Consider the following 140,866-nt stretch of genomic DNA (forward strand, 5'->3'; position numbering starts at 1 on the left):
AAGGCACTCTTCTTTATTCCTTCCTAGCGAATCTATTTCTTGTAAGTTTTTCTCAGGATATTGATTGCTGGTAATTTAATGTGTCTCAACTGTGAAAAGCTGTTATGACAGTTTCACACACTATTGCAGTTTTTTATTTCCCCATTCACAGACAAAAATGGAAGATTTTCCTCTCTGGAAACTGTAATATGTAATTCAGCTTGTATCACCCCTGTCAGTAGCCAGATATAACTTCCAGCAATTAGACCATTATTTTAAAATAGCCCAGTCTGTAATTATTTGACCTGCTCTTTGTTACTCTTCTATAAAACAATTAGGCCAATTAAATGAATCTTTAGGTAGCAGAGACAAAATTCTGCAAATGACGCTATTAACTAATTCGAATTCTGCACATAAAATTAAGCCTGTGCTTAGGTAGGAAGTGGAGGGATCCTTAGCAGCTCTGCCCGTCATGTCACAGGATTGCTTCCATAGCTAAGGTCTGTATGTAACATGCATAGAAATAACGTGTGGCCCTATTTCCTACCCTTCTGCTCACCCTTGGTGCTGGTCCTTGTCAACATTCACTTTGCTAAGGAAAGCAAAACTATGCAACCTCTTTCTGCTTGCTGCTGCTTTTCTGTTCTGGGCTGAGCTCATCCTGATGAGCAAGGTGTTCTTTCAGGCAAGGTCCTCACACTGCTGTTGAGAGATGAAGACCACTATAGGTCCATGGGCAATACCTACTGCTTCTCCTTGGCTCCCACTGTAAAATAACAGCCTTATTCTGCTGCCAGACATTGTGACTCAAGAAGCAGAAATACTTGATGTGGAGATTAAAACTTAAGTGCTCTAATTAGAGGATGGGAAGGAAGTTATAGAAGGAAAATAAAATCTTATTTGTATTTGATTTGCCTTGAAAAGTCTGTACTGCATTACATATGCTGTTGAAATAACGTTTTGAAGGTTAAAGCCAAGTACACCTGACTTCAGAAATGTCACGTGTCACCCATGCCACCTTTGCTCAGGGCTGGTGAAAGGAACTTTCCCACACGTTGGGATTTTTATCAGTGGCTTCCCCAGCCTGTCTCCCAGAGAGTCTCTGCTTTCCGTTCTCACCAGCATTAACTTGTCCCTCTTGGTGTTTGGCCGGCAGTGGCTCAAGGCTTTGTCTGTGTCAGTGCTTGACTGTTCTCCTGGTTTGAATGAGAGAAACAAATTAAGCAATGAAAATTACAGAGTAAGTGAAATGTAAAGTTTCCAAACCATTTGTTGCTCTGGTTTATTAATAGCAAAAATAACTAGTCTTCTCGGTAGATGAGGGGAACTGAATACAGTGATGTTACCGTAGGTAGTTACGATCTGTCTTCAAAAGGTTTATGTGAGGCCTGTTGCAGATGCTATTTCAGTCCATGAGATTTTCCTTGTTGCATTTTGTGAGTAGACTAGCACTGCTTTCCTTCAGCTGGCTTTTGGCTCAAATACTATAGGGAAAAGTGAAAGATTAGGATGTGCCACCCAAAGCAAAGTGTGATTTATTCTCTAGTTAGTTGGTATTGATATGAAATTATGAAGTCCATTGTTAGTGAAAGCCAAAACCTGGCATGGTTTTAGTCCAGATAAATTCAAAAATATGGTTCCACAGAAATACAACAAAGCGCTGCAGTGATAGTTATAGACATCCAGAATAAAGGAGAATTTATGGGTGTGGGGCTTCTTTCCATGGCAAACAGGGACAGTTTGAAAGAGAGAGGAGTAGAGAAGACCTTAAAAAAATAAAGAAATGATCCCACATTCCATATGCAGAGAAAACAATTTCCATGCCTCTTATCAAAAAATGTGTTAAATCAGCTAACATTGATATAACTTCAAGCAATTAGGAGCACGCTAATAATGATATGAGTCTTCAGCTGTAAATAATTACACTGCCTCAAGGCTATGCTTTAATTCTTGCCTTGCTGTATCTATAAACAATAATCAAACTGCAAAGCAAGTTGTGTTGTTTTTGTTCACAATTTGTGAAATGATTTCTGTACCCTACAGTGATGCTGATGGCTATTTTGACCTTCAGGAACTCCGGCCTGTGAGGCTAAGAGCTAATGTGTACTTCCATCGATCTGAGTTGCAGGCACACAGCAGGTTACTGTGCCTGTTCTTCACAAGTACAAAAGCTGCTATCGTCAATCAGTGTGTGTTGTGAAAAGGGGGCTTGCTGCTGAGACTCAATAAATAGGGACATTAGGAGGAAATGTTATAATTGCTGCTACCCACATCTTGTTAATGAGTAATGTACAGTTAGACTCCATGCAATTGCAGCTAAACTGTTTATACAATTTATTCTTATGTTGCAACTAACATTTAACATAATGAAGTATCATAATTGCAGCCATTAAAGTCAAGATTAAGATTTGTTTAATTAGAATTAAGAAAATGTAGAATAGACTTTGAAAATGTAGGGTTTGCTGGGTAGAATCTGCAGCATGTAGGGAAATTCAGAGAATGGGTATTAAAGAGCTTTGTTTGTAGAAAAACTGTGTTGATGAGGCATGATTCCTCTGTTGCTTACCCCTGCTTTTGGAACAGTTCTGTTGCAAAACAAACAGTGCACTGAAGCAGGTATAAAAATGAAAGTACATTCTGGACTCTAGTTCCAACTGTTTTTTTAAATCTTCTGATCGAATGTAAAATGATATTTACTTAGAAGGCAATGTGTATGATTGGCTTCCTACTTCACTGTTAAATCACACCATCTAAATGCAGAACCTCTATTTACTCCCTGATGCAAATGTGAAATAAGTTTGCCATTAATGGGGAATTAGGAAGAGAATGGCACCTTAGATATGTTACAGAATTGTGTATATGTAGTATTTTAGGAATAAAGTAAGAAACTTTACTTAGCTGTCTTAAAGCACTCTCCAAATACATGGCCAAATTCAGGCAATCACTAGTATTTGGGGGGAAAATATGTGGAAAATTGAGACTAGACCTCTGAAGTAGAAAGCATGCAAGATATTTGTGTAAAATTACAAGCAGCTTTTTGGAAGTGTAACAACATACAGAGACAGCAGAAATATCATAAGGCTTATAAATAGAATAAAACCCCATGTCAGACTTCTGATGGAGCAGAGCAGACGATACACTGAAAATGTCGGGTTGTTTTTGACACAGCTCGATTACCTGGGAAAGGTAGTTGGGTGGGATGTCTCTCTCTCAGAGCTGGTATGTCCATAGGAAATGGCACCATCACCATCAACAGCCCCACCCCTGGTTAGAGGAAAGTGTTTTCTCATATAGCGATGCAAAAAATGCTATGGTTATGGTTTTGGTTTGGCTAAGAAATAAATGTCAATAATAGATCCTGTGTTTTGAGAAAAGCTAAGCATTTAAAAAACTTATTGGAAAAAAAAAATTGTTTTTTATTCACATTGTGAATATTATTTTTTCCTCTACCATTTTAGAGTGGAGGGGCCTGAATGTCCAACCAAATTTGGCATGGGCTGGTTAATGTTTTTATTTCGGGTGCTGTGAATTTTCTTGTGAATAGAATTTTGTACACATCATAATTGGCCAAGATATAATGACTGGGAATAATGTAGCTTTTCATTCTTTTCATTGGTTCTAGAAGCCCTTAAGAAAATATACCTTTCTGTTACTTTCAGGATGAATTTTCAACTTACTGAGTAAATGTATTATGGTAAAGATTTTGATAATGGCATATTAAGGAACTCATTGGTCATAAATGCTGTAGTCAAACACGGGATAATATATGCAGGGAATAATTACAGATGACAAACAGAAACAAAGGCCAATTAGGACAATTACTGCTGTAGTGTCGTATCAAATTAAATTTTTATCATTCTTGCTTTCTCTGGAACAAATAACATAAACCTGTTGGTCAATATTTTGAAAAAATGAACTGAACAGCTGTGAATACTTGTATGACGCTGAAGGTTACTGACAAAGTCAGTGCTGGTTATCTAAGATTTAGAAGTCCATTGATTCCCTTTAGAAGGATGTCTATAAATATGGAATAAAATTGGCATTGATTTCATTTTGGGGTGAAGTAATCCACATACTTTAAGAGCTATATTCCAGTGTATCTGATTATTTTGCAAGACATAGCGAGCTGTGCATTTATTCTGTGTGCATTCTTAGCTTTCTTTCAATATATATATGAAATAGAAAACCTGTGATTGCGTTTTAAGGCTGCTTTTCTAAAGTAAGTTGAAAAAACACTAGCCAAAACACAGTAATCTTGTTCTCATGTACAATGCATGTACAGGTAACACGACTTGCTGCTGGAAGGATTTGTTTTTGAAAGCTAAGGACCATTTATATTTCCTTTGCCTGAATTTTTGGAGACAGACCAAAATGCCTCCATGGTTCGTTACACACCATTTCCACCTTGCAATTTATTTCTGATTACCTTTCCTATCTGGAAGACCTGATTCTGAACTGACTTTGTAAACAACCCACCCTCTCTCCACTGTGTGTTAGTTAGCCTAACCTCACCTTTCTAACCCAAAATCTAATTAATGTATTTCGGGGAGCTTTTGGCCCATGGTACCAGATGCACTGCCCTTTCTTAACCTTCTTACAGTTGTCATATAAATAGCCAGTAGGAAGGCTAAAGCTTAAGGTTACCTGGAAGGGGACTGGGCAGTGCTGTATGAGTTTTTAAATGAGACCTTGATAATCAGAGACGGCATATGACTAATCCAGAGAAAAATGCCTTTTCCAAGTGCCTGTAAGCACAGTCCTGAGAATGCTGTGCCAGACCCACCTGGAAAGCTATGAAGACCAGTAAGATGCATTATTATGAGGGGCTTCTCATCAGTGCCATAGGTCCTTGCAATAGCATGGGATTTTCTAAGGCAGGTTATGTTGGTGGTTGTAGGCAAGGACAAAAAACACCCCACCAGCTATCGTCAAATGGACCTGTGGGAATTTCTTACCTGACTCTAAACTCGGTGATCAGGTTAGTCTTGTGTGAGCAGGACATGCCAGGCAGTCATCCTGGAGTATTTCATTGCACTAGGAGCACCAGTCCGCCTTGTCCCCAGCTGTGAAATATTTTTTTCTTCTTTCCTGGAAATCAAGCTAGGTATGAGAGAGAGTAGGGGGAATAAAAACTGTCTTTGCCCTCTTAATTGCATCTGACAACCAATAGCTTTACTCCAGAGTGCTCCAGATTCCTTATTAAAAAAAAAAAAAAAAAAAGTTGTGGATCTTAATGCAGGTATTGTATAGGTGAAGTAGACACTTTAAATGATATCTTTGATAAATCAAAATGCATTTGACATCCAGGTTTCTGCCCTTCAGAGAAGACCCTTGCCTGGTTAGAGCAAATTTGTCGTATTTTATTTAGCAGAGGACTTACCAGAATTTATTTGACTACTTAGTCACAGTGGATGTGTTTTTGTGACATAAAAAAAATGAAAATAATAAGCCTGATGCAAATTGTATATCCATTAAAGCTATTGTGCCCGAGTAGGTAGCACAAAGGGTTTCCAGCCGGGTGCCACCCCACTGAGCTGTGTTGTTGAAGTTCCCTTTGTCCCTGGCGCCTGGGATGCTGGTGTCCTCAGCTGACTCCAGCTGAAATGGGCAAAACAGCTCTGTGCCCTCAGCCAGAAACAGATGCTCAAAAATGAGCTAACTCGCCCTGCACCCTCCTCAGCCAGACCTCTGTGAGCACCCTATGAAATTAGGGCGTGTGACCCTGTCACACCCTAGGAAATTATTCTTGTCTTTTATATCTCATTAAAAAGGCAGTTTTCCTTTTGCTAAACTTGGCCAGCTGGTAAGAGAAAATAATAACAAAAAAATATTTGTCTGTTTGCAGCAGGAGGGGAAAACCAAACCCTATTATAGTAGGTCTCTTTACCCAGGAGTCCAATGATAATGACTACAGAGAAGCAATTTTAGTACTTCCCAATGATTACAGGTTTATAGTTCCATAATTATTTAATGCTCATTAGACATATCTAAGTATCCTTCTTCTGATGCAAGATCTCTTGCTAAGCTAATTTGGAGTGACTCCCTGCCAAATCAATATCAATCTTCTGGGAAATATTATTAAATATTTGTTTGATACCTATTTACAAGTAGGAAAATAATTTTGCTGCCAAGGGATTGTAAATGTGTGAAAAGACCCTCTGACAGCTTACTTCACTCACTGTCTACAAGCCAGCGTCTGCATGCCAAAGTTGGAAGACTAAGATGAAGAACATAATTAAGGAAACATATGAAGGCTAGTGCAGGGTTTGAGATTAATTAGCTGCGCGTCAATAATCTCATCAATATCCGATTAACAAATGACACATTGCCCAATGAAACATATTGATTCATTCACACTCCACACTGTTAATAAATTGAAGCTGCTTTGCTAAATGAGAAAGCTGACAAAATAATAGCTTCCTAATACTTCTCCAGTATTGTGATAAAAAACATAAAATTAGCCCAAAGTATACTTAATTTAGCAGCACTGTCGCTATACTTATGAAGCTTGTTAGCGCAATGGTGTGGAAGATATTTTTTAATAGAATAATTGTTAGAATGGATACATTAATACAGGGATGCATACAAAATTAGAAATGGAAATGTTATCTGTTTTTTTGGAATGGGTTCTTAGATGAATGCTTTCTTGCACAAGTGATGTGAACCTTTTGTGTAATACTGGGACTGGAGTTTTACTGTGCATTTTTGTTAAATATGATAAAATATTAGTGTCTAAGACAAGTGTCTAAGTGTGTAAAATACAAATTTTGTTTGTAAGTGGTAATTTTTCCAGTAATTTAAAGAGTGGTATCCCTATTTTGCTTTGTCAGGACCAGATTAAAAATTTATTATTTTGATGAAGAAGATTCAGAATAGTTGTCGAAGTAATTAGATCTTGGAAGTAAAGGAGTCCTGCTTTTCCTCCTCTACTTTGGTACACCTTGTCTGCTCCTATGAAAGCAGTTCTTCATAAAAACATGAAAAAGGTCTGTAGACAAAATGACATGCTTGTCTTATTAAACTCTTAAAATTATTCAAAATTATAGAAAACTATAGTAATGTAAACCACTGATCATGTGGTTTTGCTATGTGAATAAAACTACCTCAAGAGGGTCAATGGCATCCTGGGGTGTATTAGAAGGGGGATGGTTAGTAGATCGAGAGAGGCTCTCCTTCCTCTCTACTCTGCCCTGGTGAGACCGCATCTGGAATATTGTGTCCAGTTCTGGGCCCCTCAGTTCAAGAAGGACAGGGAACTGCTGGAGAGAGTCCAGCACAGGGCAACAAAGATGACGAAGGGAGTGGAGCACCTCCCTTATGAGGAAAGACTGAGGGAGCTGGGTCTCTTTAGTTTGGAGGAGACTGAGGGGTGACCTTATTAATGTTTACAAATATACAAAGGGTGAGTATCACGAGGATGGAGCCAGGCTCTTCTCGGTGACAAACAATGGTAGGACAAGGGGTAATGGATTTAAGCTGGAACAGAAGAGGTTCCACTTAAACTTGAGAATAAACTTCTTCTCAGTGAGGGTAACAGAGCACTGGAACAGGCTGCCCAGGGAGGTTGTGGAGTCTCCTTCTCTGGAGACATTCAAAACCCACTTGGACACGTTCCTGTGTAGCCTCATCTAGGTGTTCTTGCTCCGGCAGGGGGATTGGACTAGATGATCTTTCGAGGTCCCTTCCAATCCCTAGCATCCTACGATTCTATGATTTTTTTGTTATGGTGTTTGAAAGAAAACCATAATGGGGCTCCTGCAGTAGCAGATTGTCCTGGCCATATTAATACTTAGGAAAGTGTTTCTTGGAGGCACAGGGGAGCCACTACAGCAGTTGGGATCTGGCTGTTTTGCAAAAGAATGGGAAAAAGCTCTTCTTTTGTGGGTTTTATGGAAGAGGATGCACTTGCCTGTGAGCTGCCATTTAGCTCTCCGGTATGAGCAGTGGTCTGAGTTTTTTTGGATGATGGGTGTGTGGTGGTGGTGTGTGCCAGGTGACCTTCTTCCAACCCCCTCATTCCTCAGTGACCGCATCTCTTGCTCCTTTTGGTGTGAACTTGCATTGCTACAACAAAACAGCCGTGTTCTAGACAGCTCTAGTTGCTCTGCTGTTTGCAGGATCCCACTGGCACTCCTTGCTGTCATCCACCAAGCCTCATGGGGCTGTGACAATCTATGATGACCTGGTGGGTCCCTGTCGCTGCTGGCAGTGGTGGGTGGCAGGTGTGAGGGCTGCTTAAGCAGCCCATGGGGAACCCACGGTGCCCAAGGGCAGTGAGATGAAGGGTGGCAGCTGGGCTGGCTCTCTGCCCACCCGCTCTGCTCCTGCAGTGAGTGAAGCTTGTCAGGGAGTGTCTGCTGTGACCTCAGCCTGCTGGCGTAGACCCTGGTCCCTGTGGGAGTGGGATGTGGGGTCAAACTAGGAAAAGGGTGCCTGGTACTGAATTGCTACCTGTGTCTGGTGGCAGAGCTGTGGTATGTGCAGACTGCCCATAGGTCTGAGGCTGGGCACCAACACCAGGATGTTTCTGTTGTTAAGGGTGGAGTTTAGTGAGTGGCTTAAAAATGTGCATCTGAACATGTACTGAGGAAGCACTTTGGACAGTAGTAAAGGTATCTGGAAGTTCTGAGGACAGGCTCAGGGAGCTGGGGTTGTTCAGACTGGAGAAGGCTCTGGGGATACTTTATAGTGGTATTTCAATACTTGAACCTGCAAGAAAGATGGGGGCAGACTTTTTAGCAGAGCCTGTTGCAGCAGGACAAGAGGTAATGGTTTTAAACTAAAGGAAGGGAGATTCAGGCTAGACATGAGGAAGAAATGTTTTACAATGAGGCCCAGGTTGCCCAGAGAGGTGGTAGGTGCCCCCCCATCCCTGGAAACATTCAAGGCCAGGCTGGATGTGGCTCTGAGCAACCTGATCTAATTGAAGATGTCCCTGCTCATTGCAGGGGGGTTGGACTAGATGACCTTTGAAGGTTCCTTGCAACCCAAACTATTCTGGGATTCAGATGATTTTGATTTGCCTACATATATGCACACGTACACATATGTATACAAAACAAACATATATACAGAAAATGTTGTTTCAGACTTACCAGGAGAAAAGCAGTCATTCGGAAGTTATCTGGGCTGTGCTCTAGGAAATTTGGAGGGTTTGAAATCTGGAGGCCAAAGCATTTGTTTTATTTTTAATAACTACAGTGCTCTTGTAAAGCTTTTATGAGACATTGTTATGCATTCAGAAAACCTTAACTTTTAGAACTCACAAAAAAAATAAAATTGACTGTGACTAGGAATTAGTGACCAAAAAGGCTCTTTTAAGTAATTAAGCTCCTTGCCCTGTTGAAGATTGTTCCCCTACAGAGTCAAGTAGTATTTCCAACAAAATTTTAAATGAAACAGCTAACGTTTGGTCCATGTGTAGTTGGCTCTTAACTAACTGTCATTAACTTTTTAGGGCTCCATGATATGCTGAATAACTCGGAACAACTAATGGTTTTATTACTAATCTTAATATTTAGAGATCCCTGTGGAGTCATGTATGGTTCTTAATGAAACCATTATTTACAGGATTAAAATCTCTTGGCAAATTCCTTTTTGACTGCACCAAGATTAACACACAATTGCAACCCAATTTGGGATGAAAAAGGGCTCTCTGTGAGGTGTAACACTTAACTCTGGTTTCTTTAAATGGATTAACTCTAAAATGTCAATAATCAAAAATGCATTTTACCAACTCCTGCCCTAGGTCAATTTAGAATAGCCTGCTACTGCAAACTAAAACATTGTCTTAGGGCCTGTCTTTATAATAACTAATTATATGAATACAGACTTACTTGGATTATCCTGCCAAAACAGGGATGTTGAATTCTGCAGTTTTATAACAGTAAAATATAGTTCCTGTCATTAAGGATGTTCTTGTAACAAATCTTGTAGAAGTGTTAGATTATACTACCAGGAGCACTAAGGGCATCATCTGAAATGCATATATGAATAGATGTTTACTTACAAGAAAAAACAAATGTTTTTTTTATTGAGTCTCTGACTGTGTTTACAGCCTGTGGCACAGTCACTGGGTAAGAATTTCATTTGGTGCAAAGTCAGTTTCAAACGAGGAGTTTTTTGACATCAGTTAGTATAATATTAGCTAAACATGCATCATATTTCTTATGTACCCACTGTTTTAAAACAACCCCAAAATACACTACTTCCACAGACATCCTTAATTTTCTGAGGTACTTATGAACTAAAAAGCAGTGATCTGAGGTTTTTCTTGACACCTTCATGCTGAAGGAGCATTTGGAGAGCTCTCTGTTGTGTAACTCATTGTCATGTGATGCATGAATGTACAGTGACTACCTATCCTACCTCACTTGGGAGATACCAGTGGAGACCATCTGCAGCTTCCATTGAAGTAAATTAAAGCTTCAGGTGCTCCTGCTGTCTCATGATATGGATGCTTTGCATGCTTAGACTAAATACAAATCACAGTAACATTTCTCTCCATCAGGTAGATGAGCAGTAACCAGGAAGAGTGACTTGTCTAAGGGGCACACGTCCACCAGATATCATGAAAGGATTCCAGAGCAGTTCAGTCAATGGCATGGTTCCTCACAATAGCAGCAATATTTCAAAAGCTGTTAACTAGGGCAAGGATGCACGTCTGCCTCCAGGGAATGATCTTCAGAAACCAGCAGGAAAAAAACCTAATTGGAAGTGTCAAAAAAGAAGAAAAAAAAAATATCCGTTGCTATTAGATGTACAGAATGTTAAGACCTAAAGAAAAACTAAGCAAAGCTTGTCAACTTTAGTTAGTGACTGGAGCTCTCCATCATTTACCTGGCAGTCTCTCAGTGGAGCTTGTCTTTTTAAAAAAATGGGGAACTTGCGAGTGTTTTCTTGTGCAGTTCCTCATTCCTTTTCTTACCTGTTCTAGTTACGGTGTTTTTGAATGGCTTTATAGTCTTTCTCCAAACTTAGGCATGTTTCTAGAAATCCTCTTAATTTTCCTGATTTAGGTAGCCAGTTTGGAGGAGTGTGCTCTCTCCTCTTTAATCTAGAATTGTTTGGACAATACAGCTCCTCCTATTTATTCCATCTTTAAAAAGTCCTGAAGTCTGAGGTGAACATTCAGGAAGATCAAAGTGGCCCCACGCTCAGAACTTCTCATTTCTTTTTCATGCAAAAGTTCTAAGAGTGACTGACATCTCCAAAATATTTCCTTGCTCAATATTTCCCTTCCCTATCTTAGGGACTCCTGGAGCAACCAGTGGTATCTGTGGCTTTGCTGGGCTTCTCTTCCAGGAAGGATTCTGGCTGTTTTTAAGCCCATGTAAACTTGTATAATCCCCAACATCTTGTGACAGAGAGTAATTAACTGTGCAATGTGCAGGAAGTACTCATCTTTATTTCAAACCTACTGCCTGTTAATTTCAGTGGATGACCAGTAGTTCCTGCATTAGATGGAACAGTGACCAACTCTGTTTTCTGCATGCCACTCGCTGTTTTATAGATCTCTGTTACATACCACTCAGATTTGTTTTGCAGTCAAAGAATTCACGACTATTTAATTACTTCTTAGACAGAAACCGTTCAATACCTTTGATCTTCTTTCTTGCCTTCTTACCTACCTTTTCTAGTTTTGTTGTATCTGGGTCTGTACTCAGGTTTGCTCTTTTAGCCATACATGAAAGGTTGATTTGACATTGCAGAACAAGACCGGCTAATGTCTCTGTAGTCATTGGCAGTAGGTTGTTAAACTGCTTAATCACAACCTCTGCTATACAGTCCATGGCACAGTGACTCAGCTATGCTGTGTCCAGCCTGGTTTTGTAATTCACCTAGACAGAGTACTTTGTGTTTCTGCTACAGTTGTAACTTTGTTTCCTATAATTTTAAATTTTCAATTTTCACCAAGATCTGTTGGTTCTGTTTGAGGTCAGATGGCCTTGGTGAATTCTGTTTTATTCTTTGAAGATTTAGCTTATTAGTTCAGACCAAAAATTTGAGAGTGATAATTTGATTAAAAAAAAATAAATTCCAAAACTGCTATTCTTTTTGGAAAAAAAAGCAAACAACTTCTCTAAAAGTGAGTTAATGTATTTTTTTTTTTTTTTTTCTGTAAAGGGAAAGCAAAAGCTCTGAAGTTGCTCTGAGATGAAAAATCAAGCAGCTTCACAAAAAAATTTAGAGACACTACCTCAGCAGTTGAAAGTATATGACTGCATTCTTTTTCTACCTCTTGTTTGAAAACAGAGGACTTGAAGCTTGAAGAGGACTTAGAGCTGATACGTGGTAATTGATGGGCTCAGTGTCCTGTGGTGATGTGTCCAGGCCCTTTGCTCCATGTGGAGGTGGGCAGAGGGACCTCACTGAGTTCTGCATGAGACATCAGGGTGCTGGACTCATGACACTCCTACTTCTTCCTTCTGAATGACACTTCTAGGCATTTCCAGAATTCTAGGCACAGACAACTCTCTGATTCCTTATTGTTAACTTCTGTAGCTTTAGCTACACTGTCTGCATGGGCAAAGGCTACCTTTGGGTCTTGAAATCCCAGCTTTTAGGCTTCATGCTAGAGTCTCAGCAATCCCAGCTGTACAGAGATCATCCTCACATCGTCTGCATGTAGTCTTAAACACCTGCTAGCTCTCAAGTCAACAAGAAGGAAAATAATCCTTTGTATACTACATCCCGACATGAATGGTTGGTAGAAAGAAGATGTGTTAACATGCTCTTTCCATACAGATTTCAAAGTGTTCTTGAGGGTCAGTTCTTCATTATAGCTTCACATCCTCTTCTGCTGTAAGACCAAGTGTGGAATACCCTTTGCCTTCCATCAGGGAGTAGCATGAAGGTGGTGGTGTGTTGCATGAGGCTGAAGGTTGTGGAAGAAAGACTGAATGTGATGTGACAGTACCAGCGAATCCTGTGCCTCACTTAGTGCAGGATTCCCTCGCTTTTTATTTTTTTGGCAGAAAGAGAACAGGCTGAAGTCATGTGGGCTACCTCTCCACAGTGTGAGAAGTGAATGATGTTAACAGCCATTGTTTTGTTCAATGATGCTGGGCAGTGAGACATGGGGATGGAAGAGCTAGTTCTACGTATAGAGTTCTATGAACCTGCACCAAAGCGTTTTTGCTCAGCCTCAGGTTTTGTGCTTGTCCCTGTTCCCCATCTCTAACACAGGGAGCTTCCCTCCCCTTTTCTTCCTTCATTCTAGTTAGAAATATTTTGAGCAATGTATCTCTCTTCCAGAGTATTGTGCACAAAAGTTCCTGGCATAGGTGCTAACACAAATAGCATCTCTGGAGAGGCTTGTTAGGCACATACACAGTGACACTTGAGTGGAACCTGGGGGTGAGCAGCAGAATTTTTGGGTTTCCTTCATGTAAACTCTGACTTTTGTACCATATAGCCTTTCATTGGTGGGTGGTAACTTGCTGAAATGGCAATTCTTAGAATTAGACACTCAAAACAAAAGACTCATTTTTAAATAACTGAATCCAGCAATCACAAAGAATGTGGCTTTTGAAAAATTGTCTTGTTTCCTTGAATCACATTTTCCTGCTAGTCCTCATCTCTTTATTGATGACAGATAGAAAAGGCTGTTGCTTGTGTTAGTTGTAAACTTCCCTTTGTCATAGCCCTTTCCACCATCTGTCATTGCATAACTGTATGTTCCCAGGTTTGTAGCTCTAATGTGTTTTTCGCTGTTTTGTGTACAGTACGTTACAAGTTATAAAAGCTTGAGTAAATAATTCATGTAAAAACCTTTGTAAATATTGTCAAACTGCGGAATAAATGATTTACTAAGAGGTCTCTTGGCTCAGCCTAGCAGCTTTATTACTGTAACTTGTTTTGTAAACAACCTCCTCCCTCCACCCTGTATTTTTTCCATCAAGTGTCTTTGTGTAAATTCTATTGCTAAGCACTACTTAGATGCATTTCAATCACCATAAATAATGCAATATCAGCACTTTAACCACCTGGAGACTCCATTCAAAAGTCAACCAAAGGTGTAGTTTGTGCAAGACCCTTAAGGGAACATATTTTTAATGTGTGTAGAACAGTGTACTTCCCACTGCTTTCATCGCTGATTGTGTTTGCTGGAGATGGCTCCCTCTCAGCTGGAAGGTGGTTTTCTCGTAGAACCCAGGTTTGCACACAGCTGGTGCCTGTGCTTCTTTCCACATCCTGTTGACGGTTCTACAAATGTGGGGATAGATCAGGACCAAGGGTTATGAAAGGTGGTCCTGAACAACATTTGATTTTTCTTCTAGCTTTTTAATAAAGTGTTGTCTGAGTGGTCAGAGGAAAAGTAATCAGAAACATTTGTGTAAATGAATAATATGACTTTGCTTCAATGTATTAATGAGCCCCTTGTAAACCTTCTGGAAACACAGCTGAAAATGAAATGTTTCTTCAATAACGTTAGTGGAATGGGAAAATGTGTTACATCTGAGTCCTTGTGGGCAGGCATAATTGTCTGGCTACATGTGCTTGTTCTGAGTTAGCTCTGTGAAACACAGGGACACTTGGCAGGTATCAAACTATTCATGAACAACTACAGTGACCATGACACTAGAAGCTGTGGACCATCCATGCTGTCATATTGGTTATAATTTGGTTTTCAAGCTGGCTTCTAGATAGAGTGAGCAAACCTATTTTCCAGGCATTGCTGGAGACAGTCCTTCAAAGTGGACCTGTGTTGTTGCATGTATGATGAACACAGGCTGTCTTGGGTGTCCTGGCTCTGCAGACTCAAACCAAGGACAGCATGGCTGTTGGCTGGGATAGGCACAGCCAACTTATCTTCTGCTCAAGGGTGACATGATTGTTCTGTCCATATAGATGAAGCAGTAGTTACTGGATAAGGTTTGCAAGTGTGAGGAAGGAGAGCAGCTGAAAGGTGTGGGAACAGTTCTAGTGATCCCAGGAACTGGTTGTTTCTCTAGGGAAGCAGAGAAAACAGATTATGATGGCCTGTTTGTAGAGCTGCTACCTTTGGTATGCCAACTCATCTCCTTGCCACTCACCTCACCTCTCTTGGCTCTTAAGCTCCACAGAAATGAACTGTTCACTAAAAAGCCCCATGCTCAGAGAGCTCCTGTTTATCTCTATCGACCAGTTTTCTGTGCAGTAGGTATAACCAATCCAGCATAAATGAACATAATTTTTTCAAACATGTGACCTCAAGAGCAGATGTCTCAGACACTCGTCTTATGGAAATGCTATTTGCAGACTTGACTGCTTTGAGTGACTTTGTGCCAGGCTGGTCTGAGCAGCTTTGGAAGGGCATTTGCAAAGATTTCTGACTCTCTGGGAATGGGGAAAATAATTCATTACCTTCCTAATGTTATGTCTGATATCAAAGCTATTCAGATCTTAAGATAGGAGTTGGCCATCTTTTGGTGACTCATCTGGGTTCAAGTTTTAAGGAGTAGAGCCATCTATGGCTTAAGAGCTAAAAGCAGACTTCAAGAAATAAACCTCTTAGAAAACTTTGTGATGAGTTTTGGGCATTTTTGTATGTCTGATGTCATGAGGAAACAACTTCCTCCTTCTGGCTTTTTAACCCTTCTATGAAGAGGACAGTAGCATCCCAGCAGCGCACGTAACTGAGTGCGTGAGAAAGAAGCAGCTGATAATGGCAGCATTAAACCATGTAGAGTTGGTGAAAGAAGAAATAATGGTGTGCCCTCTACGAGTTATTACTGGTAGTTTCCATAAAAGTTAAGCAAATGAAGTCTGAGACTCAATTAAACCACATCTTTTCTTTCTTCTTGTGTGCCCAGGACAATACATTGTTTGCTATGAATAGACCACCCGAGGGCTGGTCATGTGTTTTGGTAGAAATCATAGTTTTGTCAAACAAAGCAAAAGACACAATTATGGTCTTTTTATATTAAAAAACCTATTTTAATTATTATTGTGCGTTTCCAATTAGAAATGTGTTAAACAGTCGCCATTAGAAGTTTAAAAGCATGAAAACAGCAAAATGTCAGAGAATTTGTTCAGTAAAGAACTCATTCTGATTTAGCTCAGTATCAGCAGAGCAATTATTTTTTTGAAAGATGAGTAGGGTGTGAGGGAGGTTGGTTTCTTTTTTTTTTTTTTTTTTTTTTAATTTTATCCCTACATGAGAAAATCCTAAAAGTCACAATCTTTGTCACAACAGTTATGGCCACAGAATAAAAAGAGTAACTTTTGAAGCTGTAGTTAGTTGTAGTACAAAATATGTGGTGCATAGGCATGTCCATTACTGGTGTTATGAGATGTATGTTCCTTAGTTGTATGAGGTCTAGCTCGCATAGTGCTAAATTCCTGTGAAATATAATAGATGGAGAGAAAATAAGAAGGCAGTATATGTTGTTCTTATGGTGTTGATGGGATTCTGTACAGTGAGGGGAAATTAAAAAGAAGTCTATTTGAAAGATCACTGTGTAGCTTCAATAAGCATAGATACAAGACCCCTTAAAATTTCCTTTTCTCTTTATGGTGTGCATGCAGAGGTATCACTTGTTTTCAGATCCAAAATGATTGTAACCAAAGGTTTTGTCCTGGATGCTCTGAAGAAAACTGTTTATATTTCATGTTAGTAACTTTAAAGGCTGGTCATCTTCTGATGGTTCTTCTGTTAAACTCATATAAACTACAGGTTAAACTTTGGAGACTGATCTCTTCTCCACAGTGCTCTGTGATACTTTGACCTTTGGAGTAACCCACTATGTGAAGTTACTCTGTGTGTTGTCACCTCGATGCTGCCTCAGCCTGTGGTCACTATTGCTGTTAGATACCTGTGAAACCTGAAGGAGAAGGAATGTTTTAAATTATTCCTTCATTTCCTGGATGTTCCTGATGCTCCATGGCTGCTGGGATTGCCAACATCACCTGTGTTGGCCTGCTTTTCCATGTTACAATACTGGGGCTGGCTATTGGTCCCTGATGAAAAGGGACTTGCAGGCATGTGTGCAACTCTGACATCAGGACATACGACCTTTCTTAGTCTGGTGACCTCGGCATCCTATGGTTTGACTGAGATGCTTTTTTGTATCTCTTTGCCTTGAAATAGGAATTGATTCTGTATGAACTAAGAGAGACAGCTCTGAGCTTCTGTTGAGGTTGTTTAAGGGCAAATCTATTGGCTTCTGCTGTGAACGTATAACTGGTGTTCCTGTGAGGAAGAAAACATGGAGAAAACTCCCTCACTTTGGATGAAGAGGTGATCTCTCTGCTTAACAACTATGCAGACTGAGGCATTACATTGTTTAGGTGCAATCCTCACTTCTTGGGCATGATATATATGACTATGTCCTGTACTACTATATCCTTTTGGACTTCCTTTTGTTTCCTCCCAAACTGCTTTTTTTTAACTGTATATATTATTGTAGCATCTAAAGCCTTAGACATTCCCTAATCCCAAGCATTTACAGTCTGACTGTTAGAAAGGAGGTGATACGTCAACAAGGATCAAAAAATTGGGAAAAAAGTTTCCAAGCAGTAGGTATGGCACATCAGTAACCTGGTCTGTGACTAGATTTTTAACATGCATTACAGCAATGCAAGCTTTAGCAAAATGCTATTGTTATTATGTCTTTTCTGTATTGTGCTTAAGGTCTGCTGAACTATTAAAATCTTGATCTTTAAAATGATGGGAGATATATATATATTTTTTTTTATTTTTTTTATTTTTTTGCCAACTATTGAAAAAGGACTTGAAGGACTTGGAAAAGTGGAGAAATACTGGGCTAATTTGTGTCTTTACCTAATTTTCCAAATATTTATCTGAATCAAATAGGACCCTTAATTGTGAGTGAACGTCTTTATCAGAGAGGAATTGTGAGACGATTGCAGCAGTGTATAACACACCAGTAAATCCTCCAGGCAAGACCTGCTGCCACAAACTCCACTGGAATTTCATCTCCTCCCCTGCAGCAGGGAGCAAGGTTTCAGTGACACAGAGCTGTGTCAGACACCTTCAGCTGCAAATTTACAAAAATTCAGTGAAATGTGTAGACAATCTAGAGCGTCCACAGGATGTGCAGTACCAGCAGGTGCTGGCAGTGCACTGTAGCAGAAATCAAAGCTGTTTCCCCTGGCACATCTTACCACCATTTGGGAACACAGATGAAAAGCACTAGTGGGGACTGACCATCCTTCCCTGTGCCTGTAAGCTTCTACAAGACCACACATTACAATGGAGGTCATTTCAGCATTATGTCACAGCTAGTTATGTACGTTGTATAGATACCTGGGTATATACCTTGTAAAATATAATCAGAACTGTATATAATAGCTGGCATTTTGTAACCCCAGTGACTCACTGTGTCTTTCCTAAGGAGAGGAAGTCACTGGAGACACCTCCCATGGCTGCCTGAAAGGCACACCTTTTCAGGTCCCACCTGCTGCTCCTCACTTAGCACTCGATAAAAATATCCCCTCTTGCTCCTCTCTTCACTAACCAGGAGCCAAGAAACATCCTTCTGTCACTGCTGGTTCTATGTGAATGGACATCGCAGGAGGTTTTCGTCATGCTTCTTATCAGCTGCTTCTACTTCATGACGCAAATATCTTCTCACTGTCAAACCCTCTGGGAGAAATTATCCATAATTAGTTAATTCCTTGTAGGTTATCCAGATACACTCTTTGATAGCAGTGCTATCACATTTATTTTGCAAGTAACAGTAGCTACTATTGGAGAGAAAAATAAACAGGCCTTTAGACCCCATGTTTAGATCTGGTGTCTGCCTCTTTTAGGCATGGGATGGTGGTTTAACACTGTTTTCTTTACTGGGTTGTTCTGGAGGAGAGAATCATGTCCCACAGAGGAGCTGGAGACGGAGAGGTTTCTAGTGCTGACGAATTCACTCTGCCACCTGATGCGTGTGCCAGCAGCCATGTCATCGGGGGAATCTGGACGTCACTGTCACCATAGAGACAGCAACGAGGATTTGGTTTCAAAAGGTGAAGAGAAGCTAGGAATAAGGAAGGTAAGGCTGGGTCTGTCTCTCAACTCTCATGAAGGATTTAAAAATTAAAATATTTTAAAAATATTTGAAAGGATACCACAGTAGAGGGATGCTCTACTGTGTATTTATAGGCATGTGTAGATATGTACATGTAAATATGCCTACATATGTGCATATTTACATGAACTGTTTTGAATAGCTTGGATGCAAAACAACCCCAATGGATATTTTTAAAAAACTTCCTAGCATTCTGCTTGTGCTCCTCCAACTAGTTAGGTGGCATAAAACAAGACTTAAGTTCTGCTTAAGTTTTATTTTAAGAAGTCATCAAATATTCACTGCCTTAAGATTTTATCAGTTTTGCACAGAAGCTAAGTTAGTTGTGATGTGTAAGTAAATTAAAGTAGTTCACATCTCTCCCTTTTTATGGTCTTCTGCTGTGCTTTAGCAATGATACGGATGTAAAGCAATGGCGAGTGTTGACAGGCAAGATAGGGATCAGCCATGAGTCATTGTTTAACCACACAAGACTTTTAAAATCTGGGTTTATACTGGTCGAGAAATAATCTCTCTCTGCCCACTCTTATATGAGCAGATAAAACCACTCCTCCTGATGGCTTACCCCATTTCTTGCAGATATAACCTCAGTGATGCACAGACTTGTTTAAAACTTCAGTTTGTGCATTTATAATCCCCTACAAGATGGATGTTTCTTGTACCTTTAAAACACAGGATAACTTCATGGGTATGGCTTTGAGGAGAGGAAGTGATAGCAAGGAAGAGTCCATCCAGCAAGGCAACCCATGAGCTGTTAATGAGTAACTCCACGTAAGAATTATTGGAGAAAGGGTGGTAGAAGGCTTATAGGGACTCATAAAAGACCTTGTCTGCAATGCCATGCAGCACCAGAGAGGATGGAACTCGATGCATGTTTTTGATCTTGGGCCAGGGATGCTCAGCAGAGCCCTTTAGCTCCTCTTGTTTCTGCCCAGCCTGCCACAGATCCAGTAGGGAGTAGCCAGAACACACAGCAGGTTTGTTTTTCTGTGTGTGTGTTTTTTTTTTGTTTTGGTTTGGTTTGGTTTGGTTTGGGTTTTTTTTGCCCTTTTTTTTTTTTTTCTTTTTTTTTTTTTTTTAACCACAACACACTTCTTGCCTTGACAGCTGGAGGAAGTCTGGCATGGGAGCCAAATCTATTGGCTTTGTCTCAGCTCTGGGGTATCTTTCCTGTTTTGGGAATTCCCCACTGGGGGAGGTACCACTGCTGTTTGGAGCAAAACTCAGACCTCAGCCCCTGGGGCTGTCCACTCTAGGAGGGCATTTTGGCAAGGATAAGTGTTTTTTGCGATTTCTAGGTCTCCTTGACTTTATAAATAACTAAGTGACAAGTAACATTTTGGTATTTACCCTATGGCTGATTCTTCTGCGGGGATGTTTGCATGTGTGCGTAATACCATTCATATTTATTATTCCTACTGCTGTCGTCACTGACACGTTTTCTGCAAACACAGAACAAAAGGCAGATCCCTTTGCGGTAAGCTGATGGTCCAGCTGCTGTGTAAAGACACCAGAGGACACAGAAAATGCCTGGGGGGCACAAGGAAACCCTGAGATAACATTGCTTGGGCTGCTATTGTCAGATGTCTACAGACCATGATAATAAGTGTATGCTTGATGCTAATAAAATAGGCAACCAGGGTATAAGTGAAGAAACAAATTCTCTATATACATGCAGCTGGGGTTTGCATTTTTGGGGTACCATTGTTTGGGCATGTAACTAGCTGGCTGAGTTCTGTAACAAACTGCTTTTTTAGCTGATTTTATCTAATGAATGCTGCAGGATCTTGTCTACCCAGATTTTAGTCATTCACCTTGACTTCTGTTTCAGGAACCTCCTGACCAAATTGTTCTTTGGTATCGATATGAAAATCTGTGCTGGTGAACTTTCAGGTTTGACTCACATTCTGGGATCAGCCCATGTCTGAATTATGCACACACTCTTCATTAATCACTTCATCATGCTTTTTAGGGAGAATAGAAACTGTGATTACATTGGATTCAGAGTTCATCCAGTTCAGTTCCCTGTCTCCTGTGGTGGTGGTCTCCAGCTGTTTCAGAGAAAAGAAAAAGAAATCCTGCATTAGGCAGGAAGGAGATAATCTGTCATTTTTGTCTAAGTTCCAACAGAAACTTTGTTTCTGTATTTCTTTAATAATTTTAAACAATATTTTAATAAATTTAACACATGAAAACACTTGTAGTCATGCAATTATCCTGTCCTTTTTGGAATCATGTTAAATTGTTTGTTTTCACGACATCCTTGGACAAATATTTTTCAATTTTACCTTCTCACTGAAAGTACTTCTTGTTAACTTCTGACTTGTTCCCCTCCACTTTGTTGAATGCCATCTACCTCTTGAAGTACAAGACAAGCAAACACAGATTTTATTGATACGTAGCTCTTGATTATCCAGTATTTTGAACTCTTGCTTGGTGTTTTCTTCAGCAGTAAAATAGTTCTCTGAGAACTTGATTACCGATTGAGATTATTTTAAGGTCAGATGTCAAGAGAGGACTTGGATACTAATGTTATCTGGGGGATCTTACCTGAAAGATTTTACTGATGCAGAAGCCACTTCTGAGGGATGGCAGGAGCAGGAGGAGTGGACAAAGGTGTGTTTGTCATCCAGCCTAGAGTCCTGCTCTTGGCATGTTCAGTTGATCCTCAACTAGAGGGACTCCTTAGCCACTGGTCTGGTTGTTCAACTCCTATAACCCACTCTTGCCACAGAATGTACATGCTTTATTTGCTGGAGGGAGGATGGGGAAACAACACATCCTAACAAATGCCACCTTTTTCTCCCCTGTTGTTTATTAGCGGTGTGGGTAATATAATTCCTCTGCTACATGTAATTCCTCTCCTACAATGCTTCACACTTGACTGCCTGTGTGAAGTGGACAAGATCTGCATCTGGAAATCATGCAGTAATATTTTTCCTTCCTCACTGCAGCAGGGATATATTTGTACCAGGTTTATGCCATAGTCTACCAGATGGTACGAGAAGTGAAGCAACTTCGGCTGTCTTCCTTATAGTGTTATTCTGTGATAAGGTCACTTCTTCGTAAGGTTTCCTGAGGGTTTATTTGGCTCAGGCTGTTAAGATTTGCCACAGTTGAGTTTTTGTTTTGAGGATAAGGGAGCACCTGTCAGAAATCATGCCATTGTGTTTGTTGCTGTGTAGATAACTTACCAAATTGTTTTTAAAAGATACACAGAAGACAATGTGAAACTGATACTGGGCATGATTTCAGAATACAGAGCTGTTTACTCACCTTAAGCATCTTCAGTGATCGTTGTGATCATTGCCCAAAGTTTGATACCACTTTCTACACATTTCTATACATTAGGTTAGATGCTTGGGTGTTTCCAATTGCTTCTGAGTTCACCCTTTCAAGTGACCCTTAAGATACTTTAAAAGCTTGTTTATTTTTACCTACATTCATTCTATAAGAGGATGAACGAGACAAAATAACTGTTCTGAGTGCTTAGTGTTGTTGTGAGGGTATTCAATCCCTTTATGCATGAAGCAGCGGACTTTGGGGAGGGCTTCTGAGTGTGTGGAAACCACGCTGTGCTATTTGACCTTTCTCTTCGATCAGGCCCCAGTCAGTGAGGGTAAATTTGCAGGCAATCCAGCTAGGATTTTTCCATGTCATAAAGGGAATGATGAGGAACTCTTAAGTTCTGAACATATGACTCAGTGCTGCTGGTGCTGAGTTAGACCTATCACTGTACCCATTGCAGAGGCACGCAGTCCACACCCCATTTCATCCTCTGCCCACACACAAATGTGTCATGCATCTGTGCATGACTGAAGTGCTCATATCAGACACATTTACCTGCCAAAATTGTGGGAGCTGTCCTAAAAGGTTTCCAACTTTTCAAATATTTCTCTCCTCTCTGATCACTCCTTCCCCTCTTTTAGATCTGTGATATCTTCTAGGGGCAGTCTGCCTGTGCATGTAGGTCTGTATTGAAGATATGTATTTGCAGAGACATTTTTGAGTCAGGACAGTCTAAGGAAAACTAGTGGGAGGGTCCCACTGAGCTAAAACAATGTGTGAAATGGAAATGGATCACCTTGCTTATTTTGGATAAAAATATTCTCTTAATGCCAAGTATTCCATTCAAAGGCTAGCTTGGATTAGTGGAATTGATAAAAGTGTATGCTCTTTATTTCCATGAATAGCAGATGATTAAAATGGGGTTGTGTCTGGCATGCCATCCATATGCTAGTAATGCTAGAATCAGTTTAATTCTTTGAAATTTAATGCTATGAAATTCATTCACCTTTACCACACTATGTAAAAGAGGCTGTGAATTCATTCGACTACAAGGAAAAAGTGACTTCCCAATCTAAAGGTGTGTGAACACATCTATCTTCTGCTTTTATTTTAAACTTTCAGGTGTATTAGAGATGTAGCCTTCCAGGGCCTTGGTCAGGACTTTAGTGTGTGCGTGTGCATATCTCTGAGATTAGGAACCCTAAGCAAGGTTCTCTGTGGTTTCTTAGGTAAGGCCTCGAGTCATGTTTTGGAGCAAAGGAGCTCTGAAGTTTCCTTAGGTAAAGTATAAGGTGGAAGCTAAGGCACAGTTCAGGAGAAGGTGGTTTCTAAGACACTCTCACCAGAAAGGAAAGAGGAAACATGATGTCCTGGATGGGAAGAGTTGCTTTAAGTGTTGCTGACAGACCAATTATTTCTTCATGCTAAACAGCCTGAAGTTGGAGGAAAGAGAGATTTTTCATGTGAAGAAATGAAGTTGGGGAAAGAAGGGAATACAAACAGAGGGAAAATCAGTTTTTTTATCCTCCTTTCCCCCTCAGAGAACTGGGGGATTAATGTCTTTTGAGAAAGGAATACATGGATTCATGGTAGAAGACCACGTTTTAGAACAGCTACCATGAAATTTCTCTTGGTTCACTTTCATTTGACTGCCAGTCCAAAGAGTTCCCAATGTGAACTGAAACCAGAATACTTCAGAGTCCTACTTCTCAACCAAGTCATGGCTGAGTCACATCCTGCCTTACCTGACACTGCACAAATGATCCAGAGAAAATAGCGTGATGTGACTCCTCTATGGTAATTTAAATGAGAAGGATGGTTGCTGGCATGCATTTCTCAACATGTGGTACAGCAAAAGCTGTTGCAGAACAAAGGAAGCACAGACCTTAATCTGGGATAATGATGGACAAGAGGTGGCAGGAGTAGCTGAGAAGATTTGAGTCTTGTAACTTGTGACAATTTTTACTGGAAAGCCAGGGGCACAAGTTTGACTAGTTCCTAAATGAGTCTGAATTCTTTGGCTAGTATTTAAGATGCAACTTACAGTATTAATGGCAGCAATGCAAAGGAAAAGAGGAAGATCTTGATCAGTCATTTTTACTTTGGTTTTATTTAACTTTTATATATAAAAACATTTAAATATAACCGTGTAAGCACACGTCACATCATGTTGTTAGTGTCTGAGTTATTAAGATACTGTTACATGGGAATGGGAACAAGTGGGAGTGAAGCATTTGATTCCACAACTTTTGCAAATGGAGGTTTAGCTCAGTATGCTGTGCAGTGTTGGCTGATGGGTTCAAACCTGGGGCTATCACTGCCAGCAGCCCCTGATGTTTGGGGTTTGAAGTACACACTCCTCTGGGTAACAACTGCTGGGAGAAACTGCATTTAAAAAAAAGTCAAAAGGTTTCCCCCACAAATCCGAGACTTATCCTCTGTGGGTATAGGATGATACAGGTCTACTAAAAAGCGTGGGTAACAGCTTATGGAAGCTGAAAACCTGGCACAAAATCCCTGTTAATATCCACTGGTTTTATTCCTAGCACCTACAACTGCTTCATCAGTAAGGTAAATTTGCTACTAACACAAAGCCTTGCCTGACTGGGTTTCATGCAGCCTCCTGCTTCCATATCCATGATCATGGTAACCTGTTTCACACCCGATTTCTCAATTTCCTCTGCTGCCCCTTTCAAGTATTCGTGTGCTATATAAAGCAGCTGCTAGTGTTTAGTAACTTACTGCACCTGTAGTGCCGTTGGTTTAGGACACTGAAGTAGAATTTCCTCGCTTGGGAATGTTGAGATACAAACTGTGCCCCTGGGCTGAGTGCTGGAAAGTATGCAGTATATTCAGTAGCACCATTTGCAGATGGTGTGAAGGATGCTGCTCTCAAGGCATCTTGTCAGCGTCAAAGCTCAACATTCATGGTCCAAGCTGAAGTAAATTCTTTGACACCCTGATATGAAACCAGTCTGTTCCTGTTGTCTGTCTGCCAAAGGAAGCTGTTTCTTAGTTGATGAATATGGTATGAAGTGTAAAATTCACATTGAGACTCAGGCAGTTGTCCTGCATGTTTTCAGGAGAAGGGGGATTGTGTGTTCCTGGTCAGCTTGCACCCAGATGTCAGCATAGAGGTTGAGATTTCCTTTTGAAGAATACCATACAGGCTCACTTTTAATTGAAACTGGAACAAAGATTGCATCTTGCTGAAACTCTTTAGGTTATACTTCTCACCCTAAATTTAATTTCCAAAAAAGCCTTCTCCCCCCCAGCACAGGAAACCCATAACTCTAGTAGCTGTGATGATACAGCGATAGCTGTGCATGGGACAGCTCAGCTCCTTTGTCAGGCCAACTGCTGGGGCAGAGTGCTGCATCCTTCCCAGCACTGTCAAAGCTGTTTCTCCCTCAGGGAACGGCTTTGGTGCAAGGATGCTTTCCCCCTGGCTATTCCAAAATCCAATCCCCGATTCAGGCCGGGCAGATTTGAAGGGTTTGAAACAGATCCCCTGATCTGGCCAGCTTGACCCCGACTTTCCCAACCTGTACGCCCATGCCATCCACCAGTCTTCACAGTTTAGCTTGCAGACTTGTCCAAGATTACACAATAAATCTGAGGCAAAGCCAATAACTGAATCTAAGTTTTTTGGGTGCAAGCAGAATATCTTGTTCCTGAAATCTACCTCCATAAGGCAATTTTTCTCCTTGGGGGCAGGTTAGTGAGGGGAGAGGAGGAAAAAAGAAAAGTTAGTGCTTGTAATATGCTGAATATCTATATATGCTTCATAGTGGGACACGTGGTGTAGTGAATTTGGATTCGCCTTTTTGTTAAGGTGAACCCTTATTTGAATTCAATATCAAAGACTACGAAGTGGTTACTAACTCTCAAAAGAGGAAAAAAACAACTCTTAAAAAATATCATGCCTATTGTTCTTGCAGATGGGATGATCAAGAGGACTCTTGGATCTGTCCTGTTGTTTTTCTGTTATTGTAAATGGCTGATGGTAAAAAGGAGTCAATACAGTGAAGTGTCATTGTTAGCATCATAAACCCACCATCTTAAAGACTTGGCACACCTTCCTTCCATCCAAAAGTATGGACTTCAAAATCTTTAGCTTAATACAAAGATAGGTCTGGTTTATTGACATTGAACGACATATTTAGGGCAGGAATAAAGTGCTAGGAAATTTATAGCGTGGTACTGAAGGCCAGAACTCATATGATATTTATCGCTATCTTGAATACATTGGCATGATTTAGTACAAAGGAAACATCCTCTAAAATTAAAGGCCAACTTTATAATGCCCAATCTTTCTTCTTATTCACATCAGCTTAACATCCAAAAATCTGTTCTTCTGATGCAAGTGAGTGACTGAAGGAACTGCGTATGACTAGGCAGATAGAGGACAGGCTCAATGTTAGTTTCAGCCCACAGTCCTGCAGTCATGCCATTGCAGAGAATCTTTGAGATATCATGGAGTCCTGCTGGATTTTGCTTGAGGAGTGGCTCTCCCACACAGAGCTCTCTGTGGTATAAACCCCTGTGATGGGTCGTGTTTTGTTTTGCCTTCTTTGGTCTTAATTAACTAAAAAGTCTAACAGCTAGTTGTAAGAAAATATGTGAAAGGTTGTTCAGTCATTCAACAGATGAAGATGTTCCCTAATCCAGCTCTTCAGTGCTCTGGAAGCATCTCCAAAACCTATAGAAAGACAGGGTTTGACATTCTTAATTGCCCGATGATAGGATGAGGGGCAATGGCCACAGACTGAAGCATAGGTGGTTCCATCTGAATATGAGGAAAAAAAGAACACTGGAACAGGCTGCCCAGATTGTTGTGGAGTCTCCTTCTTTGGAGATATTCAAAACCCGTTTGGATGCATTCCTGTGCGATCTGCTCTGGGTGAACCTGCTCTAGCAGGTGAGTTACACTAGGTGATCTCCAGAGGTCCTTTCCAATCTTAACCATTTTGTGATTCTGTAATTCAGATATTAAAAAACAGGCCAACTCCCCTGCCAAAACTGAAAAAAATATTAGAATGAGCTCCTTAATTCCTTAATTTTGTATTTGGGGGGAGGAAGGAAGGAAGGAAGGGAGGATGAAGGATCAGAAAAAATGAAGTGCAATTGTGTCTTCTTAGTTCTGCAGAAATTGTCACACATTCTCTTACTACAAATGTTCTCAGTTGTGTGTGGGTTTATAGGTTAGTCTACTGTACTCAATGAAGTAATTCATGCAAACATGGAGAAGTGTGCACACAAGTGTTTTTCAAGATTGAGACCTATAAATTACAGACTTCCTTTTCAGCTATTCTCTTGCAGTTGTTACGTAATGTTTTTCAATTTTAATAGTCATGCAAACCAAATCCTAAATAGGCAATCAACATCTAGACTGCGGTATTTTAAATTAGTAAATGACATGCTTTGTGGAGTTGCTCTTCAAATCCTTTTTATGCAGTAGGGAAAAATGTAGTATTAAAAGCTATTTTTAGGTTGAGCTATGGGTGTGACCCAAACTAACAAAAACCAAGAAAGCCGAGACTCACTTATGCTTCAATAAAGCAAGTGATCCTGGGCAAGCAGTTTCTTCTGGCTCAACTTACCTACTTCTCAAGTGAAACTGGCTCGTTTGAGAGAGGCTAGCAAAATGCCAGTATGCCATTAAAACCTCAAAAGACTTCACCCATCTGTAAGCCTTTTGCTTACCCTTTGCACAAAGGCAAATTTCCTGCCTTTTTATTTCCAGACTGCACCAATCCAAAACTGGCTGTGGGGCAGGAAGTGGTATTCAAGTGGGAGTAGACAGGTGAGAAGACATGCTATGTGCAGGAATCCTCTCTGGAGACAGTCTGGCTGGGCTGCTGGGCAGGATAGTGTGTCTCTTCTCAGGTTCTCTATCTTCAGGTTATTGCTGCATGCTACCTTAGTGAAGTGTGGTGTGTGTGTGTGGTGGTTTTTTTTTGTTTATTCTTGTTTGTTTGTCTGTTTGTTTTGCTTTGTTTTGTTTTGTGTGTTTGTTTGTTTTTTAATTGGCAATACTTCTTGCAACAGGGAACTGTTAGTATACCCTGTTCTAGCTCTCATGTCATCAATCAGTGCAGTTCTCAGCTTTGTTCTGGTGGTGGAGAAACTTAAACATTTTCAGATCCTTGGTTCACAGGACTAATGAACTCTAATGTCATTAAGAGGTCTACTTTCAGGACATGTTTTCTCTAATGAGAAGGTTTGCATAAGGATCTTCTTTTTCCTTACTGGAGTTTCTTGTGCCCTGGTTGTGGTAGCACAGCCGTGTGTAGGACCAGTGAAGTGGCTCAAGGTAAATAATAAAGGAATGTGGTAATTTTAACCTGGTTTAGTTCTGCAGTATTATCAGCTCAATGAGACTGCAGTGAGCTGCAGCCTGGTATCAGGAACGAATGGCTGGAGTGAGGAAAGAAGCAGAGAGCAGAAACATAAGCTACTTTGTCATGAAGAATAAAACACTGTGGAATTGCTGCTGACTTTTCCATTTGATCAGATGATACGAGGATGTCTCATTTTCGCAGCTACTCCATTGGTGAGAAACCAGCTTCGGGCCTACTAGACATGCCGTTTGCCCCAAAATGAAGTAATTCAGCTGAAGTAATGTTTGGCTGTTCTTTGCCTCCTCAAGGACTCAAGATGGCTGTTTTTTATGTGTAATAAATGAAACATTGCTAGCATTTATTTCAAAGAACGGTTTGGTTCAAGAATTCAAATCACCAAGTCAGAATCCTGATTACTGATCTTCAGGCTGGAGGAGAGAAACTTCCTACCTAGGCGTGCTGGCCAAGGATACCCAGTTTAAAACACTACAGGCACAATTTTCCTGCTATCATCATCTGAAGACTAATGGAAATCACTACAGACTGCAGGTTGTGTGTGTCTGGGTTTTATCAGCTAAATGGATCTTAAAAATGAAGCTGCAAGCTCAGTTTGTTTATTGGTCAAAATAGGTCTTTACACAATACCATTTCTAATAAGTAATGTGCAAACAGCACTGTTAAGTCCCTGTCTATTTTGTGTCACTTCCTCAGAGGTATCATTACCTCAGTTTCCCTTCATCTGTGCTCAGTGATTATGGCTTGTTAACAAGTACCTGACAGAGGAATTCACTCACTGGGTTGAATATATTGATATATATGTGTAGTCAATGTCAGTTGGCATACAGAACAACATAAGGAGGAGTAATGTGAATGTATAAACAAATAGCCTGTGTTGTTTCATGTTGATACGTATGTGACACTAATCCAGAAACTCATGCCAGAGGCAAATGAAATACATTTTGAATCACTGGAGGTATTCCTTCTGGGATTGTTCATATGGTTTGATTTCTGTCTCTTTGACGGAAAGAAAACTCTACTGATCTATTTGCAACAGTATTGTTATCTGAAGTGGTATGTACGTAAAAAGTGTTACTTTTACAAGATTCATTTTCTTGTATTTTGCAATGTATCTTAGCTCATATTCTGGCTTCAGTCAGAAGATGCAGATAAAAAAACCCTTTAACGTTGCATTGTTATGCATATATTTGAAATTTTAATCTGTAATTCATTAATAGCATACCTGACTTTTCTAGCACAGATCACATGTGTTACTTGCAGTGAAACTTTCCTGGAAAAAGATGCTCCCATAAGAATAGGATAATTGTCTAAACTTCAGACCGTATAAAAGTAATTTCTGATTTTTTGCCTTTTCTTTGTAGTAGTAGTGGAAACCAGAGAATCACTAGCAGAAGTTTATGAAGAAGTGCTAAAATCTGTGGCTAATACAGACACCCACAAAATTAACTACTTAATCCTTGAAAATAAACTAAGGAGGAGACCCTGACAGACTTTTTGAAGAATCTGGAACTGTCGTCACTAAAATTTTGCACGGTCAAAATATATTTTATTTGCTAAGATTTTTACTGATAGTATTTTCTACTGGTCTAGATATTTATTTACCTTTGCATGTGGTGTCCCCTTAGATTTTAGAGTATTGTTTGGTTTAGTTATTCTCTCTTAAAAAAAAAAAAAAAAATATATATATATATGTATTTTTAGGATTTTTAGGATTTCATGTACAACTCAGTACTTTTAATTGACATTCTGTAATTTGGTGGCCATGTTATTTAAGAATTATAACTTGCAAAAGCTTTTTGTAATGCAAATATATATATATATATATATATTTATTTTTTTTCCCTTCCCTGGATAAGGGCTGGAATGTGGATGGGAAGGGATATGTAAGTACAGAGTCAGTGCTGAGGTTCCTGGTACTATGAAGTTGCATTCAGAGGGGTCAGCAGAAATCCACCATGACTGGTGGAGTCATGGAGGTAATGCAGGGTATTATTGTACCTGTTTTATGAGTGGAAAACTGGAGGAAAAAGAGATCTGCTCTTGACTGTGACCATCGGGAACATGATTTTCTTACTGTGCTCAGTCGCCTAATCCTGCTGCCTGCTACCATCTTGATCTGAGCTGTTCCTGAGCCTTGTGGTGGGCAGCCATGCCAAAGAAAACCTGACAAGAAAACTAGGGGCTTGTCATCCCATTCTGAAAAGCCTGTTGCCCAGGATGGGGCTGGCTTTGCTCTTCCCCAGTACTGACTGTCAGGTGACAACCACAAAAATTCCAGCCATCTCAAATATGAGCCCTGGGATTTCATTAGATGATCATCCATACGTCAGGCTTTGAAGCAGCATGTTTGTGTATGGTGCTTTCCATTTGGTGGGAAATGGAAATTTGGAATGGTGGCATAGAAACTAAAATTTGGTGTTTGTCACTTGCCCAGGAATTGCTGGCATGATGTAGTGTACTGGTTTTGGCAGAGACAGAGTTAAATTTCTTCACAGTAGCTTGTCTGGGGATATGTTTTGGATTTTGACAGAAGTGTTGATGACACAGGGCTGTTCCAGCTATTGCTAAGCTGTGCTTGCACAGCATCTAGGCCTTTTCTGTTTGTCACACCGCCTTGCCAGTGAGGAGGCTGGGGGTGCACCGGGACCTGGGAGGAGACACAGCCAGCACAGTTGACCCCAGCTGACCGAAGATGTATCCCACATCATCTGATGTCATGCTCAATAATAAAACAGGAGGTGTGGGGCATGTGTGAAGGTTGGCCAGGGCTGCTGTGGTGTGGGGACTTACTGGGCATCAGTTGGTGGTGAGCAATTGTTTACTTTTGTGTTAGTTCTTGTGTTATTTTTTCTGTTGTTCTTTTTTCCTCCTTAAAAACAAACAAAAAACCCCAACAACCAACCAACCAACCAACAACAACAAAAACCCCTGTCTTTATCTCAACCCGTGAGTGTTTTTGCACTTTTACCCACCTGATTCTCTTCTTCATTCCACTGAGTGGGGAGGTGAGCAAGCAGCTGAGTGATGCTTAGCTGCCTACTGAGGTTTATCAATACAAAAATCATTTATCTATCTACTTTTTCAAGCATGTAGGTAAAGGCTAGGAACATTACAACATATCAAGGAAAGTAATTGAAAGTGAGCTTAATTTTAAATGTCTTAATGATCTTTATAAAAGCATATTTGCAGTAAACTTCTTTTTAAATTTAAAAAAAAAAGAGAGCGAAAGAAGGAATTTGAGATTACTTTGAAGCACCTGCTCCCAAAATTTGTGATTAAAGAAGCATAAGCACACCACTTGTGGCTTCAAAGGTCAGTCCTGCTGAATTTAAGTGACTGATGGATTCTCTTCACCAGAGGTGCAATTTTCCCCTGAAGAAATACTTCTTAAAGACCAATGCTTGCTAGCTGGTATTTATGAGAGAGTCCAATGGGAATTACAAGTAGGTTGTTAGGGTTGTCATTTACTCAGTGTTTTCTGCTGATATTGTAGCACAGAGATCCCACAGCTCTTCTTCCTAGCATGTGATAAATTGTGTACCAGGTGAAGGTGAGAAAGGAGTGAGGGCAGCCACCGTGATGACAAACTGTTGCTTTGCTGTTCCTGCTTTGAACCTGCTATTTCTCTGCCAGCCATCACCAACGCCTTAGCTGTGCCCAGCATTGCTCTCCTTGGGCTGTGATAACATGCCCGTGCATTCAGGAGAGCTTTAAGGAGATGCTGCGTGCATGGCTACAAACAGCACAGTTTTTCCTTCTGTGTGCTGGCATGGCAAGAACAGCACATTTTATGGCTACATTTGGAAGACCCTCACATAGAGGGTCTTCATGCAACTGGAGTGATTTCCAGTAGCTGATATAACATGTGGTATCAACTAGTGTGAGAAAGAGGTACCTCAGCCTGCTCCAGTGGGAGGGTTTGTTTTTCTTTTTTGATCTCTTCCAGGAGAGAACAGGGGCACATCAATACAGTTGTGGTGCTGTAAGAGTAATTTTTTTTTGCATCTCTCTCTATTTAATTTCTTCATCTTTGTCTTAAAAAGAGATTGTTTTTGTTATAGAAAGAAGTTACCGAGTTATGTTGCAAAATTGATGTAGCTTCCTTAGTTATTCCTCTTATGGAAAAAATAGCACAATTGGGGGAAAAAAAAACAACAAAAAAGTGGAAGTATCCAGTTTAAGAACTTCTAAGTGGTTGTTCTATTTGTCATTTTACTACAAATGTACTTAAAAATAACTGAAGTCCACCAGTAAACCATAAAAAACATTATGTCAACTGGGTATAAAATAAAATATCTGATGGGATTTGAATATTTTTTGTTGCTTTTTTGATTGATGGAAAAATCATGTACTTTCCTTTTGCTGTGCTTTCAGGACTGCAAGCCAGTTTAATGCTAATGATTCAGCAGTTATCCAGCTAAAGAAAAGAGACTGGTAAGATTAAGTAAGGCCATAGTCAACACTAGTTAATACAGCACTGAAAGTGTTGCCTGATTAGTATTAAAAAGAAAAAAATGAAAAGTAATATCTAGCACCTTCATTTAAAAAAAACAACAAAGTTGTTCCACACCCTAACAAACAATAACAGGCTACCCAGAAAGGTTGTGGAGTCTTCCTGTTCTGGAGATATTCAAGACCCACCTGGACACATTCCTGTGTGATCTGCTCTGGGGAACCTGCTTTAGCAGGTGGGTTGGACTAGATGATCTCCAGAGATCCCTTTCAACCCCAGTCATTCTGTGGTTCTGTGAAAATTCCCCATCAAACACAAATAAAGGGAAGTTCCTGAACTCTAAGAAAATCACTGTTAAGGCACTAATGTTATCAATGTCTCCTCTGAACTCATAGTTTATATATCTTTGCCTTTGCATTCCTAATTTGGTCTATCACATTCTTTAAGATGAGACTGCAAGTCTTCCCACTGATGTTTGGATTCCTGGGACTACTGTGGATTTGAAAGTCCTTGTTGCTTCTCATCAATGAGCAGATGTTGACCATGGAGCGAAATGTTGAGTTTACATCTTAGTCAGTTCTGTCTGCTGGCAGCTTCTTGTGATTCTATCTTGAAAAGGTGGGGAGTCATTTCAAGCTTTTATTCTCTTTGGTTCTTTCAGGTTCTTGGTTTATGTTGCTCCTGTTTGAGCCATAACAAGGAATGTGCAATGCCATTGGACTTAAAACTAGTTACCTGCTGCATTCAGTGGACATGCAGTCAGATTAGAACAGCAGCTGGAAAAGTGATGCAAGTACTTCCTTGGCCTGGAAACCCATCCTGGATTTTGGAAGTGGGACTCTGGTGTTGTTTTCTGAGACATAATGATGACTTAGATACACGACCTTAGCCTACCTGTATGGTCTCAGTGGAGCTTTATTTTCAATGTCGCAGAGCACTACAGAGGAAACAATTTTTAGCATGGTTTCTGCAACAGCAGTGGGCTATGGCACAGGGGCTGTTTGGGCAGGGTTGGCCACAGGAAGAGCAGGAGTTGCTGGAATCACAGCCCCTGGCATTGCTGCAGTGGCCTTGACACCTCAAGGAGGGCATAGAAATCGAGGGGCTATGGCAAAGGTCAGCAGACTCTCAGCATCAGCAAAGCCTGGGCAAAAGCTCAGCCTTTCATTCATTACTGAGCAATCAAAGTGACAATGCAGCCTTTTTCTGCAGAGAATTTCTGGCTCCGTCCACTGTCCATTGTAGTGATTTCAATTAAATGTAAGTGTGTACTTAGAATTAAGCACTTCTTTGCCTGCTGCCCTCAGGAGAGAGGATTTCCTCAACTGAGACCAAACATGTACTTTGTACAGGGCATCTCCTGACCCAGAAGGTCAGTTAAAGCTTCTGAGAGACTCTGAAGGGATATTTTTAATTGTTCGAAGTCTTGTTTTGTTTTCAGGTTCCGAAAAATGTGTGTTTATATAAATGAATAAGGGAAAAACTGGCAAAGGAAGAGGCTTGCTATTCATTGCAGTTCACGTCCTGCAACTGCAGAGTTAGTTTGAGTTTTGCCACTGATTTCAGTGAGCAGAGGGGCAACCTGTCTAGCCTTTTTGAATTAATAAATTTTTTTCTCACAGAGAAAAAAGTTGCTGGTATAAAATTGAGGCATTTTTTGCTGATGTGATATATACCGTGCAAAATTATTGTATGTTTGCTTAATGGTTATAACCTTAGAGTAGAGAATACTTTTCATTCTTCTAATGGAAATCCCAGCACAGGGAGCGAGGCACAAATGGGTGTCACCTGAATGCTTGACCACAGGAGCACTGCTGAGCCCGGCAGCTTCAGTATTGTAATCTTCAGGTTCAGGATATTCCCCAGCAAACTCTGTTATTTTAGTAGTTTTTCTACCTGTGGTAGAAATTATCTACTTCTGGACTACTTCCACTCAAAGCTACATCTTTGGTGTTACTCCATTTGAACTTAAACTATGTTTTTCTTGTTTTTTGGTGTTTTGTTTGTTTGTTTGTTTATTCAATGTGATCTGACACAAAGTTGTTTTCAAAAAGATGAAGTGAAGGACCAGCCCTATATTCTCCCTTTACTCTTTGGCAAGGCAGGATCTGCAGCAGAAAAAGACCCCACATCCTGGCAGATTTCTAGGCTGGTGCTCTGTAAGTCTGTGTGTTAAACCTAATGATATTAATGACTGCGTACAGACTGAAAATTCAGATGTGCTCTCTCTCCTTTGTTGCAGGAGGAAGTGTTTTCTGCTGCAGGCCTGAGAAAGGGCAGGGTGGCATGGAGAAAGAGGTAAGTGAAGAAAAACCACACTCTAAAACAGAAAAATTAAAGGGACTGTTCCTAGCGTTGCTATTTCATAATATTATTTGTAGTGTGATGGGAGGGGAGTTAGCAGACGTGTAGGCTCCTTTATACCATTGACAAGTCAAGGGGATGATTAACGAGAGTAGCAGACAATGTAATGGTAAGAGAAGGCCCACAGAAGTTAAACAAAAGTGCCTTCAGAATTTAGAGAATTCCCATGATCCATAGTTGGACCTCATTGTGCTTGTCTACTGTTTCTATTTTTGATTAGATTTATAAACACAGCACCACATATTTTCATGTGGCTCATAGCCCCAGGGCAGAGAGAGATTGACTGCGCTGAAACTGTGAGGCTTGTGAATTTCGGGCAAGGGATGGAGTGAAATAAGTAGTGTAATTGTTTTTGTGGAGTGACCGTGGGACCTTCTCTGTTCTGAATTACACATGGTTCAACCCTTTGACCTAACCAACCTCGGCAATGCCTGGTAGATCTCCTAAAGCTGTGCTGAAAGGTCCTATCAGTGACATGTTGGAACATTATCTGCCATGTGAGATGTGTGCCAACAACCATATTAAACTACATTAATTACTAGTGAGGCCATGTTTGTGACAATCTCAACTTCATTTAACCCACCATCATGTTAGTTATTGTTTAAACAGGAAGTACAAATGGGGACAATTTATGAAATCAAAATGCAGCACCAATGTTTTCTTTAATAAATTGTATGTTTTCCTTTGTTTTATTTCCCTTCCACTTTTTTCCCCAGAACTTTTGTTCTTGTCATCAGCTCTGTAGACTGAGGTTTTTGAAGTCTTTTCTGTCTTAAGAGTAAGCAAGAAAGTCTACTTCTTGGTACCTACACTAATATGCTGGTGAAACTGTTTTTACTTTTGATGCAATCGTAAATGATACATAGGTTGACTGAAAGTGCCATGCTTGTTTTCTAGCAAGAAAGAACCATGCTAAGGTAGTTTATGTAAGGCTGAAAGATCACAAGTGGGTTATTTGCTTGAGGTACACCTTCACTGCTTTCCACTCCAGCTAGCGTGTCTCTGCATGGCAACGCTCGCACACCTCTGGATCAGGGATGAAGCATGCATTTCTTTTTAATTCTCATAAGCCAGACTCTGTAGGTAGCAAAGCTTACCATGGGACCTTAAAAGGCAGACCAGTATGTAGAAATTCAGAAGGATTCTTTGCACATGGTCATTTTCTGAAACAATTCTGACTTTTATAGGGGAAGAGGCAAAAGCTCTGCTGCGTGGGCAGTGTACAGGTTCAATCGTGCCTAGCTGTGCCCAGTATTATATTAGACCAGACACATGGGGTTATAACTTCCACCTACACACTGAGCTGCTCTTTTCTGTCAAGGCTTTTCCTTTAGTCTCATTCTCTAGGTAGAACAGGCTTAAATGAAGTGCGTATTTATTTATTTATTAATTGCTGCAGAGTCAGCTAAAAAATATGTTTGACCCTACTAAGTGTCATTCTCATTAGCAATGAAGAGTTTGCTCTCTGCAAAATCTAGCATGGAGTGCTTAAAGCAGACAGGTGCAAATTACAAGCTATTTCTCTTTGGCTGCTATCCCTTAAATAGACAAAGTAATAGGCTAGGAGAAGTGAAAAGGTTCCAGCTGCATACAGGAAAGCTTTAACAGGGACTTAGCAGCTGGTTGCAAGAATTAAAGGCTGTAAATACCAACTAATGCACTTCTCTGTGTGTGTTCACAGAGGAATACGTCTTTAGTAAGGCTCCCTTTTTATGCGAGAGGATTCTTCTTTGAAAACTGTGCTCTGCTTTATGTTGAAAGGCTAATGTTCTTGCTGAAGTGAATGAGAACAGAAGCCAACATACCTGTTCCTGTTTACCATCATTACACTCCTTAGAGCAATTCAGGCACTATTAGGTTCTTGGAGCCCTACCAGAGTAACAATATTTCCAGCTACTTCTCTTTTGGCTGTATTCAAACAAGGTCCTAAAGGAGAAAAAAACAAAAAACAACAAAAAAACACCCCCCCCCCCCCAAAAAAAAAAAAGGCAAAAGCAACCCACAAACCAACAACAACAACCAAAAAAACCAACAACACAACCAACCCACAAACAAAACCATGGATGAATCTGCTGAGCTAGTTTGCTGATGTTAGAAACAGTTGTTCATATTAGGAACACCTAATTTAATTTCATGAAAGAGACATAACATGCCAGTACGTGTATGAATCTAAGGTACGCATTTCCTAAAAGGAACTAAAACTCTGTCATTCCAAAGTTGCTCTTCTTTTTGACTTCCAGCTTGCATGGGGACTGCTGTCTGGAAGCAGTAACTTTAACTTTAACTCTAAGGCTGCTGATGAGGTCTGTCTGTGTGATCTTCGTAAGCAGATAAGGGTAGGGAGACAGCTCAGAGCAGAGCTTGTTTACAGCAGGACAGAAGAAAACAGCTAGACATAAATGAGGGCTGACGGTTTCATGAAGCACAATTGGTTGATCACAGATTCAATATGACTGCCCTGAACTGAGCGATGATCCGTACAGTATGCAAAATTCACTTTCTTGCTGGTCTGTGCCCACCAGCCTTCCAGCAGCTTTCCCAGAGCCCCTCAGCCACGGCTTTGAGTGGAACCAGAGCTGAACGCAGCATTGTTGTACCCAATTCCTTTTGACAACAATCACATTCTTTTAAAAACTTCATAGGTTTTAGTTGTCACTGGTTATAAATGAGGGTTTTTTCCCTCGCTGTTGCTGCTGCTGCTGCTGCTGTTGTGGTGCTCGCTGCTCTCCTGCAGACCCGAGGACGGCGGGTTCTGATGCTCCTGGTTTTCCTTTGTTTCAATTGGTATCGAAGAGCAGGCGGTGGGTGCGTTTTAATGACGATGGCATGCAAAAAGCATTTAAAGGTTTAGGTCACTTTTTGAGTGACATGGTGATTAGGCTGTTCTGTGCTCAGACACTTGTAACTCCACTTGTTTTTGCTGTAATGCAGCACACTAAAGGTAAAAAGGCATTTTTTAAAAAAACAAAGTTAAAAGTCAAGACTTTGTTTTTCATCAGCTGTGGTGGAGCTTTGAAATAGGATAAATTGCTATCAGCAGCAGCATCACCCTTTAAACTTTGCAAGCAAAGGACATCCCCCTTCTCTGTTCTGATTGTGGTTAGACAGGTCTGATGTGTATTTTTATGGATGCAAGCCGGATTGCCTCCACTGCAGGTGTAAACTAGCACAGTCTTTGTATCACTTGAAGCTCTGGCCTCAAGCCGTGTAACTTCGCTTTTTTGTAGGAATGTTTTTTTTGTGTTTATTTTTGGATAGTGTTCTACAATTAGAATGGTGGCTTTCTGTACAAATGTGCATTCGTCTAGGTATGTTCACACAACTGGACTTTGCCTGAAAATACGGCAAGTGGTCACTGAAAGAGTTTTATTTAATTTGCTATTGGAAACCTAAGTTTTGCAGATACATGTGAAGTGATTAAAGAACAATTGCTTTAGACATAAAATTGCATAAATCTATACATTAACTAGTAGTGACTAATGATAAAAATGAATATAAAATGCCACTGGATAATTTCCTGCCTAATTTCTGATGAGAAGGCAAAGTATCAGAAGGGTAAGAGTGCTGGGGAGGAAAACCTAAAACGACGAGTTGGGGGGCAAGAGTGTAATTTACACTACTTAAAAGTGCTCATGTGTAAAAGACAGAAGGATGAGGAAATTGGCTGGAGATAGGTATGAAAGGAAAATATCTTCTAGTTTCCTCTGAAGCACAAAGTGACAAGAACATGTGTTGATTACACAAAGGCAACCACCAAAATAGTCTGTTATTCAGTTATGTTGAGCAGTGATCCTGGCGGAATTCCTCTCTGCTGTTGAAAATCAGGTGTTGCTTTCATTCTAAAAATATGAAATAATGAAAACACCTTTTAAAAACTTGATCACATTAAGGAAAAAGGCCATAATTTGTTTTGAAGTTCTTTGTAGGTGTCACAAGCCTGTTACATCAACTACTTAAAAATACTAATTTGCATTTGAGTGAAAAGCCAAAGAATGCAGTCTATTGTGTCTCTGAAAAAAAACCCTGCAAAATTTGCTGCTAACTACACTGAATGCTTATAAAAATCCTGCCCAACAACCCCAGTGAAAAAGAAAAACAATAAACAAAAAAATGGAACACAAAAAACCCCAAACAAACAAAACCAGGACAAACCCCAACAGAAACATTTTAGAAAAAAACAAATAAACAAACAAACAAAACCAACCAATCAACCAAAAAAATTAAACCCCCAAACACAAAGAAAACAAGCCAAAACACACACAGAACCCCACTCCAAAACATCATGACCCACTGTGTACCATTGTTAGATATGGAGGAGGAGGAATGCTTTTTTTTTTCTTCTTGCGTTTTACAGATTGCAACAACTGAAGAGTTGACTATGACCAATGTAGCCTGCAATTGGATTTGCTACGAAAATCCAACATGCAGAAGGAATACATAGAATGTAATGAGAATCATCTTAATTCCATCAAAGTTGCAGACGTATGCTGATTTACAGCAGTTCAAAACTTGTCCCAGAATTTTTGTCTAGTTGTTGTTTTCTTTAGCTGTTAACAAAAAGTTTAAGGTTTTGTGTGGTGAATAGATGCAGCATAATAAGTATAGTTATCACACGGCAGTGTTAAAAATGCTGCTAGAATCTTGAAAACAGACTCAAAATTTTATGGTATGCAGGAATGCAGCAATGCTTTAATATTGTAAAAGAGATACAATTCTGAAGGCACTAACAGAGCAAATATACATTTTTGAAAGATTTTTCAGATGTGAAAAAATCAAAAGCAGTAGGGTGAATTTTTGAACCTCTTGAACTCCTGTCAAAATTATCATTAACTTCAGTTGTGCTGCATCTGGCTTGTAGGAATTGTTTCTGTGATAGTATTTATTTACTGTAGCTCTCAGAACGTGTCTGGTCATTTGTCTTTTAGTAGGGTAATAGTGTTAATTTAGAAGAAGTCTTCGAAAAGAACATATATGCATGTGTGCATATATATGTCTATCTATGAGGATATTAATACCTATATTAATCTGTCAGCAGCATGGTTCAGTTATTTTTGACGGATTCATTGATTGTGTCTGCTGAAAGCACTGTTTCTTTTTACTGGAAATTGACACCCACAATCAAATGGGAAAGATGGATGCTGTAAAAATTGCAATATTTCAATTATTTTTGTAATTAATCCTTTTGTATCGATAGTTTCCAGGAGCTATGTTGCCAGGAGTGGTCTTTGTCACTGGACAATTAAGCAGCTGGCTTGAAAAACAACAGTGCTGTTTTCAGAAACTGCAATGTGATGTTTGAAAATAAATGTGTCTGAACTGTTTTCTTACTTTGGTTTTGGCTTTGGTTAATACTCCCGGATGTGCTTTGTTTTAGTTAATCTTTGGGTGTTACTATCTGTTCTAAGGGTCTGTAGCCACACACTAACCCGCATCTGACTCTCTTGCTAGTGCTGCTCAAGGTAGTATACAATGCACTTGGTTTAGCACTTGGGCCTTCCTTATTGTAGTAACTTGACCATATATTTTTTTGTGCCTTTCTTCCCGATGGGAATTAACATGGAACTTGTCCGAGATTAGGTCCTCCAAGATGTCCTGCCCTTTGTTTTCACTGTAACCGTTGTTGGCAACTCTCTGATTTTAAATGAACTTCTCGTTGCTGTAACGAGTCCTGCTTCCCCTCTCCCCTGGTCTGTGATCTCTCTTTTGTGACGTCTACTTGTAAATTGTTTTGGGGTTATTTTTATTTTATTGCCTTGTACAAAGGGTAGAGCTCATTCATTTTTAGCTACTCTGTGATGAACGAATACACTGGTATTGTAAGTGTACCTAGAAAATAAGAGAGTGGGGGATGTCAGGAAAGTCTGCCTATAAATATGCTGCATAACCAAACTTTTCTAAATGAAGTGCTGCATTTCTGCAAGTGGAATAAAACAGTTGCTGCTGAATGCATGCTGTAAAGACAAGTCTTATAATGATCTTCATTTGTTGAGGTTTCTTTGCATTAATTAAAACTGGGAAAAAAACAAAGTATTTTAATGTGACCTTCATTTGGCATTTGTTTTAACTTTTCTTTTCCTATTTTATTTAATTCTTCCACTTCTGTTGTTCAATTAGTGTTTGACCCCTTTAGCAGAGATGTAAATTAAATGACATTTCAATGCCATCCCATATTTAAAATACTGTGTTAGTTGTGGATCATAAAGGATGATCTTCGTTCTTTAGCTAATTTATTCATTTAACAATTTCCCTCCAGAAGTTCCAGCAGAAGGCTCTGAAGCAAACTAAGCAGAAGAAATCCAAGTCGGCTGAATTTCTGATGGGTGAGCCTTGCTTGATGAGTTATTGCTCATAATTTGTGTAAGGATTAATTAACTAATTACAGACAAATGGCTGTGGGCGAAATTTTGCTCTTGCTTGTCAGGGTGCAATTTGTAATTATTTTAATCATTTATTCTTTTTTTTTTTTTTTTTTTTTTTAGAGTTAATTTTAACCTAATTCTGTTTTGGCGACATTTGAGGACGATACACTTGAGTCTTTCAGCAAAGGAATTACTAGAAGGAATTTTCTGCTTGTCATTGAAATACACTTTGCTATAATGTGCTCTTATGACCTTCTTGTTTTCTATAGTAAAAGAAGAGAGAGCAGCAACAGAAGGCATTGAAAATCCAGCTTTTAACATCAGCAGCACAGATCTTTCAGCATATCAGCCTTCAGAAGAGGAAGTTATTAGACATGACAAGCCAGATAGCACCCTTGCAGCTCACCAACAAAAACTCAGGCTGCAAGCCCATGCTGAACCAAGAGGTGAGACATCAAACCAGATTAGCCTCAAACGCAGTGACAGCGGTTGCATTCTCCATCCAACCTGCGTGTTCCAGGGCCTGCGCCAGGCGTTCCCATCCTGACGTGTCCAAACAGGCGCCCCTGCAAATACTGGATGGGAAACCCAAAATACTGCTGAAAACATCAGCTCCCTAAATATTAAGAGGCTTGGGCTCTGTCTCCATGCTCCAGTGACTCCCTGTGATGGGGGGCATGGGGATCAGGCTCTCGTGGCAGTGATTCCCCATAATTTCTGTCAGGTTTGGTTTCAGAGGCACCGCAGCCGGTCCAAGCTCACAGATGCTGCTCGCTTGCTGGCTGTTGAACATGGAGGAGTGTTAAACAGCTTACAGATTTGGTGACTGTTTGTTGTCCTTAGGTCTCCCGTATGCCCTCAGTCAATCACTATCTTGCCTCTTCTTTGTCTTTCATTATTTTTTTTCAGCCACTGTTGCTCAGATGCTTGGAGCAGAGAGGCCAGTTTGTTCGACTTGTCTAGGGGAGCGATTCTGGCTTTTAAGCTCAGCTTTGATGCAGCACTCGAAAGAGTCACTGCCTCAGGAAGCAGTCTTTTTATTATTTAGGTTTATTCAAACAAACTATAAGGATCTTCACTGATGTCAGTTTTTGTTTTGCAGAGTGTTGATATCTTTTAACCTGTTATTTAATGATTCCATTTTGAATTATTATTACTGCTGATTGTTGTGCTGAATGGTTATTTTTACTTAGTAATCCAGTGAGGAAGAAGGTGAGGAAAACAATTTAAAGGCCTCTTATGAGCTAAATGAGGAAAATTTTGGGCCAAGACTTAACATAAAAGCAAAAATGCCTGAAATCAGACTCAAAATCTTCCCTAAATACCCATTAAAAAAATTTACCTTATTGGACTGTGTGGTCTCATTTAACTTCAAGTGGACTATGCATCCATGAAAATGCAAATATACGTTCAAGGCCTGTGACCTACCAAGGTACCAAATGACTGGTATGGATATGAAAAGTCCTGATTACTCAGCATTTCTCATTAAACTCACAAACAGCGATGCTGCTCGCTGAGTACCCTTGCATGCCAGCCCGGGTATTTAAATCAGTGAGTGCAGGCTGGTGGGCAGAACTTCAGACTTTTGCTTTTGAAATGCTGGACCTTGTTGTGTTAAGATTCTATCCCTGCAGGACTGGAGAACCCATGGCTCCTAATGGCCTCTTGCAAAATTAGGTTTGGCCTTCCATTTAGCCTTCATATGACTCTGTGCAGTGCTGCATGGAGCAGGAATTCTTCGTCTTTCCTTTGCAGCCTGTCAGAACAGTGATTAAGCAGACAAAGGGATTGATTGTTTTTTAATGAAATAGTCTATCTGGCAAAAAATGAAGTTGGGCTCGCTGGAGACTATCCATGCTTTCAGTCGTCTCTTCAGAAATTCATGAATAGTTCCCTCAAGAAAACAACACATTTTTTTTAAAGCCTGAAATGTGTTTTTAAACATTTTGATTTTTCATCCTAAGTAGCATTTTGTTCAAAAAAAAACCCTAACTGAATATAATCTTTGTGAAAGGAATAGAAATTGTTATATTTTGCCTGGAATGCAATGACTTGATACACTGGTAAGTGTTTCTGTAATGGGAGAGGAAAGCTTGTTGAGAATTGGAAAATTTTGCTTCCCAACACTCTGTTTCCCCCCTCGACCTTCTGTTCATCCAGTTAACCAAAAAAATCAGTTATTCTTGTCCTCTGCCTCTTATTCATGCAGCTATTAAAAAAAACAAAACGTAATTCATTCATATCATCATAAAAAAGTCTAGATTGGAAGAGACCTCTAGACATCATCTGGTCCAACCTTGTGTTAAATTAGTCTAACTTATGTCAGGACTTCTTTGGCAGTCATAGGGGCTAGTTCAAATTTATCAAGGGCTGCTAATAAAGCAACAGCTTCAAGTCTGTCCTGAAACCTGTGAAAAAATTGAAATAAACCTTCTAGCAACTCATGAACTCATTTTCCTCATTCCCAAGTGTAACAATACTTCATTAAAGATAGAATGGAACAAAAGCTAACTACACAGGTAAAAGCAGTGTCACATGAAGGTATCAATACATAAGTAGTCGTATTTCACAGTTCTCAGTGAAGACTAGGTCTACAGGTGGCTTACTCCTTCATGGGGCAATCTCGTGATTTAGGACCACCAGAGCCCAAGGGATTGGTTCTTCAAGCCTTGCTTTGCTTTGCTCCACTTCATGTTCATAGCTACTTCGCATAGCTGCTGTCACCTCAGCTTGTAGCAAAAAACACACATGGTGTTGAAAACAACAGCTGTCCCCTAGTAAAGGGGAAACTCTTCCACAGCTGGTTCTCCTGCCCCTCAGCTCTCAGGAGTCCCTATGCAGTTCACAAGAGAGCTTTTAACATGGAAGGTTTTTTTGTTTGTTTGTTGTTTTACACTGGAAGCTATTTCTCTAGGAGGGGGTGCCTACACATGCCAACATGACTCATCAACCCAAACTTTGCTATGCCAGGAAAATGACAGTCCTTTTGCCACTCCATGCCAAGCTTTCTTAAGGGAAATGCCTGCCAAGAACAACAGCACAGCCCTGGTAAAATAAACATACTTTAGGTCCCTCCAGATGCTAATAAAACACTCTTCCGTTTGGGGTTTTATCCCCTGTGCAACCACTGGGTGCTCTTCCAGCTCTCAGACACCTAGGCTTAGGTTCAGTTATCATACTTACTGGTATTTGTCAATTGTAATGCTTGTTCTTAAACTGTACAATTTAAAAGCAGTTATAACCTTAAGCAAAATTATTTAATCACAGCATTTAGCAAATTACAGGTTGAAAATGCTATATAAACCTCAGGCTTGATTTTCAAGCTACACACTTGAAGGCAGGGCATGGAGATGACATTGCCTGTCCATTATCTTTTCACCCATCACCTGTGTCTTTATATGGTAGCAAATAATAGCTGCAGGAGTTGCTATCACTTCCTCCATCTTGCAACAGTGTCGCAGCCTGTCCTTCTGTCAGCAATTCCTGGAGGGAAGTGTCCTCTAGTAAAACCTCCAACTACTTTTGAGATGCCTTCTCACACACCTTCATGATAAGGATATCAGGAAGGGAGTGTGAACACTCAGCTGCATGTTCAAAACAGCCTTAAAACCTGTTCCTGGAATTTAGCTATGTCTGCACGGGAGGCTGCTCTGTAGAACACACATCACTTGGAGGCTAAATAGCCAGTGCAGAGGTTCATGATATTGCAACTTGTCTGCATCTGCCCCCAAACAGCTTAATTCACAGGTATGTTTACACTATATTGACTTTTCTGTTTCCTCAAATAACAGAATGTCTTCTGGAAAGGAGATTTTGTGAACTGATTATTGTTTTCAAGAAACTGATTAAATCTTTCCAGTATATTTTTAAGAGGCTTTTCCACTTTTCAAACCACATTGGTGGAAACTATTCTTGTGACTCAAAGCACAAGGCTTCGGCGTGCTTCGCTTGTGTGGACACTGAGGCAGAGCATGAGGCTTCATCTGCAGTCACCCTGAAGGCTTGTGATGGAAATAAAAATAAAACCTCTGGTTCCTAGTCTAATGCTCTGTTTCTTAAGCTATTCGGTGTCTTACACTGTTGTATTTCCCATGATGAACAAAATTCCAAATTTTGTTGTCATCATCAGTAGACCGCTGTCCAGGAATAGGCCGTTGAGTAACTCTTTCTGCTGTATGCTTTCTATCATTGCTCTTATATGGTGAAGACTTGGTACTGCTTTTATATATTTTAGAGACCCAGGCGAACTGGTTGACTATTTACTCAGATTGATCTCCTGATTTTTTTAGCCAGCTAATTGGTGGCTGTGTCTTGTGCCCTATTTTATCTTCTGATTCTATGCTGACTCTGCTGATTGCTCCTATCACATTCATTTCTTTCACATACTGCTTGTGAAATTAAGGTCATCTAGCAGTGGCCTTGTCTTTGCCAAACTGCAATTTATTTGTTTCTGAACGTACTTGGAGTTTCCTCTAGACTAAGTTTGACCAACTTTTTTGCCTTTCTTCCCTAAGCAAATATTGAATTTGCCAGGAATTTTTATGTTGGCCACCCCTATGAGAGGTCTAATAGACAAATTTCCCTAGGAAATATACTTGGGGTTAGATCACCCAAACCCAGAGTGACAGGAACCTGTGTCTACTAGTTTCTCAATTGTCAACTACCTGATCTCAAGGTGAGCCAATATTGGCTTTTCTCTTTTTTTTTTTTTTTTTTTTTTTTTTGAGTTTAAACCCCAAGCACTTTTTAAAGTGTCCTAATGTTCCAGCTGACTTTCTAAATTCTCTGCCCAGCAAAGGGCTTCCAGCATTTGTTCTGACAAATTAGGCTGTAATCTTTCTGGGATGCCGACCATGTGTGCAAGCTGCAGAATCCAGGCAAGGGGCTTTTTGAGCATCCTTCCACTACGTGGTCTGCAGTGCACCTGGCAGTTGCATAAACACCTTCAGAGACTGTGATGCTCTATGGCTCTTGCATGGAAGATGAAAGGCTAATTGTGTTCTCCTGTATCTTGCACACTTGTACAAAGGTTAGAGGCAGTCTGACCCTAAATGTTGATGCTCCAAGTTACAATTGTCTCCAGATAACAAGATGTGTTCATTTCCACCCCACCACTCTGCCCCCCATCATCACCAATACACAAATATTTTTTTCAAAACTAGATTATCTCCTAAAATCAAAAACTCTAGCTAATTCTACCATTTTATCTGCAACAGGCACTGTTAGCATCTCCTATCATGCTCCAATGCATTTGCCCACAGAAATTAACAACATTTGAGGGGGTAGAAGAAAAAAAGAAAAAGGAGGGAAAGAAAGCTCTTTTAATTGAAGACTAGGAACTATTCTTCTAATTAGTCCAGGTACAATGTGGCATTAAAGTGGCTGTACTGCTTTTGGGAGCAAATTAGCATCTCTGTGTGGTGCTCTGAGGTACCACCTCCTAGCTGCAGAGCTAGGTTAGATGTATCTGACACAGGGCTATATGCATCCTATGGGGAAAATCCCCTTATAAAATAGAGCAGTTCTGCTTCTCATCAACAGCCAATGTAGAGAGGAGACTTTGCTTAAGGAATGGTTACTGCCAAAGGTGGTTCAACTGCAACAGGGCAATACAAGCACTTTCTTGCTTAAGCATGTAACTGTGTGAGTACCTTGACCTGGGAATATACAGGCAAAAATAGGGCTTTGTGAAGGATCTGTGTGGTATATCAACTTGCTGAGAAAAATATCAGCAAGTGCAGTCTGTTTACAGAGACCTGGAGGCTGAAGCCTTTTGAACAGGGTCTAATTTCATTCTAAAGAGTTGCCAAGTACCCTCTGGAGAGACAGTGAACACAGGGGAAAAGCAGGCATCTGTTGGAAACTCACGTTTGTGCTGCACATGAAGGAAATGGGAGCTTGCAACACTGGCTACTTCTGTTGGACAGAATTTTTTGGATAAAGAATGGGACCAGAAATATGAATCAAAACTGTACTCTTGTTTTCTTAAACAATGGCAAAGTTTATATCTAATAATTCAAGTTCTGCATATGTGGTTCTGTACTTTCTGATTCCAACAGGGACTTGAAATGGAAATGCCAAACCCAGTATGCACGGCATGGTGTATCACCATGTATGCATAGGAATAAAAAGGGTTGTCATTGGAAGTAATTTTGCGTTGAATTACACAATGTGTAATCCAATTGAAATCAGCAGAACGGCACAAGGTGTAATGTAGTGTGCAAAACGTGATCCATTGCATGCAATTTCAAGAACAGGAATACTGTACAACTCATCTAAGTAATGTGCTAAAATTGAATTTCTGAAAGGTAAGAGAAGAAGAATTGTGAAGAATGGATGCATTTTATAATTGGGAAATACTCTTTCAGGAGGTGACAGAAAATGTATTTTTAAGGCTAAATGATTACACTTGGAAATTGTTTGCTTCATAATAGTGCTGTTGGACCCTTGAAATTCAGCAAGTTCTCTCATTGGAATAGTGTGGCACCAGCTGAACCTACCAGCCTGAGAGTTCTTGGTAACCATTTTCCGCATTGACCTGTATTACATTATCTAATAATGTTCCTAAATGAACTCTGTCATCATCAGTAAATCTTTTCCTCATGCCTTTGACCAACAGCATTTCCCCAGGAAAGGCAGCAGGTCTTGCACTGGTGTCCCTTGGTGCAGTGCTCTCTGTTGCCTGCAAGGAAAAAACCAAGACAAAACAAACAACAGAAACCCAACAGTTCCCACGCTGTACCTTTGCTCAAACAGCAGGAAATGTGATAAGTCTTCCAGGAGTGGAGTGTGGGGGAAAAAAGTAGGTGCTGTGAGTGTGGTACATCATTGTTTGAGCGTTGGGGAAGGCACAGCATGGTCTGTACTAGTCAGGCTCATGAATGGCCCCTCTGCCACTGTCCTGTCAAAGCTGACAAGCAAGTTTATTCAAGGCTTGCAATATAAACATAATACGCAGTTATGTGGTTTACTCATTACCTGCGGTCTCTGCTGAGGATAAGGAAAAAGACATCTGATAGCTTTAAAACTTTTTAAAAATTCAGAAGTCACCTGGTGATGGTAGCATTTAACAAGCTATGTTTTCAAGATATCTACTGTCCAGTTGCTCGCTTAATGCTCTTCAGTTCTAGGATGTCATTAACACATAATTTTTTATTGAATTCTGACTAGTACTCATGAAAATTTGAAGCTCTATGTAAGACACTCTAGGTCCTCATATATTTGGTGATATTCTGGAATAGCTTCATGTTCAGAAGGAATCTTATTTTAGATCTACATCTAAAATAATATTGGTAATATTTATCTATGCTTATACTATAGATGATGGCATTAGATGTAAATCTGAAATAGTAATAATATGTCTTAAGGCATTCAGCTTCTGTACATAACTAGATCAACCTATACAAATTTAATTAAAGGTATTTGTAATGGCCATGAGCTGAGTTAAAGGTAACAGTTATGGTTCAGTAAAGACTATTAAAAATCTAAACTAAAAGTATAACTCATAATAAATTCCTGTTTTTTTCTTGCCAAAATGAAATCACAGAATTAACATTGTTTTGTGGATTATATATCAATTCACTGTGTTCTTCAAAACTGACATTTTATTTTTAACATCTTCCTAACTTTTAAATGTGAGTAAATCTAGCAATACAAAATTTTGGAATAAAAACTCAAAATGTTCTCGTGATATTTTTAAACTTTCCTAAGTTATTTTCCAGTTTTAAATAATTGTTTAAATCAACTAAGAATGTATAAATTCACTGGAAATCCAGTCAGTTTTTTACTCTCCAGAAACTCTCACTGTTTATGCAGTTTTTGTTGCTGATTTTTATTTTTCTTCGCTTCCACAGTTTGTGAGTATTGGATTTTTTTTTTCTTTTTTTTTTTTTTTTTTTTTTTTTTTTAAGGGGACAGGCTTCTTTCTCCTCTCTTATGCTTTAGTAGTTTTTACTTATTTTTTTATAACTCCAGAGACATTTTTCCAAAGTGCCGATTAGAAGCAAAAGCCTGTTATCTACAAAGAAGCAACTTGCAGATAACAAGCTTTGTCAATGTAAGTACTGAATCATACAAACAGGTGAGCAGAAGTGCTAGTCACAAGACCCACTATGTATTGAGGAAGGGTGAATAAATGAAGCAGAGGGAAATGCAGGAGTAATGCAGGAGTTTGAACTCTTCTCTCCCCTTCCTCCTGATGCCAAGACTTAGTTCTTGCTGGCCAAGTTGAGGTGAGAGCAGATTCAGGTCCGAACCCAAGATGTTGCTTTGACTCCTGCGGTTGCTTATTCTTCTCATAAAGAACCAAGGAAATATGCTAGCACAGAACTTTACATTTTGACTGCCCAAAGGGCCATATTTGCAAAGTAAAATGAGGAGTATCTCTAGGGAAATAAGTTCAAATCTGTTGAATGGAGACAGTGAGTATGTACTGTGATGTTTATTAACAGGAGTTGCTGCTGAAACCAGTGCTTTAAGACAGTGGTGTGGAAAGAAGGACTACATTGTTTTTTTTTCACTATTTTTCAGAAGTTCTTTGGGTCAAGATGTTGTCTCAGACTGGAATTTCATCTTTCCAATATTCCTCTGTCTTATTCTAATACAAAAAGCTTTTATGAGTTGCCTTAATAATGCCCAGTAACGTTCTACCAAGTCGTTGGTAGAGACGTGTTGACCACACTGCTGCCTGAAAAGGACAAATTTTCTCTGCATTCTGTCTTGTAATGAAAGCCGGTTCATGCCAAAATTTTTGCTTCTATCCCTGAGATTCACCACTATTCTGAAAACAAGCAACAGTAAATGCTTATTCAAGCTTTTAGTAATCAGTAACCTGGTTATTAATAATTCCTTCATTTTTACATTGGTCATGAGGCACTGAACAAATCCAACAGAGTTTTGTCTATTCTTTCATTAAACTAAACCCCTAGATCAAAAGTACAATATGAATGGAATAATTGCTTGCCATCCAAATTTCATTCTGTGCCCTTGAGGTGATATCGATACGGGCTGTCAGATCTCTTTGTGGAATAGAAGACATTGTAGAAATGTATCTTAGTCATGCCATTCTGTGGTAACTGAGGACATAAGCTGTATAATTGACTACAGACATCTTAGCTTAAAATCTATCTTAGAGTTTCATCCAGTCCTAGTAATACATGTGCAGTCCCATGGGCTGCATCCAAGGATTATGTGAATTTTATTAGCAACTCCTCTTGCTTTAATTAAACTGTACAAATTCCCACCTCGTCACTGTTGTGCCAACACCCTTCTTTCCATTTTTTATTTGCCTTTATAGATAATGTGTGGTTTTGCACTTCAATTCTGATTTCCTGAACTATCCATTGCTTTTTCCATGTGAAATATCATAACACAATTCTGAGGGGTGAATAGGGTTTAAAACTGAGTTAATCAGTTTGAGCGATCCTCTAGATCAAAGCAGTGACCCAGGTTTCTGAAGTGGACCAAGTCTTTGTAGGAGCAGGTATTCAAAATAACTTGCTGACTGAAAGCACCAAACTGCTGTTGAAAATACCTGCAAGCAAGCTCAATATTAACATTTACTTTACTGTGTTTATATCACGAAGCAGAATGATGTGAATTCCTTAGTGGACTGTTAATTTACATGTTATACACTTTCAAATATTTCCAAAAGCAAATGTAAAATGATTAGTAATCTGTTCACATACTCATAAAATGTTATTAGCAAAATGCCTTGGGCAGTATGTTATGTTGACTAAAATTGATAATTCTGTATTTTAAAACTAAGGTAACTCCTCTTGCTCCCAACAAATCTTGGGACCTGCTTAGAGCCCAGACTTCCTGATCACACCAGTTTTCAAGATGTATGTTGAGCTGAGGGAGGAAAAGAAAAAAAAAAAATGGGGTGGGGGAGTGACAAAAAACTATCCACCAAAATCTGCAAGAGCAGTAATCCAAGGTTAGCAGTGATTTTGACTCTTCAGAAAGCTTCACTTAAAGTCTTCTGTGGAGTTATGCAGTTTGAAAAGGCTTGTTACCTATAAAATCACTATCAGGAGATGATTCTGGCATTTGACACTCATTCTACCCATACAGATTTTAAAGTGTGTACGTTGCTCTGGAGAAATCAAACTGGGTTCTTTTTAATGATGCATAACTTTCTGTATCTAGTTGTGCGTGGTTTTGACAGAGCCAAAGCCCTGGACAAAATATCTCATACTCCTCAAAGAAGGGTAGAGGATGTTCTTTTTTTAGAGAGGACCAAAGAGTAAGCTGTTTAACAGTATTTGTCAATGTATCTCTTTTTTTTGAATAATGGTTTCCATACTTCAAGGACTCAAACATAACATGACACTTCCTCCTATTAGCCTATTATTCTGTCCAGAGTAGTTGCCCAAAAGCCTGCTTCTCAGATTTTCACACCAGACCCACAGGATAAAGAACATAGGGTATTAAAATTCAATAAAAGCTGTCATGATATTAAGGCTGTATAAAAAGCCTATGCACTAGCTGAGTATTGCTTGTATGGTTGCAAGATACTTTCCAGCAATTTACATTTACATATATGAAATAATGGAATAAAGAAATGCATCATCATTTTCTTTTTTTAGCACATGGGTGAATTATTTTACCAACATGTGAAGGGGTGTTCGTTTAACATCACAGTGCTTTGTGCTAGAGAAAAACAATTACAGTGAATAAGGTAGAATGGCTCTGTTATTGCAGTACATAAGACTTTGATTACATACTGCCAAGATTCATACCAGCCTAGTAGTTGTTGACAGATAAAGTAACAAAAATGAAACTCATTTATTCTTTCTTTATTGAGACCTCAAGGTAAAGCAAATTTTCAGTTCTTGTACTTACTACATTGAAGGAAGAGAGACTGACAGTCAAAATGTACCAGTCCAGAAATATAAATTAAACCTAGTTTCATATCAAAGTTTCATTTAGTCTCTGAAAAGGAGCTGCTGCTTGGATTAGTTTTGATGCTAGAACAAATACACTGTAGACTACTACAGTGTATCTTGGATGAATTAACCCCCTTGTACATTTAGCTGCTATGTATTTTCTAGGATAGATATCTGTGTCTACTCAAGCAATTTTAAAATTTGTTATGGACTTAATTATTTTTCTTTTTCCCTGTTTACCAATCATTTACTGTGTTTGCAAGCCTCGTGAATGTGAGGTTGGTTTTAATAGTGTGTAGCACTTTTGCTCAAAGAAGGACATACTTTGAGGAAAAAGCTCTCCCTCCCCCCTTGTGTAAAGAAACTCTTCTGGCTTTTGCTGGGAAATCCTTCAGGCATCTAGATGCTGCACTATTCCTTGATAAGTTCAACAAATGAATTTTTTTGTAAACTTGATTAGTTTCTAAAGGGCAGATAAAACTAACTGTGCAAATGGAAAGTGCTAAAATGAGTGGTTTTATCCCATCAAAATCTTGGATTAGTTACCTAGCCCAACTGAATATAATTGCTGTTCAGATTAATGAGGCAGTATTCTAGTATCTCCTCTGTAATTAAACATTTTTGTGGCTGAGTACAGTATTAAAGATGCACCAGACGTTGAAACCTCAGTGGTGAAATTTAAAACTGGTGAAATTAGAGGGGTCAGCTGTGAAACACAAATTCCTCTGCAGCACGGGTAATTCACTTGCACAATGTGTTTCAAGAATAATTTGGCTAATGTGGGGATGATAGTTTTTTTTTTTTTTAAAGTAAAATTCTTATCTTTCTATCATCTAAATTTGAGATTTTTTCTCATTAGTTCCTGAGCAAAAGTAACATAAAGTGCACTTGTTTCCAGAATTACCTTTTCTGACCTTTCACGAGATGATAATTACAGTACTAGTAGGCTTAGAGGACTTGTTAAAAAAATTAAGCTTATAAAGTAGCAAAAAATGCCCCTTTGCTTGCTGGTGTCGATTTCAAAATTAACATTTTGGTTCATGTGCTTCTAATAATCGCTGACCCTTACTTCATGTGCTTTCCACAGGAAATGAATACAGCAGAAATTACTTTGACCCGTTGGTGGATGAGGAAATAAACCCAAGGCAGTGTGGGATGGAGGTCAGTGAAGAAGGTGAGGCAGAATTAAGTATGTAATTTTGGTGTCAGAATATTCTTTTCCATTCATGAAAATGAGGTGACAAAGATCACATATGCAGTTCCATTTAAATATTGAGGTTTACAATTTAAATTATAAGCTTTAACCGCTTATACGCAGTATGCGTAGTCTTTGATCAAGGACAGTGAGTTAATGGAGAGGTAAAAGCAAGGCTATGCTGTATTCACTCTACTACTCCAGCAAAATGAAGCACTTTTGAAGAACATTGTCTACACCACGTTCTCCTTGATTAACAAAGTTAGTCCAGAACTGAGTAGTAAGCTGTAGCTTTTTTGCAACCCTGCTCCCAAAGCTGTTCTTGGAGAGCAATTTTATTACTGAGCTGAACATGTGTTGACTTAACAGAAGGAAAGCCCAGAATCCATAACAGTTCCCAGCATGAGGAGGCTTTTTTTTTTTCTTCCAGTTTGGCTGAGATGTTTAGCTTTGCTGTCTGTGGGTGATAGCAGGGAGTGGGAGGGTGTGACTCTGCAGAGCTGGGAGAACAGAAGTTATGCATAGGTACCAGAGAGATTAACCAGGAGGTGTTGTTGTTCCCTGACAGTGGAGGAAATTTTCCTTCACCGTCATGGCTTTTAGATTAAAAAAGGGTGGGGAATGGGCCTGCCTGAATTTGCATGAACTTAAGTAAGAACATCGTCATGGTAATGAAGTGCTTAGCTCTGCACTGAACGCTTTGGCTCAGCTCCTGTTGTTAAGCACTAACAACCCAGTATCACGCAAGATCTGGTTCTCCGGTGTTGCTTTCCTAGTCCTTCGCTTTTTTAAACCTTGTGCTTATTTGTGCTGCAGGGCACCTAGATACACGGCTGTAATAAAATTTAAAAAAATTTGTCTACTATAAAGGGTCTCCAAGTACACCACTTCTGAAATCTATGAGAAAATTTTACTTTGAGTAGGTACAGAAGGTTAAAATTTTGAGGCAAAACCTTGTGAGACTGAGGAAAGCAGTCTCTAATGCATGTCAGTAACTTGAATTACTGTGTACTGGTGAAAAAAAGTCAAGGTTTATCAAGGGCAAATTACACCTAACTCCTACAATTTCCCCATTCATTTTACAGGACAACAACCTTAGAAGTCAACTTCTGGCTCAGAGTTTTTAATTGAAACATTTTCTTTCTGTAGATGCTGCATTGGTTCATCTCATGATTAGGCTTTATGAGCCATGATCTGCTTCATAACTAGAGAATGAAAAGCATATTAGATTTTTGTATTTATGTGTGTGTGCCTGAAACATGTATGGATAGAGCAGTGACATAAAGGACACATGGAAGCACAGTTCCTGTTGTGAGAAAATGTTCTATTGCTCACAAAATATTCCTTTGCCCATGTTGAGGAGGATGAGTGATACACATTTAACCTTTTTTTAAAAAAATCTGGAACAGATAAAAGGTCTGAGAAAGTCCATTCAGTTTTGGGTCAAGAGAGGTTCTCCTTCCCCTCTACTCTGCCCTGGTGAGACCGCATCTGGAATATTGTGTCCAGTTCTGGACCTCTCAGTTCAAGAAGGACAGGGAACTGCTGGAGAAAGTTCAGTGCAGGGCAACAAAGATGATTAAGGGAGCGGAGCATCTCCCTTATGGGGAAAGAGTGAGGGAACTGGGTCTCTTAAGCTTGGGGAAGAGGAGACTGAGGGGTGACCTCATTAATGTGTATAAATATATAAAGGGCGAGTGTCATGAGGATGGAGCCAGGCTCTTCTTGGTGACAACCAATGATAAGACAAGGGGCAATGGGTATACACTGGAACACAGGAGGTTCCATTTAAATTTGAGAAGAAACTTCTTCATGGTGAGGGTGATGGAGCACTGGAACAGGCTGCCAAGGGAGGTTGTGGAGTCTCCTTCTCTGGAGACATTCAAAACCCACCTGGACACCTTCCTAGGTGTTCCTCCTCTAGCAGGGGGATTGGACTAGATGATCTTTCAAGGTTCCTTCCAGTCCCTTAAATTCTGTGATTCTGTGATTCAGGGGTGGGCGTGGAGAGGTGGTTTGTAGGCACTTGCATATCAGGCTAGACCTGAGATCCATTTGTGAACAGCCATCCTTTGACATACCTCCTTTTTCTCCCCAACAAAAATGTCACTGAAAGTTCTGGATAACACTTGTTTATTAAAGGTCTGTTAGCTATGGTACTGGCCTCAGGTTGCTTGTGTTGACATCTGCAGAGCAGTTATAATGCTTATAATTACCAGCATTTCTGCCAAGAGCAAGTCTTCCACCTTGGAGACATTCAAAATTAGTCTGGACGTGGTCCTGGACAACTTGGCTGTAGATAGACCTGCTTGAGCAGGGTGCTGGACCAGATAACCTCCAGAGGTACCTTTCCACCTCAACCAGTCTGATTTGGTGACACTTACAAACCAGGCTCGTTATCTGTTTTCCTTTTCCTTGCAGAAGTGTTAAATGGGTGGAACTATATACATAGTGGATGGAGGACAGTCAGAACTGAAGTCTGATCCTGCATGCTCATCCTCTGGTTGGAAACAATGATGGCTTACTTTCTTTTTCCATATAGCAACTAGTTACTAGCAAGAGACGAAAGCAGAACAAGATGAAGAAATCAGGGCACACTTTAAAGTTACACTCTTCTTATGACTTCACCAAGTCAGGCCCAAAGCCCGAAGAGAATAGCTGGTGAAAAGCAAATCTTAAGCCACTAACTCTATTATACAAGTTAAATATCATTTTAATGTGTTCATTGTATGGGATTCTTTAATGGGTTATTCTGTGAAAATGAAGATATTAGCAATTATCTCTTCTATACTTGATAAATTAAATTTGCTCTGGAAGTTTGTCTGAGTTGATAATGCCCTGAGAACAAACAACACCCCACTATGGATTTGCTTCTTCCTCCACCCTCCCTCTCCCTGCCAGGGGAACACTTCAATGTTACATACTAAAAGAAATGTAAAAGATGATGTACTTGCAGAAGAGGTCTGCAGAAGCCTCCCTCTTTGAACACTCAGTGTAACTGAAAAACTTGGCTCTGAAATGTCATGGTAAAGAAAATTTATTCTTTGAGACTCTTTCACACACTCAAAAAAAAGCCGACAAAGGTTGCTTGTAGCTATACTTCAGTTTACCTACCCTCTATGCATTTCTTTGGTCTCCTTCATGCCTGTCTTCACTGACAACTTAAAGAAGTCTGGGAGACCTGAAGAGAAGACCGTTTCAACTTGTCATTACTTCCTTCAATACAGACATTTGAAGTGATTTTTAGGTCTCATGGAAAAAGATGTGCGTGTGTGTGTGTGATTCTTATTCCTTTTAAAAATCTGTAGATATTACTGGGAATTTGAATGACTGACCAAATGACAAGATCAAAATTAATAATTTGATGTAATGACTAATCATACTAGATAATGAGTTATTATTATGGACAGCAAGGTAAAATTTCTAATAAAGATCCAAAATCACATTAGAAAAGAAATAAAGTACTTTGATTTTTCTTAAGAGTTAAACAGAATTCATCTGACAATTTTAATTTAAATAATAATTTCAACTAATCTATTAGCAGAATTAGTAAATCAGTTTCATTTGAGATCAAGATATAATATTTCTTACCTTTAAAAAATATATTATTATATAAATTTTATTTTAAACTATCTTTCATAACTCAGAAGAAAATGACAGTCACCTCTACTATGAAACTAGCTCAATTCTATTGGGTTTGCATGGCAAGGCTTGGTAGCAGGGGGGCTACATGGATTGCTTCTGTCAGAAGTTGCTAGAACCCTCCCCCACATCCAATAGAGGCAATGCCAGCCAGCTCCAAGATGGACCCACCACTGACCAAAGCTGAGCCCATCAGCCATGGTGGTAGTGCATCTGTGGTAACATATTTCACGAGGCAGGGAAAACTGCTGCAGAACAGCAGCTGGAACAGAGGAGTGAGAATATGTGAGAGAAACAACCCTGCAGATACTAAGGTCAGTGAAGAAGGACGGGCAGGAGGTGCTCCAGGAGCTGGAGCAGAGATTGCCCTGCAGCCTGTGGTGCAGCCCATGGTGGGGCCAGCTCTGCCTCTGCAGCCCAGGGAGGTCCATGGTGGAGCAAAGATCCACCTGCAGCCTATGTAAGACTCCATGCTGGAGCAGGTGGATTCCTGAAGGAGGATGTGACCCAGTGGGAAATGCACACTGGAGCAGCCTCCTGACAGAACCTGTGGACCCATGGAGAGAGCAGCCCTGGCTGGAGCAGGTTTGCTGGCAGGACTTGTGACCCCTCAGGAGACCCAGGCTGGAGCAATCTGTTCCTGAAGGATGGCACCCTGTAGAAAGGACCCATGCTGGAGCAGCTCATGAACTGCAGCCTGTGGAAAGGACCCACATTGGAGAAGTTTGTGGAGGACTGTCTACCATGGGAGGAGTACTTCCCTTGAGGAGGAAGGAGCAGCAGAGACAACATGTGATGAACTGACCACAACCCCCATTCCTCATCTCCCCATGCTGCCGAAGGGGAGGAGTTAGAGAAAATGGGGAGTGAAGTTGAGCCTGGGAAGAAGGGAGGGGTGGGAAGAGGGTGCTTTAAGATTTGCTTTTTATTTCTCTTTATCCTACTCTGACTGGATTGGTAATAAATTAATTTCACTGAATTGCATCTGTTTTACCCACAACGGTAATTAGTGAGTGATCTCTCGCTGTCCTTGACTGATGAACCTTTTGTTATATTTTCTCTCCCCTGCCCAGCTGAGGAGGAGAGTGATAGAGCAGCCTGGTGGGTACCTGCTGTCCATCCAGCATCAACACCCAACTCTGAAAATTATTTTTAAGTGTCAAATGATTTCTTAACTTTTGTATTTGAATATCTTTCTTTATAGTTTAAATTAGTGTTTCCTGAAGTACTACTGGAAGAAACAATAGATATTTCATGGCCTTTTCTTTTCTTAAGATCCTGTGAAATCTGATGAGCAAATCCTGTATGATAAGCTGATGAAGCTTCTAGATGAAGAAAACAAGATGCCAGATTTCCAAGGTAAGTAACAAAAACATTTGCATAAAGAAAAATAAAACTCTTGATTCTGTATGTGGGGAGGAGGGTGGGGAATCCACCTGCTTGAACTCAGAAGCAAAAGGGATGTTGACTTTAACATGAGCCTCTAAGATCTTTTTCCTCAAATGTTTTTGTTTTGAGTCATGTTTATGTGGTTCTAAGTGTAACTTAAGTGGTGTGCTTTCTCTGGGCTGTTTCATTGCATGTTCTACCCATAGGAATTGCATGTTCTACCCATAGGAATGAAGACTGGCAATGGCACTGTTAATATGCTCAAAGCTAAAAATCTGAATCCTTATTTAAGCTTGTAAATGGGTGGGCCACAGTCAGATCCACTAGTTATGCCAGACAATGTTTGAAGTTATCTACATTAGGATTTACAATAGCAGGCAGGTGAGAAAATTATTTCTGTGGCTTTACTAGAAACAGCAAACTGATATTCCATCTACAGCAAAACAACAAAGTGTAGGAGAAGAGATTTCTTCACCTGAAGCCAACAGCCTTACTTTGGCTTCACTTATTTTCACAGGTATTAACATGCACTTGATTCATGAGACCATTACTACCAGAGTTTTTACACAAGGTGCACGTGTGCTGTTCTCCTCTGCTTCATCCCAGGAGAAGTGGCATATGAACATGCCCCAGTTCTTAAAAGTGCCATAATGGGTACCAGAGCTAGTACTGTGGGTGAATGCTGTGCCCCATCCCAGTGGAATTTTTAATTTTTCTTGGCTTCGGTGAATAAAATTCAGAAAAGAACAGGATTTTCCTGAGGAAATGAGGCTTGTACCGTCTCCACCTCTGCGTGTGTATATCAGGCTGTATTTATTTCTGCCTGTGTTTCTCCCTCACAATTTTTGAAACTCTTGTCCTCTTCCAAACCATTTTGTTTTCTGACATGTCTCTCAGGTCTGACTTCCCTACCAGTTTTATGGAAGTGGGCAGCTGAGCAGAGCAAACAAGCATTATTAATGTCTCCACCGAGGGAAAAGCTAATATGGGAGTTTGACCCCTATTAAACACCAGAAAATCCATAGAAAACTAGGCTTCATTTGGTTCCATTCTTACAGAACTGTTTCTTTTCTTCATTTGACCACTGAGCAGAAAAATCACATAGTCATACAGTCCTAATTAATAGATGATCCCCAAAGGAGAGGAAAGAACATGGCTCAGACTTTATATAATTGTATATTTAAAGCATTTTTTCACTGAGTATCCTGTTAGTCACTCTTGTGGTACGTGTTAAATCAGATAAAGCAACTTACAGGCAACATTGGTTGGTTGTTTTTTAGAGAAAGATGTAGACTGTGTATTTTTTTACCTAGGGATAATATCTCTCAAACGATGTAAGTTTGTGATCTGTGCACATCTAAAATGATGCTAGGTGAATACCATAATGAAGTGCAATGTTTTGCAGCACGTTAGTTGTTTGAAAATGATGTGTAAGCCTTTTTAGCTACAATTGATGCACAGAGTCTTCTAGACCCAGGCAGCTAAAATGCATTTTCCATGTGGAGTTTATAGCTGCTTTATACATTCAAACCCATGCTGAGGTGTAGTCTGTTGGTGAACCTATCCTTCAGATTCTCATCTCAGTGTTTAAACCACTGCTATCTGGTGGACAAATGCAGGAGTAAATGAAGTTACAGGCAGCCAAACTAGTACCAGAGAGATTGTTTTAATTACAGCACAGCATATGCAAATACAGCCTGTGCTAAAGAGAAGCAGCATTTAAACTACATGGAAAGTATGACTTGCAGTGTTAAGCACAGTCAAGGCAATGAAAAATTTGAGGCAGGTGCTAACAACCTGAAGAAGGCAGTTTTTAATTCATTTATGGAATTCTATCAATAAATTTCCTTGTAAATTTTAATGTTTTGACCCATATGTACAAAGTAGTAACATTTTTAGCACTGTGGCCGCTTTTGTACAGTGAGGAGGTGAATGCTTTGTTTTTGTCAAGTGTTGCTCTGGGGCAGCAGGTCAAGCCTCTAACCTGTGGGTCATTTTACATGAGGAGCAATCTGATGGTGACAATGCTTCAGAGGTCTCTTTGCAAAGCCAGTGTGGAAGGAATAGACCAGTTGAACAGTGTTCTCTTCCTGTCTCCAGACGAGGCAAATGAACATTTTTTCCAGCTGTGCTTAAATGAGCATATATATCTTTTAATCTTTTAAAATGTTCTCCCTCTCTGCTTTTGTTCTTTTTCCATGAAACGTGCTAATGAGCCCAGTGTCTTCAACCAAAACTGAGTTCACTTGATATGATTCCTCACAGAAACAATGAAAACAAAAAAATAAAAAGTATATTTTGATGAATCACTGCATGGTCATCTTTGTGGACTGAATGTCTTTACTCCTTTTATTGAAATATATAAGGGCTAGGATCCTGAGGTGAGAATGTGCAGTCTTCCTAGGTTGTAAACTTGCGCTGCTCCTGTGAAACAGTAAAGCAGCTGATTTATACCAGCTGAGCATATGGCCCTTTGTGTACAACACAGCATCGACGGGAACAAGTGACGCTCTACCTTCTGCTGTTGGCACTTTTTCCTTTTCCAGCACTTCCTGGATTTTTCTCTCTCCCAGCCAAACCCTTAATGTTACAGCAAATTTAAATGTAAATATGGTTTTGTTTTTGCTGTTAATAGTTGTAGGTCAAATCACTTTTCATTAGGCTTGTAAGATGCTACATGAAGAGATTGTGTACCCTAAGGTAATGGTTTGGGTTGTTTATATGTACTCTACACTTCCCCCAACAAGATTTTGAATTGTATCCTGTTGTAATTAGATAAAAAGCCACTCTACTTCCTGTGTGTTGGTGGCACTAAGGTGATTTAAGTACTTGGGAGGCTCAACAATTAAAGTCATTAAACAATGAGTAGTGAGCAAAACTGAAAATTTTAATAGCCCTAGTTTTATCTTTCCTTTTCTGGACTTCATTAGGGAATGAGAGACTTCAAAGGCAAGTTAGAAAAAAAAGTATTTTAACTGTTTTCATGTCTTAGGATGGACAAAGAGAAAACCAAACAACTAGATATGGCAGTTTCTTGCACAGAAAGGCACAGAAAACTATAAAAATGTGCACTTACACCCAGAAATATGAAGCAAGAAAGATATTGTCAGCTGTGGACAACCTGATATATGTCATTTCTTGGTGATCTTAACATGGAGGAACGAGCAAAAATAGTTGTCTTTATTATTCATGACCCAAACTAGTATTAGTACTATAGCAGATATCAATGAAGATCTATTTTTTATGTAGCATAGTGAATGAAACTGAACAAAAGACACAGCTTATCTTTATGACTGACTTTATGAATGGGATTTATTTTCATTTATGTGCAGCATAACCCTTTGGTTCTGCATGTGCTACTGCAGTGAAATCAGGGGAATGATGTTGCTGTGGGCAGAAATGGACTCAATTAATTAGGCAGGAGCTGCCTACACACACCTGGGGGAGGCATCTGATCCTCTGGGGTGAGTGGGGGGAAGATGAAATTCTGGGTGTGTCTCTGCCTTAAATTCCCTTTTGCAGTTATTCCTCCTCTTCCTCAGGAGTGAAAGCCAAAGTCATTCCAAACCCCAATTCTTTTAAGATTTACAAGAGAATGAAGCGACTGTCATAATGGAGGGAATCCCTTTTTACAATTATTTAAGGAACAAACTGCACATGCTGGATTTATCCCTGTATGCAGACGTTGCTTTTGAAGAGAGTTTCCTGATAAAGGCACTCAGAACCTGACAGTTATTCTAATGCTGTTATTTATTACTGTTCATTTTATTGTATGAATTGTTGTCTTAAAATGTTGGTGGGCCAAAAATGTGCACTGAGAAGGTACTAACCAGTGAATGAACTTCCACTTGCTAAGAGATAATATGCCACTTCTGTTTCAAGCAGCCCATGTCACCAGTGAAAATTTTCCAGACTCTGTGGTGCCTGTCAGCTCCTGTAAAGCACATGACCTTCACAGGGAGCTTGAAGATGAAGTGATTCCTTCATATATTGAACAGTTTGAGAGAGACGTTCAGGATGACATAATTCTGCTTGGCAGCTTTTCACTGGAGCAGGTCAGAGTTAAGAACTATAAGACAATTTTATCACTTGCTTCATAACATGATGCTGGCTTGTTAACCTCATACACCCCAATTCTATTTCACTGTCTGGTGATACATATATTGAAAGGAGAAGAGATAACCCATTTCATTGGCTTGCTTTATGTGACTGGCACTTTTCTAAGCTAACAGCAGGACCTTTATCTTTGTCTCCATTTCAAAGTGAATAAAAATAGATTGCCTTGGTTGCTTTTTTCTTAAATACTAGAGTGTCTCTGGCTGCTGCATAACAAGTATTGCAACTGAGTTTCAATCAAGAGCGTAAGCTGAGGACATCTCTCTCTGACAGATTTAACAGAGGCTTATTCATCTATCAATGTGCAAGCTCAGATTGGAGCCCAGGAAGGATTTATGTAGCAATATCGATTGTACAGGGGATAAGATCATTCCCAAATTATAAATTTGTGTTTTGTTTTTGCAGAGTGGCGAAGTTTCCTATGGCTTTTTTTTTTTTGTCACTTCATAGTCTAAAGATATAATGTTGTGTTCACGTTGACAAAGGCATGAGTTTTTAGGGCTGAAATGATACTTACGGGCACCTAACTACCATTTGTCCCTTTGAAGAATCTCATACCAAGAGTAGCAGACAGGAAGAGAGATTAATTGATGAATCTATCATTTTTAATTAGCAACATGAGAACAGCACACTGGCTCTAATGGGCTTAAAATAGGTTATCCAGTGAGTAATGGTGATCTAAGCTTTCTTTTATTTTCAGAGGAAATTTTTAGAATTTTTTCATTGCAGGACTAAACCTCTTCATTGCTTCCTGCGTGTTGACAAGGGACACAACTCCCTTCCTTGCCGCTTCACTCTAAATACTTGTGTAGCTGTCTTCTTTGTGGCTATACGCATCATGCATAGAAGATAGGTTGGAAAATATTATTCAGAGAAGATGACATGACAAGGAAACATGAGGGACAAAATCTCAGATGATACTAAGAGCATCATCTGCCTCAGGTGACTGTTGGAGTAGGAACCTTGAAACAAGTGAACAAAGAGTGCTGCACCTTTCCAGAAGACTTCATAGTATGTTGAGAGTTTATACTTTAAGTTTGGGGTTTTCAGGTGCCTCCAGAGATTGTATGAGGTTCTGTGACACCTGGAGGAACACAATAGTGAAACCTGCAGGGACACAATAGATTTCTCAATCCTTTGTTTTCCCTTCCTCTCCACATGGTCACTGGGAGACTGCTCGTTTTGGATTCTTTTTGGTGGTGTTCAGCAAAACTTGTTTCTTAGACAGGAACAAGCTCTCTGGTCATTCGAAAACAGCATTCTGCTTTTTAACTGACAACTGGATATGTGAATCCACATATAACATAATACAGTATTGCATTTCTTCCTTATTTTATCCTAAAAAAGAATATCCTCATTTAATGTGATTGATTGAACTGGTCCAACATGAGCTTAAAGATAGGAAATCTATACTTTATACTTCACAGAAGAGGTATTTAATGCCCATGTTTTCTGTTCCTTTCTCCCACATGTCTCTAACTTGAGTTGCCCATGCCCTGTTTAGGAATTCAGTCATACTGACATGGTATCGGCTGTCACATCTGCACCCTGCAATGCAGGGAATAACAGGAGCATCGCTGTAAAATCTGTATTATCTTCTAAACAGAAATGGTGCATTGAACCACTTTGAACAGAAAACAGAATGTGAAATTGGAAGTAGGGGCTGCAAACATGCACCTCTTACGTCATACTGGTATTCAAAGACATCTAACAATACTGTGAGCATGCTTTTTCTTATTTAGTTAACTTTCTTTATTATTTAATGGACCATCTTTACTCTTTGATTTGTGGATATATGCCTGCAGCACTGCAGTGTTGATGCTGTTATGCAGCAGCTACAGGTTCAGTGTTAGACTTGCTGCTGTGGTCTTCAGAATTTGTTGCTGTCATCTTTGGGATGCTTCCATGTTTTGTTGTTTGGGTGTACATTTATTGACTTGAAATGGTCTTTAATTTGCTGCATGGCATTTACTTCTTTTTCAGAAAAAAAACCCTTTCCTTCCTTCTACAAGTTTAGTGAGTAGCAGATGTACTTTAGCCAGCATAATTTATGATTAGTTAATTTAATCTTCTATAATGACATAAAGTGAGCCTGAAACAAGCTTCTATCAATTTTGCCGTTAGAGGTAACATAATATTTTCAAATGTCTACCAAACTGAGTAATTAACCCTCAGGCTGAGTGAAGGAGTCTAATAGACATCTCTCTCACATTCCTTTGCTTTGACAAAATGAAAACAAAACATGGGACCCAAGGGGTTAAAAATAGCAAGTGAGAATTTACAGTACGTGAGACTGGTTTTGTAACTGAGTTTCAGAAACACACTTGAGTTGCTGCTGTTTCTTTTGAGACTGCCAAAAATTCTCTCCAATGAGACATCGGGTTTGCACTAGACCTTTGCTGGGAGCATTAGCACGAAGAAGACAGCTATTTATTAACTATCTATCCCTTAGTTCATTGCTTTGCTTCTCTACTTTGTACCTTTACAGTAAGTGGATAGCTTTTGTTTAAACGGCAGCTCAATATGTGAGATCACCATGATTAAGTGTTTTTGAAAGAGCAGATGTACTTTCCAAAATAATAATAATTAAAATGTTTGTGCCAGATTTCAGCTCTGGATATTTAAGTTGTGTCATTACTTCATGTTCTGTTTCATAAATGTAAAAGCTGACAGTTGAGGTTGGGAAGAAATACATAAGGGACATCTGATAGATTCTTGTAAAAAAAAAAACATTAAGCAGATGTCAATGTTCTGTTAACAAACACATTAAAAAAATGTTAAATTGGAAAACAGTTCTTTTCCCTGAAGTCTACCTTTTGGGCCTAAAGACTTCAAAAGTCACAATGACATTTGCTTTTAATAAAGAAAAATAAACTCTCTCAAGAGAAAATCATAACTTAGGGACTGTGTGTGGTGGAAGCTGAGCAGGTACAACCAAGGCAGGGCATGCAAATGCAGCAGAAAAACATCTGTCATGAGACAAATCAGGGACACACACTCATGGGCAGAACTTGATCTTGCAGAGCAGAAAAACATGCAAGGAAAGACCTGATGTGATGCTGGCTTAATGTGTCTGATTAAAGGCAAGATGCTTTCTAAAGATGAGAGACTCTGCAGAGGATGAAGCAAACAGTGATGATTAGGGTGGGATTGCACTTGATGGGCCTTTGGCAATATAATCTTGGCAGTCTTCAATTCAAATGCTATGGAAAAGTACCAGCTCTAGGATTTCCAGCTGTTTCTGAACTGAGACAATAAAAGTGATTACTTGGCTTTATATGGGTTCTCTGAGAATAAATTATTAGTGGGGCAATTTTAAGGATCAAATACTGTCCCAGAAGTCAAGAACATCTTTCCTGCTTGGTCATCTTCCTGCAATTTGGTCAGTACTCTTAACTAAACGTAATTTGTTCACAACCTCTGTCCCTCTGTAGGATTCAGCTGCTACAGTTAGTTCTCTGTGCTGGGCTTGGCACCTTGCAAGACTTGGTCATCACAATTATAATAATCAGTTTTGATCCATGACCTCCATGAGAATTACTCAAGAGCCTCTGAAAGTAAAGTGCAAGTTTTGCTTTTCAGTACCAGCAGCTGAGTTATAGTAGTAACAAATAAGCTATTTGTTGCAGGTGGATAGTAATAAAATGTTACCTTCCATCAAGAGATTTACCTTTTGGTTAAACAAAAGTTAATGCCTCTGGGCATTAGATCTAATATTCTTACAGAGTCAATATCATCACTGCTCTGACTCCTTGCCAAGTCACAGAGAGATCAATTTATATGATGATGGAGTGATCAGTTTTTCTTTGGTTAATGTTGGATAACACGTGGGTAAAATGTGGTACTACCTAAGATGATAACAAATCTACCCTTCGACCAGGAATTTAATTAGTGGGATCACACCTCAGTCTTATAAAACACGAATGCACATTCATTTGCCTGCTGTATCTCATCGGATAATACTGTAGTTTATATCCCGACGGTACCTGCAGACCTCCCCTCATCAAAACCATAGCCTACTAAGCATTGTATAATCCTGTGTGATTGCTCTTTGTTAATGTAATACTTGTGTGAATATGTGCATCTAAGAGCAATGCAGAATTGAAGGTGACCTTTCCTCAGCTGAAACTTGGCTACTCCTTTTTGACATTTGCCAAGATTTGAAATGACTGTGATGTTCAAATGAGTATTTTTTTTGTTTTGTTTTACTGAGAATTGCAGGTCAAGAATACAAAAGCTGGCAATGTCTCTTTTACACCTTGTCTTAAAAGTGAGTGACTTTATTATAGGTGAGCTACATATATGCTGTATTCATTATCTGAGTGTTTAAGCATCTCTACAGTCTCTTAGTATAATGGTTTTTATTTCATTTATGTTCTGTAGTAGGAATTATGGGCATTTTCATTTTACAGAGGAAGAACAAGGGTATAGACAGAAATCTGCACTTGTCAGAAGGGCTTAGTACCTCACTAACTTCCTTTTGAAATCTGTCAATAGGCCAAGCTCATGGAATTCATTGTAGTCCTGCCAGGTAGACTGATCCTGGACTGATGAAAAAGCATTTAACTGAAACCCATGTTTGAGGGGAAAAAACACAAGGTGAACTTCCCAAAACCTGGGGTATTAGGCTTCCGGCCCTTGGACTTCTGATGTCCTGACTAGTGGGTGTCCATGGTCCTCAGATGTGGGTCAGCACCCACCCAGAAAACCCGAAGTCTGACTAAGATGCCAGTATATGGACTTCGCTACCCCATAGACTGGCAATCTGAGATTTCTAAGTATCTTTATTATATCAGGCTTCCTCAGGAAAGCCTGGAAACCCTCCTGATTACACTTTTTTTTTTTAGAGGTGGAAGGGATAGACGTGGGAGGATGGAAATGAATGTCAAAATAAGCAGAGCTGTGGAAAAGGTGTTTTATATGTTTGTAAAAGGTCTGTCACAATACCCTTAACATACATATAGCTGCTCTTTTTAAGTCTCTTTTGTTTGCTTTGTTCAGAAGCTGTGTGGGTTTTAAGTCAAGTAAATATTTAGAGGGAAGTAATGAAAATCTTCTACAATTGTTATATTTTTATCTAAAAAAGTGTTCTCTTAGCTTTTACTGTGTTCATTAATTCTTTAAGATCAGAAGGGCAATTAAACAATGAAAGCAATTCTTGATATTCTATTGAGCTGGAACAATGAATTCTACTGCTACTGTAAATGATGATACTGCATTTGCTGCTGCTTAAGGTAATCTGACTGGTCAGCTCTCTGGCTCGTTATACTAATACAAATTCTGGTAAGGAAGTCTATTTCTATGCTTCAATAAACAGGGACAATTGGAGAGACTCTTCAAAAAGAATCAGTGATTGCCAAGTTCTGTTGACATTTAAGTGGCTTCACCAAATACTGGCCACCTGTTAAAAGAAGCAGAACTCATGAAAATTGTAAAGGAAAGAGTGAGCATTACTGAAATATAGAGGCATGAACGTGCAAACAGAAATTTTTTCCCCTGGGGAGGTTTTATTTGTATATTAGATACACTTGGAGCCAAACTGTATTCACAGGTGTAGCTAATTCTACTATTAGTTAGCTTTTAAGACAGGACACTCCTTAGCAGCAGTAATAGAATACGCAGGTTTTTGGCACTACAGATAAAGGAATTGCTCTCAATATTGTAACTTTTCTTTTTTTTTTTTTTTTTTTTTTCTGCAGCCTTACAGTAGAGCTGAATTAGTCAAGAGGAATCTGTGCTGGATGTTGCTTTTGAGCTTTACTTCATAAAACAGCCTAGTTCAGGTGGGGAAGGATCAGACTTCTGGAGGCTGTCTAGTCCAAAGTAGGCTAACTTTGAGGTGTATTGGGCTTCCATACATAGTCTGTAATCTGAGTTTTGAAGGGAATTGTTCACACCATTTTGTTGATGTGACACATAACCAGGTCATCTGTAAATTGAGAGGTGTAGAAATACCGGGAAAGACAGTCCGATTGCATCGTACGCATGCTTCCTTGCTTAGTAGAAAGGTGGGAAATCATCAGTGTTGCTCAACCTGCTGGAAATCTGTTAGCACAGTCAGTTTCTCACTACTGTGCTAGACCCTTAGATGATCCAAAGCTTTCAGGATTAGGTGGTTACAATGAGAAAATATACTAAAGTGCATACGCTCACTCAATGATGTGTCTGTGTAGTGTGATGTTATGATACAATTGCTCATGTCAGCATTCACATTGGAAAAGGAGGGCTTACATTTCAGCTGAAAATGTGAAACAACTTTCGTGTTTACCTTTCATCAGAAGAGAGCTGGAGTAGGATGTGAGCTTGCAGGAAAAGCCCTGTTCTCTCCACAGAAGAATCATCAGGCACGGCAACTTGTTATCTCCACTGTTGTATTTAAAACAATAATATAGTAAACTGTACTTAAAGCATTGTTTGCCTCTGTATTTTTTATATACTAATTGTAAGTGAATGTATCTTTTAATTATAAAGTGTTCAAGTGCATGTCTGCACACTTGAAACAGAAGATGATGTGAAAGTCAGTACAAATGAAAGTTATTGGATAAAGCCAAAACCTGTGCTTTTAGATTACAATTATTGAGACAAATTTGTGAGGCAATGCTTAATTGACAGCCAGAAAAAAAGAATGGGGAAAGAAGGGATATACTGTAACCTCAGACCTAAATATCGTTTTTTATGGGGCTGTAACAAGCAAATTGGTTATTATGACTCAATTTTCCCTGTCTGCAAAACAGACTTAAAATTAGATACCTGATTTAGAGAAGAGTAAGAGGATTAAAAGGGTAAAATTTCATGAGAGACTTTGAAAAAGACCATAGTAAAAAGGCTATAATAAAAACATCCTGTGCTGAAATTAACAAACATTTTTAAATGGAAAAAGAATGGGGGAAAACCACAACAAAAGTCTTAGTATTTCCAATTGGTATTTCCTTTCAGTGTCTTTTCAGTTTTTCATGCCATGATTTGTTGTCGGTATCCAGAAAGTAGAAAAGATTGTAAAACCCTGATGCTCATTATATAGCTTACGAATATTTTTTCTTTCTCATTTTTAATGTAAACTATTAATTTTAGGTCTGTGGATTTGCATAGTTAACTTGGTTTTCCCTGGCATTGCTTGTGCTATATGAGTTTATTTTGAAGATAATATGTTCCCTAATAAAATGTTGCTAGCAGCTTCCATTATATCTTGTTATTTAGGCTTAGATTACCTGGATCATCTTGGTAACTGGTGATTTTTAGGTTAATCTGGAGACATCTGAACTTGTGGAGCTTTGACAGGCTAGAACAGTTCTACTTAAAGTTTCTTCATCAATGGCAAGCACCATTTCAGTGTTTGTATTTTTTCAGTCCTCGCTATGGTTGTCAGATACTCTGATAAATGGCCTTGCATACACTTACAACACTCCATAGATTTTTATGAGGACATGAGAGCTTTATGACCTTGATGCTATGTCTTCTCAACTGTGAAATAAGAAACATCTGAAGGAGTACCTGGTGGTTCTGAAGGAACTACAGGTGGTCTCTCTGTGAATGGCAAGACAGAAATGAAAAAGGCTAGTCTTCTGTTTCAAGATTGGAGAGGCAAAATCTTTCTGAAGAGTTTCTTCAATGTGTCTTAGAAAAGCAATACAAGTTCTTTAATTTTTTGGTCCTATCATCTTGGATCAAAATCCTGAATGGAAACATCTCTGAGTTTTGGGGAAATTCAGGTCCTTGTTTATCACACTGACTTGACAAAGAGATTAGTTTCCATAACTGTTTAAAATTAGTGCCTTTAATGTAACAAACAAAAGCATCCACCTTAGTAGCAGGATACTACCTTCCCATGTTGTTTGGTAGCTCAGTCTTCACAGCATTTTTAGGAATAATGCAATGCTTTACAAATTTATCAAAATGATCAGCTTACAATGTTGTTACTAGATGCATCTGTAGTACTCAGTGTAATAAAGCTGTAGCATGATTAAAGCAAATCTCACTTCGTGTTCTGCAGTATCAATTTTAAAAGAGACTATGAGTGAGTTTGTTTGTTTGTTTGTTTGTTTTTCTTTTCCCCCTAGCTGTTACAAATGGCTCAATTGCCTAAGTTTTTAATTTTGTGCTCATGAACAGTAAATTGGCTTAATTTTCTATCTGGAAGGAAAATCAAGGTGGGGGGGTTGCTTTGTTGCTCTTTCCCTTTAAGAAATGCCTGAAAGTCTGTGGCACATTTTTGGCGGAGTGCACTGTGAGTAATATTACCATGTGTCCTGGATTTTGACACAACTTTACCTCCTAGTTTGTGGCCATCTCTGAGATAAGGTCACCCAAACTCTAACATTCAAAAGGCAGTGTAATTTTCAAAGCAGGAATTATTCAGCTATCCAACTCTTTGCTTTGAATGAAGGGCACTCATGCCTCTTACCTCTCAGTGACGCAGTTCCCTATGATCTTGCTGCAGTTAAAATGGAGAGGATAAAGCCCCTCGATCTCACTCTGCCTGAAAGGGAAGTTAACTTTCCTTGTAGTATTTTTTTTCTTAATCTCAAATGACTTTTCAGTTGTCACTTGTTTTGTGCACTAGATGTTGAAAGTCACTGGGAGTGAATCTCCATGCAGCAGCCAGAGTGTGAAGGAGGACTAGGTGACACTGGTGGGACTAGAGACATGGGTTTTGCTTGTAGTCCTGTTGACACTTTGAGCTCAAGCAAATCACTGCTACTTGGCACCTCATTTTTCCAGTCTGTAAAAATGGCGTGGACAGGACTTTATTGCAAAATGTTTTGCAATGAGTGGATGGAAATCCTAGGTGAAAGCTTTTATTTGGGTATTTTTTTATGTCCGATAGGCAGCACTTCATGCCCATTTATACCTCCACTGTGATGTACTGATGTGATTTCTCAAGGAGTGGAACGAAGGTGAAACAAGTGGATCCTCTGCATGTAGGATCCCTGTGGGTGGTGAGAGGCTGCTGGAGACCCTACTGGTGGTGTTTCCATGCTGCCTTTGCTGTGCCCCTACCTGGTGAGGAGGACTTGCAGGAAGGTGGATTTCCCCCCCACGCCCAGCACTCCTTTCAGGAAGAATGATTTCATCAGGGCTAGGGCTCACCTGGCTGCTTCAATTCACAATGGGGCTAATACCTCACCAGAAGATTGTAGTACCAGTGCTAGGAGTGACCAAAAAGGGGAAAGTAAATATTTTCCCTAAATGCTCCATTTTTTGCTAAAAGATAAAAAACCAATTCCATTTTGCTTCAAAGCTTTGCTGGATTTTGTGGGCTTTCTCCTAAGTGGAAAGGATGTGTTTGGGTGGGGTTTTGTTTAATTTTTTTTCCAATTTGAAAATTATAGGAATCAAGTTCTACTATTTGTGAAGTAGTTTTACAGTGAAAATAGTCAGTCAGCACTGATTATTAGTATTGTGTAAGGTTCTTGTTTTTGACTACAGCAGAAAAAATACTTAACATTGTGTGTCTCTAGGCTGAGTCCAGACTGAAAGACCTTTTTCAAATACTGTGGTCTTGATCATGCTCTCTGAAATCAGTAGATGAGCGGTTTGTGTAATTGGACCTTAAGATAGACGGTGAAGAAACTGAGAAACATATGTGAAGAAACTGTCTCACAGCTAAAGCAGCACCTAGTATCTGGATGGGAATAGGACAAAGTGGTGCTGTGATTGAGTCCTTCAAGCAGTGCCCTGCTTTCTCCAGGCAAGACCTGAAGGGTATCCAGTGGTTCCCAGATTTTAGTCACTTTTTTTTTTTTTTTTTTCTGAAGGGGCCCTCCATGTCTATATCAACGTCAAGCTAAACCGCAGTTCATGCCTTCTTGTTGGGCACACCCATTATCAACAATGGGTCGTTATAACAGTCTAGACAATGCTGGTGTCATTATGAGAAACAAGCGCTTAGCTATGTGTGTGATGGTATATGCCATTGAGAAAAAACACTTGGGTTTATTCCAGTAAATCTCTGAATCAAGGGATATTGCAGCAATGATTATTCCACATTAAATATATATATATATATATATATATATATATATATATATATGGGCTGCTCTGTTTTTGAAAACTTACACATTTTTTCCTCTATTAAATTGCTTCCTGGTGATGAAAATGTCTGGGATTTTTTTTTTTTTCTACTGAATCTACTTTCCTTTAGCTTGCACACCCCTGAGGTAATTAGTGTAGGTTAAAATTTACATAACTGACTTTGGGGTTTTGCAAATAGGAAAGATGGAAATTTATTCAAGGTGGTGAATAATTCATTTTAAAGCAAGTTTCCTGTTTTTTTTTTTAATCATGTAGAAAATGTATTACAGACTCATAGAGGTTTTCTGAATAGGACCTTAAGCATTGAATTTTTGATATTTTTTATTTCTTAGTGTAGGTAAAGAAATATTAACCATGACTCATTGCACTTTTCCTGTTCAATAAGATTTGAATAAACTTAACAAATTTATTAGGTAAATGATAGAGCTTTTTAAAAAATATCATGGCACACTGTGACAAATGTTTTACAAGGATCTAGAAGAAATAGTTTTAAATCATGTTCTCATTGCCACTTCAGAGGCAGAGAGATGGAAAACAGTGTAGTTCATACAGAGAACCTTGGCTCATATTTTCTTTTGAATATTCAGTATTTAATTAAGATTAGGATGATAAACAAAGGGATTGGATAGCTATGGGTGTCTGGTAATATAATTTTTTTTTTTTTTTTTCTTTTTGAGTCTCTACTTCTGGATCACTGTAAGCCTGGACTGGTAATGTCTGAATGTTGTTGTAATATTATGGCTACTTGATATTTTACACAAAGTGAGTTTTCTATTTCATATTATTTCTTAATCCAAGTGCCCACCTCATAATCACTGTCCCAGGTATCACCAAGAGATGGACCCAGGAGATAATTATGAACAGAGCCCAAGCCCTGTCTTCTGCACTTAAGCTTTAATTGCCTCAGCCCAAAAGCTTAAACCCCCTTCCATCTCCCACTGAAAGGCTCATGTCTTTTAGTTGGCAGTTTTTATCATTGAACTTTCTCAGGGACTTTGAGCTCTGTTGCTGAACACTCTCCTCAATGCCCCAGACATGGCAGAGTGGCTCCTGTGCCTCGCAGAGGTGATGAACACCACTTCTTGACCCTTGCTGCTGCTGGGACTGATCCCCTACGTGTGCAGAGCGTGTTCCTATGGGGCAGCCAGTTGGGAATAACCTGCCCTTTCTCCTGGTGCATTCCCCAGTGGCTGCAGCCCTCACTAGACTGGGGGAAGTGGCACAAAGTGAGCTATGATCACCCTAACCAGACAGCTACCAGCTGTACTGGAGCAGAACCGGGACCAGAGCCAGCCCAGCCCTTCCTGGGGAAGTGGTGTAGGTGGTGATTCATTGGGCTGGGGAAAGAAACTCAGTGCCAGCATTTGTGGAGGTGGGACTGAAATGGGTCGTGGTCCCTTCTCCAGGAATTGCTAGTGAACTTCAGCCAAAAGCTCTCCAGGAGCAGGAGGGCTTGGTTCCCACTTGGTTCCCAACGGAGGAGCAGTGGTAAAGGGAGCATTGCCCAAGACACAACTGCCATGTGGTGATCTGGAAGGTCTTGTTCTGAGCTAGTTTGGTCATGTCACCTTCGTAATCATATCTGTGTGATGCTTGACTGGGGTTTGGAGGATTTATTGCATCTATCTGAGGCTCTCTGCTGGGACTTCCAGCAAATCATACTGTATTTTAAGGCAACTATGTTGTCTCTGCTTTAATTTTACAGAGTTCAGTAATTTATGTTACAAGCTACTCACACAGGCTCTTGTAGTATGTTTTTGTAGTCTGTTTTTATGCTCTGGCAATTTTCATTTTGGAAACAAGCAGGATGCTTTGCTTCAGTCTTCAACAGAAATTCCTAAACTTCCTTGGATATAGCCAGGAATTTGTCAAAAAATTCAGACATTTGGAAGAGAGACTTCAACAGACAGATACAGAGCCTCCAGTGGGGAGTTTTTCTTCATTGACTATTACATTGTCTTCCTACCAAAATATTTCTTTGACTTTGAGGCTTGATGAGAGTGGAAATGGAACATAATTTTACACTGTTTAGATGACAGTATAGGGTATACTTAGAAGTAGGAAGCCTTCTTGTATATTGGTCGTGTTGTATGCACATTTTATGTCAGTCTCAGGGACACCAGTAGAAGATCCAAGCATGAGAAATACTCTTCAATATTCAGCAAGGTGTCTGAACAGTGCAGGTCAGGGAGAAGAATTTTGTTTTTTTGAGTCTACAGCATTCAGCAGGGTTATTGTTTTCAGGTTTCACACAGAGGACATAGTCCAAAAGATGTGGATGCTGACTTTTTCAGCTTGCTGTGCAAGAGTGAAATAACTTCAGGCCCTTCAGCTTCATGCTGGAGAGCTGTAGAACCATGGGGGAAGAGAACTGCTCATGTGAGTTAGCCTCCTAGCTGTTGCAACCTCCAAAAATGCCAGTCACATTTACTAAACATTTAAAAACAGTTGTGGGGAGACAAGGCATCAAGATTTAAAGATTTAAAATGGACCAAGTTGTGGGCTCTCTGGTGGTCTATGCCTAACTGTTTTGTGTGGGTTTTTTTTATTTATACAAACATGCTTATACATTCATATATGTATGTATGCATAGATATGACTGTGTCAGGTGTTATAAAAATAAGGACTGTCAGGCACTACCATGCACAAATATACATCGTACTGATCAAGCTTTTAAAACAAAATCAGAACTCACTTTCCCTTGGAAATAATGAAGTAAATATGGAAAAATATATGGAAAAGCAGTTATGGAAAAAAAACAGAATAAAGTAATGATGGTTGAAATTCCTAAGGTTGAAAACCTTCCACCAGAAAACCTAAGGCAAACCTTCAGAAAATTGCATATTTATGGCTTTTATTTCCATGTTCTTTCTGTACATTTGAAAAGAAGCTTTTTTTTTTTCCTCCATTTTCCTTTTGGCATGTGGGACTGAAAGCACCACAAGGAAGTCTCTCACCGCAAGAAACAGAAGTTGCAAACCAGGATTCATGAACTCTTTCAAAGGTATGTCAGATAAGGGCTACTTTGTAGTTCTATCTAATACGCTTTCCTTCCTGAGATCTTTCAGTGCTTTACAGACATTAATGAATGGAACTTCTCCCAAACAAAGGACCTCAGGCCTAGAAATATTAAGCCTGTGCTTTTGAAAGAGGCCTCTGTTTTGAATATCTCCATTTTTAGATACCCAGCCTGAGCCGTAATTTTTAAGTGTTACACACAATGCACTTTAAAAGGTGACCAAATGGCTTCTCCCAGTGCCCTTCATGCCTGCTTTGGTATTACTCTTAGAGAGTGAAGGAAATATGATTTGGGGTAATATTTTCATGATCAAGATATACATGACCTTCAGATAAATACATACATCAAATTAACTGTGAAGAAATTAATAAAAGAAAAAAATAACCCTCTTGGATACAGCCAAGGAAGCTATGTTCTGCTGTGACAGCTGATGAGCATCCTGGTAGGTGCAAAAGAGGCCTGGCTTCACTGAATAAAATATTCTCTTGAATCTAATACCCAGCAAAAGGAGGGAAATGAGAAAAATGTGCAACCCAAAAAGAGATCATATGTAGTTATTTAAATGTTTGATGTTCAGTAATGAAAACTGTTTACCTTCATAATTGTGTATTAGCAGCTAATAAAGGCAATAGATACAGTAGTTTAAAAGTAATAAAATAAACAACAAAGTGTATTTAATTTTAAATTGAATTGCAAGCAAATGGGTGTCCTAATGAACTCCTGTGTCAATGCAGCTCTAATCAAATTAAGTGAAATAATTTCCATCATGAGAAGCTAAATAAGTACGAAGTTCCAAACAGACCATTCTTCTCTAGGAGAGAAGTTAACTTCTCAGAGGTTTCAGGTCTACCAATTAGTTAGTGCCATTCAAGAACCATGTTCTGTCGCTTCCATTTAGGATAACTGGACCCCTGTTGACTTGACTGTAGCTCAAGGATAAAATTTCAAAGGTGGTTGACCCCATGCTTCTTGTATTTGGTCCTGAGCACTGGCATCTGGTCTTTAGTTCTCATTGGCTCTGGCTTGGGCAAAATTCCCGTGTATGCCACTGGGACTTGTGTCTATGCAGACTGTCCTACATCCACCATCAAAAACAGCTCTTGCAAAGCAAAAAAGGTGGGTTGTGATTGCAGGACAACCCTTTCTAAAGGGAAGAGAAGGATCAATATGCAGTGCTGCCTTGCTGGGGCCCAGGTTAAAGGTGTAAAAAAATTACTGCCCTGGTTAAAGTCTCAAACCATTTAGGTTTAGTGCCGGGCATTTACATGATGCAATTCTACTGTTAGAGGAATCTGGAAGACAGTTTAACTCTGCACCAGTGGTGATTTTAATGATATAAATGTATATGTGTTTATATACATGTGTATTTCTTAAAAAAAAAAAAAGGCAGTAGGCAAGGTCTGAGAAGGAACTTGGAGATGGGAGCATCTGTTTTGAAAGAGGAGAATTTGAACTATGTGGTACTATCTGGGATATTTAGCAGGATTGCAGAGTCTCTAATTCTCTCGATAAAGACCCATGTTAATTCTAAAATACATTGGCTTCTCATCACATAGCATGCAAAGGAGGAAAGAGGAATGAAGACACTGGAGTTGAATTTTCCAAAAGCAAGTAAGAAAACACTGAAGGAATGCTCCTGAAGTGCAATACAGGGAAATGATGTTGTTCTTGATTTTTTTTTTTTTTTTTTTTTGAACACCAAATTTTAGTTTTTTCTTTTGTGGCTAAAGGCTTAACTGAAAACACAGCTTGACGACCTAAGAGCACCTGTTCTCTGCCTGTGTTGTAGATGTCCACGCTAATCCTGGAATAGGAAAATTCAGTCTCTTAATGGTTGGCTCCAAGACTGGTGCTACAGGCAGGGCTTTGGATTTTTTGATAATGATTGGTTTTGTAAGACACCAGTCCGGACAGTGTCACGCGGGAAAGGTTTATCCCACAGGGGCAAAAGGATGCTGGGGCAGGAATTAGCTGGGCTCATCTGGAGAGCTTTAAACTAGGCTCGAAGGGGGATGGGGCTGTAGCTGGGCTTGTCCAGGTGGGGCAGCATTCTAAAACTGATGAGGACCGGGTGGCCTCCTATGCCCCTAGGGAGAAATTGGTGTGCTCTGCTCCCTCCCTGAAATGCCTGTACACCAATGCACGTAGCATGGGGAATAAGCAGGAGGAGTTAGAATCCTGTGTTCGGTCGGGAGATTATGATCTGGTGACAATTACGGAAACATGGTGGGACAGTTCACATGACTGGAACGTGGTCATGGATGGCTATGCCCTTTTCAGGAAAGACAGGCCAGCCAGACGTGGTGGTGGAGTTGCTCTCTATGTGAGAGAGCAACTACAATGTACTAAATTCTGCCCAGGAGTGGATGACGAGCGAGTTGAGAGTGTATGGGTCAGGATCAAGGGGCAGGCTGGCAGGGGTGACACTGTTGTGGGCGTCTGTTACAGGCCACCAGATCAGGCTGAGGAAGTTGATGAGGCCTTCTATGGGCAGTTGAGAGTGGCCTCACAGTCACAGGCCCTGGTTGTTGTGGGGGATTTTAACTTCCCTGATGTTTGCTGGAAGGACCATTCAGCCAGCCAGCCACAGTCCAGGAGGTTCCTCCAGTGCATTGATGATAACTTCCTCATGCAGATTGTGGAGGAGCCGACTAGGAGAGGTGCACTGCTGGATCTCATCCTCACTAACAAGGAGGGTCTGGTCGAAGCAGTAAAGATTGAGGGCTGCCTGGGTTGCAGTGACCACGAGATGGTGGAGTTCAGCATCTTGGGTGGCAGGAACAGAATAGCAAGTAGAATTGCAACCCTGGACTTTAGCAGGGCTAACTTTGGCCTTTTCAAGCAATTGCTGGGGGAAATCCCATGGGCAAGACTGCTTGAAGGAAAAGGGGCCCAAGACAGCTGGATTGCATTCAGAGATTGCTTCTTCCACGCTCAGGATCAGAGCATCCCCACACGAAGGAAGTCAAGGAAGGGAGCCAGGAGGCCTGCGTGGTTGAATAGGGATCTGTTGGGTATGCTCAAGCAGAAGAGGAGAGTTTACAGGTCGTGGAAGCAGGGGCTGGTCACTTGGGAAGAATATAAGGCTGCTGTTAGAGGATGTAGGAAGGCAGCTAGGATAGCCAAGGCCTCCTTAGAATTACATCTGGCGAGAGGGGTCAAGGGCAGCATAAAGAACTTTTTCAAATACATAGCAGATAAAACTAATACCAGAGGCAATGTAGGCCCACTGATGAATGGGGTGGGTGCTCTGGTGGCAGAAGATACAGAGAAGGCAGAATTACTGAATACCTTCTTTGTCTCTGTCTACTCTGCTGGAGGCTGTCCTGGGGAGCCCTGTACCCCTGAGACCCCGGATGAAGCCAGGTCAATGCTTTAGTCGATGAGGACTGGGTTAGGGAGCAATTAAGTAGCCTGGACATCCATAAATCCATGGGTCCAGATGGGATGCATCCGCGGGTGCTGAGGGAGCTGGCTGAAGTCATTGCTGGACTGCTCTCCATCATCTTTGCCAAGTCTTGGGAAACGGGGGAGGTGCCCGAGGATTGGAGGAAAGCAAATGTCACTCCAGTCTTCAAAAAGGGCAAGAAGGAGGACCCGGGTAATTATAGACCAGTCAGCCTCACCTCTGTCCCTGGGAAAGTAATGGAACAGCTTATCCTTGGTGCCATCTCAAGGCATATCAAGGATAAGAGGGTTATTAGGGGCAGTCAGCATGGTTTCACCAAGGGTAGGTCATGCTTGACCAACCTCATAGCCTTTTATGAGAATGTAACAAGATGGATGGATGATGGCAGAACAGTGGATGTGGTCTACCTTGACTCCAGTAAAACCTTTGACACAGTCTCCCACAGCATCCTCACAGCTAAGTTGAGGAGGTGTGGTCTAGACAATAGAGTAGTGAGGTGGGTTGCAAACTGGCTTAAGGAGAGAACCCAGAGAGTGGTAGTCAATGGTGTGGAGTCTAGTTGGAGGCCAGTATCTAGTGGAGTGCCTCAGGGTTCAGTACTGGGGCCAATATTATTCAATATATTCATTAACGATTTAGACGAGGGAATAGAGTGTACTATCAGCAAGTTTGCTGTTGACACTAAGCTGGGAGGTGTGGCTGACACGCCAGAAGGCTGTGCTGCCATCCAGCGGGACCTGGACAGGCTGGAGAGTTGGGCGGGGAATAACCTAATGAAATTTAACAAGGGAAAGTGTAGAGTCCTGCATCTGGGCAGGAACAACCCCAGGTTCCAGTATAGTTTGGGAAATTACATATTAGAGAGCAGTGTAGGGGAAAGGGACCTGGGGGTCCTGGTGGACAACAGGATGACCATGAGCCAGCACTGTGCCCTTGTGGCCAGGAAGGCCAATGGCATCCTGGGGTGTATTAGAAGGGGGGTGGTTAGTAGATCGAGAGAGGTCCTCCTTCCCCTCTACTCCACCCTGGTGAGACCACATCTGGAATATTGTGTCCAGTTCTGGGCCCCTCAGTTCCAGAAGGACAGGGAACTGCTGGAGAGGGTCCAGCGTAGGGCAATGAAGATGATTAAGGGAGTGGAGCACCTCCCTTATGAAGAAAGGCTGAGGGAGCTGGGTCTCTTTAGTTTGGAGAAGAGGAGACTAAGGGGGGACCTTATCAATGTTTATAAATATATAAAGGGTGAGTGCCATGAGGATGGAGCCAGGCTCTTCTCGGTGGCAAACAATGATAGGACAAGGGGTAATGGGATCAAGCTGGAACACAAGAGGTTCCGCTTAAATTTGAGAAGAAACTTCTCAGTGAGGGTGACAGAGCATTGGAACAGGCTGCCCAGGGAGGTTGTGGAGTCTCCTTCTCTGGAGACGTTCAAAACCTGCCTGGACATGTTCCTGTGTGACTTCACCTAGGCGTTCCTGCTCCAGCAGGGGGATTGGACTAGATGATCTTTTGAGGTCCCTTCCAATCCCAAACATACTGTGATACTGTGATACTGTGATCCTGAATTGCCACTGTACCTGATGCAGTGATTTCTCCTTGGCTCCATATGACTCCTCTCCATACACTGCAGGCAGGTCTCTTGACCTCCAGGGTGGCATGTGGCTGGCCCTCAGCCACCACTAGCCTGCTCAGCCTCCAGCTCCTGAATCACCATGTCTTTCTCTGAGCTCTGCTGCCTGCCCTGGCTCTACCTGCAAGTGTGACTGGTGCATCACCAGTGGTGATGTGCCCAACTGGTCCCTCTCAGGCTTTTAAAGCAGATCATGGAAGCAAGAGCTGAAGTGTTTGTAAGCCAGCAGAGCATCTACAGATGTTTTCACTTAGAGCCATTTCTATTTAGACACTGATGCAGAGTAGGGACAGAGGAATTGCTCAAGGTTCTGTGTCTGTTTAAAGATGGGATGGGATTGCCACAGCATACAGCTCTATAGTGCTTATTGATAATAACTTTGTTTTCTATTTGCCCCCACTGTGCTCTAGGAGAAAGGCTTTCTCCAAAGGGTACTGTGCCTTTTGTGTATCCTGTGAACTTAACATGGCAACATTGAGTTATGCAGTGCAGCAGGGCTGTTCCTACACTATTTGCTGGTGTTCTGTGATGTTACAAGGACCCCTCTTTAAAAAAAAAAAAAAAAAAAATTAAAAAAAATAAGCATATATATATATATATAAGCTGATATAATTACCCCCAAAATAGCTGCACAAGAAGTTAACAATTGAATGTTAAGGAAGGTTTAATGGTTCACGAACAGCTGAAAATTTGTGTATGCTAATGCCTGTGAGTATATTTATGTATATATGACTTATATAGTTTATATACATATATTAAGGTATTTTACGGGATTTATAGAAGAGATAAGATTTTTATATATACATATTTTCAATCTGGTGAGATTTACGTATATAATAATTTTTTTGTTTGTTTGTTTAAATCGGCCAAATCCCCAAGGAATCAGTGGTTTCTAAAAACCAGTTTATTAAAGCTGTCAATCGGTCCTCAAATTGTCAATAGTGGCTTCCTACTTTAATATTCTTAATCCAGAACTTGAACGTCAATGCCAGACATAGCTGATTACACATGGGTGATGAAACTTCATGTTCCTTACATCAACCAGTGGTGTGGACTGACAAATATTGGTTATGTTACTGGGGCTGTGACTGCATTTTTCGTATGGTGCTTTTTGAAGTCCAGCCATTTCTCTGATGTAGCACACTGTTGTTTCTCCTGGGTGCCCTGCAAGGCTTATGATATATTCAAGGAAAACATCAAACTGTGATGTACTTCCAACAGCAAATGCTTTCTTTGTCTGCATTGTGTTTCATTTTTTTTCAGTTCTTCTTCTCTCTTCCTTTGCAGCTACTGCAGTGTGGGAAGCCAGACACTGAAAGCAGAGGAGAATGGATATGAAGAAGAAATGGTAGCCAGGTTTGGTAATCTTGCAGATGTAAACACTGGATTAAATGGAGCAGCAGGACCTTGTGGGAAGGTGAGGTCCTCCATGAGTGCTCTTTTCCCTGATGCGGACTACTAAATGACTACATTAACTGCATTGCTTTTTTTTTCTTTTTGGTCATTGTTGGTCTTTTTGGTTGCATCGTTTCAGAGGGTAGAATTCAGCAGGTTTCAAAATATGCTTTCCAGCAGAAGTAACTATATGCTTAAAGAGAATGTCTAAAGCTATTAATGATGAATCATTTGGGCATGGCAAGAGTTCTTCAAAACAGTTTGTCAGCGCTGGCCAAGCAAAGTCTTTCAGCAGGAGATGAGACAGCTATGCCACCATGCAAATGAGACAGGCTTGAAATATGATGAATCTTCTATCTCCTTTTCCTACTCGACTGACACTCGCTTTGAGGGAGGTTGTAAATGCAAGAGAGATTGTGGTATAATTCCTCAGACTGGCGTTTCTGCCCCCCAGTCACTATTCGATTATCTTCCAAATTGCTGTGTTTCAGAGAGATAAAGATTTTTTTATGGCTTGCTGACTTGAAACAACCAGAAGAGCCAGAAAAGAGATGGCTAACCGGCCATGCATAGTAATTCCATTGGTAAATGACAAAATCTTTGTTTGTATGACATTTCCAAAATTACTACAGAAGATGAATCTAAAATACAAAATGTCACATTTGGCATGCAAAACTATCACAATATATTTCAGTATAAAATTCATAGAGGCGTTTAATTTAGAATGTGTTTAATAACGAAGTCTGCCTGCATCAGTAATCCTGCCTTGAGGTTTAAAAAGATTGTCTTATTTATTCACATAATGTTAATTTTTATATATATGATTCAGAAACCAAAAATATTAAGGTTAAATCTTCATTGTTAATTAAAATTTTCTAATTACGCTGAAAATAATTGTCATTCAGATTAGCTGTTAAGTATGGTTTGTGTCGAGAAACAAAAGAAGTTTAACAAATTCAACTGTTTATTTAACTGCTTAATTTAATTCTGGAAGCTTTCTATCTATATGGAAATATGCTATCTCTTCCAAAATAAATCCAAGACAGGATTAAAGAAGAGATTATTAGCTACTGTAGGCTTAAACTGTGAGACTACTAAACCTAGTAGTCAAGGTAGCCATTTGATTCTGAAGTGTGGCATGTGTTCTTATATCCCATTGCATTAAAAGAAGATGACCTACCACTAGTCTTTTCTCAAAATAATGGAAAAAATTGATTCCTTGGGTAAAAAAAAAAATAAAAAAAATAAAAAATTGCTGATTCGAAGCACTAAATAATGAGTTATTGCAGAAGAAGTTTTATCCATTGAAGTCAACACTGGAGTCAAATTGAGACTCCCTGTGATGTGCCTGACCCTGCAGATTGCATTTGGGCAGCACTAAAGTATCCGCTGGTGTAGTGAGACAGACCTAACGCCTTTACTCAGGCAAGACTTATAAGGATTGTACCCTTGTGTCTGTTCCTCTCTGTCAGCCTCTGTGATATAAGCTGAACATACAAGGAAATCACCAGAAAGGCATTTCCGATACACCCGCACAGCATTTATTCCATACTAAACGTTCTGTAACTCAGACAACATCTTGTCAACAGCAAGCAGCAGATGTTTCCTTTTGTCTGGACTTGGAATAAAGGTGCCCGTAGGGAGTTGTTATTAAACTCTGCACGTGTTGCACTTTGATTACTATTTTTAAGAGAATCTGATTATATGAAGGTGATAGGATAGTCTGCATATTACATAGCACTAATAGCTTTGGCAAGGCTAATAACTAGTATAAAACAGCGGCCTGCCCGATCTCTGTGCCTACAGCCTGCTCATCACATCACGAATTGTACCTGTCTTTCAAAGCATGCTATACTTGTGAAGGTGTTGTTTTCCAGTTAATTCTGCCTTATTACAGCAGACTAGTGTCTTCTGGTGTCATATTTCAACAGCTTCACCTTCCCCCAAAGGATGCCATACATTTTATAGTACTATTTGTATAATTTTTTATCTGTCATCTCTTTGACTTTTGACCTCCCTAATTGCAGATCCTTGGTTAGCAGTAGGTAATTGCAGGTTGAGCAAGAAGTGTGTTGCCTGCTTTTTGGTAGTTATTTTCTTGAAGAAATTTGTTCTTGCTAATTGTATGGTTAAAGTCAGCTCGACCCAGGTCAGTAACTCAGAACCTTCTCCCTAGGCTGACTGCTCCAAGACGCCACAGCTGATAGAAATACATGTCAGATGCCTGAGGGGAGTCAAAGATAAGGTCCCTAAAGGCCACTATACCCTCAAAGTTTCTGTTCTCAGCCGCTTAGGTGGTGGCTCACTGGAGTGGCCCAAGCTGAAGGAGCAGCCTCAGGCCAGGACAACACTGCCTGTTAGTCACGATGGAAACTTCTATGACACTGAGATCTACTTCGGACAAAGTATCCAGACAGTAAGCAACACTTCTTAAATATGCTGTCTTTGCTTTGAAAGTTAAAACACATCCGCTCTTTCTCCTTCAGGCTTATATATTTAATGCATTCCATCATGTTCATAATTTATTTAATAATTTAAGGTGCAATTTAGGAAGGTGCAATTTTTTTCCCCTAGGTTAACCCTCATCACTCACTCTAAAAGTGCCAAATATACACTACATCATATAGTGTTGTCAGCTAATTTTAAATTTTACTTTTATTCTCTCTTATCTATGCAGCTTGTCAGCTATGTAATTTGATTTCTGTAAAGTAGCTTTAGAATAATAAATGAACGTGTGGGTGTATATAAACACATGAATGCCCAAATCCTTCTGTGAGTTTTTAGCTCTATTGACCCCCATTTGCCAAAAAAGCAGCATTTGGATTATTTTGGAAGGCACCCAAACACTTGAGGCTCTATTCTGTCTTTTGCTACTGAGGCACACATATTTTCCTGCCTAAGCATGCTGTGCATGGCAGGATTGTTGTGTGTCAGTTGCTCACTGTTGTAGCTAATGCCTAGTGCTGGTTGAAACATTGGTCTCAGATAAACTCTCTGGCGCATGAAAGCTTCTTTATGGTTTGAAAAACAACCCCCACCTCTCTCAGTGTGTTTTTGTGTGCTTGTGTGTGTGTGTTATGAGACATTGGTAGAATGAGGAGAGCCTTTTATGTTTTCTGTCATTTATTTTGCAGTGTGACCTGAACAGTAGATTTTCTCTCCTACCCCTTCTATAGATGCAGAACAGACAGTTCCTATCCCAAAGAGCTTTTAGATAAAGCAACTTTTATGTATGGCTCTGATGCTTTCAGTCATTAGCAGATAGGTCATTTCAGCTATTGGGTCCTGCTAAGTCACGTGTTCTGCTTTTTCATTGTTCATCATCTCTAATGCATAATGAACAATGTCTGTAAATACAGCTGTTGGTATGGAAAGAATCATGTATGTAGAGAGGGAAATAGTGAATGTGACTGACACATGATGTTAAAAAAAATACACATATCTGTCAGAAATCACTGAGCCGGGATTCATCCCTAGGCAGGACTCATGTATCCTGCTTACTGCCTCGAAGACAAAGCACTGTCTTCTCAGGCTTCATTGAAAGGAGAAGACAACAGGCAGTATGACTGAATAACTCTGGCATGCCCTGCTTCTTGCTTTCAGCATCCTGTTTCTCCTGGGTCTTGCCTGCTCCTTTTGCTCCTGCCCGAGGAATGTCTTCCATTCAAAACTGCATGTCTCTGTTATCACTACTAAGCAAGAGCTGGTTCAGAGTGACCTGTCTTTTGTTCAGCTGCTCCTCAGTGCAAAATAACTCCTGACTTGTGTTTGCGAGGAATACATGCAAAGTCCATATACTTGTATTTCTGTTAGTCTCTACTGACTTGTGTGGAATACTCAGTAATTGCTTAGAGGTGACTATTATGCTTCATCCAAAGGTCTGAAAGAAATGCTTGGTAGTTTTACCATTTTTCCAGACTTTGCTTTAAAATCCTCTGTGAGTCTCATAGAGGATATTTAATAAGCATCTTCACCAAACTCCATTTTTTGGTTTACTGAACCAGGGTGCAAGACTTGGACAAGTCAACTTAGAATGCAGGACCAGGAGAAGTTGGATTAAATGTCCTTCTGATGATTCCCTGTTTACATTTCTGTATAACTGACACTTAAATCTTAATGGTGTAGTTTTAGAGAACCTCCTCCACCAGTTCATTTTGAAGATGTAATTGTTGTACCGTCCGTGATTCTATCTTTCTGTTCTTCCACCTTGGTATTGGCCATAGCCTTCAGGTATGTTTCAAAAGAAACCCTTAGGATCTGTGCTGAGATGGGGCAGATTTTAGGCTTCAGACTGTTAGCATCTACCACAAAACTTAGTGTCAGAAGTGATTTCTTAGTGGTGAGCTCCAGATGAACATCTGAATACAATCTCATAAACAGCACTGCTGCTCTTGGATATAATACGGGGGGGAAATACAAGTGCTCACACATGAAGAATAGGCTTTTGTTTTCATTGGCTAGAATAATGATAGGAGTTCAGTGTAAACATGGTGAAAATGAACACATGCATGCTTGATATTGAAGGGAAGATTAGTTTTAACTAATATATTAGAGAAATTGTTCCAGAACACTACATCCTTCCAAAAATAATAACCCTGTCATGTCGGCAAAGTTGGTGTCAGCATGGGTTACCTGCTGCGTACAGAAAGTGCTGGTCATGTAAGTAAGAACTGCCTCAGGGCTAGTCTGACTTGCGCACATGACCTTTCAAAAATGTTTTTTGTTCATTAATCAATGTTCTTTACCCCAGCTTGCCAGCTTCCCTTCTTTCCCCTCCTTCACTGTCCTCCTTTTTAGTTTGTCAACTTACCTTCCTCAGTAACCTCTGATTGCATATTAGACCATGGCTCCTAATTCTTCCAGTTGAAGTTTATTTGTTTTTCAGTAAGGCCAGACAGTCACACGAGTAATTTTTTTTTCCTTATATTATGCTATACAAAATATGTATGAATGCTTTGGATTGGGATAAAATGCAATTGATGTTTCAAATTACTCTTTACAATTTTAGGAATAGCAACTAAACAGCATGGTCTAAAGGGAACATTTCAAGGATGTTTCCATATCTTTATACAAAGGAATTTTAGACTTAGATGGGTTAATGCTGTCTGGTTTAGGTGAAGCAAGAGCTATTTTGAAGCTTCACCTACATTATAACATGAACTGAAGGTGAACTCAAGCTGAGATTCAAAAAATGCAGTAGGTTAACTCTGGCAGTAAAGAAGCTTTGTTCTTAAACTTTCGGTATACTCCTGCACTGCCTGGTTTTTCTCAGATGTGGAGTGAAAGTTGAGTAAGGAGAGAATAGGAAAGGAGATGAAATGTTTACTGTTCACATTGTAAGGCAGTTACTGCAATTAGATTATCTTTGGCAGTGCTGGCACAGATCTGACTGCATCATCTTTACACTAGACCAAGGATTTTACTAGTATGATTTCCTTATTGCTGTCTCATGGTGGCTAAGATTCTACTTCTGCTATAGATAAGACCTAAGTAGCCAGTAAACATTTTTCATTCACGGTGTATTTAAGGTAGTACCTTATTACTCCATAGTGCCCATGAGCCAATGTTAATAAGTCCAGATTACATTTTTCAGCTTAATGATGACTTGAAGAATACAAATCAGTTGCAGTGTGTGAAAGTTCAGTTTTGCTCAGAAGAAGTGTGTGGGGTTTTTTTTAGTCCGCTTTTCTTAAGTTAGTTCAGTAAACATTAAAACAGTTGTATGAAACAATTAATAAAACAAATCCTCACTTTTCAGAGTCAAAATATTCATTGGCTCCAATGGAATAAGAATTGAAGAGTGGTTAAAATGTTTCTCTTTTTAAAAAAATGTTTTCAGCCATGAGTTCAATTTATTGTATATTGCAAGTTTCACCTACTAAGCAAAAGGACCTTTAAGGAAGATGTTCCTATTTCATGTATTTGTAACACATTTTAAACATTTCTGGAATGCTTTTCCAGAGAAAATAGTGCCTGCTAGGAAGCAAATTTTGTTCAGAAGGGTAGGTTCAGATGGGAAATTTTCAGCTATTTGAAGACGCTGTAAGCCAATGAGACTGCCTGCAATTGACATTTAAAATAACATTCAATAAGCCATGCAGTCACCTGGGATGTCAGTCCAGCACTGTGGTGGAAAGGTATGGACAACTGAGTCAGTGTCGGGCTCCTCAAGCTGCTTTCTAACCCCTGTCCGGCTGCACCCATTCTACATCTGTCCTTATTCTGCACCAGCCTTCCAAGATCAGCACTTCAGCAAAAAAAGTATGAGCTCCAGAAATATATGAGCGTTGGCATTATGCATTTTCCCCAACATACCTGGAACTTGGGATAGTACTAAATCAGTTCATATGCATATAAAACCCCAGTTGCTGACAGAACAGTTCTCAAATTTGTAGATTTTTAAAGAGTATATCAACCAGTTAATATTTATGTATCAATGTGGCAAGGTACTAGCAATATTATAACAGTAGCTGGGTACCATTTTGTTTTACTTGAGGGAAATTCAATATGAATAAAACAGCAACTTTTCAAACATGACATTTAATCCACGCATGTAAATCATACCAGGAGATCTATTATTCATTATTAAAAGGGCACCATATTTTTATTACAATGAAAATGAAACACAAATGCTGTGAAAAATTTAGTGCCTTTTCCTGAAGTTTCAAGACACTTATCATGCAGTCATCTAGTAGGGGCTGGCACTCATTTTAAAATATAGCTACAAAATTAATAAATTTGAACTCTTTTGCTTGGAAAAAGATGACATTCTATTTCACTGAATGAGGTGGATTTATTTTTTATTTAAGGTTTCCTAAATACTTAAGATGGCAAAGTACTTTGGTAATGTTCACATTTGGAATTAGATGTATAATAAATACAGTTCATATCTTTGTTGTTATTAGTCATTGCTAGCATTTTCTCCCCTGAAGTGCATTTGAAAACTACATATATCAGAAACTGATTAACATGACCTAAGGTATTAATTCTTAAAATATGATGAAACAAACAGTTTCAAGGACCTTATTTTCTGTATGTCAGCAGCTAAGGACTGCCATGCTTTTAGTAATTTTGCAAAACAAGGTATCATTAGGAAAAGTAGAGCACAAACTTCCCCCCACCTTATTTTATTTTTGAGTGAAATGCTGGCATAGAAGAAGAACATTTAGCTCTAGGACACTTTATAGGACATAACATAAGAGTTTGATACACTATAAAAAAAGATAGGAAGTAATAATGCCTGGTAGTGCCAGAGGACTTTCAAAATGAGAGCCACTTAAATTTTCCCTGGATGCAATTATTTGTAGTTGGGAAGATAAGGTGTTATGTGAACCTTTTGGTAAATGCAAGAACTAAGCTCAGAGAGATGCCTGCATTTATTCAAAGACTGCAGATTTGACTCTTTTCCTCTTCCTCTTTTTTTTTTTTTAAAAAAAAAACAACCACACAACAGGAACACATAGTTATTGTTGCTTGTATTTTGTTTATTTGAATTTGTTTGGGGTTTTGGTCTTCAATTGCTATTCGCTACATGTCTTTTTGCAACAGCTCTTTGAAATGTGTGTTTTCAGAGCCAGTCTGTTCTGGTGGTGTCACACCCCCGGGGACAGACAGACAGTCCTCTGCAACCTGCTGCCAGCAGCCCTGGGACTGGGTGCTGCTTACACCATGGGCCCAAGGTCCCCAGGCTGCTCAGGGTGACTACTAGCCCTTCCATAGTGTTCTTGTCCCCAGACAGCTGTGAGTCTTCCTTCTTGCTGTGGGCCCAGCAGCAAGTGTCATGTGGAACCATCCTTGCCCCAGTGCTCTGCAGCGCATGAATCCTGTTCCATCCATGAGCTACAGCCAGGTGGTTTCTACGGAGACCTGTGCTGCCCATATGCTTTGCTTTCCCAATGCAGAAAGCTCCTTTTTCAGCCCTGTCTGAAGACTTAAAGGAATTAATTAAGCCGGGTATGCTGACATTACAAAGCTTTTGCATATTAGAATCTGTTACGCCTACTGTATTTAGCATTATGCAATTGATTTACATGTGCAAAAGGCCACTACTTATCCCAGGTTTTGTTTTTGATGGTGGAAGAGTTGTTGGAAACACCTATTAGGCTGTACCACACGTGACCTTTCATCTTAGACCAAAACATACTGCCCCAAGACCTCAGATATGTGACCTACATTGTAATGCATCATATCTAACTATTGTAAGGTATGCAGTCTGTGTTGGAAAATCTAGCAGACATATGTTAAAAATCAGGAGTGTTTAGGGACAGACTTTTATCTGGATGCCTCCACAGCCTATTCCCTACCTAATGGGAAATTATATCTTTAAGACAGATTGACATGAGCCATTGTATACAAAAGTTGTTCAAAAGTCATATATTATCTGGGATAGATCAGCAGGAAAGTAGAATGCAGCAGCTTCTGCCTGTATCCTTAGCTTCAAGTAAACTCCAGACAACAGAAGATATCAAGAGCAAAGTAAATGCCTGCCCCAACAAAAAATGCTGTAAATGGAAAAATTGAGTAATTCCGTGACTCACCAGGGCTGAAAGCCTGGAAGTGTGAGAGGGGGCTTAACCCGTGTTTTGGTCCACACCTACAAGTTGTGGGAGGCAGTGAAACACTCTCAGAAGAAACCTTTTTTTTTTTTTTTTTCCCCTTAAAATATTTGGTTTTGAAGCATTTTGTGTTTTGAGTAGTTGGCTGTGAACTCAGGATGAGCAGGTTAGTTGCAAAGCTGTACTACAGAAATGGGAAGAGTATGCCGCAAAAGAAAAAAAAATAAAAAAAAAAAAAGAAGAAAAGTGATCCTGTTTAAACCTGCAATTTTTAAGCAGAGCACACAAGGAAAAGGTGGTTTGCTATCAGGAATCAGCCTTCCTGTTTCTTTGCTGATGTTAGCTGAGACCCTGGAAAGAGAGCAAAGCTTGACCAGATCTGGACCATCCAGGAAAAGCTGCAGGAGTGTGAACTCTGCATTGGCACAGCTTCCCTCATGAAGAGAATGTTGTTGCATCTCCAGATGGACCAACACTTGAAGAGGAAGGGGATGCTGTTCTGTGTGAAATGTGATGAGGAATTCAGAAGAGCATCAGGAGAGAGAGCTGAGATGGAGCAGCTGGTGTAGCAAAAAGAAGAAGAAAGCTGCCTATTCCTGCATGGGAGCCGTAGGCAGGCAGAGCGGCACTGCTGTGTGACTCAGCCCTGTGTGCTGAACAAGCCACGTCTTCATGAGACTCCTTGGCTCCAAGTGGTTTCTGAGCAAAAGAACGTGTCCTCTTGACACAAAAGAAATAAACTCTGCTGTTTCATGTCGGTGGCCTACATTATCCCAGGAAAGTCATGCTCTGACTCTGCTGGAATCAATCTCAGGAATAAATGAGACAGGAGTGGCAGGAGAAGGAACCAGGGTTCCTGCCTTCCTTTTGCAAAGACAATTTATTCCCTCACAAGATGAGGTCAGAATCTGCCCAGGCCAGCGGTATATCACCAGAAAAGCTCAGGGAGGCTAGTACTGGCTGTACCATACATTACTACTCCCTGCTGGTCAAAGAACAGAAAAGAATTAGCAGCAGATGTGCCAGGACGATTAGCAACAGATGCAGAGGCTAAAGCTCACAGAATACAAACATTATTCCCCTGTATATGTGAAGATAAAAGGCCAGATTCTGGTCCTCTGGTGTAAGGTAGTCAAGCTGCATATGATGCTGCTGGAGTTAACTATGCACTGAGTTATCTCTCCTAGAGGAAAGGGAGGTGGTGGGGAATCAGTGCTGCCCTGCTGGCATGAGAGAGGGCAGGAAGTGCTTCCATTGGAGTGTTCGGTGTGGTGCTGCGAAGATGCTGGGTTGCTTTGGTGCAATGACACATGAAAAATCCTGTTCCCTGCCTCCCCTATAGGACTGAGAGAGGTGAATAAATTGCTTACTTGTAGACATTGTTGTTCTGGGCTCTGTGCATCTCATCCACAATCCCGAGCTCTCACACTGTGCCACACCATGACCAATTCTCATCTGTACTGCCCCACAATCAGAGAAGTTGGGATACTGGGTCACAGGAAAGATGGTGGTACTGCATAAAGGCTGAAGAATATCTGCAAGCTGCAGGGAGAGGAGTCAGGAAGTTGTTTGACCCTATGTCAGGCTTGAAAGGTCTGTTCCTTTTTTTAAAAAATAGAAAAAATACTATATATATATGGGGAAATGAATGATAGCACACTTCAGAGTCCTCCTTGGATTCATGTGTTATTTTGTATTCAGATACCTGTTCACAGAAAGGTAGCAATGGAAAGCAGGGAAGTTTCTAGCTACTCCAGGACATTCTGATGATGGATAGGACTTTTGGAAAAACCTAATAACATGATATTTTATTTTTATCTCAGTCCATGTTTCTATTCCCTCCCCTCTGGCCCTTTATAAATTTCAAAGTTACATAAACACTTCCCAAGAATGCCCTTCCTTCTGCCTCTCTGCTGGTCTTGTACATAACCAGGGAGGGCTTGAAATCTAGTTGTGAAAGCTCCATCTTATTTTGGAAATCACAGCCTCATCTCCAGCACTATTCATTTGACATAGTGAAGTATTTTTTTATGTGTTAATGAAATAGTTTGACGGGAACAGCTTCCTATTTTAAAGGTTTTCTACATGTTTTATACCAGTGAGGTTCATTTGCCATAATATTTGTGATCAGAAATGATGAGCTATCAATTTATATGGTGTTTTGCAAAATTCTTCTATACAATAAGTAAACACTGATTTGCCTTTACGTGTTCTGATTCACTTTAATTCGAGTTGTACCTGTTTAGTGGTCAAATGTTTGTGTTGTATGAACTAAGTAACGTAATTTTTGTCCTTTTAATTCTAATTTCAAGGCATTTGAAGGTGCAAAAGAAAGAAGCAAAGGTGTATTTCTCTCTGACAATGTTAAAGCCCAAAAGTAATTCAGACAAAAAAACCCCAAATCTGCATACTGGATATGTTTATTGAAATATTCAAATAGAATTCATTGTCTCTCTAGAGTAAATGATTTCTTTGCTGAAATTATGCTGGCATATGGGGAAGTAAGATATATTACAATAAAACTGATATAAAACAGTTGAATTTGGAAATAGTGACAAGAGATAATTTTAGTTCACTATGATTTAATTCAATTAAATGCAATACTGTTAACTGCAGACTAAGAAGAATTACTTGTGCCTGTGCAGGCACACAATAGTATTATTTATTCTCTGCAGCATCTCTCTTCGCAGTAGAAATTACACTAGGAAAATGGGGGCACTGGATGCTGTCATTGCACTGTAAAAGGCCTTATACCTCACAGACCTCAATGAAGATTTTAGCCAAGCAAGGAGAAACATTGATCTAAGATGTTAGAGAGCAGACCCATTAGAACTCAGAAAACTGTATTTATGTAGTATTCTCTCTTTGAGCATCAACAGTGTTGATACAAGCTTCTGGACTAAATTATTAAATGATGCCTCAAAAGAGGTTTCCACCAGCAGTGAAAATATAGCTGTTTATTTTTTCTTCAGAAACAAAGCAGTCCATCAAAACAGACTGGTCAGTTCGAGCTGGCTGTTCCTTTCCCATCCCAGGCAATGCCCTGAGCCAGGCAGCAGTTTCTGCAGATGTATCTTCTCCCACAGCTCCAGGAATCACCGCTTCCCATTTCCTCGCAGGGCCCTGGGTCTCTGATGAGTGAGCAGTTGCTTATTCTCCTCCTTCTGTAACTACCTGAGCTGTTCCCTGCCCTGTACCTGAGCATGACAGCCTAAGCCCACAGAGGTATTGCAGACACTTGAGGACTGTGGATTTCAGTTCGAGCTACGTGCCTAAATAAATGCTTCTGTGCATCTCTGCCTACAGGTTGTGCTGGCCATGTCCCAAATCCCTGCTCTCAGGCTGGCTGCCTAGGCTAATGAAGGGCAGGTGGCAGAGCACTGAGCTCCCTCTCAGGGCTGTTTGACCCTGCGGCTGTGGGGCAGTGGGCTGTGATGGGGATCTGCATTCAATGTGAATGGTGGGAAGAGGTTTAGCATGGGCTGTCGAGGGGACCTGCCTCCTTTTTGAAACTCTTCTGCTTCAGCTTGGCTGTCCCTTCCTAAACAGCAGTTCCTCTGTATAAATCATGCTCCTGGCAGCCATCAGGATGGAAACAAAAGTCCACAGGTGCTTGTGTGAATGCTTGGCATGCTGGCATAGAGTAACAGGCAGACACGTGGCCAGAGTTTTTGTATGGATTCAGTAGAAACAGATTTTTTTATTGGTAAGTATCTTTTATTTGACTTTGTATGTGAGACATGTGACACTGCCCTACCTGGCTCAGACACGTGATGTTCATGTGTGAGGGCTCCCAGAATGAATCTTACAGTCTCAGGCCTTGTAGGACACAGATGTGAGACAAAATTCTTATTTTTCTTCTTGTGTGTTTTGTCATTTCATGGCACGGCTGAAACATGCAGGTCCTGTAACACTAAGCAAAAAGGGATGCTTCTAGCCCCAAGAGTGATTTTGCAGTCTAGGTCCAGAATGGGAGCTTGTAACAAATGAAGAATAACTGTAAGCAGGAAACAAAGAAATGAATTTTTAATACAATTACACTTACACCAATTGATTGACCGCTGCCTGTTTGTAGGCAGGCTGGCAGAATAGAGTGTATTGCAAAGTTATTCTAAAGAAAAGAGTAAATCTGGGAAACAAGGGAGAAACTGAAAGGGATGTTGTAATACGGCAGTGATTTCAGCTGCTTGTGCTTTGGGATTGTTCAATAATGCAGACAATTGTCTTTGATCATAGTCTTGTAACCACCACCTTTAATTTGTAGCGTAGAGGTTGCTATCTAGCACCCAGCTAGCCAAATGAAATGTATGGCTTGATTAAGGATCTCTTTTGTCTGTAATTTGTGCCTAATGTTTTTAGCTTTCCCACGGGCTGTTATAGAAAATGGTAAATCTGGTTTAAATGAAACCTGATACTGTTAATGGTTTAATAGCAGCTGCCACAGGGTTATGGCATTTTTCAACAGATGCTTCTGTTTCATTTTAAGCCTACACTAAGTCTTAGAATATATTTACATGATTAATATAAAGTACACCTACATAATAATGACAATATTTATAGTTTTAAAATATTTCCTTAAATTTCGTCCTCTCTCTTGCCATTATCTAATAATAATATATCATTTGAAACAGGAAATCATATTATTAAAATAAGAATTTATATTCACCTCTTCAAAAAATTATAGAATGCAGCACAACTATGAACATGTATTGGTGTGAATAATCCCTTGGCTGCGTCAGAAAAGAGAGAGAAAAAACTTGGCTATACTTGAGTTGTACTTATTATCTTGCCAACTCTTCAACCAGGAGTATAAAAAAGTAGTGCTTGCATTTAAGAATATCAGTCAAGAAAGAGCTTCATTGAGGTGTGTACTTATGTGCAGAAATATTTGAAGCAGTAAAGATTTGTGGCTGGTTGTCAGCTCCAGAATGTTGTCTGATTGAGGAAATCCCCACTAATTTGGCATTTCAGGCTTTTAATAGTGGGTGACCAATTTGTATGGGAGTATTCTATTTGGAAGTCTTATTCTGAGTTTCAGAAAATACTTAAATATGAGAAGAAACTTCTTCACAGTGAGGGTGACAGGGCACTGGAATAGGCTGCCCAAGGAGGTTGTGGAGTCTCCTTCTCTGGAGACGTTCAAAACCCGCCTGGACGCCTTCCTGTATAACCTCATCTAGGTGTTCCTGCTCTGGCAGGGGGATTGGGCTAGATGATCTTTCGAGGTCCCTTCCAATCCCTCATATTCTGTGATTCTGTAAGTACTGACAGTATATCCTACAGGACATTCTGAGTTGGAGGATACACTTGAATATTGTGGCCTTCTACAATTGTGGCCAGTTCACAGGGAAGAGAGAAGGAGAAAAGGCTCCTCTTTCTCTACTTTGGCTGAAAGGTAAGGTAAGGCTGAGCAGAGTCTCAGCAAAGAAAATACACCTAACAGCATTTGCTGCTATGAACTTTGAGGACTGAAGTGGTAACAATATAAAGTGGAAAACATAGAGCAATATCTTTATTAGAGAAGCATCCAAGGTAGTTTATTTAAGAGATTAGGCAGTTGCAGTTCTCTATAATCCAGGATAATGTGTAGGAGCAGTGGTGAAACAGATGTTTTGTTGTGTGGGAGGTGTAGCTGATGTATTTGTTCCCCTTGTCCCCAGGTGACTTTCCTTCAGAGCTGTTAGCCCGGGTATGATTGTAGTAAGCTTTCATGTTCTAGCTTTTGTTTGAGTTTTGTTTTGTTTGCCCTTTTGAACGCATTAGAGCTGTTTAACAGGACCCAGATCAACCCCCACGTTAATTAAAGAAAACAGTTAAAATTGTGGTGTAGGACTAGATTTCTTTGTGCCCTGCTTCCTTCTCTACCGTCTTCTTCATGACCTTGCATTGCTTCACACAGCAAACCTTACAGAGGGATTTACATAAATTCATTACTTCAGGGTGTTTTTTCACCCCCAATTTTCAAGTCTCTGCCGTGGGAACACAATTGCTACAGGGCCCTAAGGCATTGGTAACCCTCTTCCACAGCTCCAAGCTGCTCAGAATAGTATCTCTAGCTACCTTATTTAAAGTATAAACAGTATTTTCCAGTCTTTGGTATGCTGAGAGTTTACTACCTCAAAATCCTTTTTGACCCTGCCTGGAGGTTCACATACTTTGCAAGAAGGGTTTCCATGCTTTAATTTGAAGGAGGGAAGGCTATTTTATACTAATAAAATTGCCAGAACTGAATGGAGAAGAGTTGAGGAGAGTGAGGAACAAGCTTTCAAATGTTATCACTGGGTATTTGGATGAAATCTCCGAAGTTGCTGCAAGAAGAACCCAGTGGTGAATCTCAGTAAGCACTCACAGGAACACCTCAGATTCCCAAGATGGCTTGTAACTCTGTCTTAAAGTTTTATAGTGGCAATGATTTCCCACCACTGACAGATAAAGACAGAAAATGAAGTTTCAGAAAGCTAAGACAGAAAAAAATCATAAAATTAGCATAAAAAAACCACCCAGCATTTTCTGTCAGAGTGGAAAATTGTTCAAATACATGATTTGATGGAAAGAGAAGAGTTGTTAATTGTTTTAGCATGCAAAATTGGTTAAAAAGTATGAAGTTTGTAGACCTTTATGTGATAAAAGGCAATTGGCTTCCTTGTGATGTTTTTATAGCTAACACATCTCTCTTCCTCCTTTATTAGGTTCTACCACCTAGAAAAGCTGTGAAGCCAGGCATGGTCTTCCTCTTTGAGCTCTTCCTTCTTCGTGGGGCCTGTACATGGATTGATCGAGAAGTGGGATGGGGAGCTTTTCCCTTGTGTGACAACAATTTCAGTGCTTTGGAGGGAAAATTTAAATGTCCGTTCCTCAGAGGCCATTATGACTCCAAAATTGACCGATTCAAAAAAATTGAAAATTTTATTTCCCAAGATCTGGATAATTGGTTATGCAATCTCTACTTTCAGGTTTGTATTTTGAGAAATTAGACCTGTTGGTTTAGACATGTTCCTCAGAACAGATTCTACTTGTCTTCTGTCAGCCTTAAAATCAATACCATCTTTCCCAAAAGCAGTTTACCAGCCAACCCAGAAGGCATGAACAGGAAATGAAAATCATATGCACCTCCAACTTTTATGTGAAATTAGTATGGGTTTTTGCAGCCAAATTTTGGGATTATTTCAAACATCAAAATATTGTTTGGGTAAGTACTTAGATCAAAAAAATAGATCAAGAGTTGAAATTCTGAGTTTGAGCCTGCCACCAGCACATGCTAGTTTCCTCCACAGTTTTAGTGAATCTTAGAGGTGTTTTTGCATGTCTACAAAACAAAATAAAATTGTTTATGATATTGTTGTGTTTATACATCTGGGATCCTCAGCTAGAGAGCAAGGCTCTGTTGTGGTAGGAACCTTGCTTTTGGAGAGTTTTCAGACATAATTCAAATGTGACATTTTATTGTATGTCTTTGGTGAAAATGGCCCCTTCGATGGAAGCTTGGTTCTGGACTTGCAAATTCAATGTTTTGTTATAACTGAGATACATTCCCTCATTCAGAATCTTAACAAGACCTCAAACTTATACTTCTTTTATAGTCACGTCTGGCTCAGGAAAAAACACTTACAAAAAACATGAATTCTGAAAGCATCTTAATTCTAACATGTGAGTTTACTTAATAGAAAGGGTAGTTATTAATTTTATTTTAGTGATGAATTTCAGGCTTTTTTTTTTTTTTTTGGGGGGGGGGGTGCGCTAATGAAGAGTAAAAGAAAGTGAAAATAACTTCAGAATCATGTAGACATGTAAGAATTTATACCAAAATATACCTAAGATATGCTAGGAAAGAGAATGTCAGAAACAACATTAGTAGATCTATGGTAAAAAATCAAAACCAAAACCAAAACAAACCAAAACCAAAACAAAGCAGAAGAGTTAAAATTGGTTGAAATGGCGTGAGGGGAAGACCCCAAAGCTGCAAAAATTAATCTTTCAACTCAGTGTATGAGCTAGGATGATTTAATGATTCAGGGAATCTCTGTTTTCCCAGATGATTCTGAATTTTGATTGTGAGTCACCCCCATCTACTGAGATGTCTGCTTTACTCTGTAAGCATGGGGAAAAGATGTACATGAGAAAGTGATATGAGGGAAAATTATAGTAAATGGAGCACAGAGAAGCAAGAACTTCCTAAAATACTCATAGCAACATCTGGGACTTCTAAGGTTCACAGTGTATAAAAAAGTATGTCCTGGCTTTGTGGAATACTGAACTGTTTATGTTAATTATTTTTTTTTTTTTTTCTTAATAGATAACTAAACTACCACAGGGTTCAGATAAGCAAAATAAGTGTGATATGCACCTTCGTTTCCCACCCGAGCTTCTCACATATTCAAGCATTGCTGAAAATAATGGTGTCTCAAAGAAGGCTGAACAGTCTGGACCACAAGGTAATGAATTCAGACTTTCATGTTTGTATTCAGGCTTTCATTGGAGACATCTGCAGTTTCATTTCAGCGTTGGCTAGCCATTATTCTTCTTGTTAAGTTAGATTTTCCTCATTCAGATATTGGTCCAACATGTTTTATAGCTGGAATACTGTGATTGTTCTTATTAATGTTGCTCAACTTTGTTTTCAGTTGAGAGCAATTTAAACCAGCCTCATTGCTGAGGATGAAACTTTCCATGCTGGCCTCTGCTTGAAGCTGAATAATGCTTGGAAAGTTGCAGCAATAATAATTTGGCTGCTTATAACACCAGTCATACAGAAATAAATAAAAATGAAAAGGTACTTTTTTGTCTAATTATTTCTGGAAGAACTCTAGAACAGGCACTTCAGACTTGACAGGGAGATAGTTCTGGAATCAGAGGCATGCCTTATGCTACTCCCATGAAATTCCACTATTATTCAATCAAGTGGTAACCCATAGGAAAGACAAGGTATCATTTTCTTATGTGTAGCAGATCTCCCAAGAAGCTTTATTAAAAAATTGCTGGATGTTACTTTCAGACCGAGCATCCTCCCAGGCCTCTGTGAGTCTCCTGATGTACCTACATTGAAAACACAATTGACCATATTGCAATGGACTCAGAAATTGCTCCTCTTCTGTTAGAAATCCAGGAATGAGAAGAATGGCAAGACACTGCCATTGATTTTTCTTTTTTAGCATGTGGGATCTGTCATGGACAAAAAGAATTGGTATGCAGACATTCCTATATTCCCTCTTGTTTAATGAAATTAAGGAAATGAAGGATGCAGCCAACCCACAGATTGTAGTGTCTGTGTAATATTATGTGCAGACTCAAAAGGGAGATTAAGTTCTTCAGGGCAGAGGTTCCTTGGACATTTGAAAACGGCACAGTAGAAGACACTAGTAGAATAAGGAGGAGAAAGAGGAGGATATTGGATGGAAAGAAAGAGAGCAGATAATCAATCATCATTTAGCGTGTTGAATGTGCAGCTCAGTTTGGAAGTATAACATGAGAAGAGTTCAGTGGAAGTATTTTTTAGACAGTGAGTGATGGTTTAGGACACTTTTAGGCTAAGCAACAACTGCACTGTGATCAAAGGCTTCTATATAACCAACCTGATATCAGAAGCACAGACGTATAATAATACATTGTACTGAGCAGTAAGGTCCTTTTTGTTGGCGTGTATCTTCTCCATATCTGCTAAGATGCTTCTAGATGCAGCACAAAACCGTAAATAGCAGATCCAAAGGTGAAGTTGCAGCCAGTTTCTCTCAGCATTGAGGAGTTATGGACAAGCTCTTAATAAATCAAACTTATTCTCATAATTGTTTGGTCCTGTCTTCAATCTTCACATATAGACATAGAAGGTACAACTAAATGGGTCACACTTCTGGAAACACATGGAAAAACACGTGATACTCAGTTTGAGAAGTCCAGAAAGATACATTTATAAAACCTGAGAAAGAGCATTAACGTATGCCCTATTTTGCATGCAGACCTCTGAAATATACTGATAAACTGATCATGGAAGATCTGCAATTTCCATGCCAAACAGATTTGCACTAACAAAATTTCTAGGAGTAATTTTTGGTATTGTTTATATTTATTTATTTTTCTTGGAGCCTTCTTTAAAGATATTATTAGCTGCTAATATCCCCCATGGGTTTGTTTTTTAATGTATCTATGCAGTGCTACAGTATGCTGTTTCTGCTGGTGATATGTTGCTAAGAGATTTAATAATGAGTAAACAAACACAACATGTGGTAATCCATTTCAAATTAAAAGTTTATTAAACGCTAGCTTGATGACTTTCTGGCTATTTACAATTAAAGGAGCAAACCTTAGGGAACTGGAGATCACGTGGTGAAAATCACGACTTCAACATTTCCAACAGAAAAATGTGTTTATGATCTGTGGCAAGCTGTCGCACATTGATATGCTCTATAAATACTATATTATATCTGTTAAACTACCAAAAGCAGAGGGGGGAAGCTCTGTTAAAGTGACATTAAGGTTGAGACACAAACCAGAGAAAGCAAGAATAGTCTAAATGAAGACTGGTGCTCTGTAACTCACTCTGCTGCAGTAGTCTAAATAGTGAGTGATCTTGTGTATCAATACCATATGTGGTCCTGCAAGGTATAAGCTAAATAGAGCAGGTTAGGAGATGGTGTTTTAACCTTCACTTCAAATTTGTCTCGGTTTTAGAAGTTTAAGACAGAACCTTAATATTATTTCCATTAACTTCAGGCTACATTATTCTTTTAAGCCACAGCTCTGCCTTGGGCTAGGTATGACTCTTCCCTGTTGCACAAGATCTCTCTCTTTCAGAGTACAATGCAAAGAAATGCAACTTAATACCTCCCGTTCTACCTCCTTTGTAGGTCACAGATGCCCATTATCAGATCTAGCGTGTCTCTTAGTTCAAATCATATCTTCTCTTCATTCTTTTAGAGTGGAACAAGACAGTTTCCACATTCATAACCACCATCCTTTGCCCTTTTTTTAAAAAAAAGCCTCTCTTGTTGATCTGTTGCCCCATTAAGGGATCAACAGTACCTGTCAAGAAATAAATGACAATTTCTCTGTGGCATTTATTAGCCATTGTTGTGTAGAAGGTGGTCACAACTCTAATAGAAGTACCATAGGTAGGAAAATTTGATGCAGCTACCAGAAATGTTGCCTTCAAATGCATGAAAACTTCATAAATGTGAATCTCCAGTGTTTTAACACTAAATATGCAAATTCTTCTTCAATCCACAGGAAGAATCCCCTTTGACATTAGTGTCCATAAAAGAGGAGATTTACATCTACAAAATGTCAACGTAACTCAGTCTTTTGAAAGTGGCAGATCTTTCAGAAAAGTAGTTGGACAGCAGGCATATATTTTTTTCTCCAGGTCAAACTCTTTTAGGTCAGACTTAGGCTCACTTGGGAATTGTTACTCTGCACTTGTTGGGAACATTCTTCCATATGCTTGCTCTTCTGGCTGTGTTCTTCCTCTGACTTGGCATGCGAACACCTACCTGTGCCCATCAGAAATGGGATCAAAAAAACAGGCAAATAGAAAACCAAGGATGATTTTACTCTTGTAGTTTGTAGAACTGAAGCAAAAACTTTTTCATTCTAGTGACTTACTCACACCTCTGATATTAGCCACTTCGAAGGGAGAAGGTGGAAGAGTGGCTGAGGAGGATTAAAATACTGAAACAATTTCTTTTTAATGCCAAATTGTGTGTGGTTTTTGGTCAAATTACAGGAAAAATCACTACTTGTATCTAAATAGTCATGACCAATTGTACATCTTTTTAAGCAGAAGTTATCCCAAGCCCTACAGTGTGAAATCAAAATGGGAATTTTGCTTATCCTCAACTGTGTTGGAGGAGAGGTCTTATCAGCTAAGATTTTCAGGGAAAGTGTTCGAAGGTAACCAGGCTGGTTTGGTCCCAGGAGCAGGATGATCTGCCATCGTAAAGCTGTGACACAGGCTAATTAGCTTGGGTATGGTGTTCTGTTAGTGTGACTACACTGCTTCCAGTATCTGGGCTACCAGAGACATTTTGTTGCTACTGCTTTGTTGGGTAGATTTGTCACATAGAAAGACTCTCATTACATGAGCTGTCATTAGGACTAAACACCTATGTGCTGATTTTCAATGTGTCTGTAACATTTTCTTTCCAGAAAGTTGTTTGCTTGTTCCTCATTTCTCCCTGCTTTACTATACTGTGAGAATGTAAAGAAGAAAGCAACACAGCTGTTTGAGTATGGTTTTAATGACACTTATTTTCTTATGATAAGCAAATAGCTCATTTTTTTGCTAAACTTTATTTTTCCATTCCCCACAAAGTTTGCTGTAGAACAGCAGCACATGTGGCTCATGTGCCCCATGCACCTACCAGAAGAAAAGTTAGACCAGCTGAAATTTTTTTAGTTCCCAAACTGTGAACTTATAATTAAATATTATACTGAAGGATCACTTTCAGGTACATATTTTATCTGATTACTGTACAATTCAGAGCATTTTTTTTGTCTGTCTTCCTGCCTGGCCGTTAAAAATAAGGTTGGTTTGTACCACTTGTCTGTGGCAGTCCTTGAAACTTGCTGGAGTTGTAAAGCTTTAAACAGTTGCGCAAGTCTTTAATTGTAAATTAGTTTTGACAGGACTGCTAGGCAAAGGCCTGGCCCATCCCATGGTGATGCTAGCCGACAACCCCTTACTGCTCCTGGAGCAAGGAAACATGTGGAAGGAATTGTTCTTTTACATTTCACAGCTTGTCATTTCCTCTGCAGGGCAACCTCTGACCTCTCCAAAAGATCCTGACACCCATAAGGGAAGTATTCCCACTGTTGTAAAGGAAGTGGAAAAGCAGTTTAATGCTGCGAAAGGAGGAGAAGCGCGTGTGTCAGAAGAAGCTGGGAGGAAAAGAGAAGAGCTTAAAATGCTTCCAGCAGGTTAGGACTTTTATTGTGCTATTTAATTTACTGAAAGTTTGCAAATAGAGCTGCTTGGCATGTGTGTAAATACCGCCATCTCTCTTCTCCCTTGTTCTGTGATATCATCTCGTCATTATTTCACTAGGCAAAGGAAGCGGTGGAAGAGTTTAAATCAATTGTGAGGGATCAAAAGCAGCTTAGGCAAAAAAAAAGTGGTGGGCTCCTCTGTATAAAAAGTATTAGTAGGCCAAATGTGTTAGTAATTACAAGGTGTGTGTAGAGTGCACTGACAACATTAGATTATGGCTGGTGTTTCTGTGACATTTTTACATCCTTTCATTTTATTTGGTCATTTATATCCATGGATCGCAACATGTTGCTGTTAGGTGCTTGGGAAGTATTTTTTTCTTCCTGTAACATGTTAATAGCCATATGCTCTGTTAATTGTGTTGAGCTAAATTGCATAAGAGAGCCTCTCTGTATGAACATCAGGTAGCATTTACTTGCCTTGCAAGCTGCACCATTGCAGTGTAGGGTTTGTTTTTGGTTTCGTGTTTTGTTTGTTTGTTTGTTTGTTTTAATGCCAGGTAAAACATATGTGTCTGAGAATTGAGTAACAGAACCCTTATGTCCTGTCCTAAACTCAGATACCATCATGATAGCTAGAGGCAGATTTACCATGGGATGTGAAGATACCAGGGTTACAGACAGACACCTGCACTTAACCAGGGTAGTGAATTGTGTTCTCTGTCCCACAATAAGAAAATAGTTGTGCAGGCACAGAAATGGCTGCTGCCCGTGCTCGCAGCCGTTCACATTCCCCAGGTGCTAGCCAGCCCTCCTGGTCAAGGTACTGAGGTTTAGGATGAATAGGCAGACCTGAGATCTACAGTTGTACCCATTGCTCATGACTCTCCAAACCACCACAAACAAGACAAGGGTCAGCTTTCATTTTAAGGAAAGGGTGATTCACATGCCCTTGATGGGTGGTTAGAGAGAAACAATAGTTACGGAAGTGGCCTGATTTTGAAAGATACTGAATTACTACAACTTTTATCAAAGCAAGGTTAGATTCAAAAGACATTATTTTGCAGAATCAGAGGACCTGACTCAGTATACTCTACTGAGGATTTTAAACCAAATCTTGTGTAACAGGGAGTCTACCTCAACTACAAACAGATCTCCAAAAGCATTCATGGATTTGATTTAGGTGAAAAATCTTTTTGCTTATCTTTATTCACAAGACAACAGAAGTTTTTTTTTATGAGCTTTTGTACTTGTTAAACCTGTTTCATGTTAATTTTATGCAAAAGTTTGGTTTCAAAAGGCATGCCACTAGAGCATAGGTTTTTCTGTGATGTAACACTGTCAGTAATGTACCCACTAAACTCAATATCTGCGCTCAGAACAAGGGAGGGAAAAAAGCTTCATTTTGAAATCTCCCGATAATTTCTGCAGAACCATGTATAAACTAGGATTTTTACTGTAACTGATGTTTAATTTGGAGCTTCAACAGTGCCTGCATTTTCTTACCTGTCAGTTCTCATCCCAGCAGGCAGCTGCTCCCTAGCCTTCCTCTCATAAGAAGCCTGATTCAAAACCCCCAGTTATGCATGTACCACAGCAAACACCCTGGAAACACATAAAAAGTTTCCTAAAACGTTATTACTCAAGCTGTTACAAGGATCTTTCATTCTGCCCATTTCTGGGATTTGACACCACTTCTGTTCTTCCTTCAACCCTCTGCTCTGTCACCTTTCTATGGCACATCAGGACAAATTTTTAGCCACTTACTTTGAAAACTACCAACTCAGAAGGATTCTTTTGTTCAATGTCTGACTTCTAAAACAAATTGAATGTTGAAAATTGAATACTAAATATTGATCATATTTAAGATCTTGAATTCAAAACCTTCTCTGCATTTGTGGAAAAACTTTGGGAGTGAATTGTGTCCTTTCGTGACATCAAAAACATTTCTGTCTGAACAAATCTTCAGAAAAACACCTCAGTAAAGATGGCATCAGGCTAACCAAGGAGTTAGTATACTAGCAATAACACTCAGATATTTATTCAGAACATACTAATATGTGCCCTCCATATCAAAATACCAGACACAGAGACAGCCGAATTGTAGTTTTATCATTACCTTTGAAGAGAAAGCTTTTCATTTGTTAAAATATGCTTGTGTAGGAGAGAAATGGTTTTGTTGAGAGGATTATATTTATGTTCACAGCCACTTTTGAAATAATTTAATAAAAACCGATGAGCCTTTCTTTCATATTTTTCATAGTACTACAATGAGGTTCTTCTCCTTATGACATGCTGTTTGCTTCTACATAACAGCTATTTTCAGATGCAAAAATAATTACTTAAACAAAAAACCCCAAAGCTCTTCTCATTGGTAGTTCCTCATGGGTGCCATTTTAAAGGGAACAAAGTGATATTGTAAAATGAAGATTGCTTGCCCTTCATTTTTTTTGACAGGTAGGGCCTCAGAGGCTGAGTCTCAGATGGCTGAAACTTCTCTTTCTCTGCTGTCCTTTTCCTCCTCTGAGCATGCCTGTAGAAAGGATTGGGCTGATTCTTGCAGATAGGATCAAATTCAACTCCCACTTACAGGCTGAGAAAAGATCTTAGCAATGCTTATAAATATCTCAAGGGTGGGTGTCAGGAGGATGGGACTTTTCAGTGATGTCCCGCGGTAGGATGAGGGGCATAGGAGGTTGCATTTAAACATGAGGAAAACTTCTTTACTTTGAGGGTGCCAGAGCACTGGAACAGGCTGCCCAGAGAGGTTGTGGAGTCTCCTTCTCCGGAGATATTCAACACACACCTGGATATATTCCTGTGCAATCTGCTCTGGCTGAACCTGCTTTAGCAGGTGGGTTTGACTAGATCATCTCCAGAAGTCCCTTTCAGCCCCAACCGTTCTGTGATTCTATGATTGTGCAATCCCTGTAATCCAAACTCTTCTCTCTTCTGACTCCTACCACAGTTTGTTTTCCCATGGGCCGCGATATAACCAGGGAGGGAATCCAGATAGGATTTTCATGCTGTTTTCTCTTTCCCTGCTGTAATTTAACCAAGCTGGTGATTTCTTTGTCTGCTGCCCCGCTCCTGGATGGCACCACTCTAAAATCCTTTCTTCCTGACTGAAAGAGAGGTTGCATCCATCAGAAGGGAATGTGCTTCATCTTGCTCTACTTTGCTTCCATAAAGGTCAGAAGTATTTCCTACCAAACCCATGTAATTTCCTAGCTGTGCTGTTTCTTTTTATCCATATTTAAAATAAAATAAAATTTCTCTTTCCCTCTCTCCCTGAATACATCAAAATTTTGCAGTATCAGCTCTTTATGCAACCTCTGAAAGTTTCACATGACAGAGAATCTGTTTGCCACCCCTCTCAAACCCCAGTTCACAAGTGGTGTATCTATGCTAGTGTTTAGGTTTTTAGGGCACTTTTGAAGTGAATTCCCTGCTCTCTGGTTCTCCGCAGTGTGATCTTGGAGGACAAGCACTGGAATCCTTTAGGCTGAAACTAAGCAGTGAGTTGTGCTTTGGGTCTGTGTATTGGGTATTAATGGACCATCAATTCCCAGAACCAGACAAGAGCTAGTCTGATAGAAACTCTTCAACACACAGTGGGGTCCCCAGTGTTTAGCAATGTTCTCCCAGTCACTGATTTCATTCTATAAATCCACTCCTGTTGCACCACAGTTACAGGAGAGGACAGTACTTGTTGCTGAAGATGATAGCTTCCAGATGGAATGTAGAAGATTAAAAAAGGTTACATTATACTCTACCAGTAAGAACGAGTAAGACATCCTCCATTATTAAAGATCATGCTACTACTCTCAGCTATTGCTCCAAACTTCTTCCATCCTGTTTTAAAAAAACTAGAAAAAAAAGGTCCCAGCTGAATTCAGGGACTTGACATAGGTGACACTTTTTTCATATACCATATCAGGTGTGAGCTGTGTAACATCTAAACTGTTTTGTTGGGACTTAATATCACCAAGAAATAAGACTGCTTTCAGCATTTTCAAGGGTGGAAACAAACCTAATCTCACCATACTTTCTCAAATTCATGCATTACTGTTATTGTGCCCATTCCACAATGGTTGGAAAAATTGTCACCCGTTTTTATCTATTTGTCTTATACTAATGTACAGCATTAAAACTATTCTGATGGACTTTTTTTTTTAATACCTGATCACAAATTTTTAGCATTAGATTAAAAATTTTGTTGTCTTTTCCAGTCCCTGGTGTAATCACAATTTTTCTGCTGTTTTGGATATATTTGTTGACTTCCAAATAAACCTATTAACAGAGAATTTACACATGCCATTGCACCTTTATAATAGCTATGATAGCTGTCTTTGATCGTTATTACTTGGTACTATTTTCTCTTCCTCAAATTGTTCATTGTTATCATCAATGGTATTACATTCCCCTGTCAGGGAACAAAATGTATTTTGAGTCAATTTACTAAAATATTCACTGCTAAGTGCTATACCTGGACAAAGTTGACACCTTTGACATTTTCTAAAATGGTAAAAATAACTGTATTTAAGATATGATTTATGGGTACTGTATGTCAAAGGTATTTCTATGTTATTACACTTTCTGATGCAGCTATCCCAACTCCTTCAATGAACAAATTGCTTATAGTGCAGCTAATTAATGCTTTATTAGTTTTCTGTGGTCAATTATAACAAGTTATAAAAAAGTAAAATGCAATTTAATAATAAAAAACTGTGTGATACTTGGTTGTTTCTCAGAACTGCTTTGTTTTGTGCATGTGGAAGAAAAAATTTCTAGATTGCTCAGTTTTATAAGACACATTTCCCCCCACCAACTAAGAGCAACTCCTATGATTAAAAAGTAGACTGGAGTCTTTAAATGTCTTTCTGATTGCTAGCCTCTATTAAAAACTTCTTAAAATAATAGATAGGTTTAATTCCTCAAGCCAAAGAAAAACTATATCATCTTAAGTGTTTTCCATATTTATTATATTGATGAGACTTGGCTGCAGAGAAAAAAAAGGAAGCAAAATCTCTTGTATTGCAAGTTTAAAATGTACCAGGCTAAGGTTTACTTAATTAGAACCTCCAGGCAATAAAGGAGCCCTTTTTTAAATTCTGTGAATCTTAATATGCTAAATAATGCAAAGCTTCAACTCTTCAAGCATGAGACACACATCTGGCAGCTTAACATTTAAATTACAGGAAAAAAAACCACTTCAGTGGTAATTTTCATGAAGAAAAGAATGGGAAATGTATTACAACTAAATTTAATTTCTTTTTAGATTTTTCATCCTGTCTAATTGCAAGCATTTCCCATCTTCTTTATTTATTTTCATACAGATTTTTTTCTGTACTTTTTATTGATCTTTAATTTGAGCAGCTTCTTACTGTTACAGCCATTGAAAAATTACATTGTGTTTTTACTTAGAAAAAGAATGTTCAGAGAAATCTATGAGGAATTAAAATAATGAGCTCACTGGTATAGAAAGAAAAGAGCATTCAGAGCCTTACAAATAAAATATAAAAAGACCATGCCATGATTAAATAACAAACTTGAGTTCCTTCTCCCTCCCATTTCTTAAATGTAGAATATTATTAGTTTCTTTATTATTTTTATTGTGCTATTTTTTGGCCAAGTTAATCACCACCTGATTCACCTCCAAAAATATTGTCAAAGTCTTCATTATTTCAGCAAAGGTATCTCGAAAACCATTTTGGTGAGGCAAAAAACATAAAAAAAAAAAAAAAGTGAACAACAAAGAAATCCACAGTAACAATTTTTACAAGTGTGTGTTCTTTAAATATGGGTTTATCGGTTCATACATGTATCACCTATATAGAACACGTGGAGACAATTGGAACTGTTTGTACTGCATGTGTGCATATGACACACCAAGATGCTGTATTTTATACAGTTTCACTGATTTCAGTAGATCTCTTATTTCACCCAATATGACGTAAATACCTGCAAATACCTCATCCACTATGAATGCTCAGAATATATACACTTATATGTGTGTACATATATAAAGTAAGAAATAGAAAGATTTCCATAGCTATATACACAAACACACAGGCTCAATGCTGTGATGTTGTCCATGTGTGTATTGTATATCTACAGCTATAACACCTAAGAGAAGATCCTGCCTGTACTATGATTTTAAGTACACTTGGCTGTCTTCTACTGAGGGGATGTGGAAGTAACTGGGAAGAAAAAAAAAATAAAAATATGAAATTAATCAGTAAGCATGTTCTTGGTTTATCCTCCATATGTTGTACATTGAGAACTGTAATACAGACCTTTATTTCCATTGCACCACTGCTTCCTATGGTGTACGAGTACATTTTTTTTCACTCCACAGGTCTCTGCCTTTCAGGAGTTTGAGGGACATGCTACTTGAGTAAACACTGTTTAGAAAACATGAGTACTTTGGATCCCTGTGGCTCATTCTTGATCCACAGTCATGCCTATATAAGAAAATGAATTTATTTCTCTTTTCCAAAGAACACATCCTGGGATGTTTAAAATACCCTTCACTGTCTTTCTTTTTGTGTCTGTTATTTCTTTATTTCTACATTTTCCCCCTGCTTTGTATCTATGCTTTTGTTATTTCCAGCACCAGAGTATCTGAAGTCTTCTCTGCATTTATCATCCCAACACCTATTTATATCTAGGACAGAAGGGAAAAATTTACCTTCCTGCGGTCATGCAGAATCTTGGCGGGAGAAGAAACAAAACCTAGCTCCTTCCTTTCCAAAGATTTGTCTTATGCACTGATAAAAAATACCATTTTCTTTCTTTTACTTTTTTTGTTTGTTTGTTTGTTTGTTTTTGTTACAGAGGATGATTTTTACCAAGACTGCAGTTGCAGTGCAGACAAGCATTGTGGGTCATTTTGGCCAAAGGAAGGCCAAGGAGTTCATGGCAAGGTAATCGCCTCAGTCTGAATGTCATGATCTCACTTAAAGTGCATCGTGAAGCCACTGGAGCTTCTACCTGTGCTATTTAGGATTGATTTGTGGGCTTGCTTGTTGTTGTTGTTAAGTTTCTTTAATCTATCACTGTGAATTTTGTTATAGCTACCATAAGGCTTCACATGGCCAGGAGTATTGCTGTCTCCTGCATAGATCTATACAGAGCTAATCTCTCCAGCAAAGGAATTTCAAAGGAGTAGTAGGAATGACCAGCCAATAATCAGACAACAACAAATTGATCCAGGCTGCACAGCATTACGATCTTATTTCAGTAATGTTTAAACACAAGATTTCTTAGGCATTTATAACCTCCAAGCTCTCATGTTCTTGTGTGGAAGACCCCATAACATCTAGTGTACTTATTTGTAGTATCTTGGTCAAGGACATAACTTGTGAACAAATATTGTGTCACCAGTACAAGTTACCATGAAATCACATCTGCATCATGACAGCACTTTCTGGGTGAGATACTACTTGAACTTTCCAATTTAATGTAAATTGTGAGAATTAAAACACGAAGAAGACTCTCTATTCCTAATAATTGCTTCTACCTGAATTATCTGTTCTAGATTAGATATTTTCCAGTGAAGGTTGCACTTTTTCTCCATAAGCATTACTCCACTTCCCTCCTTAGGTCAGCATGGTTTAAGTGAACTACAACTGCCAGCATGAATAGTCTAATCTTTCTGGCAAATTATCTCACTCTATTCTAGGTGTATGCTGAAATGTATTTAATGTTTTTAATTGTCCATGGAAAAAGTCACCACAGTCTGCAGAATACTCACAAACTTGTGTGTTATCTGTTTATAACTGTTTGTGTCCTGTGGCACAAATACTCTATAGCTAGGAAATATTATTGCAACTTTGACTCTCGTAGTGTGATGATCTATATGCATCTGTTGGCAAAACCAGATTGGCCAACTGGAAATTCCCTCAACTTTAAATGACTAAGTTTTCAAATTATTTATTACTCCAGGGAGATAATGACAACTTGGAGAAACCAGTGTTATATATAAACGTAACTGCAGACCTATGTATGCATGTATCTGCTTATGTGTGTAGACTTGTATCCATAGGAAGACCAGTTGAAGGGCTGATGGAATTGGTGTAATGGGCAAAGCAACCCAACCCATGGGAGTGGCAGAGTGAAATTCATTTCCTACAATCCCGTAATAACACATCACCTTTGGGAAAAAAAAAAAAAAAAGCCATGGTCTTATAGGAACCTCAGTTTTGGGTGGCTCTCAAAGCCACATTAAAGTGACCTGGTTTCAGTAAGGTGTGTAAGCCCATGTGTAATTCAGCACTGTCTAGTCCCTTTAGACTCAGCAAAATGACTCACCAGCTGACAGTTATTGACATGTTTAAATAGATTTCTGAACTGAGCCTCTTATGAGAATACCTCTGCACAAAAGAAATGTGGAGCGTGTGAAATCTCCTTTCAAAGGCTGTAAAAGCCCCTCTTTTTTTTAATGGGATGAGTGAACCCTGAAGTTCAGAGAGATCCTTGTTTTAGCATGTTCAGGTTTTAGACACTTGGTCTGAGTTATGTCATTTGGGCCTACTTGTATCTCTGGAACTGAAACTGTGTTCTAAAATACTTTTTACCTAACAATCATATATTGGAAACAATTACAAACTAATGTAACGAGCAGATTTAAAGCAGAAGACAGAAATTCATGTGGTGGATTATTCTCCTCAGCTGTCCCTTTTCTTTCCATACATAGAATTTTTTTTTTAATTTATTTTTTGTTCTAACAAAAGCAAATAGAAAGAACTTTGGGTCTGACCTCACCTTTTTGTGGAATATAGGACGTATCAGCAAAATCAAAGGTAATATTGGTTTGCACACCCCTCCCACCCCCAAATTCATCTATACTAAGGAGTTGGAAATAGTCTCCTACTGAGTATTTTCTGAGTGATTTACATTAGTGACAACTTAGTTTTTGTTACAATGAATGTGCACACTGTTAACATGTATTCAAAGTATTGAATGGTGGCTATGAAGGATACAATGCTTTTGCTTAGTGATTTCTGAGAGAAGCAAGATATATTCTATGGCCATTATCCCATCCTGAAACAGATGACTGAAATTCTGCTTTCATACTTCAGGTAAGATCAAGCACAGTCTCAGAGAAATTCAGTCAATAATACTCTTTGTCTTAAATAATGTTTTTTATACCTACTTTGCACAGGGGCAGTTTCACGGAGACCATGTCAATGCAAGCAAGGTACTTTGCACCCACTACCTACTCTGAAACCTTGACTTTTTCTGGGGAATTAATTTTAGCATTCACGTGGTTAAGGGAAATGTGATGTTATCTGTGGCTGTCTGGTCTTAGTATTTGAAAACAGCTTTGAGCGCACTACGTACTTCTATTCTGCCTTAGCTGTTCACGTTTACATAGAGTTGCTTTTTGACAATACATTCCATTGCTCGTGGCAGCTTTTCCAATGACTACTGAAAATACAATGAGTGTATTATGTTTACCAGTAACCATATTTAGCATTATGTAGGTATGGATATAAACCTCTGTCTGTTATGTCCATAAGCCTTAAATTAAAGTACAAAATGTGGATGAGTTCTATGGAACCCAAGCTTCAGAATACAAATTTGCCTTTTAGAGCAAAATGGTTTACCAAGTTAAAAAAAATACATAAAATCTTTGTAGTTTTTATAATTAACAAAGCATACAGTGATGTGACTATATCTTACGCCAATGCTGTGTTCCCTGGAAACTTTGAAATTTTTTTGAGATTTACAGAGTAAACTTGCATGTTATGTTCATTACAGACTTCATAAATGCAAAACTCAAAAGGGTCTTAAATCACTTAGGTTAGTTTCTAGTATAGGCTAGAAAATTTCAACCACTTGATCCATAAAATCATCATCAAGGGATGAAGAACCAAATTTTCCACTTGTGGATGTGTCTTAAGTGTATACTTCCCACTTCCTGTCTAAAAGAAAGAACAAAAATGGAATCCTGTTTCTAGTTCGAACATAACTGGTTTTAACTTCCATCCCTTTGTTCTTTCTGGGCTCATTCATTAAATGTTAGCAAACCCTTTACAGAGTTTGGTATTGTGCCTAGGAAGATATTAATACATAGCTTCATAAAGTCACCTGCAGATGTCTATTTGGTAAGTTATGACCTTATTGTGACTCTTAGTGGACTTGATGTTTGGCTCTCTGTCCAATGGAGATTATGCTGAGCATGCAAGGAACCTGATGGTCACTCCAGGGAGAAGTAATTCCAGTACCAAATCAGGCCCTGTCCATGCAAAAATGTTATTTCAGGGATGAACACAGGTTAGGATTCTGTACTTTATAGCTCAAGGAGTAGTTTAAATAAACATAAACTGGCATCAGCTCTGGAAGATGCAGTACCGTCCCTTTCCTCCCTTGTGCTGGAACCAGCGCAGGGTGGCCTGGATCAGAATGGGTCCGGCTGAGAGCTAACGCAGTTAATAAAAGGAAAAGAGAAGAAAGAGGCCAAGCAGGATTAATTCTTTTCCCAGATCAGTTCCCTCCACATGGTTTACCATGTGGATGTCCAAACTTTTGTGCTTATGGAGTGTGGTGTACAACAGAGCAAAAAGCAAGGAGGCAGAGGGAGGCTGTATGACTACTTCTGGTGTCAGGACAAACTTATGCCTCCTTGAAAGGGTTTGTCAAACCACAGCCTTATAGAAACATAAGTCAATTAACTGAACAATACTCTATGTGCTGTTCTGGGCTCCAAAACTTAGAAGGATGTGGAGGTCCTTGAATGTGTCCAGAGGAGAACACCAGATTTGGTGACAGCACTAGAAGGAATGTCCTATGAGGAGCAGCTGAGGACTTTGGACTTGTCTAGTTTGGAGAAAAGAAGTCTGAGGGGCAACCTCATTGCTATCTACAGCTTCCTGAGGAGGAGAATTGGAGATCGAGGTGCTGATCTCTTCTCCCTGGTATCCAGTGACAGAACATGTGGCAATAGTCCAAAGCTGCACCTGGACAGATTTAGACTGGACATTAGGAAGCACTTATTTACTGAGAAGGTGGTTAAACCTTGGAACAGACTTCCTAGAAAGGTAGTTGATGCCCCAAGTCTGACAGTGTTTAAAAGACATTTGGACAACGCATTTAAAAACATGCTTTAACTTTTGGTCAGGCCTGAATTGGTCAGGTAGTTGAACTAGATGGTCATTGTAAATCCCTTCCAACTAAAATAGTATATTATATTCTAAAGTGTTTCGATCCAGGTTTGCCACTGCTGCTTTCAAGGTTTGTTTTAGAATGAGTAAAATGGAACTACAAGTTGAAAACTGGGTGAAACAGCAGCTCTTTGCTAGCTGTGCCCAGCTTACTATTCTAACCTTATTATTCTAACTTGTTTTTTCTTTTCATTTGAAGATTGACCAGAATACACCACTTCACCAATGTTATCAAGAAAAATCAGGTCCTAGGAACAATGCAAGCCCAGAAGAAGGGAAAACATCTACAGAAAGCAATTTTTACTTGGAGGAGTTAGAGAAATACACTTTTTCTGTGTCGTAAGTAATGGCAGCATCAAATAGTTTCACAATCCAAAAGTATGCCATGTTATTCTTATATATAGAGGTATCTACATTCAGATAAAAGTTATTAGGCTGCAAAATCCAACACATAGGTTGACAATACCTAAGCAATATCAGTTTGTCCACTTTGTGCAAGCATGTTCTAATTATAGTGTCATATGCTATTTTTCCACAGAACTAATTTTTCTCTGTGTGTGCTATTTCTTTGTGTAAATATTAAGTATTTTATTTTCTGCTTTTTGGTCACTGGGGCCCCTGACATTATTTACAACATGCAGACCCTGTCTGAAGTTCTGAATTACCGATTTTCTTGTCCTTTCCTTCCCGATAGAACTTTACAAATAAGAGTTACTTTTCCTTCACGAAGTCATTGTGAATTAAGGAAGGGATGTTATTTCACATTCACAGATAGTGGTGAGATAAGATATTTAAAGCATTCATAAGTAACCAAAGACTTGGATTTTCTTTGACTACTAGTATTATTTATGATTGAAGTTGATTAGAAAAAATTTGGAAGCATTTTTTTCCGAGAAAGCAAATTTGATATTGCTGTGTTGCTTTGAGAAGCTGTGCCAGTGGAAGAAATGAAACAGGGTTTCTAGCAAAAACTTCTCAGCATTTTAAGAGCAATACAGTACTTTTCCTGGATATTACTTTAATTATTATTGCTTTTCTTTGTTATAAATTACACATATGTTTAATGATTTTAAGTGAAAAGATAAGTTAAAGTGAAATTAAAAAGACTGCATCAAAATGAAATATTTTCCTTTACTTGCAATTAGTTTTCCTGGGATTTCATCTTCAAGGTAATTGCAAAAGTTGGACAGTTATCTATAATTAGTGGAAAACAATGAAGATGCAGTCCTTCATTAAATGAAATGATCTGATAGTCTTTCACGTAGTTCTGTATTGTCTTTTGAATGTTCAAAACCCAGCTGCAATGTACATCTCTGGCACCTATGGTCTTCTGCAAATCAGCCCCTAGACTTTCAAATAAAGTACCCAGAAAATGAACATTGGACTAGGGTGGATATCTGAAAACTTAGTATTAAATGACTTCCACATCACAACATTTGAAAGCAGGATTATCTATTCAGGCAAACCAAGCAGCCTTCAGCACCACTAGTCCTGTTGTTCTCTGCTCTCACTTGCCACATTCACTTGGTGCCTTTTTAAAGTCTGGCAGAAAGTTAGGTAAAAATCCTACAGACACAAGATGCATTTTCACTACAGAAATCCGAACTCAACTGCAGAGATGGTCAGCCCTGAGTATTGTAGGAGTCAGCAATCAAATGGAGAAAGAACATGCAATCATATCAGTAGGCTGCCATAATTCTACTGAATTGATCATGGTTATTTTGGACAATTAAGGACTACTGAGCCCTCACCATAATTTAAGAACGGATTTTAGTGTAGCAGTGTTCATCCAGATGTCATTGGTGGTTCTCACTCTTTTATTTTACCTACCTCAATTTTCAAATTAAATGAGCTATATTATCATCAACCCTTTCTATCTCAAGGTGCTTGCTTTCTGTGATGGTGAACTTCACTGCCTCTTCTGTGTCTTGCAGATTTACAGCAATACAATTAGAATTCAAAGTCAGCAGCATTGATCCTTTATTCTTTTTCATTGTGGTTCAGCTTGAAAGTTTTGGGCAACAAGCCCAAGTCTAGCCTTCCTTAGCACTGAAGCACTCATGGAGCACATAATGGTTTCTGGTCACTATGTCTGCAGAAGCCTGTCTCCCCAGGCTTTGAAGCCCATGGCCTCTGTGATTGCATAAGGCGCCCAGGGGAGCAGAGGGAACAGGCATTTGTCTAAGTTGGCATGAACCTAGCTGTCTGACTTGGGGACCAAGAAAAAATGATGATTCTTTCTTCCTTTTGTTTTTCCTTTTGTTTTTCCTTTTCCTTTCTTCATCCTTGAAGACCCAGTTGACTTTGGAGCACCATGCCTGTGGGGACGCTGGCTTTGCTAGGGTTCCCTGAGGAAGCAGAGGTATGTCTGTGCACAGTAAGTTACAGGGCATGAACCATATATTCCTGGTTACAAAACAAAGGCTACAAGGCATGCTTCATGGTGATTTTACTGCCCTTCCTTCTGTGAAGACAGCTGAGTCTAGTATTTTATTATTCCAACATGCCAGTCTATTTACTGTTTCTGTTGTTTTGTTTGAAATAAGGACGAATGCTTACTTTATTTACTTATTACATGAAGGCCCCATGAGGTTAGAACAAAACAGAATGTAAAGACCATTTATTTGCTTTCTGCTTCATTTGTGGTAAACTGTCATCTTTATCAGAAAGAAAATATTTGGAAACAAATTACTCCACTCCTGGTCAAGTAATACAGATATTACAGTTAGCATGCCATGTAAAGAATATGACCCTAATATATATATATATATATTTTTAACTTAGAGTTAATTCAGTTTCCCTATGTGACTGAAGGAGTATCTGACACCTTAGTTCTATTAGTTCCATTTTTTACCATACCATTATGATGTCTCAGTTGTTACTCGCTTCTGTCTGTCTCTTCTCCTTGCCTTCTCTCCTACTTTCTCCATCAAAGAGCACCAACTCCTCTTTCTCTGTTTCCAGACCTTTCTTTCTGCTAGGATTGCTACCTTTTAAAAAATGCAATGCAAGATAATTAGCTACTACAAAAATTTTTAATAGGACTGTAGATCTGGGGGCAGCTTAGATCTCCATAAACTTCAGAGTTTTAGATGCTCCAAGATGCAATCTGAGCAATTTCCTTGATCTTTTATTGCAGCTGGTAAATCATTTATTGGTCTAGGTTATTTTATAAAATCCTCTTTAAAAACAAAATCCCATAAAATGTATTTATCATAAAATACTACACGACCAACAATCTTCAAAGTCATACATACCCTGTATTAATTAAAAGCTAGTGTTGTACTGTGACAAGTTAAAAGTATCCACTCAGTCTCTCTTTTTATTTTCTCTCTCTCTCCCTGCCTGTCCCTGTATTTTTTTTCTCTCTTCTTTCCTCTCTTTCAACTTCTCTTTTCTTGTAGGGCTTGCCAAAGGGAAGATAGGTGAGTACAAGCAAAATATTCTTCTGTGATCACAAATATTTTTCTGATAATTGTGATTTTTGTTTCCATTTCTATAGCATGCTTGTCCTTTTCCATTCATATTAGTTTGACAGTAGTGTCTCACGTCCGTAGGCCATAGTCAAACCTCCTTACAGTGGGCATTAAACACATACGGAATAAAAAGATCATTCTGGCTGCAAAAGCCTGCAGCCTTCAGCTTTGATCTTGCAGCCTTACATGAGTGACTTTTCCACTGTGCCCACACACAACCTTGCTGAAAGCATCTGTTTATTTGCTTAGGTCCAGTGAATTGGTGGTGAAGAGGGATAACTCCAGAACATAAGATGGGTGAGGAGAGGCTAAGACAACAGGTGAACCTGGTCACACATTAGAGGGAGGTGCACACAGTTGAAGTGGTCAGCCCCAGTCACAGCCCTGTAGCTGCTAAAGAGCCACTGAGAGCTTTGCAGACCTTCCTGGAGAGCAGACCTCAGGACCTTGCTTCCCATCACGATGTCTCTGAACCTCCCGTCTCTCAGAAATTTGTGTTTCTGGAACTAAAAGCCTGTGTAACCTGCAGCAGAACATGAACATGTTAAGTGGTTATTGTCTAAATAAGACAGGTGAAATCTATAACCTTGAGAGACAAAATGTTAGGGTTGAATTTTGACCCTTGCTGCCCAAAACCTGCTGTCAGAAGCTTTCTAGCCCTGTTTGTCTCTTCCCTGAAACAAGCAAAATTTGAGGAAAAAATGTTCTTCCTGGCTATTTGTCACTGTAAAACAGATTTACTGAAAGTGCATAATAAATACAGATCTGAGAAATAATTTGAGTGCTTCAGCATTTTAACACTGCTTTTTATGCAGAGTTTTAGAGGAGATAGGAAAAAGATCCCAGATTTCAAAAACTCTTATCTGCCTTAATACAAAACAAACAAACAAACAAACAAGCAAAAAAAGTCCACCACCAAACACTCTCTGTCACTCTAGGAATCTTCAAGCTTGGTTTTAAACATAAATGAGGAAATAGCAATTTCCATCACCATCAACTTTTCATCAAATACAGCTCTTAAGGGTTAATATTACACACTAATATAAAAGTAACGATCATCCTTTGTCTCCATGCAATTAGCTTTTTAACAACATGCCTGTAGCTCATACCCAGACTAAATGTTGCTTTGAAATGTTTTCTTCTGAACTTCAAATGTGTTAACCTGACTCTGGCCAGCTACTGTAAAAACAATTTATTGTAGGGTACTGCCTTTTGTGGGGGAATACCCAGCGCCCTGTGCAGCAGTGCCACATGATGCCCACGGTAGCTTGGCTTCAGGCTGGTTGGTGCAGCGTCAGTGCAGGATCAAACAGCATCTTGAGACAGGAGACGAGCCAACATCCCAGTGCATGCACGCATCAGTGAGAAATAAATCCTACCCAGGTTTATATTCTTGCACCTCTGAAATGCAGGGGGGGAGTGGGCCAGGCTTTGGTTCTCAGTTGCAGCCATCAGGAGCAGATACAGCCCTGGTCCAAAAGGGATAGCAAGGGGAAGGTGGAGAAGAAACAGGCTCTTGGCAGCATGTGCTAACCTGGGCAGGGTGGAGGGGGCTGAAGACCCCTTTGCAGCCCTGCATCTGCAACTGTAGCCTTTATGATTTTACCTGCTTGGATTTTTTTTGGCCCATCTGATGAGGACAATGAGGGGCAGGAAGAGTTAACTGTAAACAGCACAGTATAGTTGTTTTTTAATAAAACCAATAAACTTTCCCTTTATGATGCACATGTGATTTGACATTGAAATAAATGCAGATGCTTCTTTGCTTGGTGTATTCCCCGTTGTGCTTTCTAAAACACCTTCACATATGGTTTGCCTCATTCTTGTGAAAATGCTTGTTGTTTATGTCATACAAACAGAACAGATTGAATTTACACCAAGTAAGGAGGATGATGAATTATACGTTGGAGGAAAATCCTTGTCTGAGTGTTTAAAATTTGTTCGGAATTAGTGTTGCCCATTTAAAAAGTTTCCCTGGATTCTCCCTTGAGGTCTTATAAAGATTCCATTTAAAAAAAAAAAAAAAAGAGGATTCTGTGGCTGCCTATAAATGCAACCTTTTATTCAAATATGTAACATTTACCTAAAATCAAAGGTCAAATTTTACCAGTTTTTTATAGCTATCCTAGTAGGATCTGCTTCATGCACTATAAATAAAATATTGGCATTAAGACTAGGCATTCAACTTTCTTTGTAAAAAGTATACTAGCTATATATTGCTTACTTTAAAAAATGTTAATTATGAAAAAATTACTTCAAGAGACAGTTTCTCAGTAACTTCTGATAGTCAACCTAAGCCCTGTTTCATAGTTTCTAACTCTATTTTGAAGTGGAGTCTACTTGATATTTTTCAAGATGAAGATTTAAAGGCAGGCGAAACTTTAACTCTTACATTAAATCAGAAGTTCAACTGTCTTCTTTGAATGCTTTCAAATCTTTCACACATCTTTCCTAGAAATGCTCAAGCTTTGGCTGTGTGAACACAGTGTTACCAGGATTGGTACCCAGTTCTGTAGTGTTTGTGGGAGTATTGTTTTGCAGGAAAGTCACAGCAGGACATGGGTCATGGAATTTTTTTTTCTCTCTATGTATTCAGATGTCAGATCAGTGTTTCTGTTGGTGGAGGACACTCACATCTTTGCAGATCAAATTTTTACAACAGACTGGTATAGATTTCTATGGAGTTTTTGCTTTAGACTTAGTTTCATTGGGGATTTTTTCTGTTACAGTAAAACTTTACTTTTTGGAGACTTATCTAATAGTCAAATCATTAAATATAGTTATGTCCTCTTTCCTATTCCCTGTGATTTTTCTGAAGCTGTCTGTTGCTTCTTTTATTATATAGTATAATTCACAAATGGGTGAAGTCCAATGAACTGCGTACATTTAGAAAGACTGTATAGCTTTGCTGTCTTGTGCAATTGAAGAATTATATCCCTGTACCAGTGCATTGTGGTAAAACGGTACAAGTGAAAGGTAAATGAGAAATAAGGTGTATCTCCTGCTGTCAGTTTGGATATGGAGGTGAAGACTGAGGGAACTAAACTGTTTGGAAGCAAATTTGAAATTAACAAAAAAGATTACACAACATCTATCTAAACTGCTGGAAAAATAAGAAAGAAAATTTTGAGGTTTGAAAATACATGCTTAAGGAAACACGAGTCTTTTTTCAGAACTATCTTTTACATGGGTCTTTTGCAAAGCCCTCCAATATCTACGCACACACTAGATTTTGTCAAAATTTGATATTGTTACAGTGACGGGGAACATTTATTATTGCTAGTACCTAAGGATTTCAGTGAAACTACTCTTGACAATAATTTTATTTATATATTCGGGATGATGAAAAGAGTGGGCAGCCACTGTTCTTCCTCCTGCAGGTTCCAGACCTACAGAACTCCACCAGCTGAGAGCTGGCCTCAAGCACTGGAGAGGAGAAATTGGTAATACAAATCACTCGGTTGAGAGTTATCAGTGAGTGATCACTCACTGAAGATGCAAGGGAGATGTTTATTTGTTTCTTTTTTCCTTTTTTTCCTTTCCTACTGGCTCTAATATTCTTGAGCATAAAGGAACAGTGAGCTCAGTCCTTGAGCAACTTCAGTACAAAACCAAAGTTTTCCTAGAGATCCTGGCAAGGAAATTGTGTGGTTGCCATCTGATTGTATGTAGTGGAGCAGAAAGAGCAGGCAAATGCTCCCTGATGCTGGAGCAATTCACAGTTTGACCTAGTCCTCTCCAGGAAACTACGTTTATAAGTCCTCTCCAGGAAATTATGTTTATAATTCCCTGCCAAAATGCTTTTTCTGATCAACTCCTCTCCCTTGGAGAATTCCTGTTTGGTAAAAGTGAAAGAAGATGGGTCAAATTTGGCCATAGCTGGGGGAAAACTGGGTATGTTGACAGAATAAGGTGTTTTGTTTTTTTTGGTTTTTTTTTTTTTTTTTTTTTTTGTTTTGTTTTTTTTTTTTTTTTTTTTTTTTTTTTTTTACAGAAATCTCTAGTTTCTCTTCTTCTTAAATACTTGGAACACTGACTGTTCAGTCACCAAGGAGCCTGGGCTCCCAAAGTTGTTGGTGCCTTTGCTATGAGGGCAGTCAAAATGCCTCCATGAGAGTACTGCCAGCATATCTGCCTCACAGGCAATTCACACCATTTAGCCTTGATTCCTGCTCAGTGCGAAAGCACTTTTCGACATAGCTGAATTACTCTTTGCTTTATTCAGACTAATAGGAAGGTAGAAGACTTGGCAAACTGGTTGTGAAGCATTGGGTAGAGAAAGACGTGGTTGTTGTTTGTCATTTAATACACATTTTGTTTTCATGAGCTAGAAAAGATGACATTACTGATGTCTAGTGGAGAAAAGCAAAGCTATAAGTGCACCATACATGGTCATCTCTAATGAATAGAATGAATAAAAATAAAAAGTGCATTACATATCTAACTGTCACGTCTTCAGGGCACTACAGTAAATAAGTGGGAGTTATACATGTGCATTAGTATCAAAATGGGTACCACACTTTGGATCCTATTGAGTACAGTGTAGAGAGAAAAATATGATAGATTGCTGCTTTTTATCTGTCACTGCTGTGGCACAGAGGCATAGACCATATGTATGTAAAATGACTTTGTTATTTCAGTAAATTCTCTAACTCTTGTAGCCTGTAGCAAAATGAATAAGTAGCTGAAGATCCTGGTGGGATAGTTCTGAATCTATCAGAATAAAATACCTCTGAAGAGGCATAATTATTATTAAACATACAGTGATGTGTGACAAAACAGCCAGATAAGTTAGGAGGGTCTCTGCCCTTACAGGTTTCCAGTACAAACTGAGACACTTCACAAAGACTGGGAACAAGAAGCTGTGATGGTAAGTTGAAAAGAGCAGGAGCAGGAAAGTTTGGGCAGTTATGGGCTTTTTAACTGGCGACTCTTGTTTCTTAGAGGTGATGACAAAAATGTGAGTGACTGTCAAAATCTTCCTTCTCAATCACCTAGCAGGACTAATACTTTGCCCTGTGTATTTTGTGCCTGCTTTAGGTAGAATACAATATCTTCCTCCCTGGCAATATCAAACTGGGGCAAGGCAGAGATGAGAAAGGTGAATAGGAAAGAACAGAAGGGATGTGCCATTTGCCTTGCCTCAGGCCCAAAAATCCAACCCAACCTGCCAGGTTTGGGAGCCTGGTTATTAAATTCTGAGTAAAGTGCAGTCTCTCTGCATTTTGATTTACAAGTCTAGCAAACAGGGAATTTGTAGTAGTCATGCTTGAATATTATGAAGGTGTGAATAACTGTCTTGAGCTTAGATTTAAACAGATGAGGTAGCTCTCTGATGTACTTTGTCCTTGCAAACTTCTCGGCCTGGTACCTAGTTCTATCCTTGTTTTTTGTTTAGGTCTCTGCTGAGAGCTAATGACTGAAAACGTGCCAGATGCTTTGTTTTATGGGATTCACAGTGATGAAACTGCTGGTTCAGCTATTCTTTCTTTCTTGCAGCTGTATTGAATGCTGTGTCTTTCACACAATGTGCAGAGATGCCCTCTCTGATTCTTAATCCTCCAGTCCAAACAATTGCAGAGGAAGAGAGCTGGGGATGGAAAAATAATGAAAAAAAATCCTATTCCTTCACCAGTTCCATTACTCAGAAATAGGGGGCAAGCTATTTTACAGAGCTTGATGTAATTTGTTCTGCATTGTTTGCTCATTAATCCAGAAATTACTGTTCCCTTTGAAGCTTGCTTTATATAGAGGAAACAATGCCACCCTTAACCATCGTGTATATCAATTTATGCAGGGTAACTGTCTGTTTGTATTTGCCTTGCATTTCAGTTAAATGTAGTACAGGGGCCTTCTAGCATCTTTGGTTTCTTGGTAAGTTATAGTATTTCAAAGTTTGAATAATTTCCATTTCAAAACATTGTATTATGATCCTCATCTTCTAAAAGACACTCAGATGTATGTTCATGCCACAAGTATTCAATTTAGCCTTAGAGGTAGCAAGAATTTTGGTGAAAGAAAAGATTCTTTCATCTCTGAGTATCTGCCTTTCCCTCTGTGGTTTCAACATACATACATCAGGCATAGATTCTGACCTACAAAATGTCAGAGGGCGAAAGGATGTGTATTCTATCCAGCTCATCATGCGTTTAACTGTCCCACACAATACATCTGGAGAATTACTTCTCTGTCTGTAAATGTGTTATATACATAAGTACATTAAGGCAGCCCCTATTCCTGGAGATAGCTATGAGCATCAGCATCTCCACTGTGGTAGCATCTTTTTATTCCTCAGCTTCCAGGAAAGTTCAAGATCAGAGCATCCCAAAATGTAGGAAGTCAAGGAAGGGAACCAGGAGACCTGCTTGGTTAAATAGGGAACTTCTGGGCAAGCTCAAGAGGAGGAGGAGAGTTTACAGATCATGGAAGGAGGGGCTGGCCACTTGGGAAGAATATAGGGCTGTTGTCAGAGGATGTAGGGAGATAACTAGGAAAGCTAAGGCCTCCTTAGAATTAAACCTTGCGAGAGGGGTCAAGAACAACAGAAAGAGCTTCTTCGAATACATGGCAGATAAAACTAACACCAGAGGCAATGTAGGCCCACTGATGAACGAGGTGAGTGGTCTGGTGACAGAAGATACAGAGAAGGCAGAGTTACGGAATGCCTTCTTTGTCTCTGTCTACTCTGCTAGAAGCTGTCCTGAGGAGCCCCATACCTCTGAGGCCCCAGAGGAAGTCAGGACAATGGAGGAGTTTGCCTTGGTTGATGAGGACTTGGTTAGGGAGCAATTAAGCAATCTAGACACCCATAGATCCATGGGTCCTGTTGCGATGTACCTGTGGGTGCTGAGGGAGCTGGCTGAAGTCGTTAGGGCACTTTCCATCATCTTTGCTAAATCGTGGGAAATGGGAGAGGTGCCTGAGGACTGGAGGAAAGCAAATGTCACTCCAGTCTTCAAAAAGGGCAAGAAGGAGGACCCAGGTAACTATAGACTGGTCAGCCTCACCTCTATCCCTGGAAAGGTGATGGAACAACTTATCTTTAGTGCCATCTCAAGGCATATCAAGGATTAGAGGGTCATTAGGGGCAGTCAACATGGCTTCACCAAGGGGAAGTCATGCTTAACCAACCTCATAGCCTTTTATGAGAACATAATGAGGGGGATAGATGGTGGCAAAGCAGTGGATGTGGTCTACCTTGACTTCAGTAAAGCATTTGACACAGTCTCCCACAGCATCCTCACAACTAAACTGAGGAAGTGTGGTCTGGACAATTGGGTAGTGAGGTGGATGGTGAAGTGGCTGAAGGAAAGAAGCCAGCGAGTTGTGGCCAATGGGATGGAGTCTAGTTGGAGGCCTGTATCTAGTGGAGTGCCTCAAGCATTGGTACTGGGACTACTATTCAATATATTCATCAATGACTTGAATGAGTGCACTGTCAGCAAGTTTGCTGATGACACCAAAATGGGAGGAGTGGCTGACACCCCAGAAGACTGTGATGCCATCCAGTGAGACCTGGACAGGCTGGAGACTTGGGCGGGGAAAAATTTAATGAAATATAGCAAGGTCAAGTGTAGAGTCCTGCATCTGGGCAGTAACAACCCCAGGTGGGGGAATGACCTGTTAGAGAGCAGTGTAGGGGAAAGGGACCTGAGGGTCCTGGTGGACAGCAGGATGACCATGAGCCAGCTCTATGCCCTTGTGGCCAAGAAGGCCAAGGGCATCCTGTGGTGTACTGGAAGTGGTGTGGTTAGTAGGTCCAGAGAGGTTCTCCTCCCCCTCTACTCTGCCCTGATGAGACCACACCTGGAATATTGTGTCCAGTTCTGGGCCTCTCAGTTCAAGAAGGACATGGAACTGCTGGAGAGAGTCCAGCGCAAAACCAAGATGATGAAGGGAGTGGAGCATCTCCCTTCTGAGGAAAGGTTGAGGGAGCTGAGTCTTTTTAGCTTGGAAAAGAGGAGACTGAGGGGTGACCTCATTAATGTTTATAAATATGTAAAGGGTGAGTGTCACGAGGATGGAGCCAGGCTCTTCTCTGTGACAACCAATGATAGGACAAGTGGCAATGGGTACAAACTGGAACACAGGAGGTTCCACTTAAATGTGGAAAGAAACTTCTTTACAGTGAGGGTGACGGAACACTGGAACAGGCTGCCCAGGGAGGTTGTTTAGTCTCCTTCTCTGGAGACATTAAAAACCCGCCTGGATGCCTTCCTGTGTAACCTCATCTAGGTGTTCCTGCTCCAGTGGGGGGATTGGACTAGATGATCTTTCAAGGTCCCTTCTAATCCCTAACACTCTGTGATTCTGTGTGAAAAATATGGTAAATGAAAGGTTTAAAAATGTTAATGCCTGTTTTTGTTTTGTTTTGTTTTGTTTTTTTTTCCTCAAGGCCAACACTGAATTAACACTGAATTTCTGGATTTGAGGTCAATAGCTGGTCCCAGAAACCAAGTGTTCTTTTAGTGGCTTTTGGTGGAAATATGCTTCCTTGGTATTTTTAATCAGTCCTTAATAAACAAGCAGCCCAGATATTAAGACTGTAGCAAGACTGTCCAAATGGTGGCCCAAGAAATGACTCCATCCAGCATCTCGTTGTCTTCCAGCAATTCTTTATGATTGTATATACCCTATACCCACAAGCTCAACACTGGCTGTGCTGCAGTCAGAAATGTGCCTCTGTAGAGTACTGCGGCTGATCTTTGGGGTCATGGGAGATTGAAAAGCCTACTCTTGTTCATTGGTAAATTGGCTATTATTTTTAGTTATTTCCCCAGGTGAACACATCCATGCTATGCTAATAATCAGTCTGAATTAATTCAGGGAGAGATTTTTTGAAGCAGCATACAGTGGGATGCTGTCCCAATGGTAGGTTCTCTCCCGTGTATTAATGTGGAAATGTATTACATTAAAACCTCTGTTAAGCTATCCTGTTTCTCTGAAGCACTAAGTCCATTTATCTTACTCTACTAGCTATATTTCCAGACCTGTACTTTTTTTTTAACAAAAATTAACAGTGGGAGAAAAGATGGGTGGATGGGAAATTCAGTGAAATCTGACTTGGACAATGTAAGAAATTCTCAATTATGGAATCAAGTGACAAAAGAAATAATATTTTAAGCCTGGCCTCCACAAAACTGCAGCCATGTGGAATCTTCCTATTTGCCTTCACTGGGCTTTGGATCAGGCCCTGGAGATACCAACCGTATTTCAATGTTTTATGATCATTGCTAACTTTGGAAACACTGCCAGGCTTCAGAATAAGGGCTGCACTCCACATGCACCAGGACTAGCCTTTTTCCTACTTTGAGTAATGTTACAGGAACAATAAAAAATTCTTGCTACTGGGAACACGAAGCTCTGTGGGACTTAGATGGGACCTGACATTTATACAGTTCATCACTACTGTAGATCAAGGAATACTACTTTTAGCAAAGAATGCATATTCATTCTTTTTTGTTAACCTTTGCTTCAGTGCATTCATGACAAGATTGTATGGGTATGTAGCTGTGTTTTAACAGTTTTTTAATTTCAGTTGTTGCTTGAAGCAGTGTGCTGGAAATTAGACACTTTTAGTAGTTCAATTATTGTTGATTTATTCATCCCGCTTGTAGATACAGTGAATGTAGTTACCATAGTAAGGTTATCTAGTTCTGAATGCCAAATGCCAAGTTTCAGAGCTTACATCTTGGCAACTGCAAGACTTATTGGCTTGGAATTTGTCATGCCAGCAATACTGCCTTGTAGCATTTATTTCACAGATTTTCATTAAATGAGGGAAGACAAGAGAGAATAGTGCTACTAGTGACATCATGCATCAAACTGTTTACTAAGGTTACAGGGATATCAGCTCAAAATAATATACTCCAGGCTTCATTCTGCCATTTTTGTAGACTTCCTTGGAAGAATGGCAGCATTACACTAAATATGAACATGAAGAAATGCTAATTGGGAAAAAGAGTGTTGTTTAATATCACACTATTTGAAAAAAATGGGAAGCTTAGAAGAGTAAAGTAAAAATGCTGTATAATGCTTGAACATTCATTGACTTTTTTCTAATTTCTCTTTTGAGTCAATGAGTCAGCAGAAACTTGCTTAAGTTCCACCAGCTTTAGCATGTGCTCTGTGTGTTTTGCTAAAGAACAGTAAATGCTGCAGTAATACAAAGCGGCAAATCCTCAACTGAGGTAAGATGTTGAAGAGCTATTTCCAGTGGAGTGATGACAATTCACTATGACTGTAGAATAAACTTTCATGCTAACCTACCATAATACTTTCCATCACACTGTAGTCTGTCTACATGTGAAATATAATACACTTAATGGCGTTTAAATTAGCTATCATTGGAGGCATCTGTCATATTATAGTCTTTCCCAGTCATTTGTAAGGTGCTCTACCACTTAGCCTCCTTCTACTTTTCAATAGCATGTCCTGTGGTGATGTTATTCTACATCCAAAGATATCAGCTCTCATTTCCCCTTGCCACTACTTCCACGGGCAGCTGTAACCTACCCTTTTTACTTGAGAACTTCTCATGGTATCTTTGAAGTCTTTTCTCTGATCCCATCCTCTGCAAAAAGGCAGCCACAGATCACTGACACCTAACTCTGCTCAGAGTGATGATAACCTGAGACTGCCAAGACTAGTGAGGTGTCAAATGGAAACACAGCTCCATGCACATCTTTCAACCTACATTTGTGTTTAATTCTTCACCATGCAGTTTCAATGCTATATTATGGTCTCTCTGAAGCATGAACCGGCAATGTTATTAGTTCATCCAGCATCTAGGATGCTTCCAGAATAATAAAAAATGAATGCCAATTAATCATTTGCATTTATCATTTAGGAGCAGCAGAACTTAAGCTGAAGTTTAGTGTTACTGCAGTCATTTCAATGCTTATACACATATAAGAAGCTGATTCTAATAGTTTAGGCAAAAACTGTAGCAGGCATATGAGAACAGGTGATCTACTCAGCGTTGTGATCCATAATTAACTGATAAAAAATACAACGTACTGTAGTTATTATTTTCTTTCAGTGGCTGTCGTCAGCTAAAGGTTTCATATTTGTCTGGGATTAAAATGAAAAATCACAGATATTTCTTAATTCTTTGCTCAAAGCTTCTCTCTAAAATAACTAAAACAAAAAATTTCAACTGGAAAAAGAAGGAGCATAAACATTTTCCACTGTGATTATTTCTTTCTAGTGGCTGAGGACAGTGTTCTATACTTTAAAGGGAGAGTCTGCACTGAAGTGTTCTTTATATGATATTCACCAAAATGTGAAGAATTTGGCTTTACAAAACTGGTGCCTTTTGCACTGAAACTGCTTTGTTCTCTGGATTTAAAAAAGCTAGCAATTTTTTTTAAAGAAATGGCAAACCTAAAAATATATCAAAGTCTAACATTCTTTTGATCCCTATTTGCATTTCTCATTGTCTTCAAATCCTTGCTTCAGACCCAGAGATCTATTAACTCCCTCTTTTTTACTTGGCTGATTTGTGTATGTGGAATATGTCTGTTTTCATTGCTGTCCCCTTTTCCTTGTTAGTGGTTCACAGGTTTTCTCAGGCAGTTGAAAAACACATGCTGTTGCAGGATACTTTCTAATCCATGTTTGGCAGTAACTGAATTATACATGGGTGGCATAGCACATATTCAGTCTTTCATCCTTATCTGTTACTTCATCATTACTTTCAATCTGCAGTGAAAAATGTGACTAACATGTTGTGTGGTATAAATAGACACTGCAGGTTGAGATCATTTATGCATGGTTTGAATTTTGATGAAATTTTATACTGCCCTCTGGGCTAAACACTTAACCTAAGTGATTGTCCCAATAATTTTGTTGAATCAAACCTTTTCAGATGGAAGTTTTACCTTTCATTATCTTCTGAATTGTTTACTATAAAGCTTTCCAGGAGTGTTAGAAAGCAAATGAAAAGGACACAGTTGCTGTTTATCAGTGATTCTGTGAATCTTTATCTTGTCACTACAAATGACAGGAAATAGGAATATAAAAAACTTTAACTCAAAAGACTATGTTTTTAAGTTATTGCAAGCCATCCGTGGTATGTTTTTTCTTTTACACCCACAAAACTGGGGGTTATACAAAATGTGGAAGTATAATTGTAGATCTATTTATTTACAGGTATTTCTGCATTTGGTACAGTTCAATGTACCAATTTATGTAATTCTAAATTTTAATTTCTTAATTGCCACAGTTGTGTGATCTTCCCATGTTTGTTTATTTGCCATTAAAATGACTTCAGCAGTATTTCTGTTATTTTTAAAATTGATGCATCAAATCTGTATTTGGGATATTTTTATTTCAATGAAAAACATCCTCTGCATGTAGCTTGATTGGTTTTGATGTTTAAAAGCCTAGAATTTATTATTGTGAGCTGAAAGTACTCATTGAACACGACATTTTAAGTATGACAATAATGCAAATAATTGTCATTCACTCAGTTAAGGTATTTCTATTCCTTGCAAGAACCAATTACAACACAGTGCTCAAGTCTTTTATTGGAAAAGTCTCCTTTGGTTTTCAGCTGAGTATTTTTCAAACACCCCCTGCTACTTTCCCTTAACCATTCTTAAGTTAACAACTCCAATTTGTTAACGAAATTCAGGGAAAGGATTTCCCACCCCCTCCAGAAAACATCAGCTTTTTTAAGAAATTTGAAACATCCACTCCAGAAGAATTAAGCAGCTCAGTTCAGAAAGGTCATCACTCGGGGGCATGCCTGTCATGGTGTATGCAGGCCTGATGGTATCCTGCATAGTTCCTGTCTTCTAGTCCTCTTGGCAGAGGTAGGTCATGGGGTGGTCTCCTACCCTGGGTCCTCTTGGGTTTCTTTGATGGAAACCTGGGGTGAGGGTAGATGGCATTTTGATCACACTCAGGAAGATGATGGTCAGGGTGTGAATCTGAGGACCACAAGATCAGTGTTTACCCCTGGAATCATTTGCCCAGTAGTTTGGCTGTGGCTCTGTCTCATCTCTCTATTATCCTCTAAAGCCTAGGCTTCCAAAGTGGGCTACATGCATGTCCCCATCCAGTGTGGTCTCTCAGCCTTTGCGTTGCACATTGGGACTTTGAACTCTGGTATATCCAAGTGAGGTGATCTGCCAAGAGCACCTCACATAGCAAGTGGGCTGTGCAAATGAAGAGCTGGTTGCTGATTCTGATAAGAGAGACTGTTGAACCAAAACAATTTTATTTTTTCACCACCAAAATCTGAGCATTCTATCAAGAAAAATATTCCCACAGAAAGGCAATTTTCTGACAACAGTTGCTAGTCAGAAGTATCAGTTTCCCTTCACAGGACAGTCTTAATGGAAAATTTTATGGCTAGTCCTAGTGCAGACTCTTTCAGAGGTGTTGAGCACCCACTGTGGCCATTAATTTAAATAAGCCTGTAATGTGGTTTACATTTAATAAAGTCGCAGCCTCCACATGAACCAGGTTTACTGAGTGTTGCCTTCTTTCCTGCTGGGTCTGAGTCTGCTGGTCTGGTTAGTTTAAGAGTCTTGGTCTCAGAGCATGCCTTCACCCCTTGCATTCACTAGAATTCTCCAAGCAAAGACCACAGAGAGTGTGTTTTCACCCAGTAGAAATAAGCTTGCACACAAGTGAAGTGGAAAATGAATAGGTTTGTACTCAGAAGAGTCCTTTTGTTGGCTGCCCTACTATTATCTTATCAGAATTGACCTGTGATAATTCTGATCAATAAAAGCAATGTATTGCTTCAGTACTTAGCACTAGAAAGATTGCTTATTATTAATTTCAAAATCTCCAGATATAATGGTAGAATAAAACCCATGAAGTGTGTATTAAGAGAACAAAGAGAATGAAAATGGATCAGACACTTCACTGGTGGCTTCAGCAGGGCAGTTATGTCATCTGAAATGATGAAGTTTAGTTGCACTTTTTACAAGAGGAAATATCCACTGTTTAAAGAAAGGAAGTGTGAAAAGCAATGTGTGTGTGATTGTGTGCTGATTTGTTCATATTTACAGTAAGGGAGCTCAAGTAACTGTAGCTCACAGCAAACATTTCTCATCTTTGACATTCTGAATTTAAACAGACTGGTGGTAGATGCTTTTGTAACCAAGCCTAGTCTCATAGGCTGGCTGCATATGTTTCCAACGTTGTGTCATGCAACCCTGCTCATAATAAATCTAACCAGTTTATTGTTCAAGCCTCTGCACCAAGCGCTTGCCTACAATTGAGTCCAAGCTTATTTGTTACTGAGAAGTAAAAGCAGATTTGTGGGAAAAAATTTTTGAAGTCCAGTGCAGACAACTGTCCAGGGTTTTCAGTACTTTAATGTTAACTGGTTAAAGAGATCAACAATCACCTTTAGCTCATTGATTGGTGTGGCAAAAACTTGAGTTTGCTTTTCTGTGGCATCCCAGGGGGTGAGTTGCTCAGTGCAGAGTTCTCCCCTTCTCTTTCATTCCCAGGACTCGCCAAACATTCCTCAGTCCTCCTACGCAGCCCCCAGCAGTCCTCTGGCCAAGTCAGAGCACAGCCTCTCAGCATAAGGACAGTCCCCAGATATCTTGGATCGCACAATGGAAGATGTATTTTCAATTTGCACTCCTCACTGTGAATGCTGTCTCCGTGCCCTGTATGGTCTGCCACAAGACTTGCCAGAGAGGTGCCAGAATGGGTGATGCACCAGTATTGTACAGTTTGTCTTAAGATACCCAGTGAAATGAAGGAGGCATATGACCCCATTAGAATCAAGGATGTGTGGTATTACTGTTGTGGTTGTTTTTTTTTTTTGACAAAGCACTTTTCACTGGAAAACAAAGACTTGCAAAAAATGAAATTGTGGGAAAGAGATGATGTTAACTCTTCTTCCAATTCAGGAAAGGATAACTGGAACAAAGTTTGGAGGCTCTTGAAATATTCCATTGTGATATTTTGAAAAGAACATTTGTTTTGAAATTACTTTTTTTTTTTTTTTTACATGCTTTAAATATATACAGAAGGGTCCATTCTCTATTGAAAAGGTCAAAATTTCAAAGCAGTTTAAATAATCAAAACAGGTCCTTTCATTAACTAGCATATCAGAATATGAACATTTTCAACCTGATTGGGGATTATAATTGTCTTTTGAAAAATCTTTACATGAAGGGAAAGCTTCTCATCCATCTTTATTCTGTAATTCAAAACTTTAAAAAGACCTCTATGTCTTAGTTAAGGTGAGATTCCATGAAGCATGAAATAAGTAATATGGGTTCTCTTTGTCTGCATTGGTAATTATTTTGTCTATTTCCCACATTTCAGCAACAAAGAATTAGATTTAGCATGCTAGAAGAATAGATGGACAATAAGGACAGTTCACCAACCTGTTACTGGCTTACTTTATCTCGGAGAATGTTCTTGCTGTCTGTGCCTCAGCACCCTTATTGTATTATTATGATGATGCATATTATGGAAAAAACATTATAGGCTTTCACGTTCATTCTGCTTCACATAGATGGTTTTTACATCCTTCATTTTTGCTTACAAACTCCGTCTCTGCCATTTCTGCCTATTTTCTTTTATTTTCTCTGCTCTCATTTCAGTTTCTGTCAAAATCAATAGAGTTTAGGCCAATAATAGCTATTGTATTCCCTGAATTTTTAGTACTGTTTGGTTGGAGTGTTCAAAAATTATCACACAATAGAAAGACATTCACAGACAAATGTTGCTGAATTTTACATTCATTTCTCACACAACCTCACAGAACCTGGGTTTTCCCAGAATCTCCCTTTTGGGCCTGGGTAGAAGCTAAAAACTCTACATTTGTTCAAGACTCTGGACCTTTAACAGCCCATGTGGTAATTCCAGATGTATCCACTGGGCTGTACAGATTTGCTCCACAACACTTCAGAAGGGACTCATCTGTGTTTGAGACATGTTTGAGACATGTGTGTGGATTAAAAGCCTTCAAATGTGCAAGAAACCTGCTGCTCTCTACATGCCTTGGACTTGCTGCACACATGGAGCTCTATGGACAGTACTTCTGTGCTATGATACTTTCTCTGCTACAACACTTCCTTGACTATTGTTTTGGGTGTGTTTATGTTCTGCAGCACATATGAATCAGTTTCTTATGGGAAAGCCCAGAGATATGGATACCCTAAACAGAACGTCTGAGATTATTGAAGACAAAATGAAAAATATCTTAATGACTTCGAAAAATATCTTAATGACTTTTTTTTTTTTTTTTTCCAAATCATAGAAAGCTGACACACTATTATGCAGTGATTTTCATTCTGCACAAAGAGCTGTATTTTCCAGCATGGCTCTGTATTAGAAGATTTATTACTATGATCTGTTGGGGACTAATTTCCAAATTGCACCACATAATCTACATGTGAAAAAAAAGCAGCCCCAAACAAATCACATTGTAAGCAGAAATTTTTCAGCTTTTGGAATTATGGCTTAAAGAATCTGCCAATGTGAAGTCCTCAAACACTGTTGGGAATCCCATGGACTTTTGTGCCAAACTACAAATTGCAGATGCAGTGTGTGACCCATCCACCTTCTCTGTGTTTTGTTTTCTTCCTAACTTTATGTAGGGCAGAAATACCACCTGATGAAATAGGAGGGACATTTATAAAGATCCATTAAATGATTGAGCCACCTATTGCTCTATGGATCCATCTATGATCCTGTGACTATCGCAGGGTGGAAGAGGCAGTCTCTGACAGAGGAGAGATCTTTGGGAAAACAGAAGTAGAGAAGATCCTGACTTGCCAAAGGGAACTCTGATCTCCATCAAAGGAGAGTGCTCAAGAGCGGTGAGAACATGCAGAAAGCAGGATACAGTTAGGCTTTTTTAAGCTTGTGTTTTTACCGTCGTAAGCCCTAGGAAAGATGCATCATTAACACAGAGCAGTCACAAAGCTGGAGTTCTGCAGTCTGGAAGGTGAGACCTCACCTGAGGAGAAGCTAAGGCAGCTAGGCTAATGCATCTCTTTTTTTCTGGAGGTCTAATGCCCTTGCCCAGAAAGTAAACCAGGAGAGGACAAGGAAAGAAATGTTATTTCTCTCTCTCCTAGCAATGTGACACAAGATCACCAAGAGAAAGCAAGCATATCAGGGGTAATTTGACAATTGACACATCAAGGCTTAGAGGCTATATTAAAAAAAAACCAACTATTAGACATGTCAATTAATTTTGCTTTGCCTCATTAATGAGCATCTTAGTTATGCATCTTCTGTTGGAAACAGGAAGCAATCATTTTTCCAGGTTCTTCATGCTATGACAAGTCCCAGCCCTCCTGAGACACACACCAGACAGGGTATAATATAGTGTCATTATTGTTCCTAATTTCATGAATGACTCTTAATTTTCAAATTGAATAGAAATTTAATACTTATTCTGAAAGTTAAATGATGTATCTAAAAAAAGAGAAACCTATACAATCCAATGTTTTTCAAAGCACCAGCTTGTTCCATACTTTTAATTTGATTCTCTTGCGGTAACTCAGTTTCTTCGCTAGCTCCAGTCTCAGAGTCTAATCAAAGCCCCAGAAGAAGGAAAGCAAAAAAAACCAAAAAAACCCCACCACTCCCCAAAAACAAAGCCAGAGCATACTCTTTATTTTGCTATGGGAACTATGAAATTGCTGATAACCTTCAGTAAATGCCACAGCCAACTTCTGACATGCTCAGCAGTGAGTCTCATGACCCACAAACAGAAAGCCCATCTAAATAATGGAGTGCTTGTATTTGCCTTTTGTGTCTAGAAACCTGCTGCTGGAATTTGCTGAGTGCCTCTAAAAATGTAGCAGAAGGTTCACTGACAAATGGCACTGTCTTTGTAAATTTTAGCTTCAAATCTTAAGCCCAGCAAGCAAAAGTATTTAATAAAAAAACCTCAAACTTAAACCATCAAAAACTTCCCTCTTTCTTTTATTTTGTAATGATTTGAAGTCTTTAAGCTGAATGAATAACATCAAATACGACCTGTGAACCAGTTTGCCTTCAGGTTAAAACAGAAGCAAAATAAAAAATAGCAGACTGTGTTAACACAATTTTAAGGTTACACAACTAAAATATCACCACCAAGAAACTAGGAGATGTGAAAACTAAAGTTTTAACAGAAGTGTAAGTTCTGATGCATTGTGGAATAGGTAAGTGTTAGGTTGATCTTTAAAGAAATAAAGATTATTAAAGTTACCTACTAAGCAAGAAAGAGAGTCTATTAAATACCAAGAGCTTGAGAGAGCATTATTGTCTGAACTGAGGCAGAGGTTTTCGAAGTAGTTTGTATTCTGTAGCCACAGTGTTCTTTCTAGTTGTATTTCAGCAGCTGAATTCCTTCTGTATCTTTGGAAACCTCAGCTTGACTGCTGTCCTTGACTTCTTGAGGTTTTTGCATCCATACACTGCTACCAAACTTACAGGTATCTGGGAGGCGAGCAGGCTACTTAACTAAATTTAATTAGTACTGTGTAAGCACATCTGATATACTAGGCTTTGCAGTTAAACCAAAGGCTCTAGATAGGAAAGAAGCACCAACAAGGATCCTGCTGCACCAGGAGCTGTTGGAGAGGAAAGGAGCTCCAGGCTCAGTAGTGCTGTTAGTCTGTCACACTGAATTTTGACAAGGGATGTTTTGTCCAGATGAGGAAAGTAGGATTACTTTTTAGGTACTTCTATTTGATTGAGCTGTCAATGGCATTGAGTCAAAGGAGCACAGTCTTCTTCAAGCTAGTGAAATCTTGTCCGAATTCAGATCAGTACTGGAAAACCTTATGGGTTTAAGATAATGGGATTTTGTCCGATATAAAGGTAGATAATTGATAAGTGTTAAGGCTGGTGGGAAAACCAACTCCCCTACACTCTCAAATAATCAGCTTTTTTCAGCAGAATAAGACAACTCTAAAGCTTAAATTAAGAATTACCTCTGTGGTGCCTCTTGAAGGTTGTTCAAGTATTTCTTACCTTTATCATCTGGGTGAACCTGGCTCTTTGAAAAACTGCAGTTGTGTTTTTCAGATATTTGGAGTTCTTTGATGAAAAATCTAAAGCTTCCAAGAATATGCAGAATCATATGTTTATAAAAAGACATCTAAAAATATTTTCTGTGAGTTTATAAAAATAAATAAATGAGCTGTATTATTTATAAATACACTTGCACACAAATATACACAGGAAAACAAAAACAAAACAAAAAACAAAAACAAATAGAGAAGTTATTATGTTTACATGGGAAGTTCAATACCTGCCAGCTACTATTTATCAGAGAGAGCAAAATAACAAGCCTTTTGTTTTGCCCAAATGCAGTATTCTTCTGCTTTGGAAGCTTTAGTCTAAGTGCTCCTGAGCATTGAGATTTAATTTGTAGCTGGATATTTTAGGAAGACAAGATGTGTGTGGTAAGGTTGCCTGTTACTCTACCTCTAGTAATTTCTGAACCTGCTGGTCAATTTTAGCAAGAGGTGCAGAACAGAGGGGAAATACCTCAGTTATTGCCCCTGTGGACAGAAATGCTGAGGTCTGACTTAATACAAAGACATTTCTCCTGTTCCAGGGAATCCTTATTGTATGGGTGAAATTTTGCAACTGAGTTTCTTTTAGACATTCACTTTTTAGAAATTGTGTGTGTGGTGGATAAGTGGTGTAATACTTTGTATTTGAACTGAAGAAACAAGTTTATTTCCATCTTTTAAAAGTATGTGCCCCTTTATTCTTGAGCAAAGCTTTCTTTACATTAAGGGTGCCAAGTCCGAAATATTCTACTGCCATTGAAATATTTGTGGGTTTTTTAAAATAAATGTTTCCCTAGGTTCTTTTTCAGTGTGATGACCTTTGAAACTGCTAAGATTCATATGGATGTTGATTAGCTATGTATTTCACAAGTCAATGTTTATTTTTAAAGGACTTATCTACATCCTTGCTTTCTGCTGTCTCAGTAGATAAAGCTTTCTGTAAGGATGCTGACATCTTAGGCCAGTACACTACATAGACACGTGAGACAACACAGTGCAGATGCACAAATGAATGTATTTTCTTCAGGGGCTTGTTTGTAGGCAGTCTTCTTTTTGTACTCCAGCACCCTTTAACTACTCCTCTGCTTCTCATTATTCTCTGATACTGGTGTTTCTCATGGTGACACTGTTTTGTGTTTTGGCTTATACTGGAGGTCATTTAGTCACACCTGGGATAGCAGTTTTGAATGTGTCTGAGAGGAAAAGACTCCAAAGGAAAACACAGACCCGGAGGACATTTTTATCTAGAACATACAGAAAACACAAAATGAACTTATTACAATATACTTTCAGTATCACAAAGCAACATTTCTACCAGGAAAAGGAGGGCCCCTCTATCATTTGAGCTTATTTTTTCACACTGTATTACCATGATGCTGTGCAGTAATTAGCAGCAAGTTTCAGGATTTCTTAGCATCAGGCAGAAACCTTTGCCTCTCATAGCAAATGTCGCCTTTGGGAAGGAAATTTCAGATGAAGAGCATTTCACTGGATCAATAGATGACACCAACAGAAAAGGAAGCATGCATTTGTCTTGCCATGTCTTACATGCAGCTATGGGCAATAGAGGAAAGTATGTTATCTAGAGATTGTCTCTGATAAGGGAATATCCCTCAGACTCCCAGTACAGCTAGCAATCATGCATTGATTTTCGAGAGACAAGCTGTGGCAGTTTTTAAATTTCAGTTTTATACTGTGGAGCCAGAGGAATAAAGCCATGTCTCCACATGGAAAGAAAATTTGTGAAATTTCTTTCTAAAGGCAGCCAGGCAGCCTATCATAACACTACTCGAACACCTTAAACACAGTTAGTATGCATTATGCCATATAGAATAACAAGCAGGAAGGAGAGCACTGCACAATAAATTACACAGTTTTCTTTCTCTTTTTTTTCTTTCTCTTTCTCTCTTTATTTTTTCTAAAGGCGGGAGACCTGATTTCTGTAAACAACCCCCTAAAGGTACTCCCTTACCAATAACAGTCCACCGTAAAATAGATAAGGTTCTCATTATGTATCCTCCATGTCTTGATCATAATTTCTATCACGGTTGACATTCAGGTCCAGTTGTATCAGGTACATTCTGTGTAAGTCCTTTGGAAGACCGGGATAAAACCCTGCTGAATGCAGGATCATTTTGCCTTGGGGAGAGAGTTAGTCAAAGTGCACATAGTTCAAGGTGGATTTCTAGTCAGATTTTGCAGTACTGGGACATTCTAAAAGAAATATTTTTGAATCAAACATAGCTCAGAAGGAATTAAATTAGGTTTTTAATGCTTGTTTTTTCTCCAGAGCCATCAACACAAATTACTTTCTAAAATAGGCAGCTAAATATAATAACACAGCAATAAACTGAAAAGAAAAAGTTAATACTGTTATTATGTGATGCATTTTGTTTGACTAAATTGTACAAATAATTTCCACCATAATATCAGTGGTGTTTATAAAGATCTTTTAAAAAGATTTCAGTTTAACATTTCCTATAACTGTGTTTTTTCATAATGTAATTGAATTTAAGATATCTGTACAGTATCTAAGTTTTCTCATCTTGATAACTGCCTAATGATGTTTTAAATATAATAGTATCCTAGAGTATTCTGCATGTCCACATAATCCCTTCTCTTCCCATTCTTTCACCTCCCTTCCTTTTTTTTTTTTTTTCTAAAGCACTTAGAGATATAATTAAGGTGGCCTAACATATATTTGCTCCTTTCAGAAAACAGGTTGTATTAAAACAGTTGGTTTTTTTTTTTAAATGCAGTGTTGTAACATCAGTCATCTGCTCAAACCTAAGGTTGTTGTCTTTCATCAAACCTTTAAGAAGAATTCTTCCAAAATGGTTTGTTATAGCTGCATTTGAACAAATCATGCCTTGTAAATACTCTAAATATTTCAGACAGTATTCTGTTTCTTTATTAATGTATTACATTTTCATCACAGTTTCACAAAACACCTTATCTGGCCATGTTTGAATCTGCAAGCATTTATTTTTAACTGTACTCTAATTGATGTTACTTGGGTGACATAATACTTCATTCTTTTCTTGGATTACTATCCCTGTGTCAAAGTCTTCTGTGCATGGATATGTTAGTGCACCAAATATTATAATATGAACAAAAAAAAAAAGGTAATTCATATAAAGTAAAAAATTAATTCCCAAAGTTGAAATTGCTCTAAATACCTGTCTGTTGTTCC

At 39.3% G+C, this 140,866-nt stretch overlaps 2 protein-coding genes across 2 annotated transcripts; both read left to right on the forward strand.

The window, feature by feature from the left end:
• The first annotated feature begins 33,625 nt into the window (after positions 1-33,625).
• On the forward strand, positions 33,626-77,917 carry LOC135578605 (orofacial cleft 1 candidate gene 1 protein homolog). The gene is made up of 9 exons (XM_065053399.1): positions 33,626-33,728; positions 35,353-35,408; positions 41,728-41,794; positions 42,103-42,279; positions 53,810-53,896; positions 58,835-58,918; positions 62,834-63,003; positions 76,033-76,100; positions 77,905-77,917. The coding sequence occupies exons 2-9, from the start codon at positions 35,397-35,399 to the stop codon at positions 77,915-77,917; spliced, it is 678 nt and encodes a 225-aa protein (XP_064909471.1). The 5' UTR covers positions 33,626-33,728; positions 35,353-35,396.
• Positions 77,918-82,330: 4,413 nt separating this feature from the next.
• On the forward strand, positions 82,331-121,592 carry LOC102086551 (uncharacterized). The gene is made up of 10 exons (XM_065052434.1): positions 82,331-82,571; positions 84,726-84,965; positions 97,794-98,057; positions 99,398-99,536; positions 103,849-104,010; positions 110,860-110,948; positions 113,189-113,224; positions 115,390-115,529; positions 117,483-117,552; positions 118,916-121,592. The coding sequence occupies exons 1-9, from the start codon at positions 82,500-82,502 to the stop codon at positions 117,490-117,492; spliced, it is 1,152 nt and encodes a 383-aa protein (XP_064908506.1). The 5' UTR covers positions 82,331-82,499; the 3' UTR covers positions 117,493-117,552; positions 118,916-121,592.
• Positions 121,593-140,866: the final 19,274 nt, after the last annotated feature.

This window comes from Columba livia, chromosome 2, assembly GCF_036013475.1.
Source record: "Columba livia isolate bColLiv1 breed racing homer chromosome 2, bColLiv1.pat.W.v2, whole genome shotgun sequence".
Taxonomy (NCBI): domain Eukaryota; kingdom Metazoa; phylum Chordata; class Aves; order Columbiformes; family Columbidae; genus Columba; species Columba livia.

Excerpts from the sequence above, each read along its gene's own strand:
- LOC135578605 (XM_065053399.1), top strand. Across the intron at positions 53,897-58,834 it reads GATGGAGGTCAGTGAAGAAG|ATCCTGTGAAATCTGATGAG; the intron begins GTGAGGCAGAAT and ends TCTTTTCTTAAG. Across the intron at positions 63,004-76,032 it reads GCAGCTTTTCACTGGAGCAG|CACCACAAGGAAGTCTCTCA; the intron begins GTCAGAGTTAAG and ends TGGGACTGAAAG.
- LOC102086551 (XM_065052434.1), top strand. The coding sequence starts at position 82,500 with ATGGTAGCCAGGTTTGGTAATCTTGCAGATGTAAACACTGGATTAAAT. Across the intron at positions 84,966-97,793 it reads TCGGACAAAGTATCCAGACA|GTTCTACCACCTAGAAAAGC; the intron begins GTAAGCAACACT and ends CTCCTTTATTAG. Across the intron at positions 98,058-99,397 it reads TATGCAATCTCTACTTTCAG|ATAACTAAACTACCACAGGG; the intron begins GTTTGTATTTTG and ends TTTTCTTAATAG.